Below are 144179 nucleotides of genomic sequence, written 5' to 3'. Positions count from 1 at the left end.
CATTCTCCGAGCTATCTGTCAAACTGAAAGCGAGCACTGAGAGCAGGTAACACTCCTTGCACTCAATTCCAGGTGTGAGTACAATTAAAGCTCTTACAGCACTTCCAGGGTCCGGGCAATATAAGCAGTGTGATCAGGTCACCATAAGGCCTCTTTCACACATCAGGTTTTCGCCGTCAGGCGCTTTTGACAAAAACCAGATCCAGCGAAATGCAATGCCGGATCCGGTTTCCCCCCCATTGACTTGCATTAGAGCCGGATCGAGCCGGATGGCCATGCGTTTCATCCGGTTTTCGCCGGATCCGGCAATGCGTCGCGATCCGACGTCTGGAAAAAACGGCTACTGTAAAGTTTTTTGTCTCCGGCGAAAAAGCCGGACACGCCGGATCCGACGTGTCCGGCTTTTTCACACAATGAAAGCCTATGAGCGCCGCAATGCGCCTGATCCGGTTTTTTTGGTCTGAGCATGCTCAGTAGCTCTGCCCACAAGACATATATAAAAGCAAGACAGTGGGACCCTCAGCCACAACCCAACATGCCACCCAAGACAGCAACCAGGCGCAGGAGAAGGCAGGAGACATCTGCAGCAGCACCATCAGCAACACCCCAATTGGAGCAGCATGCTGAACAACGGGAGGGGAGTCCAGCAGCAGATGAGAGATGGCAATTATCAAATCCCCCATTCCTTCAAACTAGGGCCATGGAATATCAAGATATTCATTGGCCCTTTGTTTATCTTTATTCAACAGCCGCCCAATAGATGCAGCAGCAGCAGCAGCGGCAGCAGCAGGAACACCACCCACAGCCATGGAGTCTGGCCAGCAGGAAGACAGCACATCTTCTGGGAACCCTCCCTCTTATCGTCAGCGTTTGACGGTAAGTTTTAATTTCCAAAATCCATCATCTCTGTAATATATGTCTATTCATTGCCTTTTATTTCAAAACAGGAATCACAAGATGAAGAGGAGCTCCCAGAAGAAGAAGGAAGGGGTGGACAGACACCTGGAGTGGGCTCACAATTGGTAAGATTTTGGCATCAAACGCAGAAACACAACATCACACTACACACAACACATAGAAAACAATGTTCTGCAGACCACACACAGCAAACAAATGCCTACATCCAAAGACATAACATTTTTTGTTTTCTTCTCTAGTCTTCCCAATCTGGTGCTCGGCCAAGAGGTCCTCGCAGTGCCTTCCAGGTTCGTCGGCGACAGCAACGCGGCGGTCACCAGCGTGTAAGTATAAATATTTTTGCTTTGTTTTTTTGCACTTTTTATTTCATTTCTTTTGTGGAGGCTAATTATGTTATTTTTGTCTTTTTCTTTAACAGCCTTCACAGCGTGCTCCCGACTCTGACGGTGAGGATGGAGGGATTGATGTGGACCACCTCATCGATCTCGTCAGAGAAAGGGAGCCGCTCTGGAATATGGCTGACTGCCGCCACACTGACCTGATCGTTACCCGACGACTCTGGGAGGAAATCTGTTCGCTCCTTGTGGGCCGCTGGGAGGACCTCGATGCTCGGGCCCAGATTAAAGAGCGTAAGTATATACAGTGCCGGTTGCTTGATGTAAACCAGTGTTTCCCGAACTCCAGTCCTCGTGGTCCCCACGGATCATGTGTTCAGGATTTCTATTTACTATGGAAATCCTGAAAACATGACCCCTGGGGACCATGAGGACTGGAGTTTGGGAAACACTGATGTTGTATACTAACCACTCCTTTCTCGCTTCAAGGAACAGAATTGTGAATCGGTGGTGGTCTGTGAGGGATCGTTTCAAGAAGGAGTTCAATAAAGAGATGCGGGCCCCGAGTGGATCTGGAGGACGCAGGAGCAAGTACAAGTACGCACAAGCCCTGTCGTTCCTCCGGGAAACAATGGTCACTAGAAGGTAAATATTACACACCACATGTGAAAAAAAATGTTAGATGTAACTTTTTTTTTTTCAGCCAGGGCCATACCATGTCAGTATTTTAATTGTTTTTTTTTCTCTTTCCACAGCACGGTGAGCAGCACTCTGGAGCCTGCACGATTGGACCCTTCTGAGGCGATCCCTGAGGAGACCGGCACCGAGGGACACTTCGACCGCCCCGGTACATCTGCACCTTCCCAGCCTTCCCACACATTCGACCCATCTGTCCCATCCACCAGCACAGGAGCATCATGGCCGCCTACATTACATGAAGCTGCTGGTGAGGAGATCGATTTCCCTTTACCCCACCCTTCTGCCCCTGCCACCTCTAGTACACCTGCGGGTACTGGGCGGCAGCGGCAGAGGGGTCAGGAAAAGACTTATGCGCCAGAGTTCTTGCATCTGAATGCATCTTTCCAGAACTGTCTAAAAGTCTTGTCAGAGCAAATCTCCGCAGGCTATCAGCAGATCAACTCCAGCATTCTGGAGGTGAAGACACTTCTGCAAACCATGCATTCAGAAGCAAGATCTTCGCCAAACCACACCTTTTTCAGGTCTGTTGTGGAGCGCATGGAAACGCTATCTCCTACCCAGCAGATGCATGTAATGCATTCATGCCACGGTGCTCTCCAGCAAGTTACCTCCCAACCTCCTCCTCCCACCACAGTAGTTCCTCCACCTGCACCCCCTCCAGCCACTTTCCATCCTCCCCCTTCTATTACATCTGCACCCCCTCCAGCCACTTTCCATCCTCCCCCTCCTATTACATACCATCCACCTCCCCAGTACCAGCAACCTCCCCAGTACCAGCAACCTCCCCAGTACCAGACATATCCCCACTTCCAGCAACCTGCCCCGTACCAAACTCCTTCCCCATACAACTTGCCATCAACATCATCTGCTCCTACAGTCCCTGCCCAACCCTCCACTCCACCGCCCACAGCCTCTTCTGCCTCCCACATGTCCACCCATTCTGTAGCTTTTTCCACACCATCACCTCTAACTGTTCCTTCCCCAACACGATCCCAATCCTCTCTCCACACTCCCATTGTCGAAGTGTCCCGCAGCCCCTCCAGCAGTATTTCCACCCCACACTACACAGATTTATGATGTGTTTTGTAATAAAAATGCCCAGTTGGTTTCAAACCTTTATTAAAAAAGTTTTTTTAACTTTAAAAACAGTTTACAAAAAAAAAATATTTTAAATAAAAGTTAAATTATTGTTTACACTGGTTGTCTGTCATTTCTTTCTGCGGCGAAATATGTTTTAAAAAAAGGTTAAATACAGGGTATTTAAAAAGGTAAAAAGGTATTCAAAACCAGGTATATAACTGTGGGTAAATTTTAGCTTTTTGCCACAGTTGTGTTCCTGGTTGTGTTTGAAGCAAAGTATTTCACCTAAAAAGTTGTGTTTATTGTTGGTGATTTCCTAACAATGTACACAACTTTTGTTAAAAGGTGAAATACTTTGCATAAAACACAACCAGGTACACACCTGTGGCCTAAAGCTAAAAATAGAGACCATGACAAGATAGCCAACTTTGGTTGGCAAAGGTATATACTGTTGGTACAGAAGGTACACAAGTTTGGTTAAGGGCACAAATCTTTCACACTCTGTCATCCTGCCAGTGTACTCTGCCTTGAGGTAACATAAAGTATAGTGCAAAATTGTCCCTCATTACTGAAACCGTCACAGAACTTCTAGTGGTAATGTCATGGTAATCTTGCAAGGTGGTTTCTTCAGAGGTGTCCTCAATGGAAATGGGTTCCTTGCAGATAACAAAATTGTGGAGTACCACGCAAGCTTTGATCACCTCGTCAACAGTTTCTGTCTTGAGGTTGATCGCAGTCAATAGGACCCGCCATTTGGCTGTCAGAATACCAAAGGTACATTCAACCATTCTTCTTGCTCTTGTGAGGCGGTAATTAAAAATGCGTTTTGGTCTTGTCAATCCTCTGCTAGAGTACGGTTTCAAAAGGTGTTCTGACAGCTGGAAGGCTTCATCCCCTACACAGACAAATGGCATAGGTGGACCAGATGTTTGCGGCAGCGGTCTAGGTGGTGGGAAATGGATGTGTTTCCATACAGTTTACGCCCCATGGCAGACAGTTTGAAAACTTGAGAGTCATTGCGGCGGCCATAGGCCCCAATATCAACAGCAATAAATTTGTATTCCGCGTCAGCGATGGCCATGAGGACAATTGAAAAATATTTCTTGTAATTGAAATATTCCGATCCGGCTGGCTTTACAATGCGGATATGTTTCCCGTCCACAGCGCCCAAGCAGTTGGGAAACTGACATATCTGTTGAAACTTTTCTGAAATTTCAATCCACCTCTCTGTTGTGGGCTCTGGTAAAAACTCTTCAGCTAAGGAGTCCCACAGTGCACGGCATGTGTACTTCACTATTCCAGATATGGTGGAAATCCCGAGTCTGTACTGGAAATGCAGTGACGAAAGGGATTCTCCAGTTGCAAGAAATCTGTGGGGAATTAAAAAACAATCAATTAGTTTTAAATCACGGCATTACATACCAAAACTCAGCTATAACACTTGGAGATACAAACTACCACCAACAAGATTGCAGTGAAAGTGTGCTCTGATGCGAGCATATCCAATAAATGTGGCTTACCTTAAAGTCACCATCAGACGCTCTGCGGGTGAAACAGAGAAGCGGCAATAGGTGTCCGCTTTTCTTATGAGGTGTGCAATGCGCTCCACCAAGTAATCAAAATTCTCCATTTTCATCCGAACATATCCAAAAAATGTATCCGGGTTTCGTCGAAGGTCCATGCAGAGTGTAGAATAGACCCCACGCGTCATTCTCTTGGCTGTGATGGGGTGGATCCACAAACGTCGTCTACGATGCCTGATGCGCTGCTGTCTCGCTCTCTCCTTCTCCAGAACAATCACCCTCAAACGATTCGCCTCCGCTGTAAAATCCGCCAAATTCTTCAAAATATTTCCAATGACAACTCCATCTTCGCCAGTAACTTGCTCTTCTCTCCAACCTGCACTTTCTCCTCTACAACCTGTCAAAGAAGGGCTGTAGGAACACGCTATATATAGTTTTCCAGTAGCCAATCCCGTTCGGAAGGCCACAAGGGGTGTTTTTAAAAACCGGATCCGGCGTAATCCGTCGAAAAACGGATAGAAAAACGGATGAACCGGATGAGACGGATCCGGTTTTGTCTGTCAAGAACAAGACGGATCCGGCAGAAAACCGGATCCGTCACATCCGGTTTTACAAAACATTTGCCGGATCCGGCGTTCCGGCACGACGCCGGATCGCGCCTGACGCCGAAAACCTGATGTGTGAAAGTAGCCTTAGAGGGATAATGTGGGGGATCATATTTTATGCAGGGAGCGTAATGTCAGGGACATTATCATGACATTGTTATTTTCAAGGACGCCGTTTCATGTGTGCTGCAGAAGACTGAAGATGGAAGTCTGCAGAGACAAGCTGTGGAAGTGAAAAGTCATCATGGCATCTGGGCTAGGCAGAGACAAAAGTGATGAGAATGACTCCAATCAGGAAAGATGACATGTGTAAGTTACCTGGATGTAAATGTTTATTTGTGCTGCTGTCTGCATCTCATCAGTACTGTGGTTCCTGTGTTGCCCACAGTATGATGATGGCAGATAACTCCCAGTGTCTCCTTACCATTGTTAATAACATATTGAAAATTGTAGGTTCATAAGATACAATAATATATGGCTGTATCCTGTCATTCCAGTTGATTGCTTTTCTAAGCTTGACAAAGTATTCATGTAGTCATGTATTACGGTGTTTATGGTAAAATATTTATGTACTGTTGGTGGTTCTGGTGCTGGATTTCTTGACAGTTGGTGGATCTAATGATGTATTCCAGTACTGTTGGTGGTTCTGGTGATGTATTTCTGTACTGTTGATATTTCTGATGCTGTGTTCACATAGTGATGGTGCTTCTGGCAAGCTTGAATAATATGTATTGGTTCTGGTAATGTATTCATGTACTGATGGTGGTTCTCATGATGTATTTCTATAATGATGTGGATACTAGTGATGTATTTCTGTTTTGATAGTGGTTCTGTGGCTGTATTTTTGTACTGATAGTGGTTATGATACAGTATTTCTGTACTGTTGGCAGTTCTGTTCCTGCATTCCTGTACTAATGCTTCTGGTGATGTTTTCATGTACCGATGTGGTTGTGATACTTTATACCTGTACGGTTGGTGGTTCAGGTGTTATATTTCTGCACTGTTGATAGTTCTGTTGCTGTATTCATGTATTATTGGTTCTAATCCTGTACACATGTAACAATCCACAACTTGTCAGATAACGTGATACATGGCTATGTTAATAAATGTTGCTGTATTCATGTATTATTATTGGTTCTAATCCTGTACACATGAAACAATCCACAACTTGTCAGATAACGTGATACATGGCTATGTTAATAAATCATTGTGCCGTCTGACACGTTAAGAATTAATACATGTGTATCTATGTTTGGAGCATTAATTATATAGTTAAACACTGTACCATTCCCAATCCTAACAGCATGTGATATACTAATTGTCATGATTCGGCTCTGTTTTCTGGTTTCAGTTACATGGCCACTCATGTGCGATTTTCATACTAACAGTCACGTGCCGACTGACTTGTCTCAATGAAGCAGGGGCTGTAGTTTCTCATGAAACATTGAGAGAATTAGGGAGAGAAACTAACCGTCACATGAGGGCGATAGCTGAAATTTTGCCCTGGGTGCAGGAAAACCTAGATTTGCCTCTGCTAAGTGGACCACTATTATTCTGAGTCACATATCAAACTCGCCAATATACTGTAAGTCTATGGGTCTGTGAAAAAAAGGGACCGCTCTCAGATATTAACCGTGTGCCTTCAGATTTTCACTGTTTGCTAGGAGGAGCTTGAAAAATCGCCAAAACATTGATGGCATTTTGCACACAAGAAAAATGAATGAAGGCTAAGACTGAATTCAAACGTCTTTTATTTACTGTCCTTATACAGACCACACAGCCTTGACTGACCAAGGATCTTCTGACCTTTCATATTTGGATCATGAAAATCAGACGTCTGAATTCGGAGCAAGTCTGCACAATGAGGACCATGGGATATGTACAGGATGGGGGGTCTCTGACTGTAAATGAATGTCAGGCAGAGCTAATAACAGTGACCAGGCAATGACCAGGTGTCAGAACAAACAAACCCCAGCTAAGCTAATATACCTAACATGTGACAGGTAGGTGTCAGACAGCTACTTTCTGTTTCAGAAACTATTTGCAGGAAAAGTCTAGAGTAGAAACAACTGCGTTTTCAAGACAAGAAAAACACTGAACTCAGTACTGCACATAATGAGCTCTAGTTAGCCTTCCTATTTGCTTAAAAGCAGCCTTTAAAGGGATTGTCCAAGCTCTAACAAAACTCTAATCTTCATAAAAGCGATAATATCCAGATATTGAATCACGTGACCACTCAGGCCTGTGATTGGCTGCAGCGGTCAAGCGACTGGAATGGTGAATCATCAAAGCACATACAATGATCAGGAATAAAGTCACCTGACTGCTGCATCCAATCACAGACCTCAGCCAGGAATTGTAGATGTAAGAGGAATGGTTATAGACAAACTCTATAGCCCTTATATGAATAAGGGCTAAGGATGAAATCCACAATGAATGAAGATTTGATAAAAGTCACTAATCCTGTATTAGGCCATATCCAGACGTTTGTTTTTTTTTTTTTTATCAGAGTCACGTAACAATATTATCCATACAAATCTATGGGTCTGTAAGAATCCCGGACAGCACAAGGATGGCATCAGTGTACAATTGTTAATTTGATAAGATAAGTTTTGCAATGTATTTGTTTTTTATTACTTCCTAGCTGAAGAGCCCGGCATTGCCCGGGCATAGTAAATAACTGTGGTCAGTTATAACAAATTATAATGATTATATTGAACATAAAAATATTTCACATCATATATTCAACACTAGAGATTTGCAACACAAATTAACTAAATGATTTCCTAAGTATTGATAGTATTTTATTTTCAACTCATTCAAGAGCCTTTTGATAAACAACATGTTTGTTTTTTCCTTTCGGTGCAAAGATGAACAGATTTTTGGCAGTTCCAACTCTTGAACAGGCCATGTAAAGCTGACCATGAGAAAAGCATGGAGATTGCAAGTCGATCCCTACTACTTTCAAGGACTGTCCCTGAGCATTGCTAATGGACATTGCAAATGCCAGTCGAAGTGGAAACTGGAGGCGTTTAAAATCAAAAAGCAAATCAGAGGGAATGAGTGGAATTTTTGGAATGAAAATATCCTCTCCTTTGGCACATCCTGTTGCTGAGCTGTGTATCTAATCCTATCATGTGTTACTGACTGCTCAGCCGTGTATCTAATCCTCTCCTATGTGATACTGTCTGCAGAGCTGTGCATCTAATCCTATCCTGTGTGATACTGTCTGCTGAGTCATGTATCTAATCCTATCCTGTGTGATACTGTCTGCTGAGCCATGTATCTAATCCTATCCTGTGTGTTACTGTTGGGCAGCACGATGGCCCAGTGGATAGCACTGCAGCTATCTAATCCTCTCCTGTGTGATACTGTCTGCTGAGCTGTGCATCTAATCCTATCCTGTGTGATACTGTCTGCTGAGCCATGTATCTAATCCTATCCTGTGTGATACTGTCTACTGAGCCGTGTATCTAATCCTATCCTGTGTGATACTGACTGCTGAGCCGTGTATCTAATCCTATCCTGTGTGATACTGTCTGCTGAGTCATGTATCTAATCCTATCCTGTGTGATACTGTCTGCTGAGCCATGTATCTAATCCTATCCTGTGTGATACAGTCTGCTGAGCTGTGTATCTAATCCTATGTGTTACTGTTGGGCAGCACGGTGGCTCAGTGGATAGCATTGCAGCGCTGGAGTCCTGGGTTCAAATCCCACCAAGGACAACATCTGCAAGGAGTTTGTATGTTCTGTATAATAAAACTTATTTTTCTTATCTTTCAGGTTGGACGAGGGGCTTATCTACAGGATTATAGAATGTTACAGATAAGCCCTGAAAGGCGGTGGCTGCATGTTATTGTGGCGCCCCAGAGGGTTCAGTCGCCACAGAGGTACTGCACCTCCTCCTGAGGTGTAGTATCCCATTCCCCAGGTAAGATGGTAACACCTGACCAGACTCCAGCACCTACATCAAGCACAGACACCTTAGAACAGTAGAGCACCCTTTATGGCAGATGATTTGGTTCATGAAGGGTGCTGGGTGGTGGGTGGAGCTTAGATTACACTAGAGTGGAAAGCTGACAGGATGTTAGGTCAGTTCCTCAAAGGGGGAAGCAGGGAGAAGACCTCTCTGCAGTCAAAATTCCCAGAGAGGGGGAGAAAGACAGTTCCCCCACTGGGGGAAGGAGGGAAAGGACATAGATGCAGCAGACTCCTGTAAGCTGGAGCTGATTGCAAGGAGAGAGGAAGAAAAGAAGGATCAGTTGTTCAGAAGGAAGATAGATAAGTACGGAACGTGAGGAGGAGAGAGTCTGGGAAATTGGGGCTAGAGCAGAGCCCTTTCCTAAGTTTAATGCGCCATGGCCGAGTGCCGGTATTCGAGGCTGTGTGTGATACTAATGATCCTACAGCAGAAACCGGAGGAATAGAAGTTGTGACCACTTTATTCCCACCTAAGACTCGAAGACACAGCAGCAACGTGTGTGAGCCGGGTCATGATTGTAAGGAGTCCCCGAAGCAGGCTACAGCCGTCATATGAAGGAGGAACTTGAGTGTAATTCAGAACTACAAGTACTTCAGATTAGAGCTAGAAAGGAGACGTTCAGAAAAGGCACACGAGAGGGAGTACTGGAAGGGTTAATTCTATCTGCTTGGTGTCAAAAACATCGCACTCAACTTGCTCACTGAGCCAGTGCGCGTGTCCTGAGTAAAGCGAACTGTGCTCAGAGATACCTGTGGAGCAGGCAGCACCCGAGTAGATGCCTACTGGCTAGGAGCTGCAAGAGAACTCCCAGCAGGGTAACTGTGGGACAAAGTTACCAAGGGGCATAGACAGGGAGGATAGTCAGGACGTAGCCAATGAGTCATACACAGAGATAGCTGGAAGGTACAAGAGGGGCGAGGAGAGAGTAGTCAGGTCACAGGCAATGAGTCATACACAGAGAGGGTAGCGCAGTACAGAATCAACAGGCAAACTCACAACAGAACAGAACCGGGTCAGAACCATATAAACAAGCTATAACAACGAACAGGCACACAGAGGTCACCACACTCGGCCAAAGGCAAAAGTATAACTGACAGGGATTGGAGCTTCCCAGGGGTTTAAGAAGCTCTCCCTGAATCAAAGAGAGTCCACAATTATTAACCCCAGGTGTGCAGGTCAAAGCCTGCACTGAGCTCCAGACATTAACCCCTGACGTGCAGCTCAAAAACCTGCACTGGGATCATGACAGTACCCCCCTCTCAACGGGGGGCCTCTGGACCCCCAGGCTTCCCCGTGTACATGGCATGGAAAGCCCAAACCAGGCGATCTGCATGTACAGAGTGAGCAGGGACCCATGAGCGATCCTCTGGTCCATATCCCTTCCAGTGGACCAGGTACTGCAAAGAGCGGCGCACCCGCCGAGAGTCCACAATATGTCCGACCTCATACTCAAATTGACCCTACACCAGCACTGGAGGAACAACAGGCTCGGAGTCCTCTTTGACAGACCCTATGGACCTCAACAGAGACTTATGGAACACATTGGATATTTTTAAAGAGGCGGGGAGATGCAACCTATATGCCACTGGGTTGACTATCTCCATAATCTCATACGAACCAATTAACTTTGGTCCCAACTTAGCTGATGGTACCTTTAAATTGATGTTACGTGTGGAAAGCCAAACCTTCTCTCCCACCCGAAACATGTCTCCCGAGGCTCTCTTTTTGTCAGCAAAATATTTGTACCTCCCCTGGGCCCGAGAGATATTACGCTGGACTTCAGCCCAGAGGTTTTTTAACCATTGAACGGACCCCTCTACCCCTGGACAACCGGAATCCACCCGTGAAAACTCCCCAAAATGCAGATTAAACCCATAATTAATCAGGAATGGGGACATGTTGGTGGACTAACTCACCCGATTGTTAAAAGCGAATTCCGCCAACGTTAATGCATCACACCAATCCTCCTGTCTGGCGAAGGTCAGACACTTGAGAATTTGTTCCAGTGATTGATTGGTGCGTTCTGTCTGACCATTACTCTCCGGGTGATATGCCGACGAGAAGGAGAGCGAGATGCCCAATTTCATACAGAATGCCTTCCAAAATTTGGCCACAAACTGCACACCTCTGTCAGACACAACATTCAGGGGTACCCCATGCAATCGGACCACATGCTGCACAAACAACCTTGACAATGTTTCTGCTGAGGGTAGTGCTGCCAAGGGAATGAAATGGGCCTGTTTAGAAAACCTATCCACCACCACCCAGATCATGGTGTTGCCCCTGGAAGGTGGAGGGCCGGTAATTAAATCCATGGAGAGATGAGTCCATGGCCTATCAGGAACCGGTAAAGGTATGAGTTCCCCAGCCGGCCGGTTATGCGAGCTTTTGGAACGGGCACACACACCACAAGCAGAAACAAATTTCTTGACATCGGACCTCAGTGAAGGTCACCAAAAACCTCTGGCTACTGCCTCTCTAGTGGCCGTGATACCCGGATGAGCACTCAGCCTGGACTCATGAAACTCCTGAAGAAGTCTAGGCCGCAATAAATCTGGAGCAAACAATTTATCCCCTGGCCTGGTTGCCGGAGCTAGGGTCTGAGCCCTTAGAATTTCTTGTTCCAACTCAGATGAGACTCCCGCCACTACCACCCCTGGGGGAAGAATGGAGGCCAGCTGCTCGGGGGGAGACACTGGGTCAAAACTTCTGGACAGGGCATTCGCTTTAACATTTTTGGACTCCGGTCGAAAAGTAATGGAGAATTGAAATCGTGAAAAAAAGTGACCAATGGGCTTGTCTAGGAGTAAGCCTCTTAGCAGATTCAAGGTATGCCAGATTTTTATGATCCGTGACAACCGTGATGGGGTGAGCCGCCCCTTCCAAAAAGTGCCTCCATTCTTCGAATGCCAGCTTGACCGCAAGAAGTTCTCTATTGCCTACATCATAGTTTCTCTCGGCTGAAGAGAACTTCTTGGAGAAGAAGGCACAGGGTCTGAGTTTGGTAAGGGTGGATGGACCCTGGGACAGCACAGCCCCCACCCCCACTTCAGAGACATCCACCTCCACAATGAATGGTTTGGACGAGTCTGGTTGTATCAACACTTGGGCGGACATGAAACATTTCTTAATAGCTGAGAAGGACTCCTTAGCGAGTACAGACCAATTTTTAACATCAGCGCCCTTCTGGGTAAGATCCGTGAGTGGTTTAACCACTTGTGAGAAACCTTTAATGTATTTCCGATAATAGTTCGCAAATCCTTGGACGTGCTGGAGCCCCTTGAGATCTCGAAGCTGAACCCAGTCAGCGATCACCAGCACCTTCCTAGGATCCATACGAAACCCCTCACAGGACACAATCAACCCCAAAAAAGACAGTTCTTGTGCAAAAAACGAACATTTTTCCAATTTAGCGAACAATTGGTTCTCCCTGAGTCTCTGGAGAACTGTCTGTAGATGTTGCAAGTGAGATTGGCTGTCTGGGGAATACACCAAAATGTCATCCAAATAAATAATAACAAAACGGCCTATCAGGTCAGAAAACAAAACATTGATGAAATTTTGGAAGATAGCGGGTGCATTAGTTAACCCAAACGGCATTACCAGGTTTTCAAAGAGTCCTTCTGATGTGAGGAACGCAGTTTTCCACTCGTCCTCTTCCTGAACCCTTATCAGATTGTAGGCCCCCCGGAGATCTAGCTTGGAGAACCATTGGGCCCTAGCTAACTGGTTACATAAGTCTGGGATGAGGGGCAACGGGTAAGTGCTCCTAACCGTTATCTTGTTAAGTTCCTGAAAGTTGAGGCACGGCCGCAAACCACCATCTTTCTTCACAAAGAAGAATCCTGCTGCCACAGGTGACACAGAAGGCCTGATATGCCCTTTACGGAGACTCTCAGCTATGTACTCCTTCATGGCTTGGTGCTCAGGCCCGGACAAATTGAACAAACGAGCCTTAGGTAACTTGGCTCCGGGTACTAACTCAATGGCACAATCGCAGGGTCTATGTGGTGGCAGCGCCTCAGCCTCACTTTCGGAAAAAACGTCTTCGAAATCCTTCAGGTACTCCGGAATACCTTCCAGACGACACAGATACGGATTTAACAGAGTTAACAAGATGTCCCAGGTTACCACATTTATCCTTGCATCCCCATTGAGTGATCTCCCCTGTAACCCAATCAATGGTAGGATTATGGCGTTGAAGCCAAGGCATCCCCAGTACCAGTCCTGCAGGCAAGTTATTTAACACAAGACAACTTAGTTTTTCCACATGAGTGGAACCCACTTTTAGAGAAAACAGTTCAGACCTGAAACAGATACCATCCTGGGTAAGAGGGGACGAGTCAATTGCCACAAGTTTAACAGGATCCTGAAGCCTGACTGTCCCTATCTTATTAAGAGTCATAATTTTGGTATCAATCAGGTTCACAGCAGAACCACAGTCAACAAAAGGAGTAGTCTGAACCGGACCATTACCAAGTTCCAGTTCCACCTGCAGCACCATTTTTGCACGTGAGGAAAATTGTACCTGAAGGTCTGGGTAGCCTCCTCGACTACTACCCAGACCTAGTCGTTTCCCGCCATCTTGGAGGATGACGGACAGGAGGGGCAGTCCTTCTTCCAGTGTCCAGATTCCTCACAATAGAAGCACAACTGCTTCTCCCGGCGGTGTCTTCTTTCCTTTTCCTCACAGGTGACAGCGCTCACCTCCATAGCCATAGGAAGAGTCTGGGTCTCATCTCCACTGAAGAATATTGGTGTTTCCCGTTGCATAACGCCTCTAGCCCGCAGTCTGCGATCCATGCGAACCGCTTGGGTCATGGCATCCTCCAGGGAGTCAGGTGGAGGATGGAGTGCCAAGGCATCCTTCAGACGTTCACACAGGCCTCTACGAAACAGCCCCCGAAGGGCGGCATCACTCCAAGAGATCTCGGCTGCCTAACGTCTGAATTCAGTACAGAACCATTCGGCCGAGTGCTCCCCCTGACAGACACTCATCACCTTGTCCTCAGCCAAACGCACTCAATCAGGCTCATCATAAATAAGCCCTAAGGCCTCAAAAAACGCATCCACAGACATTCTCTCAGGGACAGAAGAGGAAAGCGAAAATGCCCAGGCTTGTGGGGACCCCCTAAGCAGGGACATAACCACCCCCACCCTCTGTTTCTCATCCCCAGAGGAGCAGGGTCTCAAGGAGAAAAAGAGCTTACAGCCCTCCTTAAATGCTCTAAATTCATTTTTGTAACCAGAAAACGTATCTGGCAATTTTACCGGGGATTCGGGTGGGACTAAAATGACATCTCTATTCCCCACCTGCTGAAAGCCTGCGGAAAGCACCCCCTGAACTGAGTCCTCAACCCGCCATTGGGACTGGGCCAGAGCTCGGTGTTCCAAACTAAGCTTCTGCAGCGACTGAGTCAAGCATTTCACAGCTCAGATAAAGCACACATTGGGTCCATGCTGCAGAAGTGAAGAAAAAAAAAAAGGTTCAGTCAGTTATAATGTCAAGAACACAGCACTGAACTTGCTCACTGAGCCAGTGCGCGTGTCCTGAGTAAAGCGAACTGTGCTCAAAGATACCTGTGGAGCGGGCAGCAGCTGAGTAGATCCGTACTTCAGAACAGCAGGACCTGAAGCACGTGACTGCTGGGGGCATGGCCTAAACTCCAGAGAGCTAGGAGCTGCAAGAGAACTCCTAGCAGGGTAACTGCGGGACAAAGTTACCAAGGGGCATAGACAGGGAGGATAGTCAGGACGTAGCCAATGAGTCATACACAGAGATAGCTGGAAGGTACAAGAGGGGCGAGCAGAGAGTAGTCAGGTCAAAGGCAATGAGTCATACACAGAGAGGGTAGCGCAGTACAGAATCAACAGGCAAACTCACAACTGAGAACAGAACCGGGTCAGAACCATATAAACAAGCTATAACAACGAACAGGCACACAGAGGTCACCACACTCGGCCAAAGGCAAAAGTATAACTGACAGGGATTGGAGCTTCCCAGGGGTTTAAGAAGCTCTCCCTGAATCAAGGAGGCCACAATCATTAACCCCAGGTGTGCAGGTCAAAACCTGAACTGAGCTCCATACATTAACCCCTGACGTGCAGCTCAAAAACCTGCACTGGGATCATGACAGTACCCCCTCTCAACGGGGGGCCTCTGGACCCCCAGGCTTCCCCGGGTACTTGGCATGGAAAGCCCGAACCAGGCGATCTGCATGTACAGAGTGAGCAGGGACCCATGAGCGATCCTCTGGTCCATATCCCTTCCAGTGGACCAGGTACTGCAAAGAGCGGTGCAGACATTAACCCCTGACGTGCAGCTCAAAAACCTGCACTGGGATCATGACACTTGGGAGTTGGCTGAGTCCCTGACCTGGAGACCGCGGCACTGAAGCTGGCACCTGTCTGTGCCAGCAACGTGAGTAAAAGAATTGGAACTCCACTCAGCTGTGTCATTGCCTCCTTCCTGCACCAACCTGCTCAGCACTGCTACATGTCTGTGCCTAACACTACACCATCTACCTCAACATCACCTCCCGCTGCCCTGGGACTACAGCTCTGCCTGTTGAGAGCTACTACATCTTTGCTGCACCACACTATCTGTCCCAGAGGATCTGCACTGCAGCGCTGGTCACTTCTGACCAGATACCACAGGTGGCGTCAGGAACTACCTACATACAGTTGTGGCCAAAAGTATTGACACCCCTGCAATTCTGTCAGATAATACTCAGTTTCTTCCTGAAAATGATTGCAAACACAAATTCTTTGGTATTATTATCTTCATTAAATTTGTCTTAAATGAAAAAACACAAAAGAGAATGAAGCAAAAAGCAAAACATTGATCATTTCACACAAAACTCCAAAAATGGGCCAGACAAAAGTATTGGCACCCTCAGCCTAATACTTGGTTGCACAACCTTTAGCCAAAATAACTGCGACCAACCGCTTCCTGTAACCATCAATGAGTTTCTTACAATGCTCTGCTAGAATTTTAGACCATTCTTCTTTGGCAAACTGCTCCAGGTCCCTGATATTTGAAGGGTGCCTTCTCCAAACTGCCATTTTTAGATCTCTCCACAGGTGTTCTATGGGATTCAGGTCTGGACTCATTGCTGGCCACCTTAGAAGTCTCCAGTGCTTTCTCTCAAACCATTTTCTAGTGCTTTTTGAAGTGTGCTTTGGGTCATTGTCCTGCTGGAAGACCCATAACCTCTGAGGGAGACCCAGCTTTCTCACACTGGGCCCTACATTATGCTGCAAAATTTGTTGGTAGTCTTCTGACTTCATAATGCCATGCACACGGTCAAGCAGTCCAGTGCCAGAGGCAGCAAAGCAACCCCAAAACATAAGGGAACCTCCGCCATGTTTGACTGTAGGGACCATGTTCTTTTCTTTGAATGCCTTTTTTTTCCTCCTGTAAACTCTATGTTGATGCCTTTGCCTAAAAAGCTCTACTTTTGTCTCATCTGACCAGAGAACATTCTTCCAAAACGTTTTAGACTTTTTCAGGTAAGTTTTGGCAAACTCCAGCCTGGCTTTTTTATGTCTCGGGGTAAGAAGTGGGGTCTTCCTGGGTCTCCTACCATACAGTCCCATTTCATTCAGACGCTGACGGATAGTACGGGTTGACACTGTTGTACCCTCGGACTGCAAGGCAGCTTGAACTTGTTTGGATGTTAGTCAAGGTTCTTTATCCAACATCCGCACAATCTTGCGTTGAAATCTCTTGTCAATTTTTCTTTTCCGTCCACATCTAGGGAGGTTAGCCACAGTGCCATGGGCTTTAAACTTCTTGATGACACTGCGCACGGTAGACACAGGAACATTCAGGTCTTTGGAGATGGACTTGTAGCCTTGAGATTGCTCATGCTTCCTCACAATTTGGTTTCTCAAGTCCTCAGACAGTTCTTTGGTCTTCTTTCTTTTCTCCATGCTCAATGTGGTACACACAAGGACACAGGACAGAGGTTGAGTCAACTTTAATCCATGTCAACTAGCTGCAAGTGTGATTTAGTTATTGCCAACACCTGTTAGGTGCCACAGGTAAGTTACAGGTGCTGTTAATTACACAAATTAGAGAAGCATCACATGATTTTTCGAACAGTGCCAATACTTTTGTCCACCCTCTTTTTTATGTTTGGTGTGGAATTATATCCAATTTGGCTTTAGGACAATTCTTTTTGTGTTTTTTCATTTAAGACAAATTAAATGATCATAGAATCGTAGAGTTGGAAGGGACCTCCTGGGCCATCTGGTCCAACCCCCTGCTCAAAGCAGTATTCGCTAATAATAATACCAAAGAATTTGTGTTTGCAATAATTTTCAGGAAGAAACAGAGTATTATCTGACAGAATTGCAGGGGTGTCAATACTTTTTGCCACAACTGTATAAACTTTAATTCATTCCACCTATTTTACATGGACACCCAGGGCCACGGACCAGGTCACTGCCACCACGACACTTCCCCTTTAAGACACTGGCCCGGTACCGAGTAATCCCACAGCCCTGGGGGTGATCCATTATATCGGCCAGAGCTGCTGACAGGTTTACTTTAAGGGTCAGCTATAACATCTATTGTGATTGGTGGATCCTGTATTATCAGCCATATAAAGCGATGTGATCTGTCACTGCAATCCTGCCTGTAAAGATAAGGAAACTACTGTATATACTGTTTGCATATATATATATATATATATATATATATATATATATATTATATATATACACATACACAGTATCTATAATAATAAATGCCCTAAGCAGCTTCCGGTTGTAACAACTTCCGTCCAGTTGTAACCGGTGATGTCACCGCACACCTCTTTCCTTGTTAACCCTCAACACACACTCCTCTCACCTTTCACAATCTCCACTCACGTCCACTCACTCTTTCACTCCACATACGACCCTTTCTCTCACTCCGTCTCTCATACTCACGCCGTCATCGCCGCTGATCCACGATCCCCGACATCTTCTTCCGCCGGCGCCATCCTGGATCCAGACGTCCTCCACGCCGGCGACATGTTCCTGCGGCGACGCTATTTTGGATCGGCGAAATCCCGCGATACTCAAGATGGCGTCGCCGCAAGAACATGTCGCCGGCAAGGACGACGTCGGGATCCAAAATGGCGTCGGCGAAAACTCGCGAGATTTCGCCGACGCCATTTTGGATCCCGACGTCGTCCACGCCGGCGACATGTTATTCCGGCGACGCCATCTTGAGTATCGTGGGATTTCACGATACTCAAGATGGCGTCGCCGCAAGAACATGTCGCCGGCGTGGACGACGTCTGGATCCAGGATGGCGCCGGCGGAAGAAGATGTCGGGGATTGTGGAGCAGCGGCGATGACGGCGTGAGTATGAGAGACGGAGTGAGAGAAGGGGTCGTTTGTGGAGTGAAAGAGTGAGTGGAGATGGTGAAAGGTGAGAGGAGTGTGTGTGTTGAGGGTTAACATGGCAAGAGGTGTGATGCTATCGCATCCTCCCGATGCGATAGCATCGGGCCATAATCTAGTATAATAATAATAATAATAATCTTTATTTTTATATAGCGCTAACATATTCCGCAGCGCTTAACACACATTATACAGTATACAGTATATTCAGTGTGTCCGTAAAGTCATGGTGCACTTTTATAGTATATCAGACCTGTTCATGAGGAGAGATAACAAGAACCATTCAAACAACACAAACTCATTTAAGCTGTTGCTGAGCCCCCAGTCAGATTAACCCCTGATAAACTGAACTCTGATTAAGGCTATGTGCACATGATGCAGATTTCCAGCGGATCCGCAGCGGATTTTACCATGCAGAAACCCTGCATATCCGCATTGTGATGTACAGTAGCATGTAAATCAATTGAAAAAAAAACCGCTGTGCAGACGCTGCGGATTTTTCCGCGCGGTTTTCTTGCGGTACAAAATATGCAGCATGTCACTTGTTTTGTGCGGTTTTCCACCTGCTCCATTCTCCAAATCCGCAGGGGGAAATCCGCAGGAAAAATGCAGGACATTTGACCTGCGGATTTCTTCAATTCTGCGCGGAAAAATTCGCAGGGCAAAAAAGTACGTCTGCACTTAGCCTGAGGGTATGTGCACACGCTGCGGATTCTGCTGCGTTTCCGCAGCGTTTTTGGCTCTGCAGAAACGCAGCAGATTTTGCTGCGTTGTACAGTACCTTTATTTCTTATGGAAATAAAAAAAAGCTGTGCACATGCTGCGTTTTTTTCCGCGCGGTTTTGCTGCGGTTTACAATCCGCAGCATGTCAATTGTTTGGTGAAGAAACGCTGCGGTTTTACACCTCATCCATTATGAGGTGTAAAACCGCAGGGCAAAACCGCAGAAAAAACGCAGATAATCCGCAGAAAAACCGCAGCACTTTGTCCTGCGGATTTCCTGCGGTTTTCTCTACAAAATCCGCAGAGACTAAAAACTACGTGGGAACATACCCTTATACATTGCCAGGTCTGTGACATCATGCAACCACAAGTTTGGATGTGAGTAGGGTAAAAAATGGAGCCCACATCAAACTGCACTGAATAGGTATGAAACTGAGAGTTTTCCTTTTATTTTGAGCAGATTTCACATTTCTATCGTCTTTTGTTGCTTTCCAGTGACTGGTCAAAAGTGCACTATGACTTTACGGACACACTGTATATAGTGATATTGAAAAAAAGAACATTGCCAACAGTAATAAATACTTCAAACACATCCTAAATTTTTAACATTAGGTCCTTTTCTGATGATATTCCCTTGAAGTTCTTCAGCAGCCGATCCTTTTGTTTTCCCGTGCGATAAGCCACCACTGGAGGAGCCTGGTAGTGGCTCTATCATAGTGAACATATGAGCACTCCTCTGAGCCTACCAATCCTGTTTAGGGGGAATTGGCAGAAATAGCTTTGAGAGACCTTCACTTCAAAAAATTATTTAATTCAGAAAATTATCGCAATTGTACATGTTTGGTTATACACGTTTCCTTTGTGTGTATTGGAACATCACAAAAAACAGAGGACAAAAAGGCAAATTGGACATCATTTCACATAAAACTCCAAAAATGGATCAAACAAAATTGTAGGCACCCTGAACTTAATATTTGGTTTCACACCTTTTGGAATAAATGACTGCAGTCAGTCATTTCCTATAACCGTCAGCAAGCTTCTTACACCTTTACAATGGAATTTTGGATCATTCTTCTTTTGCAAACTGCTCCAGGTCTCTCATATTTGAAGGGTGCCTTCTCTCAACAGCAGTTTTAAGATCTCTCCACAGGTGTTCAATGGGATTTCGATCCAGACTCATTGCTGGCCACTTCAGAACTCTTCAGTACTTTGTTCCATCTATTTCTGGGTGTTTATTGAAATATTTGAGGTCATTGTCCTGCTGCAAGACCCATGACCTAGGAAGCAACCCAACTTTCTGACACTAGCCACTACATTGTGACCCAAAATCCTTTGGTAATTTTCATATTTCATAATGCCTTTCACACAGTCAAGGCACCCAGTACCAGACACAGCAAAACAACCCCAAAACATCTTTGAACCTACACCATATTTGACTGTAGGTATCGTGTTCTTCTTTGTAGGCCTCATTATGTTTTCGGTATAGAGTAGAAAAATGTAGAATTATTTACCAAAAAGCTTTATTTTGGTCTCATTTGTCCACAAGCCGCTTTCCCAGAATGATTTTGGCTTACGTACATTTTGGCAGACTGCAGTCTAGCTTTTTCATGTCTCCTTGTCAGCAGTGGGGTACTCCTGGGCCTCCTGCCAAAACATTTCATTTAATTCAAATATCGACGGATAGTTTGCGCTGATACTGATGCACTCTGACCCTGCAAGATTGCTTGAATTTCTTCAGAACTTGATTGAAGCGGATTATCCACCAGCCGGACTATCCTGATTTTCATCAATTTTTCTCTGCCATCCACGTCCAGGGAATTAGCTACAGTGTCATGGGTTGTAAACTTCTTGATTATGTTGTGCACCATGGACAAAGGAACACCAAGATCCCTGGAGATGGACTTGAAACCTTGAGATTGATGATAGCTTTCAAAAATTTTGGTTCTGAAGTCTTCAGTCAGTTCTCTTCTCTTCTTTCTGTTCTCCATGCTTAGTGTGGCATACACAGACAAATAATGAGAAGATTGAGTCAACTTCTCCCCTTTTGGTTTTAGGCATGATTTTTATATTGCCCACCCCTGTTACCTGAAACAAGTGGGTTTGAACGAGCAACAGATATTTGAAGCAAAGTTGTTTACCCACAATTTTGGAAATGTGCCAATAATTTTTTCGGGCCAATTTAGGAGTTTTGAGTGAAATGATGTCCAATTTGCCTTTTTTTCGCTCAGTTTTTTTTGTGTTGTTCCAATACCACAAAGGATATAAACATAACAAGACATGTGTAATTGCAATAACAAATACTTCATTTTCTGGAACAATTTCAAGGGTGCCATCACTTTCGGCCATGACTGTATGTTGTTAGAAAGGAAACCATTTGTGCTATTTTTTTTAAAGACAGTTTACTGGCAAATATCAGGTTCTGGATTAGGTGAGATTGGCTGATGAACTGCTGTTAGAGTGTCATTTTTGTTTTAAAGGATGTGGATTTGGCCGAAGCTGGGTTCTGGATTTGAATTTATTGCCAATCAAATACCAGCTGCTGTAACTTGTCATTTTGCTCAGAGGTTACAAAAAGTGATACCAAGAGGAGTGAGGGCCCTGCTCGCAAGCTTACAATCTATAAATTAAGGATTTTTTTCTCATAGTAGCAATAAATATTTAGGTTGTGTTTTTTTCCCACACAGATTTTTTTAAATTAAGATTTTGAAGCGTCTTTTCGTGTGTTTTGTCACTGTTTTTGTGTATAGGGCATTCTTTCTACATCAGTTCATTTAGGAGTCGAATTTGGAGAGTTTTTTTTTCAGGCCAGGGTCACATTAGCGTATGTCATCCGATGCAAGAGCATCGGATGCGATATGCTAATGACCCTCGGCTCCTGCTCTGCTGTGATCGGGAGCCGAGTGTCATGTGACTGTGCTCGGACCGGAGCGTGCGGCGACATGTATTTCCAATTTCCAATATCAATGCAAGTCAATGGGAGAAAAAAAAATCGGAATTACAAAATGACCACTACAGTGCTATATAATGGATAAAATGGAGGGGAAACACTCAGGTTAATGGGGAAGGAGTTTGCAGAGGCGCAAAAAAAAAAAAAAAAAAAAAAAAAAAAATCGCTAGAAAAATGAACAGAGCAAAAGGGTTATTAGGTTATTAGGGTTAGGGGTTATGGTTATGGTTAGTAGGGTTAGGGTTAGGGTTAGGATTAGTAGGGTTATGGTTAGGGGTTAGGGTTCGGGTAAGTGGTTACGGTTAGTTACGGTTAGGGTAAGTGGTAAGGGGCAGGGGTTAGGGATTTTACATTATTAAATTAAAACTGCCGGTGGTGGTATCAATATGCCCTTTGACTAACGTGTCCGCGTTCAGCTCACCTTGCTTTGCAGGGAGTTTCCAGAAGCACCACGTGGAGGAACGGATACACTCCCTTTAAACCATGCTTAGTCTTCTTCTGCTGATTATATTACTGTTATTCAGTAATTCTGCATATTGATATTCTGCTTTTTGTTCATGTACATCTGCTCCTACTGCTTCCTAAACCTCCGTCTATGATTATTCTGCTATTGGCTGGTTGCAGAATGTCCCAAACCCAGAGGAAATACGCAGAAGTAACAGTAGGCACAGGAACTTGAGAGAACCAGCTGGTGAGTCTGGAACCCATATAGGTGTGACGTCCGTCTGCTGTCTGGGCTGCGGCCAGCCAACACCCCGAGAAACACTGATACCCTTTACAGGGATCTGGATTTATAGCAGAGCCCAGGAGGCGCTGTCTGAATAGGAGCAGTGGCCAGAGCAGGACAGTCGCCAGAAAGGTGTTCCAAAAACAGGACAAAAACGTAGTGGTATCCGGGTCTAAACCAGTCAGGCAGCAAGGTACAAAAAACAGTAGACAGTAGCAGAGTCAGATTCAGGCCAAGGTCAGAGTCATAAACCAGGAGGGCAGCGGAGGTACAGAATCGTTAGGCAGAAGCAGAGTCAGAAGTCCAGGCCAAGGTCAGAGTCAGTCAACTATAGCAATTCACGCAGGGGAACCAAGAATATATCCGGCGGCTTGCAAGCCCAGTCCCAAGGTATTTGAGGGATCAGGTCATCCCTCACAGGCTCCCGGACTGATGATGTCACCAGGACCGCCCCCAGGACCAGACCTGATGATGATGCACCAACCCCTTCATGACTGACAGAGGAGCGGAGTCTGCGTCCACTACACGCCTGCGCAGAAGCCCTTTCACTGTTGCCGCCATCACTCGGGCGCGAGCCACGGCGCCTCCTAGTGGCTGAGGGCGGAACAGCAGGCCCTGAATTCGACAACAACATGTCAGTCCGGCGCCTTCTGGTAGCCGAGGCCTGGACAGCAGGCCCTGAGCCCGAGGGCGGCGTGACAGTCCGTCGCCTCCTAGTGGTTGAGGGCGGAACAGCAGGCCCCGAGTCTGACGGCGACGTGACAGTACCCCCCTGTCCAGGAGGGGCCTCCGGACCCTCAAAACCCGGTTTGTCAGGGTGAAGAAGATGAAATCTCCTAATTAATGCCTTGGCATGGACGTTCCCCGCAGGAACCCAGGACCTTTCTTCTGGGCCGTAGCCCTTCCAGTGTACCAGATACTGTACTGAGCCCCTCACAAGGCGGGAGTCAAGGATACCCTGGACTTCATACTCCAGAGCTCCCCAGACCGAAACAGGAGGAGGAGGGGACTGAACAGGGTGAATGGGAGAACGATAAGGTTTGAGGAGAGACCTGTGGAATACGTTAGGCAATTTGAATGACTGTGGAAGTTTTAAGCGGAAGGCTACTGGGTTAACCACCTCGATAATTTCGTATGGGCCGATGAACCTGGGACCTAGTTTGGCGGACGGTACCTTAAGCTTGATGTTTTTTGTAGAGAGCCAAACCTTGTCGCCAACTCCCAGGTGCGGCCCCTTAGATCGTCGTCTATTTGCAGCAGAAGCCTGTCTAACCTGAGCCCCTTTCAAATTTGAATTAACCTCAGACCAAATCGTTTTTAGCCGATGTATATTTTGCTCAACCCCAGGGAGCTCCGACATCCTGGCCGAAAACGACCCAAAGCGCGGATGTAGTCCAAGGTTACAAAAGAAAGGGGTAGTTTTAATAGAGTCTTGATATCGATTATTGAGGGCGAACTCAGCCAATGGCAGATGTTCCACCCAATCGGTCTGATGTCCTGACACATAACAGCGGAGGTATTGTTCCAGGGCTTGGTTAGTACGCTCAGTTTGACCATTAGTTTCGGGATGGTATGCCGAGGAAAAGGACAACTCCACACCAATGCGTCTACAGAATGCCCTCCAGAACTTCGAGACAAACTGGGTACCCCTGTCGGACACAATATTTGCCGGAACGCCGTGCAGACGTACAATGTGCAGAACGAACAACTTACTTAAAGTCTCAGAGTTAGGCAACCCAAACAGGGGAATAAAATGGCCCTGCTTGCTGAACCTGTCCACCACCACCCAGATACAAGTTTTCCCATCTGATGGCGGCAGGTCTGTAATGAAATCCATGGAGATGTGGGTCCATGGACTTTCAGGGGTGGGCAAGGACTGAAACCAGCCGGCAGGGCGACTATGGAGGGACTTGGCACGGGCACAGACTTCACACGCTGAAACATAGTCCTTACAGTCCTTGACCACCGTCGGCCACCAAAAGTTCCTAGTTACCAACCTGGTGGTATTATTCAGACCCGGATGGCCTGCCAGGACAGAGTCGTGCGATTCTTTTAAAACCTGCAGACGAAGGTTAGCCGGAACGAACAATTTTTTGGGGGGCGTAGTGTCAGGAACTTGCTCTGAAGACCTACGGATCTCCTCCAGAAGGTCCAAAGACACTGCCGACACGACGATTCCATTAGCCAATATCGGGACTGGTTCACAGTCCTCGGTCTGTGTGGGGCAAAAACTGCGAGAGAGGGCATCTGCCCTCACATTTTTAGTCCCGGGGCGAAAGGTGATTAGAAAATCAAACCTGGAGAAAAACAAGGCCCACCTGGCCTGCCTGGGATTTAGTCTTTTAGCTGACTCTAGGTAGGTTAGGTTTTTGTGGTCTGTAATAACAGTGACCTTGTGTTTGGCACCTTCGAGGAAGTGGCGCCATTCCTCGAAGGCCCATTTGATCACCAATAATTCCCGATTACCGATGTCATAGTTTCTCTCCATGGCAGAGAATTTACGCACATGGGCGAAGCTGAGTGAGGGATGCAGTGCCTTGTGATAGCACTGCTCCCACTCCGACTTCGGAGGCATCAACTTCTACAATAAACGGGCAGTCTAGGTCCGGTTGAATCAGAACCGGGTTGGCCACGAAGCACTCCTTTAGTGTGGAAAATGCCCGAATAGCCTCAGGATTCCAATTAGTCACGTCCGCCCCTTTTCGGGTAAGGTCCGTGAGTGGCTTGGCAATCTCAGAGAAACCCCTGATAAACTTGCGGTAATAATTCGCAAATCCCAAAAATCGCTGCAGCGCTTTCAGCGATTTGGGTTGCACCCAATCCTTAATGGGTTGAATCTTGGCAGGGTCCATGCGAAACCCCTTGCCTGAGACCACGTATCCTAAGAACTGTACCTCTTCGGCAAAAAAAACACATTTTTCTAGTTTCGCAAACAAAGAGTTTTTTCGCAGTCTCTGCAATACCGAACGGACGTGTTGAGCAAGTGTCACAGGGTCAGCAGAATAAATCAAAATGTCATCAAGATACACGACGACATACACCCCACAAATGTCTCTGAAAATGTCATTGACAAAGTGTTGAAATACGGCAGGTGCGTTACTGAGTCCGAACGGCATTACAAGGTACTCAAAGTGACCAAGAGGTGTATTAAAGGCCGTTTTCCATTCATCACCGCTTCTTATGCGGACCAGATTATATGCCCCCCGGAGGTCAAGTTTAGTAAACCAGTGGGCTCCCAGTAGCTGATTAAACAGATCAGGAATGAGTGGGAGCGGGTACTGATTTTTTACAGTAATTGCGTTCAGCTCACGATAATCGATGCATGGTCTGAGTCCACCATCTTTTTTTTCTACAAAGAAAAACCCAGCTCCTACGGGTGAGGTGGAAGGTCTAATAAAGCCTTTACGTAGACTGTCTGCTATGTAGTCATTCATGGCTACACGCTCCGGACCAGAGAGGTTGAATATTCTCCCCTTAGGGAGACGGGCACCTGGGACCAAGTCTATAGGACAGTCGTACTCTCTATGAGGAGGTAGTTTCTCAGACTCCACTATGGAGAAGACATCTTCTTAATCTCTGAATGCATATGGAATGGAGGGGTTTTTAATTTTAATTTGTTTCACTGACAGTGACATACAGTGATTCTGACACCGTGGACTCCTGCGCACGATATCACCTATGCGCCAGTCAATAACTGGATTATGCTGGTGCAACCATGGCATGCCTAACACAACTGGATTAGATAAATTATGTATAACAAAAAATGACATCTGTTAGTTGTGTAATACCCCCACTGACATAGCAATGTCTGTAGCAACAAATTCCACTCCACCCTGGATAATGGATGTACCATTAATCGCAGTGGTCCGAATAGGGGCATTAAGTTTTAGCAGAGGTACACCAAGATTCTTTGCAAGCAGAAAATCCATGAAGTTGCCTGCGGAACCACAATCCACATAGGCATTCACACACAGAGATTTATTAGAAAACGAGAGAGAGACGGGTAATAAAAGTTTAGCCGCATTTGCGGGCAATACCTGAGCCTCTGGGCCAGCACGACCAGAGCTGCCCAGAGGCCGACGTCCCAGAAATGTGGATCTCTGACGCTCAGCACTTTCCTTGAAGCTTCCAGGCTGCAGCATGCTGGTGTAGGAAGATGGGAGTGTTCCTTCAGGCTGTGCTCTGGAGCAGGTGTTAGGCCAGGAAATCAGCTCAGTCAGAAGAAGAAAGAAAAAAAAATTCAGGAGACTGCTTTTATGTAAGATGGACATATACACAAAAAGCAGGTTTTTTTTTTTGGTTTTTTTTATATATATATAGGGCCGGATATAATGTGACGTCCGTCTGCGGTCTGGGCTGCGGCCAGCCAACACCCCGAGAAACACTGATACCCTTTACCCCTATACAGGGATCTGGATTTATAGCAGAGCCCAGGAGGCACTGTCTGAATAGGAACAGTGGCCAGAGCAGGACAGTCACCAGAAAGGTGTTCCAAAAACAGGACAAAAACGTAGTGGTATCCGGGTCTAAACCAGTCAGGCAGCAAGGTACAAAAAACAGTAGACAGTAGCAGAGTCAGATTCAGGCCAAGGTCAGAGTCATAAACCAGGAGGGCAGCGGAGGTACAGAATCGTTAGGCAGAAGCAGAGTCAGAAGTCCAGGCCAAGGTCAGAGTCAGTCAACTATAGCAATTCACGCAGGGGAACCAAGAATATATCCGGCGGCTTGCAAGCCCAGTCCCAAGGTATTTGAGGGATCAGGTCATCCCTCACAGGCTCCCGGACTGATGATGTCACCAGGACCGCCCCCAGGACCAGACCTGATGACGATGCACCAACCCCTTCATGACTGTAGAGGAGCGGAGTCTGCGTCCACTAGACGCCTGCGCAGAAGCCCTTTCACTGTTGCCGCCATCACTCGGGCGCGAGCCACGGCGCCTCCTAGTGGCCGAGGGCGGAACAGCAGGCCCTGAATTCGACGACGACATGTCAGTCCGGCGCCTTCTGGTAGCCGAGGCCTGGACAGCAGGCCCTGAGCCCGAGGGCGGCGTGACAGTCCGTCGCCTCCTAGTGGTTGAGGGCGGAACAGCAGGCCTGAGTCTGACGGCGACGTGACAATAGGCAGCAGAAATCAGCATAAGAGCCAATGGAACTAACGGGCACCAGCTGACGTTACCGGAGGCCGATAACTAAGCAGGAGGTAACCTGTGCCAGAATGCACTACCAATGTCCAGCAGACATTACTGGAACTCGGATACCACAAAGGAGGGACCTAAACCATTGAATCTACTGAGAACCAGCTAACGTTACTGGAACCCAGATAAGCAGCAGAAGGTAAAAGTGCCAGTGGCTGTACTGGGCAACAGCTGACATTACTGTAGCCCGGATACCACAATGTAGTAGTGACATAAGCCAAAAGCACTGCCGAGAAGCCCAAAAACCCCCCACAAAGACGCAAGTTCAAGAGCAAAAAGACAGGAGTCCGGGGACATCTCCATCTGTCTTCTTGTCTTGGGTCATCTGCATCTGCATTTTATTGGGTCCTGGTGTCTCAATTTAGTGTGATTGATTAACGAGCAGAGAGAGCCACAAAAAAAAAAAAAAAAAACTTAGCCTTAACCTCCTATATATTCAGACCTAGCTAGGGGGAGCATTTATGCACATGTAATCTAAGTACATGTATCAAAGTACTTCTGGCAGTTATAACATGGCAGTTAGACAGGGCAGGAGACAGGTAAGACATTTATATACATCTACTCTCTGTACATTTGGAGTACAACAAATATATACCATATGCATTTGTGTAATTTTTATCCTGGCCGCTGCATTCACACACATCCACCGCCCTGGCATTAACTCTCAACACTCCATCCATATCGGCTCCTCGCTCCTTTCCTCTCCTATGTATAGCACTCATGCTCTTTTCACATTGTTAAATTGCACAGATCCAGCCAGTCCCACCATTCAACACCAGAGACGCTCTCACAAATCACTTAACCATCTGCTCACTCTTTCTATCCTCCTTCTCCTAGTTGCAGGAGACATTGCTCCCAACCCTGGTCCCCCATGTTATAGAAAGTCAAACCCCCCCACTGCTACACTCAGAAACCCCTCTAATCTTATTAATATTCCCTGCATGCCATCTGTCTCTCTTAATTGTGCACTTTGGAATTCTCGCTCAGTGTGTAACAAACTCTCCTTCATTCATGACTTCTTCCTTTCTAATTCTCTTAACCTCCTGGCTCTTACGGAAACCTGGATCCAGCAGTCAGACACTACCGCTGCTGCTGCTCTTTCATACGGGGGGCTACACTTCTCTCATACCCCAAGATCAGACAATAGAGCAGGTGGAGGCGTTGGTCTGCTCCTATCACCAAAATGTACCTTTCAGGTTATCCCTCAAGTACCCTCACTTGTCTTCCCTTCTTTTGAGGTCCATGCCGTCAGACTCTACACCCCCTTCTCCATGCGAGTGGCGGTGGTGTATCGTCCTCCCGGCCCCTCCCATCAGTTCCTGGATCATTTTGCCACTTGGCTTCCACATTTTCTCTCCTGTGACATCCCTACCCTCATCATGGGAGATTTCAACATCCCCATTGCTCTTCCCCTCTCCCCATCTGCTACTCACCTTTTATCTCTAACCTCCTCATTTGGCCTTTCGCAGCTTACTAATTCTCCAACGCATGAAGACGGAAACTCCCTCGACTTGGTCTTCTCTCGGCTTTGTGCAGTGGATGATTTTGCAAACTCCCCTCTCCCGCTCTCTGACCACAATCTTCTTTCATTCTCTATAAAGAACTGCCAGGCTGCTCAGGTCACCCCCACTGTCCAGACTTATAGAAACATACAGGCCATTAACACCCAGAAACTTCTGAAGAACTTGCAGTCTTCATTGGCCCCTATCTCCTCCCTCTCATGTCCTGATTCTGCATTGAAGCATTACAATGAAACACTTCAAACTGCCCTGGATGAATTTGCACCCCCTATAAATAGAACACCACAACGCAGACGGCGACAACCCTGGCACACGGTGCAAACACGTTTCCTGCAGCGGTGCTCCAGGTGCGCCGAACGTCTGTGGAGAAAATCCAATCTACACGAAGATTTCATCCATTTTAAGTTTATGCTTAGAACATACAACACTACCCTTCACCTCTCCAAACAAACCTATTTCAACACCCTCATCATCTCACTGTCCAATAACCCGAAACGTCTCTTTGACACTTTTCATTCTCTACTCAATCCAAGAGTACAGGCCCCAACCACGGAGCTCCGAGTTGACGATCTGGCCAATTACTTCAAAGAAAAAATTGACCAGATCCGACAGGAAGTTATCTCCAAATCCCCTCATACCATGCACTGTCCTCCCTCCCCCACTGCATCTAACTCACTCTCTGATTTTGAACCAGTCACAGAAGAAGAAGTAAGCAGGCTCCTTGCATCTTCTCGCCCAACTACTTGCACCAGTGACCCATTTCCGTCACATCTCCTCCAGTCCCTTTCCCCTGCTGTCAACCCTCATCTAACTAAAATATTTAACCTCTCTCTCTCTTCTGGTATTTTTCCCTCCTCATTTAAGCATGCCATCATACATCCACTACTTAAAAAACCATCCCTTGACCAAAACTGTGCCGCTAACTATAGACCTGTCTCTAATCTTCCCTTCATCTCTAAACTCCTGGAACGCCTGGTCCACTCCCGTCTTATCCGCTATCTCTCAGAAAACTCTGTTCTCGACCCTCTCCAATCCGGTTTCCGCTCTTTACACTCCACTGAAACTGCCCTCACTAAAGTCTCTAATGATCTGCTAACAGCTAAATCAAATGGTCATTACTCCATGCTAATTCTCTTGGATCTCTCTGCAGCATTCGACACTGTGGATCATCAGCTCCTCCTCACTATGCTCCATTCCATTGGCCTCAAGGACACCGTTCTCTCCTGGTTCTCCTCCTATCTCTCCGACCGCTCCTTTACTGTTTCTTTTGCCGGTTCCTCCTCCTCTCACCTTCCCCTTACTGTTGGGGTTCCTCAAGGATCGGTTCTAGGCCCCCTCCTCTTCTCCTTGTACACTGCTCCTATTGGTCAAACAATCAGTAGATTTGGTTTCCAGTACCATCTCTATGCTGATGACACCCAATTATACGCTTCTTCTCCTGACATCACGCCAGCCTTTCTAGAAAACACTGGCGATTGTCTAAACGCTGTGTCTAATATCATGTCCTCACTATATCTGAAACTGAACCTGTCAAAGACTGAACTCCTTGTGTTTCCTCCCGCTACTAATGTACCTACACCCGACATTGCCATTTCCGTCTGTGGTTCCACTATTACTCCCCAGCAACATGCCCGCTGTCTTGGGGTCATACTTGATTCCGAGCTTTCCTTTGCCCCCCACATTCGATCACTGGCTCGCTCTTGTCATCTGCACCTCAAAAACATTTCTAGAATTCGACCTTTTCTTACTTTTGACTCTGCAAAAACTCTTATTGTTTCTCTTATTCATTCTCGTCTCGACTATTGTAACTCTCTTCTAATCGGTCTCCCTCTTACAAAACTCTCCCCTCTCCAATCTGTCTTGAATGCTGCAGCCAGGATCATATTCCTCACCAATCGTTACACCGATGCCTCTACCTTGTGCCAGTCATTACACTGGCTACCTATCCACTCCAGAATTCAGTATAAACTTATTACCCTCACCCACAAAGCCCTCCATGGCTCAGCACCACCCTACATCTCCTCCCTTGTTTCAGTATACCACCCTACCCGCGCCCTCCGTTCTGCTGATGACCTGAGGTTAGTATCCTCAATAGTCAGAACCTCCCACTCCCGTCTCCAAGACTTTACACGTGCCGCGCCAATTCTTTGGAATGCACTTCCCAGGTCAATACGATTAGTCCCCAATCCCCACAATTTTAAGCGTGTCCTGAAAACGCATTTATTCAGACTGGCCTATCACCTCAACACATTAACCTAACCTATCCCTGTGTGGCAGAGCCAAAAGTTTTACCATAACCAGGTTCCCAGCATCATGTTCCCACATGCTTTATGCTTCTGTGTCTGTACTGTTACACACTTAACATTATGGCTGGTCCATACAATCAGGGCAACTGTTACCACCCACCTTTCGTGTCTACCTCTTTCCTCATAGACTGTAAGCTTGCGAGCAGGGCCCTCACTCCTCTTGATATTTGTTATAATCTACTGTATGTGATTATTGTTATGCTGTAATGTCTATTGTCTGTACAAATCCCCTCTGAAATGTAAAGTGCTGCGGAATATGTCGGCGCTATAAAAAATAAAATTTATTATTATTATTATTATTATCTGTCTTCCTGTCTTGGATCTTCTGCATCTGTCTTCCTGTCTTGGGTCTTCTACCGGAGTAATGTCTTCTCAGCAGAAGGTGCAAGAGCCACATTTGCCCCCGCAACCCGGACACAGTCGTCTTTACTCCGCAGTCGCAGCAGGGGAGGAGCAGGGCCTACTGGCATTGTCGAGACGAGCCTTGAGCGCCATGTCCCGGAGTCCACGTAGGGGGCTCCTACACTGCCGACACCACGGATAACAGCAAATTGAGCCGGGATGATGTACGGCGGGGGCGTGGAACAGTGCGGCGGACACAACCGTGTAACAGCGAGTGTTTTCGAAACACGGTTTGGAGCAGGAGGTACCCCTGCCCTTGGGCACTCCCGAGAACCAGCTGGTGATGCTGGAACTTGGTTTACCCCTCGGGGGAGGCACGTGTGTCCGCACTTCACTGCCAGGAAACAGCCGGCGTGGCTGGATCTTGCCTCTTGTGCTTCTGCCTATAGGTGTTTGGCATCTGTTGTCCTTTTTTTCCACTTTGGTCTAGCGAGGTACAGCTGGCGGTACTGTTGCCCAGAAACACAGCATGCTGTGAAAGTGGCAGTCATGGAAATGGGCACTAGCTGGCGGTACCAGAGCCCAGAAACACGGCATGCTGTGAAAGTGGCAGTCACGAAAATGGGCACTAGCTGGCGGTACTAGAGCCCAGAAACACGGCATGCTGTGAAATCAGCAGTCACGGAAATGGGCACTAGCTGGCGGTACTAGAGCCCATGGAAAACAGTATGAGGTGAAAGAGTCAGTCACAGAACCAGGTGCTAGATGTTGGTAGTAGAGGCCAGAGCACGGGCATAACAGATGACGCTGTGTGCAACATAAGCACATGACAGAGCATGCATACTGCTACCAACCATGCATGTAACCTGTCTACTCTGGCCAAGGGCAGCAAAAGTCACCAGAAATGCAAGCCTGGTTCATTTTTACGAATGTAAGCTGGTCCACATTTGCAGCGGATAGTCTGGTACGTTCGTCTGTTAGTACATTGCCAGCTGTACTAAAGACGTGTTCAGAAATCACACTGGCACCAGGACAAGCCAGGACCTCCAACGCATACTGGCTAAGCTCGGGCCATGTTTCCAACTTGGAGACCCAAAACTTGAAGGGGGCAGATCCATCCTGAAGCACACTGACAGGGGTGGAGAGGTATTGTGCCACCATGTCACGGTAACATTGCCTCCTAGTGCGTTGCACTGTCTGTGCTGATGGTGCCCGAACTGTTTGCGGGTTCAGAAACCGTTGGAACAGGTTGGGTATACTGAACCTGTCAGTAGCAGATGTACTGCTTCTGCTACCGGCTTCTGAACAGATTCCGCTGGGCCCAGGACGCACTGAGGTGCCTGCTAGTGCACGCGCATCACTGCTATGCGGTGGAAAAGAGTACATGAGTGAATTAACCAGTGTGTCTTGGTACTCCTGCATTTTACGCCCCCGGTTCAACGGTGTAATTAGGCCTTGAAGGCTGTCCCGGTAACGTGGAACTAAGAGGCTGGCCACCCAGTAGTCATTTGTGTAGAGAATACGAGCCACGCATGGGTCATTTCTCAGACACTGCAGCATGAAGTCACTCATGTGCTGAAGGCTGCCAACTGGCCATGCATCGCTGTCACCAGCTGAAGGAATGTGCTCTGGCTGCTCTGCATCACCCCATCCACTCTCTATCTGGTGACTACTAGTAGAGCGCTGTGTACTTTCCTCCTCTGGCACATCCTCACAGTCCTCCTCATCCTCCTCGCTTGCTGTGTCCTGCCTGGACCTTTGTGAGGCACCCACAGAGCTTTGTACCACCCGGGCCGATGAAGATTGCCTGGTTGGTGCAAATGTCTGATCATACTCCTCCTCCTCCTGAGAAACCTCATCCCTTAGTCCTTTAAGTGATGATTCTATAAGGCATATAAAAGGGAATAGTCAGGCTGAGTAGGGCAGCATCCGCACTCACCATCAGAGTGGAGTCCTCGAAACACTTCAAAATGGTGCATATGTCCTTCAAGGATGCCCACTCTGTGGTTGTAAAGTGGGAGGGCTGAGATGTGTGTCGCCTACTTTGCTCCTGATGCAGCTGCAACTCCATAATTGCAGGATGCTGCTCACACAACCTCCGCAGCATATGCAAAGTCGAATTCCTCCTGGTGGGGAGGTCAACAATGATGCGGTGCTCGGGCAGGCCCAATCTGCGCTGCATGGCTGAAAGGCGTGATGCAGCCATGCTTGAACGCCGCAAATGAGAGCACTCGTATCTGACTTTGTGCAGCAGCTCCTCAAGGTCAGGATAGTTTCTAAGGAAACTCTGCACCACCAAGCTTAGGACATGGGCAAGGCATGGAATGTGAGTCAGAGCACCTAGGCCCAGAGCCGCGATCAGGTTTCGGTCGTTGTCACACACCACCATACCTGGCTGGAGGTTGAGCGGCACAAGCCACATGTCGCTCTGCTCCTTGAGCGTGTTCCACAGCTCGGTTGCGGTGTGGCTAACATCACCCAGATAAACCAATTTCAACACGGCCTGTTGATGTTTGGCCGATGCAGTGCTGAAATCGGTTGTTGTGGTACGTCTGGGTGCAGGCGAGTCTGACGAGGAGTATGAGGAGTCAATTTGTACGGAGGAGAGGCCTGCAATCCGTGGAGTTGGCAGGACCCACGCACTTGCACTGTCTACTTCAGTTCCAGGCTCAACTACATTTACTCAATGGGCGGTGATGGAAATATAGCGCCCCTGGCCATGCTGACTGGTCCACGCATCGGTGGTCAGGTGGACCTTGCTACTAACTGCATTTTGTAGCGCATGCTTAATTTTACGCTCCACATGCTGTTGTAGGGCGGTGACGGCTTACTTGCTGAAGTAGAAGTGGCTGGGAACGCTGTATTGTGGGATTGCAAACCCCAACATATCGATAAAGGCTGGCTTGCTCAGCAGCCAGAATGGTAGCATTTCCACTGCAAGCAGTTTGGCAGTGCGAGAATTCATGCCCTGTGCTCATGGGTGGTTTGCCGAGTACGGGCGCCTTTTCTCCCACACCTGTGTGACAGATGGCTGCACACTGGATTGGGAGTGTGTACTTCATCAGCATCCCAATCGCTGGCATCCTCAGACAGTGTGCCGCCGTACAACACTGCCTGCAGATGCACCCTGGCATTCTGGCGAGGAAGCGGGAGCAGCTGTTTGCGAGCTGGAGGAAGAGGTGGCCGCTGTGGCTGAAGAGGTGGAAGGTGGGGGACCAGCTGCAGGTGGCGAATCATCTTGGGTGTGATCCTGCCATTCCACAGGATGCCTCTTCCTGACATGCGTCAACATATTGGTGGTATTAAGGTTGCTGATGTTCTTCCCTCTCCGCACAGTTTGTCGACAAAGCTTGCATCTGACTACTGTAACGTCATCTGCAACTTGGTCGAAAAAGGCCCATGCACCACAACTCTTGAGTGCACCCCTTGTGCCCTTTAAAAGAGCCCTGCTCCTAACGGGTGCTGAAGTTGAGGGAGCCGACAACCAATTTTTCCCTCTTCCTCTCCCATGTGGACGGCCACGCTGCGCCACACCTGCAAGCTCTTCCTCTGAGCTATCCCCACTTGCTTGCTGCCCCTCAGCATGCCATGATGGGTCAAGGACCTCGTCATCCAATACACTTTCGTCAGCAGAAACTGGCAGCTGAGTTTCATCATCATCTGCTGACTGGGGTCTGGTCACTGTGGGCTCTGGCCCACCCTCCACTTCTTCCTCAGACGCACACAGTGGTCGCGCATCTGTGCACACTACCTCTTCTTCAGCTGCAGGAATGCTGTCTGGCTGGCACACAGATTCCAAGCCAACAGATTCTGAGAAGAGGATTAAGGTTGGCTCCTGGTCCTCTGAATGTCTGGGCAATTTAGTGGGTGGTGAAGAAGCAGATGGGTGCTGCTCTTCAGTGGCCTGATCCGATGTGGTGGAGAGGTCCTGGGAGGATGCTGCACTCATTGAGGTGGATGCCTCAGCTGCTATCCAACCAACAACGGTTTCTACTTGATCCTCTCTTATCAGCCTATGGCCCTGCGCTCCTAACAAGCTGCGCATAAATGACTGCTGCCGGGTGAAAGTAGGTGCTGAATGACTTGGGCCTGCTGCTTGCTCTGGATGTGCACCATGTCTAGCTGCTGATGCACCTCTTCCGCGGCCGCCGCGGGGATGTCCCTTACTCCCTGCCTTCATCTCTATCGATGGATTCAGAACGGCAAGAAAGTAATTATTAGGGATTAGTGTGTTTATTCCTGTAGGACTACAAACAGGTATAAGAAACACTAATGGCACTGTATGATGGTGTGTCTGCTACACTTTATTTGCATCTAGTGTGGCCTACACATAGAGTAACGTGTGTTTGTGGTGTTGGTGTACATGTTACGGTCGGATGTCACAGCGCAGTAAATTACACTGCTGTGATACCAAAAAAAAAGGATTCTCCGGGACTGGGCCAGGTGTTGTGTGGCACCAGCCACAGAGGTTGTTTGGGCCCTCACAGTACAATCCCTATATAGTGTTTAACTTTAACCTCAATAGATGCTGTGAGGTAAAGTAACACTTATAGGGGCACTGAGAGTGAATTTACTGGTGAAAAATTTGGGGGTGCGCGATAGAACAGGCCGCACTAGGGGTCCTGCAGTCTGATGTGACAAAGACTGACCTAGTGGGTGCAGCACTAAAAAAATAGCACACAGGTGGCTTACACAGCGGAGGTTACTAACTGTACAAAGCGCACCAGGGCACAGGGGGGTGGTTTGGGTCCCTCACAGCACAATCCCTATATAGTGTTTAACTTTAACCTCAATAGATGCTGTGAAGTAAAGTAACACTTATAGGGGCACTGAGAGTGAATTTACTGGTGAAAAATTTGGGGGTGTGCAATAGAACAGGCCGCACTAGGGGTCCTGCAGTCTGTTGTGACTACAAAGACTCATCTACTGGGTGCTGCACTCCCCAAAAAAAAGCACACAGGTGGTCTGTGAAGAAGAGGTGACTAAACTGTGCAAAGCGCACCTGAGCACCAGGAAAATTGAGGGATAAATGGGGGTAAGGGATTGGGGGGGGGGAAACCTGTTGTGTGTTCATTTTTCCCTTCACCATTGAGGTCTGATGAACTCCCTCCTCTGGTGAAGGAAGGTAGTGAGACTGATTACCAAACACCTGGGCAGCTAGATGATAACTGGGTGGCTGGAATTGAGGACTGAATATAAGGCTGCCGACGCCCTTCTTCCTGGCTGGTGATTTTCCTGCTGGATTCTTGGAGACCAGTCTGATTCCTGCATCTCAAAGCTAAGTTTTTCTGCTCTGCTTTGTACTCTTCAGTTTTGTTTTTGTCTTGCCTTGTTTTTTGGGAGTTCTGCCATCCCCGGCCGGGGGTGAGCTGAATTCCATTTTTGTCTCTGATCTTTTGATCTTTTGCTCTGTCTTCAGAATATACCTGAGTGCTGATATAGTCTTTTGAAGCCTAGCGACTTCAGGGCCTGTTTTTCCTATCAGTCGGTTGGCTCATTTTGATAGGGTTTTTGCGGATGGCAGACAGCAGCTTTCCTATCCTGTCCTATGTAGTTAGCTTGGGCCCCATCATTTGCTCAACCTATCTTTCTATCTGTGTTAGTGTTTTCATCTTGCTTCACCGTCATTATATGTTGGGGGCTGCCTATTGCTTTGGGGTCTGCTCTGGGGCAGTTTAGTTTTTCCCCTTTCTGTCTTTAGGCTATGTAACTCTCCGGCTGTGATCGAGGGGTCTAGGGCACCGTAGGAACCCCCCACGGCTACTGTTAGTTGTTGTGGATAGGTTCAGGGGTCTGCAATCTGACAGCTGCCAACCTCTCTGGTTTTTCTGGACTTAGCTGGTATTTTGTTTTTTCCTCCTTCGGTGACTCATCATAACAGAATCACCAGCCAGGAAGAAGGGCGTCGGCAGCCTTATATCCAGTCCTCAATTCCAGCCACCCAGTTATCATCTAGCTGCCCAGGTGTTTGGTAATCAGTCTCACTACCTTCCTTCACCAGAGGAGGGAGTTCATCAGACCTCAATGGTGAAGGGAAAAATGAACTCACATCAGGAACCCTTCACTGAAAAATCCCTATATAGCGTTCACCAAAATGTACTGGATGGTGAAGCTACACTTTTAAGAAAAAATAGGGGAAGGGGATTTAAGGGATGAAAAGAAAAGGCTGTGAAAAGGCAGTGAGACACACACCACACAGTGCTGCAGCAAAAGGAGCTGCAGCAGCTGCAGTGAATGTGCGCTGCACTGTCTCACTAAGCACCTCACTGAGAGCCTGCACAGCACAAAAAATGAAACTGAGCGGGGTCAGTGAGGAAAAAGACTGCTTCTGTAGCACACAGGGGCTGCTACAGTCGCTGAAAAACAATTTCTATCGCTATTAGATCCGAGCTCTCTCCCTATCTCCAACAGCAACCTATACCTATCTGCTTTCACAGTAGATTGAGGCTAAAATGGCAGGCGCAGCCTTTTATACTGCCTGATCACACCATCCAGCCAGCCAATCGCAGCGCAGCCCCTAGCTAGAAAGTTTGGATGTCTCCTACCAAGCTTAGGGGAGTTGCACAATATTGTCAGCAATTCTTGAGCTCCTGATTGGCTCCACGGAGCGCTCAGAGGCTGAAGGATTATGGGATTTCCGATGTGAAAAAAATATCGGAATCGGAAATCGGAATTCCGATATCGCAATATCGGGCCGATTTCCGATATATTTCAATATCGGAAAGCTCATCCTTACTCACCAGTGATGTCTCAAGTTGAAATCCTTCATCTTCACTTTTGTTCTTCATCCAGCTCAGACCACATCACTTCTTCCAACCAGGACTTGTCTTTGCAGAAAGTAACACAGATAGCTAGAGCACCACTTGCAGAGCACATTACTTATTTTATTCCCAACTTCTACACTTCACCAGATGAAGAAAAAAAGGCAACCTACTGCCACCCTGCATGGTAACAGTCTCCCTCCCCATTGAAAACAGTATCCTCAAAAATAAAATACATCACTGCAGTAATAATATCCCCCATCCATGAACCCTTGTGTCTCATTCCTGGCTCCATTCATATGTTCTCCCATCCTGGCCCCATGTGTCTCTATTCTGTCTCCATGTGGTGTCTCATCCTGCCTCATTTTTTTCTCCATCCTGTCCCATATAATCTCCCATCCAGCCCCATCTAACGTCTCCATTCTGCCCCATGTGTCCTATGATCCAGTCTCATATGTCTCCTTCCTGCCCAATGATCCTGCCCCATTTGTCCCATGATCCGACCCCATCTTTCCCATGATGCTGCCTCATGATGCCTCCCTCTCCTGAGCTGGTAGTTACATTTAAATCCTTCCCCTCACTGTTGTCCACAGACCGGGACCCTGTGCTTTTGTCTGCCTTTATTCACACACTGAGGTCAACTCTGACACATAGTAAGGTTTTTAATATTAGACAGTGTAGGACCATCCCGATCAGGGTCACCTTGTCGACGGTGGGATGGCTTTTATGCCATTTTCTATCAAAAACAGTATTACTAAGAACTCTGTGTTATTTAAATGCACTTTTGCTTTTACTTATTTAGTTACATCAGGGTTTTTGCTCATTTTGTCTCTTGTAGGTTTGGTACTCTCTGAAAACTAGCTGTGTGCACAATAAGGATGCACTTGAATTAAAATGGGCTGGATGGTCAAGTCACCAGAAGAAAGCAAATTACTGCAGAAATGCCACAAAATATCTCGCCTACAAAACACAAAAGTACACAGAGACAAGCCTCAAACTTCTGGAACAAGGGAATTTGGAGTGATGAAACCAAAATTGAACTTTTTGGCCACAACCAGAAATGTTACATTTGGAGAGAGGTCAACAAGGCCTATGATGAAAGGAACATCATTCTTACTGTAAAGCACGGAGGTGGGTCACTGATGTTTTGGGGGATATGTGAGCTACAAAGGCACAGGAAACTTAGAAGCTGCGTATGGGACGTACTTGGACCTTCCAACATGACAACGATCCAAAACACAAGGCCAAGTCGACCTGTCATTGGCTACAGCAGAACAAAGTGAATGCTCTGGAGTGGCCATCTCAGTCTCCTGACCTCAACTATCACAAAAGCTGTCATTGATATTAGAGGGGGCAATATATGTTTAAGGCCGGGTTCCCACTAGCGAATCACATCCGATGTAAGAGCATAGGGCAGCACGGTGGCTCTGTGGTTATCACTGCAGCCTTGCAGCGCTGGAGTCCTGGGTTCAAATCACACCAAGGACAACACCTGCAGGGAGTTTGTATGTTCTCCCCGTGTTTGCATGGGTTTCCTTCCACATTCCAAAGACATACTGATAGGGAATTTAGATTGTGAGCCCCATCGGGGAAGTGATGATAATGTGTGCAAATTGTAAATTGAATATGTTAGCGCTATATAAAAATAAAGATTATTATATGACAATGACACTCGGCTCATGTTCTGCTGCAAGCGTGAGCCGACGCTCTCGCATGAGAGGATCACAGCACAGATGCAGAGAAGACAGAGAAATTAATTTCTCATCTCCTCTGCTGCTGGTGTTGGCGGCAATTGCACTGCACTCGTGATATCCGAGTACAGTGCAATGTTTCACAGTCACTCATAGGATAACATGGCTTTGTGTGATCCAAATTTGGCATGCAGTCGAAACATGCTGCAATTTTTTTTCCTATCTGAACAGGAAAAGAAAACAACACTGAGAACAGAACCAGAGGGTTACATTGGTACGAATGCAATCTGATTTTTTATGGATTACATTCGTCTGATTTAATAGCAAGTGGAAGTGAGCCCTAAGGCCGGGATCACACATGCGAGGAATACGGCCGAGTCTCGAATGGTAATACCCGGCACTGCTGTCAGCACACGGGAGCAGAGCGTGCGGCTCCATTTATTTCTATGCAGCCGCACGCTCCGCTCCGGAGTGCCGGCGCCAGAGCTTGGTTTTAACCTGCGAGACTCGGCCGTATCTCGCTGTGTGTGATCCCAGCCCAACGCTGAAATGCTGCGACGTTTTGTGGGAAAAATATAGCTTAATAAACACTGTACAGTAGACTAGTTGGACAGCATGAATTGGGCTGCATGTATCAGCTGGCAGGTTCCCTTTAATTATAAGATCCCTTTAGATGTATTCTCCAGAAGTCCAAGGCACCAGAGGACTCAACGAAAAAAAACTCAGCTTGTATTTAATCCAACCATAAAAAAAATGCATTGTGATGTTTTGACCTTTAAATAGGGATGAGCGAGTAGTGAAATACTCGGACTCGCTGTACTCATTATGAGTAGCTCCTTATACTCGGGTACTCGTTACGAGTAGCGAGTCCAATGTAAGTCTATGTGAAATGCGGGTAATGGGTGGAGAGTGTGTGCGGGGGTCTGTGGGGCTGTGTGTGTGTGTGTGTGTGTGTGTGTGTGTGTGTGTGTGTGGCTGTGCCGGGCTCTGCAGCCTCTGCCAGTGCTGTGCGGGCTGTGCAGGCATCATCCGATGGGACTATTTGTCCCATCCGGCTATGCCCGCTACAGTGACATTAGCGGATGATGGGAAAGTAGTATTCCCATCATCCAGCTAATGTGGTGAATGTAAAAAAAAAAAAAAGACATATAACATACAGCACATACACATAACATACAACACATAACATAGTGTACGTACTCACCGCACACACTTAATTCCCCGAAGCCATCGATCACCTGTAAAAAAATTAAAATAATAAGCCAACCTATACTCACCTTTCCGCCATAATCCCATTAATAATGAAGGTCCCACATCGATCTCCCGTGGAGAGCAGCTGCATCAGCTGATGCAACCGCTCTCCAGGGGCTCCAGCAATACAGTGACGCTGCGCGGCCAGCCAATCACAGTAATGCCACAACAAAGAAGGCGGTGGCTTTATTATGATTGGCTAACACATGCCGGGCTGGAGATCCGAATATTGAGAGGCGAGTAGTGAAATTTACTCGCTAGGATTTGAGTACCGCATTACTCGCCGAGTACCGAATCCTAACGAGTATACTCGCTCATCCCTACCTTTAAACCAAAACTGGTGTAAAATAAAACACAGCAGATAAATTAAATGTGCATTACCCTATAAAACTTTATTTTCAGGACTAACATTTTACTCTGATTTCTTGATGCTTCTATAGATTTCCTTCGATAATTGTGCAGTCATAATGTACGATGAGAAAACTATGTCGGACTAGATGGGGAAGAATAGAAACAAAAAATAAATCCCTCACTGGCCACCTGTCCCACCACCATAGCCCCCTCCTTACATCTGATCTTCACACAATTTTGTTCGGCTCTTCGGTCTTGTTCACTTATCACCGAGTAGGCCCCTGTCGCCCAAGGCCTTGTCAACACCTCAGACGACACAATGTCATGGCGTGCACCACCCGAGGTGTTGACTAGACGCGTGTTGTGACATCATGACACAAATCATGGCTTCAGAGGCCTACTTGTTAGAAGATGTTGAAAGCTGAAGAGGACATTGGGGAGCTGCATGGTTGGGACAGGTGAGCGGCGATGAGAGGTTTTTGTTTTTATGGCCTCCTATAGTTCAGCAGAGATGGTGGTCGACTGCCCACCTTTTTGCTTAATTCAAACAAAGCAAATCACCAAAAATTTTAATTGTGTTTTTTGTAAAATTCGAGGTGAATTAAATTAGGAGTCTATCATCTCTAATATATATATTATATATGCAGTATATACAGTGGGTATGGAAAGTATTCAGACCCCTTTCAATTTTTCACTCTTTGTTTCATTGCAGCCATTTGGTAAATTAAAAAACATCATTTTTTTTCTCATTGATGTACACTCTGCAACCCATCTTGACTGAAAAATACAGAAATGTAGAAATTTTTGCAAATTTATTAAAAAAGAAAAACTGAAATATCCCATGGTCATAAATATTCAGACCCTTTGCTCACAGACTCATATTTAAGTCACATGATGTCCATTTCCTTGTGATCCTCCTTGAGATGGTTCTACTCCTTCATTGGAGTCCAGCTGTGTTTAATTAAACTGACAGGACTTTATTTGGAAAGGCACAAACCTGTCTATATAAGTCCTCACAGCTCACAGTGCATGTGGGAATCATGGCGTCAAAGGAACTGACCAAGGAGCTCAGAAACAGAATTGTGGCAAGTAACAGATCTGGCCAACATTACAAAAGAAATGTTGCTCTACTCAAAGTTCCAAAGAGCACAGTGGCCTCCATAATCCTTAAATGGAAGAAGTTTGGGACCACCAAAAGTCTTCCTAGACCTGGCCCTCCAGCCAAACTGAGCAATCGTGGGAGAAGAGCCTTGGTAAAGAAGAACCCCAAGATCACTGTGTCTGAGCTCCACAGATGCAGTAGGAAGATAGGAGAAAGTTCCACAAAGTCAACTATCACTCCAGCCCTCTACCAGTTGGGCCTTTATGGCAAAGTGGCCCGACGGAAGCCTCTCCTCAGTGCACGATATATGAAAGCCCGCATAGAGATTGCTAAAAAGCACATGAAGGACTCCCAGACTATAAGAAATAAGATTCTATGGTCTGATGAGACGAAGATAGAACTTTTTGGTGATAATTCTAAGCAGTATGTGTGGAGAAAACCAGGCACTGCTCATTACTTTCCACTTCCTGCCGACTTCAACTCAAAAATATTTCACGAATCCGTTCATTCCTCACCCAAGAATCTGCAAAAACCCTAGTCCATGCCCTCATCATCTCTCGCCTTGACTACTGCAACCTCATGCTCTGTGGCCTCCCCTCAAACACTCTCGCACCCCTCCAATCTATTCTAAACTCTGCTGCCCGACTAATCCACCTGTCCCCCCGCTATTCCCCAGCTTCTCCCCTCTGTCAATCCCTTCACTGGCTCCCAATTGCCCAGAGACTCCATTACAAACCCTAACCATGACATACAAAGCCATCCACAACCTGTCTCCTCCATACATCTGTGACCTCGTCTCCCGGTACTTTCCCGCACGCAACCTCCGATCCTCACAAGATCTCCTTCTCTACTCCCCTCTTATCTCCTCTTCCCACAATCGCATACAAGATTTCTCTCGCGCATCACCCCTACTCTGGAACTCTCTACCACAACATATCAGACTCTCACCTACCATCGAAACCTTCAAAAAGAGCCTGAAGACCCACCTCTTCCGACAAGCCTACAACCTGCAGTAACCACCGATCGACCAAACCACTGCACGACCAGCTCTACCCTCGCCTACTGTATTATCACCCATCCCTTGAAGATTGTGAGCCCTCGCGGGCAGGGTCCTCTCTCCTCCTGTACCAGTTATGACTTGTATTGTTTAAGATTATTGTACTTGTTTTTATGTATACTCCTCCTTACATGTAAAGCGCCATGGAATAAATGGCGCTATAACAATAAATAATAATAATAATTACTTGCCCAACACAATCCAAACAGTGGAACATGGTGGTCGCAGCATCATGCTATGGGGGTGTTTTTCAGCTGCAGGACAGGACGACTGGTTGCAAATGAAGGAAACATAAATGCAGCCAAGTAAAGAGATATCCTGGATACTTGTTGGATGAAAACCTCTTCCAGAGTGCTCTCGACTACAGACTTGGCCGAAGGTTTACCTTCAAACAAGTCAATGACCCCAAACACACAGCTAAATTAACAAAGGAGTGGCTTCAGAACAACTCTTTGACCATTCTTGGCTGGCCCAGCCAGAGCGCTGACCTAACCCCAATTGAGCATCTCTGGAGAGACCTGAAAATGGCTGTCCACCAACGTTCACCATCCAAACTGATGGAACTGGAGAGGATCTGCAAGGAAGAATGGCAGCGGATCCCCAAATCCAGGTGTGAAAAACTTGTTTCATTATTCCCAAGAAGACTCATGGCTGTACTAGCTCAAAAGGGTGTTTCCACTCAATACTGAGCAAAGGGTCTGAATACTTATGGCCATGTGATATTTCAGTTTTTCCTTTTTAATAAACTTGCAAAAATTTCTACATTTCTGTTTTATTTCAGTCAAGATGAAGTGCAGAGTGTACATTAATGAGAAAAAAAGAACTTTACATTTACCAAATGGCTGCAATGAAAGAGCAAAAAAATGAAAGGTGTCTGAATACTTTCTGTACCTACTGTACATAGAATGTTATATACAATGCAGTTTGTAGTCAACAGTAGTGATATCTCAAGCCCCCCAGAGGGTGGATTCTGATGATGTCCTGTCTTATATATATATAGCATGTCCCCTTTAACTGTCATTGTAACTGCTGTTATTATGTAAATCAAAAAATAAATCAAAAAAATTGTATACACATGTGTTGCTACTATTTAAGTTTGTACTGACTATGAGCACATTGCTTGATAAAGACGGGTCACCGTTGAAACGTTGCCACTGGAGGATCAGTAAAGTATCCACTTTTTTTCACATTTAATTTGAGTGCTGCCTATTTTTTTTTACCTTTTTTTACCATATATATATATATATATATATATATATATATATATATATATATATATATATATATGATATGTCAGAGCATGCTGGAAAGTGTAGTGTCACACAGCTGGAGAGCCACAGGTTGGATAGCACGGCAGTACACAAATATGTATTAGGAATTTTTCATAAGCAGATAAGAATTAATGTGGTTTTATGCAATATCCGGACATAGTTGCCACATGGCAAGCAGTGCTAGAGAATGACAGAACAGATACAGGCAGCATCTGGACTTCAGCAATGGCGTCCCTTTTATTAATATCGGCCGGATATTCACATTTTCATTCTGGCATGTTGCGGGGTTTGTGAGGTCGGTGTATTTCTCATTTGTTATATTGGTTGAAGTAGATTTAGAGTTGCACGACTCATATCCTGATCACTGCTGCTCCCTAGTGGATATTTCTTGAAAATAAAACTTTTATCTATTGCGTCTATTCAAAACTGTAGAACATATTAAAGGGGTTAAAGGAATTTTCCAGATTTAGAAAAAACACCTGTTCCTTGGCTGAAAAAAAATTATTTACTCACCCTCCCCCGGGTCCAATAAGTGAGCTCAACGTCACATCTCGTCAGCTCGGCAAAACCACTGAGCTCAGTGACGTGATTGCTGCAATGAAGTTACTGAGACTGGGGCAGCGGCTGAGATACTAAGCTGGACCATGGGAGAGTAAGTAAAGATCAATTTGTTTTTAGTTTTCTAACAACGAAGTGTACATCTCAGGAAGTTTTCATATGGGGGATAACCTTTTTAGGCCGGCGTCCCACTTGCATCAATACCGGGCACTCGGACCGGAGCGCTCGGCTGCATAGAAAGATGCAGCCACACATTCCGGTCCCGAAAGCTGGCGGTAGTGCTGGGTCTTGATGCTAGTTTCTCGCATCACACTCACAAGTGTGACCCCGGCCTTAAGCTGAAGACTTTATGGTGACTAAAATATTCTTAATTTATGGTCTTGAACTGTCCCCAATGTTGCGGCATCCTAGTAAGGGGCAGACATGCCAAAAGTGTATACTGCCCTGATCAGGCTGACGTGGGGATCTGAATTGGACACCGGACGAGGGCAGTAAGAATCTATTTGGCATTTGTCATGTCTCCCATACATCTCCAGCAATCAGTCCAATATAACTATATAGGTTGTTGGCATGCCATGCCAATCTTTACTCCAGTCAGTGGTAGTAATCAGATTTTTCTAAAGATTGTCCTAAACCACTGCAAGCAAGACCATGTTTTTGGCAAATTTAAAGAAAGTCATGACATTTAGGCTATGTTCACCCCAGATTTATTGCCTCCATTTGACGTTTACACTGGAAAAATCTTCCGATGCGCATGTTACATGTATGATGTCTATGATCCTGTTCCTGGCATATTCTGCAGGAAAAGTCTGCTGTGTCCTTGTGAACATCTTAAAACAATGACATCACAGGGTGCAAACACTGCCCAAAGTTTCATTCTTTGGACACCACTGGCTTTACGTAATTCAATCGTTCCCTCACCTCTATATCCCATTTTTGGGGGATTCAGATGGAGTCTTGAGGTTTAGAAAACGAGCAGTCTGCAAAACAAAGAATGAGCAGGCCCTAACATTGACATCTGCCACGCATATACTTCAATGTAAAAAGAGAAAGACACATTAAATAAATACGTTTTACAGGGTCTTGTCTTTTATTCCATACGTTTTTTGCAGTATACTGACATATTACATATCACTCAGAATGCTTTTTTGGCTTTGATCTGGAAATAGACCCCAATGGATGCATTTCGCAAGTATATCATGAGCTTTCACTGCATAAATGCTGAACATAGGGCAAAAACATATGGTGGGCATTGCCTAGGCTTGTAATAAACCCACAGGAGGGCTTTCCAGATATAACTTTAGGCTGATTTCTATATAAATACAGTTATGCAAAAGTTTTATTGCAGATCAGATCTCGCTAGATGTCTCATTGACAGTTGCTAATCCTTGGGATGGATCCATGGGGGTAGAATGTTGGATCTCATGATGTCAGAACAACGTCACAAGTCTGGCCAAAATGTACTCTCCTGCTTCAGACCTGTAGCACGCTTTGCTCCATGCTTGGCCTGTGATTGTGTGGATTGGTGGCCTTTATGGTGACACTGGACCTCTGAATTATTGTCATTATAGAGGACATTATCGCCTCATTGTTCACTTTCTTTTATCATCTTGCACATTTTCTCCAGAGCCTCATGAACACCTTCTCCGGTGATGCCCGAGCAGCCACACACATCCCATTTCCTTGAAGGCAAATTGTGAAGTTTAAGATGATGCACAAGTTCAGAAGGACTACAAGCACCAGCCAGATCCTGTTTGTTGGCCAGAACAATGAATGGTAAATCCTGTGAGTCCATATAGACCGCATAGAAGAGATCATCGTGGGCATCATAAAATCTCTCGGTGTCCTTACTGTCCACTACAAATAGAAAGCCTTGGCACATTTCCAAAAAATGTCTTTTCAAGGGCCCACCTTTGGCTCCTAGACTGACGTCCCATACTACAAGTGATAGGTCCTGAAAGATGTCCAAGGTCTCTACATTGTAACTAACGGTTGGAAAGGTTTGCAAAGCTTCTCTGTGCTTCAATCTGTACAGTATTGTGGTTTTGCCACTTCCATCAGGTCCAATCATTACAATAGTAGCCTTCCTGAGCTGTGCCCTGCCACACAGCCCCTGTATTCGGCTCACCAGGGTGCCCATATTCTCTACTGCCCCCAAAATGTGACCAGAGAGGATGCACTTCACTATTGAGTCACAGTAGGAAACCCTTCAAACTAATGACATGTGATGATCACTTCTCCTCCCACCTCTTCCTGCTTCCTCCCAGTCATCCTTGGGCTATGCCAAACCCTCCATGCTGGAGGCTGCTGTGAACAAGAAAAACCTTGTTAGTTCATACAGACACAAAAGCATTGAACTTTAGACAGGTTCCAAGAGGCTACACAAAGGACACTAGAAATGAACCCTTTAGCTGCATGACCTCGATAATAACCAGAAGAACTAAGTCTCTACTGTTGTCCTCAGAACCCATTAAATATATAGACCCTAATAATAAGGTGTCCTGCCATGGATGGCATTTTATAGGGCAACAGTCAGTGACCCCCTCTAAGCTGTGTGCTCCAGAGATGATAGTTAAAAAAAAAAAAATACCACACTCCCGCAGGCAGGTATACCTCATTAGTAGGTTGTTTTAACTCTTTACTTTCCAGGGAACTCTGGTGACATTAGCCTGGAACGAATATTGTGAGATGCTGCTACAATCAAAAGTGGCACCTAAGACTAAAAAATAAGACCCTCAGGCACATTAAAAATCAACCATTGCCGGTGTCGCATCCTGATGATTGCAGCTGTTGGTTACCCTGGAGCAAATCCGTGATGTGTATTCAGATCCTGGGGTCTCACTAGTCATGCTGGTGACGTCACTTTCTGTGGGGCCCTCACCTGTGTCAGGACAGGTAGCAGAGGAAACATCCTGCAACACTACGAGCTCCCGACAGCGAACTTTGGAAATGTCATTGTGCTCTTTCTGAACTGTATGTGGCTTATAAACGTAGATTGAGTTCACTGTATAAAGAAGGGGCTGTCTAATTTCATGGGTATCAAGGCTGTGGTAATTGGCCCATGGGTAGAGTCAGGGACCCTTTAGGGCATGTGCAGACGATCCGGAAGTGGCAGCGCTTTGGATGCAGAGCATGTTCACTGTGTCCAAAGCGCTGCAGTCTTGACCGTGTGGATTCACCGCGTCCAATACATTCTACAGGTGAAATTTATCTTGCGGAGATTAGTCTCCGCAAGAGAAACTGACATGCCATGGTCTAGAAAGACGCTGCGCATGTCTGTCTCCACAGGTGCACCACAGGGGGAGTCTGTGGATGCATAGTGGAAACGGGATTTCTTGAAATCTCATCCATTATGCTGTAACATCTGACAACCCATTTAAAGGGATGCTGTCAGCACACTTTTCTCCATATAGAAGTAGTAGTATGGCTGTGTAGGCATATCCATGTTATCTTTTTAATGTATAAATATGATGTGCCTGCCATGAGAAATCAATAAAGAAGTCAGATGCAAATCAGGCTTGAAGTGCTCTGGCGGGAGCGTGTTAGTGCACCAGGAAAAAACAGCCCAAATGTATGGACACGCCCCCAGTGCACTTCCACACTGATTTGCATATGACTTCTACCTTAGATTTCTCATGACTTGGCGTATCGGATCTCTACAAAACTAAGGCTGGTTTCACATTTGCGTTTTTTAGCGCTGGAAAAAAACGCATACGTGCGCATGCGATTTTTCCCCTATATTTAACATGGGTGCGCATACATGCGCGCTTGTAAGCGCATGTATGCGATTTTCATGCGCTGCGTTTTTTTGGGGTGTGCGTTGGTGTTTTCCAGACGCTGCATGTTGCATTTTTTGGCCCTGGAAAAAAGCGCATGCGCACGTATGCGCACGTTTTGCGCTAAAAATGGCCATTATAGCCTATGGATGCGCATACGTGCGCACTGGCATGCGCAGGTATGCGATTTTTTAGCGCTGCGTTTTTTGGGTGGTGTCCACTTTTTATCCTAGTTAGAATCTTCTAAAGTCAAAAAAAAAAAGTCTATATAAAGGAGGTGCCTGCCAAAACTCTGCCACTACTACACTGAGAGATTGAAGAGCAGACAGTCAACCAAGAACCCATTATATCAGCGAAGAATGTGAGTATATTACATTATATGCCTGTCCTTTTAAATTATGTATGTACTAATGATTTTTATTATTTTTACATGCAGTATGTCTTCAGAATCAGAGTATTCCCCATCGCGGCAGGAATTGGCGCAAGCAGACCGTGAGGTGATTATTTTCGTGCATCTGGTAAGTATATCTGCTGCTTCTCCAAATCTCTTACATTTTTTTCAACTTTCTTAAGACATCGTCATCATCATCTGCGGACGGCACTAGTGAGGGCGAAGAGCAGGAGCAGCGAAGCCAAGTCCCGGTGGTGATACGGAATGTAAGTATCAAATGATTTGTAATGTTCTTTATTTTTTATCTTCTATTTTTACTCATTTTTTTGTTTCTTTTTTTGTAACTTTTTATTCAATTTAAATTTGATTATTCTAATGAATGTGTTTTGTCTAGGTTCCACAACGGGATGAAGACGTCTACCTGGATAATGAGCAGCTCATCAGCCTGGTCCAGGAGCGTTCGCCGTTGTGGGACAGCCGTGACCGGCTGTACAAGGACAATGTGGTGACCCGGCGGCTATGGAATGAGGTGGCCGCAGCGTTGATGGATGGCTGGGACAGCGCCACAGCATCCTCCAAAAAGGCGTTTAGTGAGTATTTCCCTGCTCTGTATTGTGCCGCAGTGACTGTTGTCCTTGACGGCACTGTTGGGTTTCGTGCTAGGCGTATTCTAGCAGGAAACCCAACAGTGTCATCGGGGTCTACAGTGACTGCTTTGAGTATTGTATTGCTACATTGTGCCGCAGTGACTGTTGTCCTTGACGGCACTGTTGGGTTTCGTGCTAGGCGTATTCTAGCAGGAAACCCAACAGTTTCATCGGGGTCTACAGTGACTGCTTTGAGTATTGTATTGCTACATTGTGCCGCAGTGACTGTTGTCCTTGACGGCACTGTTGGGTTTCGTGCTAGGCGTATTCTAGCAGGAAACCCAACAGTTTCATCGGGGTCTACAGTGACTGCTTTGAGTATTGTATTGCTACATTGTGCCGCAGTGACTGTTGTCCTTGACGGCACTGTTGGGTTTCGTGCTAGGCGTATTCTAGCAGGAAACCCAACAGTGTCATCGGTGTCTACAGTGACTGCTTTGAGTATTGTATTGCTACATTGTGCCGCAGTGACTGTTGTCCTTGACGGCACTGTTGGGTTTCGTGCTTGGCGTATTCTAGCAGGAAACCCAACAGTGTCATCGGGGTCTACAGTGACTGCTTTGAGTATTGTATTGCTACATTGTGCCGCAGTGACTGTTGTCCTTGACGGCACTGTTTTTTTTTATCAACAGTGGACAAAGTCCGAACACGTTGGCGTTCGATCAAGGACCGCTTCAACAGTGATGTTCGTGCTGAGGGCCAGGTTCGCAGTGGATCTGCGTCAAGGACCAGAACTAGATACCGTCACTATCACGCGTTGCAGTTCCTAAGACCGGTCCTTGCCACAAGATCGTAAGTATTATACATTTTGGGTTTTTATTTTTATTAATCTGTGTTTTTCTAATCCACAGCTGATGCTTCTTGTAAAGGCATGGTAGTAATGATTTTCCTTTCTTCCACAGCACCTGGAGCAGCACCCTGCAACCTGGCCCTGGAGCGGTCCTTCCTCGGACGTCCTCTGACCCGTCCCAGCCATCCGACAGCCAGGAAGCACCTTGCAGGTCAGCCACACACACAGCTGGTGACCAGGAAGCTGGGCCATCAGGTGTTCCCCTGTCCCAGGTCTCTGCCACTGGTTATGCGGGCACTACCCGCCAGCGGCAGAGGGCCTTGGACAGGAATGTCTTGCCCGAGTTTATGCATTTGAGCGAGACATTTAATTCCAGCCTCAAGTCACTGTCCGACAGAGTTGAAAGCGGTTTTGCACTCATGGAACGTGGTTTTAACCACTTTGAACACCGCTTCAATTCTGTAGAACAGCGCCTTGACCGTCTGGAGGCCGACCTCAACAGACCAGCACACCATTTTTTTAGTAAGATTGAAAAGGGCATGGCGGAACACCTTAGTCCTGATCAACAGCTGAATGTGCTGCAGGCCTGCAACAATGCTTTCTTGCAGGCTATGCAGCATAATCGGTACGGTCAGCAGTCAGTGGTGTCCTTTCCACCTGTGCCACCATTGACTCGCTTCACCTCACTACCGACTTGTGCTGCATACCACTGCACGGACACCTCTATTCAAAGCCAGGACACCCACCGTTACACCACCACAAGTCTGAGTGCAGCTGGTCACTTCACCGACACCACCATGGCAAGCGCTGCTCCTGTCTGGAGCACCACCGCCAATCCCATGCATGCGTGGAGCTCAGCCACCACTAGGCAAACATGGAACAGCCCTGCCGCTACAACAACATGTAGTAGCCCTGCCACCACCACTCTGCAAACCTGGGCCATCACTGCCGCCACCAGTCCTCCTGCAAGGACGAGCACTGACAACGAAGAGCAGCATCAGCCACCTCAGCAGCAGCAGCCAACTCAGCAGCAGCAGCCACCTCAGCAGCAGCCGCCACCTCAGCAGCAGCCGCCACCTCAGCAGCAGCAGCCACCTCAGCAGCAGCCGCCACCTCAGCAGCAGCAGCAACCACCTCAGCAGCAGCAGCCACCTCAGCAGCAGCCGCCACCTCAGCAGCAGCCGCCACCTCAGCAGCAGCCGCCACCTCAGCAGCAGCAGCCATACCAGCAGACGGGGGACCTACATTCCATATTTGCCCCTACTTCAAGGCGAAATCAATCAAGGCGGGCATTGGGCCAAAGTCGGTCCAGGCACACAAGCCTACGGCGACATGCCATTACAACTAATGTAACTGAACAGATTTCCTCTCCTACAAGTGTTCCAAGTTTAATTCCCTTAACTGGACTACCTTCCCCCACAAGTTTTGTTGCCCCTTCCCCTCAAACACCGTCTTCAACTGCAAGTGTTGCATATTCCCTGCACACCCCCAAATTGAAACCATCTGCCCCCAAACGCCGTAAAAAATAATTTTTAGTTTTTTTTTGTGATAAAAAATAAATTAACATTTGTGGTTCACCATTAATAAGTTTCATTAATGTTGTTTGCGCCGCTCACACACACTGATGGGTAAATACATGTTAAAAACCAACCCAAGGGCTAGTATACTCATATTTGAAATACCACGGCCTAGTATAGTCATTCCAAGGCCTAGTGTAATAACTCTAGTTTTACCAAATAGAATCTGGTTTCATGAAAAACAAACTGTTGAAACTTGTCTAAAAAATAAGTTTCTTTCTAGTTTCACCAGTTTGTTTTTTGTGAAACAAGATGCTAGTTGTTAAAAATCGAGTTATTACAGTAGGCCTTGGTATGACTATACTAGGCCGTGGTATTTCACATATTACTATACTACTAGCCCCAAGGCCTACTATACTCATATTTGAAATACCACGGCCTAGTATAGTCATTCCAAGGCCTAGTGTAATAACTCTAGTTTTACCAAATAGAATCTGGTTTCATGAAAAACAAACTGTTGAAACTTGTCTAAAAAATAAGTTTCTTTCTAGTTTCACCAGTTTTTTTTTGTGAAACAAGATGCTAGTTGTTAAAAATGCTAGTTGTTAAAAATCGAGTTATTACAGTAGGCCGTGGTATTTCACATATTACTATACTACTAGCCCCAAGGCCTAGTATACTCATATTTGAAATACCACGGCCTAGTATAGTCATTCCAAGGCCTAGTGTAATAACTCTAGTTTTACCAAATAGAATCTGGTTTCATGAAAAACAAATTGTTGAAACTTGTCTAAAAAATAAGTTTCTTTCTAGTTTCACCACTTTGTTTTTTGTGAAACAAGATGCTAGTTGTTAAAAATTGAGTTATTACAGTAGGCCTTGGTATGACTATACTAGGCCGTGGTATTTCACATATTACTATACTACTAGCCCCAAGGCCTACTATACTCATATTTGAAATACCACGGCCTAGTATAGTCATTCCAAGGCCTAGTGTAATAACTTGTAAAGGAGCAGATTACATGAGCAGATTACATTCATCCACTCAATGCTGACTTGTATTCCCCATGGACTTTCATTGGGGTTGGGTTTTGAGGGTTGTGTTTTGAGAAAATCACATACTTTGTTTTAAACTAGTTGCACAATTTTCTCTTGAAAAAAAATGGTTTCCTGATTCATGGCCTGCAGCTTTGCTCATTCCAATATATTTCACGCAGACTAGCAATGCTGCATTTTAACTCGTATGTGTATTTACCTGCCCAGGTGTGTGAACATAACAAAATTCAGTTATACATGGGAAGTTTTTTAATTAATTGGAGTTTAAAAAATATAGTGCACTCAGTAATGGTATCAAATAAGGATTTTTATTACCATAAACAACAACATTACACCATTTCATCTTGCCAGTGCACCCGTCCTACATCAGAAATAAAGTAGGCCGCAAATTTGTCCCTCATTTGGCCAACTTCAACGGATGACCTGAGAGTGTGCTGAGTGAATTCAGGCAATGGGTTAGGAGCATCATCGTCCAGTTCAAAGGTCGGGTGCTCTTTAGCCATCACAAAGTTATGTAGAACCACACAGGCCTTCACGACCTCATCGACTGTTTCAAGTTTAAGATTAATGGCCGTGCCCAGAATTCGCCATCTGGAAACAAGAATCCCAAAAGCACACTCGACAGTTCTTCTGGCCCTGGTCAGCCTGTAATTAAAAATTTTTTTGGTGTGGTCCAAGTCCCGGCTGGAGTAGGGTTTCAGTAAGTTTCCGCACATTTGAAAAGCCTCATCGCCAACCATTACAAAGGGCAGTGGCGGAGCTTCGGTGTGAGGAAGAGGCCGTGGCATAGGGAAATTAAATTGGTTGCCATACAACCTCCGGCCCATGTCTGAGTTTTTAAAAGCCTGCGAGTCATTACCACGGCCAAATGCTCCAATGTCCACTGCTACAAACATACATCCGGCATCCGCAATTGCAATGAGTACTATTGAAAAGTACTTTTTGTAATTATAGTACTCAGATCCCGTTCTTTGGGGTTTGATGATCCGTATGTGTTTCCCATCAACAGCTCCCAAACAGTTGGGAAAATTGCATACTGTCCAGAATTTGTCAGCAATTTCCATCCACTTTTCAGCGGTGGGCAGGGGCATAAATTCTGGGCAAAGAACATTCCAGAGAGCCCGGCAGGTGTCAGCAACAATTCCAGACAAGGTAGAGATTCCAATACGGTACTGGAAGTGTAGTGAGGATAGGGTTTCTCCAGTCGCCAGGAATCTGTGAACAGACAAAGAAGTAAAATTAATATTTATGTATATTATTTTTAAAAACTATAAAAAAAAATATTAGTACATTCACGAAAACTAATTACCCAAGGTTTTGAATACTAAATTTACAAAAAAAAACATCAGACCACACCCCTTTGTTTTTAAAACATACCGTAATGTCACCAGTAGCCGTTCCTCAGGAGGAATCGCACGACGGAGCTGTGTGTCCTGTCTCCGGATGGATTGTTGGACACGAGCAAGCAAATCCATGAAACTTTCGTGGGACATCCGGATATAATCAGTAAATTTCTCCGGGTTTGCACGTAGCTCGCTGTAGAGGGTGTGGTATGCCCCACGGCTCTCCCGGAGTTCAACAATCGGATGTATCCACATACGCCGCCGTCTTCGCTGCCTCTCTCTCTTCCTTTGTTCATGGCAAGCAACTGCATACGCCTGAGCCATCGCGATGTCCAAATCCAAGTTGAAGTGAAAACTCTTCCAGCGCAGATCCATGGTCACGAGAAGAATCAAGCAAATGTGAAGAATACTGTAGACAGGGTCTATATATATTAACATACCACACCCACAATGAAGTCCCATTGGTCTTGTGTGTTGTTGAATGGTTGTTTTTTCTTTTTTGTGGGGTTTTTCCAAAATCTGTAAAAAAAACGCAAACGCACAAAAAACGCATACAAACGCGCAAAAACGCTGCGTTTTTTTCCTGCATGCGCATTAAAATGCTGGAAAAAAACGCAGCGTTTGTATGCATTTGTATGCGTTTTTTTAATGCGTTTTTTTGCGGGAAAAACGCGCTGCAAAAAAAAGCAAGTGTGAAACTAGCCTAAATGTTATTTTTATTGTGGGATAAGCACATATACAACCATACCACTACAGTCATGGACAAAAGTTTTGAGAATGACACAAATATTAATTTTTACAAAGTCTACTGCTTCATTTTTTCTAATGGCAATTTGCATATACTCCAGAATGTTATAAAGAGTGATCAGCTTAACAGCAATTACTTGCAAAGTCAATATTTGCCTAGAAAATGAACTTTATCCCCCAAAACAAATTTCAACATCATTGCAGCCCTGCTTTAAAAGGACCAGCTAACATCGTTTCAGTGATTGCTCCATTAACACAGGTGTGGGTGTTGATGAGGACAGGGCTGGAGATCAATCTGTCATGATTAAGTAAGAATGACACCACTGGAGACTTTAAAAGGAGGCTGGTGCTTGGCATCATTGTTTCTCTTCTGTTAACCATGGTTATCTCTAAAGAAACATGTGCTGTCATCATTGCACTGCACAAAAATGGCCTAACAGGGAAGAGTATCGCAGCTAGAAAGATTTCACCTCAGTCAACAATCTATCGCATCATCAAGAACTTCAAGGAGAGAGGTTCCCTTGTTGCCAAAAAGGCTCCAGGGCGCCCAAGAAAGACTAGCAAGCGCCAGGACCGTCTCTTAAAAGTGTTTCAGCTGCGGGATCGGGCTACCAGCAGTGCAGAGCTTGCTCAGGAATGGCAGCAGGCAGGTGTGAGTGCATCTGCACGCACTGTGAGGCGGAGACTCTTGGAGCAAGGCCTGGTCTCAAGGAGGGCAGCAAAGAAGCCACTTCCCTCCAGGAAAACATCATGGACAGACTGATATTCTGCAAGAGGTACAGGGAGTGGACTGCTGAGGACTGGGGTAAAGTCATTTTCTCTGATGAATCCCCTTTTCGATTGTTTGGGACATCTGGAAAACGGCTTATTTGGAGAAGACCAGGTGAGCGCTACCACCAGTCTTGTCTCATGCCAGCTGTCAAGCATCCTGAAACCATTCATGTGTGGGGTTGCTTCTCAGCCAAGGGAATGGGCTCTCTCTGTTTGCCTAAAAACACAGCCATAAATAAAGAATGGTACCAGAATGTCCTCCAAGAGCAACTTCTCCCAACCGTCCAAGAGCAGTTTGGCGATCAACAATGCCTTTTTCAACATGATGGAGCATCTTGCCATAAAGCAAAGGTGATAAATAAATGGCTCAGGGAACAAAACATAGAGATTTTGGGACCATGGCCTGGAAACTCCCCAGATCTTAATCCCATTGAGAACTTGTGGTCAATCATCAAGAGACGGGTGGACAAACAAAATCCTTCAAATTCAGACAAAATAAGAGCATTGATTTTGCAAGAATGGACTGCTATCAGTCAGGATTTGATCCAGAAGTTGATTGAGAGCATGCCAGGGAGAATTGCTGAGGTCCTGAAGAAGAAGGGTCAACACTGCAAATATTGACTTGCTGCATTAACTCATTCTAACTGTCAATATAACCTTTTGCTACTCATAATATGATTGCAATTATATTTCTGTATGTGATAAAAACATCTGACAAACAAACATAAAAACCAGAGGCCAGCAGATCATGTGAAAATATAATATTTGTGTCATTCTCTAAACTTTTGGCCATGACTGTACTACGTGTAAAAATGTGCTGAGGGATGCCAGGACATGCAGCATTCTCTGCTCTTGTTATTTTGTGGCTTCTGCTATCTGTCCATATCGGTCACCGCCCTGTCCCTGAGATCACTTCCCGTGCTGCACTCCCAAGTGTCACTGTCACAACAGGTTATAGAACAAATTCCAACACTACACGAAGTGACAAGGCAAAACGGAAGTCTTTCACTACTACCCTCATCAGGTCTGACAGATGTGTTTAAACCCCTGGATAACCCCTTCTTAAGTGAACAGAGCGCCATGTAAACTAAAATCATATACTCACCTTCCGGGCCGGCACCATTCCAGTGATGGCGCTGCTGTGCCTGCCAGTTCACGCATTGTTATGTCACATACTGTTTGCACTACTGTCAGTAAACGGCTGCTGGTGGGATGCACTTAAAGGGAATCTGTCACCCATATTTAGTGATATCATGTAAAGATATGCACCTTTGAGGCATAAATACCTTTTTTAGCTTGTTGGTGATGCATGCAAATCGCCGCGGTCCGGTCCGATGGGCGTGGCTTAATGGTCTTCTCCCCCCCACCTCCTCGGCCTGCTTCACGTAATCTTCGTCTGTGAATGCCACAGACGCCGTTGGTTTCCGCAATGTAAAGGCCCCCGGCACCTGCGCAGTATGTTTTGCCCAACTGTGGGCGAAGCATAAAATCGCTACTGCGCAAGCGCCGGTATTTTCCAGCGCGATCTATGCCCCGAAAGTGTGTCCTGCATGTGAAGACTTCCGGGGCATAGACCGTGCTGGAAAATACGGGCGCTTGCGCAGTAGCGATCATATGCTTCGCCCACAGTTGGGCAAAGCATACTGCATAGGCGCCGGGGGCCTTTACATTGCGCAAGCGCGGAAACCAACGGCGTCTGTGGTATTCACAGACGAAGATTACGTGAAGCAAGCCGAGGACGGAGGGGGGAGACCACTAAGCCACGCCCATTGGACCGGACCGCAGCGATTTGCATGCATCACCAACAAGCTAAAAAAGGTATTTATGCAAAGGTGCGGGATCAGGGGGAATAAAAAATCCTAATAGAATCCTTATGGGACGCACAATTTAGTGATATCTTTACATGATATCACTAAATATGGGTGACAGATTCCCTTTAACAATGTCACGCAAGCACCGACAGACACAGTGCCCGACATACCTGGAATGACGCAAGTTCAGGGGGTCTGAATGTGCATATTTTATTTTACACAAGACACTGTTTCATTTAAGTAAATTATGGACAAACCCATTTAATATCGTATGCAGTTTGTATTGTGAAATCTGAAGTCAGACTCACTTTACCCACAACTTAAAGGGAAGGTGCCATCAAAAAAATTTTTTTTCCAGTAATTAAAAAAATGTAAAGAGTTAATGTTTAAAATTTCTTAAAAATATTATCATTTGTTTATAATTTAGTATAATATAAAAAAATAATTTTAAAAGGATTGGTATTTCCACATTTTAACACTAGGGGGAGCAGCTACTGAAAGGTAACAAAAAACTAATGTACAACTAGCTCACATTACTGCCCTGCAGTAATTATGGGCGGAGTCTGCTGACATGGGTGTGATGTCACTCCTCTCCTCCCCTTCTGGGTGTTTGCTAAGTGATAAGAGAGGATGACATTTAGGAACAATGTTGGTGACTGCAAAGTTATACTGACAAGTAGACAGTCACCGAGTATAGCAGGCAGCAAGGATTCTGGGAGCACAGAGTATTTCAGGAGAGCAGTGTGCTGGTCTATGGGGGGGCACCCTGTTGGGTGCCAGGGATTGTACATAGAGCGCTGTGTTTTATACACATGGATGGACCGTCTGCTTGTCTGCGCCACAGAAATCCAGGAAACATTTCTGCTGATTGATGGCCGTTTCTGATCCAGACTTTACATGCAAAGACCCCATTCCCCTCCTCAGATCCTGTCCTGGCGATGTGCGAAAGCGAGGCGACAGGCGCAGTCCGGGGTGACGCTGGGAACCAGGATGGGGGGGAATGTAGCCATACAGTAACCATAAAAATGAGACCCCTCTCTTCAGCTGCCTCACCAGCCCTCCCTGACTGCACCTATTACCCCTGACCCGTGTGCTCAGCCAGAACCACCCCAGAATGGGTCCCCTTTCTGCAGATAATACTGCCATAGTGTTCACACATAATACCGCCATATAGATCACACATAAAACCAGCAGGGTGACAGCAGCACAGAGTATTTCAGGATAGCAGTAACACACAGGATAAGATTAGATACACGGCTCAGCAGACAGTATCACACGGGATAGGATTAGATACACGGCTCAGCAGACAGTATCACACGGGATAGGATTAGATACACGGCTCAGCAGACAGTATCACAGGATAGGATTAGATACACAGATCAGCAGACAGTATCACATGGGATAGGATTAGATACACGGCTCAGCAAACAGTATCACACAGGATAGGATTAGATACACGGCTCAGCAAACAGTATCACACAGGATAGGATTAGATACACGGCTCAGCAGAAAGTATCACACAGGATAGGGTTAGATACACAGCTCAGCACACAGTATCACACAGGATAGGATTAGATACACGGCTCTACTTACAGTATCACACAGGATAGGATTAGATACACGGCTCAGCAGTATCACACAGGATAGGATTAGATACACGGCTCAGCAGTATCACACAGGATAGGATTAGATACACGGCTCAGCAGTATCACACAGGATAGGATTAGATACATGACTCAGCAGACAGTATCACACAGGAGAGGATTAGATACACAGACAATAGGACTTAGCTGTGCAGCAGACTCCTCACTCCCCACAGATGCAGGAGCTGAGACAACCCACTGGTGTGTGAGAGGAGCATTCACTGGTCAGCTGCTGCCTCTTCACCCTCCCACCTCCTCCATAATTACTTCACTGTGCTGCTCCTTTCTTCCCTCCTGCCTTCTGTTCTCGGTCTTTTCCTATAACCGCGCGGCTCCTGCGATTATTGGGGGAAAGTGGAGTTCACAAATTCACTGTGGGCTCCATAACAATGGCGCCAATCTCCTCGCCCTGCTGTGATGTGGGCAGCCCAGACCACAGCAGGGAGCATCTCAATGCAACGTATAGGGTCGGCGACTCGGCAAGCGATTGCTGTCTCCTATGCCAATGGCAGCCATATTTGCAAAGTGTAATGTTCTCATGTTCTCTTACCCTCCTGCAAAGCAAAATGGCCGCGCCCAGTGTCTGCAAAAATAATTAATAATAAAAAAAAAAATAAAGTTAAAAAATTTAATTTTGTATTAAAAATTAATTGATTATATAAATAATCATTTTTAATGCAAAAAAAAATTGCGGCACCTTCCCTTTAAATGACCAATTCAAGAAAAAACATGGAGAACCAAAGGCATTTTTGTCATATCACAAGATTTTATTAACCCCTTCACCCCCAAGGGTGGTTTGCACGTTCATAACCGGGCCAATTTTTACAATTCTGACCACTGTACCTTTATGAGGTCATAACTCTGGAACGCTTCCATGGATCCCGGTGATTCTGACATTGTTTTCTCGTGACATATTGTACTTCATGTTAGTGGTAAAATTTCATTCAAATAACTTGCGTTTATTTGTGAGAAAAACGGAAATTTGGCGAAAATTTTGAAAATTTCGCAATTTTCCAACTTTGAATTTTTATGCCCTTAAATCACAGAGATACGGCACACAAAAAACTTGATAACTAACATTTCCCACATGTTTACTTTACATAAGCACAATTTTGGAACCAAAATTTTTTTTTGTTAGAAAGTTATAATGGTTAAAAGTTGACCAGCGATTTCTCATTTTTACAACACCATTTTATTTTTAGGACCACATCACATTTGAAGCCACTTTGAGGGGTCTATATGATAGAAAATACCCAAAAGTGACACCATTCTAAAAACTGCACCCCTTAAGGTGCTCAAAACCACATTCAAGAAGTTTATTAACCCTTTAGGTGCGTCACAGGAATTTTTTTGAATATTTAAAAAAAAATGAACATCTAACTTTTTTTCATAAAAAAAATAATTCAGGTTCAATTTTTTTTATTTTACCAAGGGTAACAGGAGAAATTGGACTGCAAAAGTTATTGTGCAATTTGTCCTGAGTACGCAGAGACCTGATATGTGGGGGGGAACGACTGTTTCGGCGCATGGCAGAGCTCAGAATGGAAGGAGCGCCATTTGACTTTTTCAATGCAAAATTTGCTGGAATTCAGATTGGACGCCATGTCACGTTTGGAGAGTCCCTGATGTACCTAAACAGTGGAAACCCCCTATAAGTGACCCCATTTTGGAAACTAGACCCCCCAAGGAACTTATCTAGATATGTGGTGAGAACTTTGAACCCACAAGAGCTTTACAAAAGATTATAACGTACAGCGGTACAATTAAAAAATCATATTTTTTCCACAAAAATGATCTTTTCACCCCAATTTTAATTTTCCCAAGGGTAACAGGACCCTAAAAGTTATTGTGCAATTTGTCCTGAGTACGCTGATACCCCACATGTGGGGGTAAATCACTATTTGGGCGCATGGCAGAGCTCGGAAGGGAAGCAGCGCCATTTGACGTTTTTGGCTGGAATTGAGATCGGACACCATGTCGCGTTTGGAAAACACCTGATGTACCAAAACAGTGGAAACCCCCCACAAATGACACCATTTTGGAAACTAGATCCCCTAAGGAACTTATCTAGATGTGTGGTGAGAACTTTGAACCCCCATGGGCTTCACAGAAGTTTATAACATAAAGCCATACAATTAAAAAATCATATTTTTTCCACAAAAATGATCTTTTCACCCTCAATTCTTATTTTTCCAAGGGTAACAGGACCCTAAAAATTATTGTGCAATTTGTCCTGAGTACGCCGATACCCCACATGTGGGGGTAAACCACTATTTGGGCGCATGGCAGAGCTCGGAAGGGAAGCAGCGCCATTTGACGTTTTTGGCTGGAATTGAGATCGGACACCATGTCGCGTTTGGAAAACTCCTGATGTACCAAAACAGTGGAAACCCCCCACAAATGACACCATTTTGGAAACTAGACCCCCTAAGGAACTTATCTAGATGTGTGGTGAGCACTTTGAACCCCCCAGTGCTTCACAGAAGTTTATAACGCCCGGGCGTGAAAATAAAAAATTCGTATTTTTTCCACAAACATGATCTTTTAGTCACCATTTTTTTATTTTCCCAAGGGTACCAGGAGAAATTGGACCTTAAAAGTTGTTGTCCAATTTGTCCTGAGTATGCTGATACCCCATATTTGGGAGAAAACTACTGTATGGGCACACGTCGGGGCTCGGAAGGGAAGTAGTGACGTTTTGGAATGCAGACTTTGATGGAATGGTCTGCGGGTGTCATGTGCGTTTGGAGAGCCCCTGATGTACCTAAACTATTGAAACTCCCCACAAGTGACCCCATTTTGGACACTAGACCCCCCACGGAACTTATCTAGATGTGTGGTGAGCACTTTGAACCCCCAAGTGCTTCACAGAAGTTTATAACACTCGGACGTGAAAATAAAAAAATCATTTTTTTCCACAAAAATGATATTTTTGCCCCCAATTTTTTATTTTCCTAAGGGTAACAGAAGAAATTGGACCCCAAAAATTGTTTTGCAATTTGTCCTGAGTAGGCTGATACCCTACATGTGGGGGTAAAACACTGTTTGGGCGCATGGCAGAGCTTGGAAGGGAAGGAGCACCATTTGACTTTTTCAACTGAGAATTGGCTGGAATTGAGATCAGACGCCATGTTGCATTTGGAGAGCCCCTGATGTGCCCAAACAGTGGAAACCTCCAATTCTAACTCCAACCCGAACCCCAACATGCCCCTAGCCCTAACCCTAGCCCTAACCCTAGCCCTAACCCTAACCTAGCCCTAACCCTAACCCTAGCCCTAACCCTACCCCAACACACCCCTAGCCCTAACCCTAGCCCTAACCCTAATGGAAAAAATGGAAATAAATACATTTTTTTTATTTTATTATTTTTCCCTAACTAAGGGGGTGATAACGGGGGGTTTGATTTACTATTTATGGTGGTTTTTATTTTTGGCAGCTGTCGCACGCTAAAAGACGCTTTTTATTGTAAAAAGTTTTTGCATCACCACATATTGAGAGCTATAATTTTTCCGTATTTTGACCCACCGGGTCATGTGAGGTCTTATTTTTTGCAGGACGAGTTGACGTTTTTATTGGTACCATTTTCGGGCACGTGAAATTTTTTGATCGCTTTTTATTCCGATTTTTGGGACGCAGAATGAAGAAAAACCAGCGTTTCATGAATTTCTTTTGGGGGGGTGCGTTTACACCGTTCCGCGTGCGGTAAAATTGATAAAGCGGTTTTATTCTTCGGGTCAGTACGGTTACAGCGATACCTCATTTAGGTCGTTTTTTTATGTTTTTGTCGGTTTTATGCAATGAAAACTATTTTATATAAAAAATAATTATTTTTGCATCGCTTTATTCTGCGAGCTATAACTTTTTTATTTTTTCGCTGATGATGCTGTGTGGCGGCTCGTTTTTTGCAAGACAAGATGACGTTTTCAGCGGTACCATGGATATTTATATGCATCTTTTTGATCGCGCGTTATTACACTTTTTGTTTGGCGGTATGATAATAAATAATTATTTTTTGCTTCGTTTTTTATTTTTATTTTTTAAGGGGTTCGCTAAAGGGGTTAACTAATGGGACAGTTTTATAGGGCGGGTCATTACGGACACGGCGATACCTAATATGTGTACTTTTATTGTTTTTTTTTTATTATTTCCAAAAAATGGATTTATTGGGGGAATATTTTTTTTTTTCTAATTTATTTGGCGATTTTTTTTTAATTATTTTTACACTTTTTTTATTTTTTTTTTTACTTTATTAAATAGTCCCAGGTGGGACATCACTGTCCTGTGACAGATCGCTGACACAGGCACTGCAGAAGGCTTCCTCATGCCTGCGCTTTGCAGGCACTGAGGAAGCCAGCTTCCTCAGGCCCCCGTCGCCATCTTGGATTCGGGGGCCTGGAGGAAAGGAGTCCCCCGCAGCAGCGCTGCACATTGCGCTGCCGTGGGGGGGCTCAGGGAAGCACGGAGGGAGCCCCCTCCCTGCCGATGCTTCCCTTTAACTCCCGGTACACCGCGATCATGTTTGATCGCGGTGTGCAAGGGGTTAACGTGTCGGGGGCGGTCCGTGACCGCCCCTGAAACATTGTGCCGGGTGTCAGCTGTGATAATCAGCTGACACCCGGCCGCGATCAGCGGCGCTCACCACGTGGGCGCCGCTGATCGCGCCCGACATACTATCCCGTCCATGGGCATAGGGGCCCAGGTCCCATGGACGGGATATACCGTCGGATGTCAGGAAGGGGTTAATATCATAACTCAGGACCGTTCTGGATTCAGCCGGACAGTCCTTAAATTGGGGATCTGTCAACCAGCAGGACGGTTGGGGGCATGTCCCAACTTAAATTGTATTTGTTTCCTCAGGATACAGATACAGACTAATATAATGGTGGAGCAGGGAACTGCTATGAGATCCCTACTCCACCATTTTGACTAGGTAGAGACGGAAAGGTCTGCAAGATCATTTAGGTCACATAACTGAGCAACAGCGACCGTCTCTAAAGCAGAAGAGCAGGAATATGAACACAGCACACAGCCAAGAAGGATGCTTGTGTGGGGGCAAATGTGAAGACTTCAAACTGTGTCAGGGGGGACTGTGGGGGGCATCATACTGTCTAGAAGGTGTGGGGACATCATACTGTCTAGAAGGTGTGGGGGGCATCATACTGTGTAGAAGGTGTGGGGGCATCATACTGTGTAGAAGGTGTGGGGGACATCATACTGTGTAGAAGGTGTGGAGACATCATACTGTGTAGAAGGTGTGGGGGCATCATACTGTGTAGAAGGTGTGGGGGACATCATACTGTGTAGAAGGTGTGGAGACATCATACTGTGTAGGTGTGGGGGGCATCATACTGTGTAGAAGGTGTGGGGGGCATCATACTGTGTAGAAGGTGTGGGGGTCATCATACTGTGTAGAAGGTGTGGGGACATCATACTGTCTAGAAGGTGTGGGGGGCATCATACTGTGTAGAAGGTGTGGGGACATCATACTGTGTAGAAGGTGTAGAGACATCATACTGTGTAGGTGTGGGGGGCATCATACTGTGTAGAAGGTGTGGGGGGCATCATACTGTGTAGAAGGTGTGGGGGACATCAAACTGTGTAGAAGGTGTGGGGACATCATACTGTGTAGAAGGTGTGGGGACATCATACTGTGTAGAAGGTGTGGGGGGCATCATACTGTCTAGAAGGTGTGGGGGACATCATACTGTGTAGAAGGTGTGGGGGACATCATACTGTGTAGAAGGTGTGGAGACATCATACTGTGTAGAAGGTGTGGGGACATCATACTGTCTAGAAGGTGTGGGGGGCATCATACTGTGTAGAAGGTGTGGGGGCATCATACTGTGTAGAAGGTGTGGGGGACATCATACTGTGTAGAAGGTGTGGAGACATCATACTGTGTAGAAGGTGTGGGGGACATCATATTGTGTAGAAGGTGTGGGGGCATCATACTGTGTAGAAGGTGTGGGGGGCATCAAACTGTGTAGAAGGTGTGGGGGGCATCATACTGTCTAGAAGGTGTGGGGGGCATCATACTGTCTAGAAGGTGTGGGGGGCATCATACTGTCTAGAAGGTGTGGGGACATCATACTGTCTAGAAGGTGTGGGGACATCATACTGTGTAGAAGGTGTGGGGGGCATCATACTGTGTAGAAGGTGTGGGGGGAATCATACTGTCTAGAAGGTGTGGGGACATCATACTGTGTAGAAGGTGTGGGGGCATCATACTGTGTAGAAGGTGTGGGGGGCATCATACTGTCTAGAAGGTGTGGGGGGCATCATACTGTGAAGAACGTGTGGGGGACATCAAACTGTGTAGAATTTGTGGGGGGAATCATACTGTCTAGAAGGTGTGGGGACATCATACTGTGTAGAAGGTGTGGGGGGCATCATACTGTCTAGAAGGTGTGGGGGACATCATACTGTCTAGAAGGTGTGGGGACATCATACTGTCTAGAAGGTGTGGGGACATCATACTGTCTAGAAGGTGTGGGGGGCATCATACTGTGTAGAAGGTGTGGGGGGCATCATACTGTGTAGAAGGTGTGGGGGACATCATACTGTGTAGAAGGTGTGGGGGACATCATACTGTGTAGAAGGTGTGGGGGGCATCATACTGTGTAGAAGGTGTGGGGGGCATCATACTGTGAAGGTGTGGGGGGCATCAAACTGTGTAGAAGGTGTGGGGGGCATCATACTGTCTAGAAGGTGTGGGGGGCATCATACTGTCTAGAAGGTGTGGGGGGCATCATACTGTCTAGAAGGTGTGGGGACATCATACTGTGTAGAAGGTGTGGGGGGCATCATACTGTATGGGGGAAAGTGTTGGAGCATCATACTGTGAGGAAGGGTGCTGTTTGGGCAACAAATTGTGTGGGAGAGACACTGTGGGTATTCTACTGTGCATAGGGTGTTGTAGAGACATCATACTGCTTTGGGGGAGTGCACTGCAAGAGAATCGTATTGTGTGGGAACAACATACTGGGTGGGAAGCACCGTGAGAGCATCATACTCTTAGGCCTGGGTCACACTTGCGTGTGCAATGCGAGAAACTCACACGAGTCTCTCACATCAATACCCGACACTGCCGCCGGGACCGGAGCGCTCAGCTACATAGAAAGACATGCAGCCGCACACTCCGGTCCCGAGTGCCGGCGGCAGTGCCGGGTATTGATGCTCGAGTTTCTCGCATTGCACACGCAAGTCTGACTACGGCCTTATTCTTAGGGAAATAATTAACATACGTTTTAAGAGTTTTAACAAAGCCTATCAATAAAGAAGTTTGCATTCATGGAGTGCTGGAATTATAGAATATTTATTGTTTGTATTTTGGAGTCAGCAAGACGTCTAGAGCATCCAAAATTTAAGAAGAAACAGATTCACCTTCTGTGGTGAAGTACACAGTGGAGTTTTCTTTTCATATATATTTATGATATACAAGTCCTCGTACAGCTGTGTCGGAGGAAAAATATGGAACTTTAAAAAAGGAGAGAAAAAACTAAAGTGCAAAAGTGGAAAAATAGTCCTATCATAAATGGGTTGTGTGCAGTTTCAATTAAAACAATTCAGTATTTTTTTATTATTTAATTTTATATTTTATGTATTATTATATATATTTATTATTATATATATTATTATAGTGCCATTTATTCCATGGTGCTTTACATGTAAGGACGGGTATACATAATAAATACAAGTACAGTAATCTTAAATACAAGTCACGACTGGTACAGGAGGAGAGAGGACCTCGCAATTTTTATAATAAATTCCGTAAAAAATAAGCTGTGGTTTACAGTTGGTTCTTTTTCCTTAAAGTGATAGCGCCATCTACAGGATGATTTCTCTGTGTTTGCTGATTGCAATAAAGTTACATGTGTACAAAGGCAGGTTACTGGAGAGGTCACTTCCTTTGCCATTCACAACAGTCACTGTCATAATAGGCGGCACTGAAGTCTTCCAACACGGCACAGAATGACAGAACAGGCAGGAAATACGAGATCGCAGCTTGTGCGGTTGCTATGAGCACAGATAATACTGGGACGTGAAAGGGTTGTATATAAATAAAGGGGAAAGGCTGAGATAAGAATGCACAAGAGCAAACTGCTTTTCGTTCTGGCCGAGACTTTCTTCAGCTATGGGTCTTCTCCTGAGCACCCTCCATCAAGCCCTGATGAAGTTCACAGGCTATGAGGCACGGATCTTACTGTTAGGTCTGGATGCTGCTGGGAAGACAACCATCCTGTACAAGCTGAAGCTGAACGAGACGGTCACTACAATCCCTACCGTTGGTTTCAATGTAGAGACTGTGGAACCCATCCGTAACGTCAAATTCACTGTGTGGGACGTGGGCGGTCAGGACAAGATCAGAACCCTGTGGAAATATTACTATCAAAACACAGACGGACTGATATTTGTGGTGGACAGTGCTGACCCTGAGAGGTTTGAGGAGGCCAGGGCAGAGCTCATCGCCATCCTGGAGACGGATGAAATGAGAGGAGTCCCCTTCGTGGTGATGGCCAATAAGCAAGATCTACCCCGTGCCAAGCAACCAGGAGAAATGTGCGAAGAGCTTGGGCTAAGGAAGATACGAGGACACCATTGGCATGTCCAAGGATGTTGTGCCACCACTGGGGACGGACTTGTCGAAGGGCTGGAGATACTCACTGACTTGGTGAAACAATTTAAGAAGAAATAATCATTTTGATCATATCAACATTGTATATCAATATCTGTCATGTGGATGAAAATCTTCTAATTTCACATCAATGTAAAACCGCATGAATGTTACCATACTTTCACTCCCGAATTCAAATCTTCTTCTGATATAAATGAATGTAACTGTTTAATGTAAAAATCTGAATTGAAAACATTACCGGGACTATAACACCTGTGCGCGGTGTGACCGAGCATCACAGAACTGCAAAGACCACTGCAAGAGGGAGTGGTATTACGTAACAGAAATACCTTATAGCATTCCTGGCACTTCTAGTTCTTGTCTTACTATTTGCATGTAATTTTATAAATAAATCATATAATCTAGATGATAACATTATAGATGAAAATTGTTATTGCCTTTTTTTTTATCTAACCAAACATATCCGAAAATATTAGAGTTGTTTTACTTATTAATATATGTTATAGATAGATGGTAGATACATACACCGTGTGCCAAAATACATGCAAACATTTTATATATGAATTTTAAATGGAATTATTGTTAAAATAGACTGTAAAATTGGGGTACTTCATGCACAAATTGGCCAACATCATGTGTGCCCACCAGCCATGACAAGGCAATATATTTTTGCATATACCTCGGTGCACACAATGTATGCTGCAATCTTCAGTTTACATGTGCTTCATTCTGTTAGGTCATGTTGCTCAGTTTTTGTTTCTTTGAAACTAGATATATTTATAGATAGATAGATAGAAAAAAATAGAGCACCACCTGAACAATTGCAATAGTTGTGTGCAAGGCTTCACAGGTACATATCAGTCCTTATACTACAAAAATCAAAGAAGCAGCACACCATCATTTTAGTGAGTGCAAAAAAAAAGCTATTTTAATAGCCCTTATGTGCATAACGTTTAGGCTCTGTGTGTGAGCCTTTTTCTAGATAGGTAGATATGGGATAGCGAGATATGAGATAGATCAATAGAGAAATAAGGGATATAAGATAGATAGATAGATAGATAGATAGATAGATAGATAGATAGATAGATAGATAGATAGATAGATATGAGAATGATAGATAGACAAATAGATAGATATGAGATAGATAGATAGATAGATAGATAGATAGATAGATAGATAGATAGATAGATAGATATGTGGTAGATAGATAGAGAAATAGGGGATAGATATGAGATAGATAGATATGAGATAGATAGATAGATATGAGATAGATAGATAAATATGTGGTAGTTAGATAGATATGAGATAGATATGAGATTGATAGATAGACAGATAGATAGAGATATGGCATAGATATTAGATAGATATGAGATAGGTAGATATGAGATAGATATATAGAGAAATATGGGATAGATATGAATTAGATAGATAGATAGATAGATATAGACAAAAAGGAACACAGCAGCACATGTGCATAAATCTAGGCCATGTGAAAATACAGAAAAACATTAAAAACATTAAATTTAGCAAAATTTTCCCAAAAACTTATTTTCCCCCCAAAAATTTTTTACTTACAGTAATATATGAAAAAATGAAGGTTCATTTTTGTCTATATTATGCAGTTTTCGCAGCTTGCACGTGTTCACACTAGGAGATGCTGATTGTTTTTTTTGGCTTAGATAGATAAATAGATATGAGATTGATAGATAGATATGAGATAGATATGAGCAGCGTCGGACTGGAGTACCTAGGTCACACCAGAGAAAAATCATTCTTGGGACCCACCATCAAACCTCCCAACTTTTGAAGAAGGGAAAATGGGACAAAGGCTGCGGCACGCTGCGGCAAATTGTGGGTCACAATCGACCACACCCATTTCACAATTAGCCACACCCAGGTCCACACCCCAACTGCACCCATTTAGCACTGCTGATCATACTGACTGGTACTGAGGGCAGAGAGGTTGTCATTATGGGCACAGTGGCTGGTATTGTGGACACAGTGGCTGGTACTGTGGGCACACTGACTGGTACTGAGGAAAAGAAAGAAAGAACTGAGAGAGAAAAAAGAAAACAGAGAGAGAGAAAGAACAGAGAAAGAAACAGAGAGAGAAAGAAAGAACAGAGAGAAAGAAAGAACAGATAGAGAGAAAGAAAGAAGGGAAAGAAAGAAAAGAGAGAGAAAGAAAGAAAGAATCGAGAGGGAGAGAAAGAACAGAGAGAGAAAGAAAGAGGGGAAATAAATAAAGAACAGAGAGAAAGAAAGAACAGATAGAGAAAGAAAGATATGAATTAGATAGATAGATAGATAGATAGATAGATATAGACAAAAAGGAACACAGCAGCACATGTGCATGAATCTAGGCCATGTGAAAACACAGAAAAACATAAAAAACATTCAATTTAGCAAAATTTTCCCAAAAATTTATTTTCCCCCAAAAAATTTTTTACTTACAGTAATATATGAAAAAATGAAGGTTCATTTTTGTCTATATTATGCAGTTTTCGCAGCTTGCACGTGTTCACTCTAGGAGATGCTGATTGTTTTTTTTGGCTTAGATAGATAAATAGATATGAGATTGATAGATAGATATGAGATAGATATGAGCAGCGTCGGACTGGAGTACCTAGGTCACACCAGAGAAAAATCATTCTTGGGGCCCACCATCATACCTCCCAACTTTTGAAGGGAAAATGGGACAAAGGCTGCGGCACGCTGCGAAAATTTTAGGTCACACTTGACCACACCCATTTCACAATTAGCCACACCCAGGTCCACACCCCAACTGCACCCATTTAGCACTGCTGATCATACTGACTGGTACTGAGGGCAGAGAGGTTGGCATTATGGGCACAGTGGCTGGTATTGTGGGCACACTGACTGGTACTGAGGAAAAGAAAGAAAGAACTGAGAGAAAAAAGAAAACAGAGAGAAAGAAAGAAAGAAAGAAAGGAGAGAAAGAAAGAACAGAGAAAGAAAGAACAGAGAGAGAAAGAAAGAAACAGAGAAAGAAAGAGGGGAAAGAAAGAACAGAGAGAAAGAAAACAGAGAGAAAGAAAGAACAGATAGAAAGAAAGAAGGGAAAGAAAGAAAAGAGAGAAAGAAAGAAAGAAAGAAAGAAAGAAAGAAAGAAAGAAAGAAAGAAAGAAAGAAAAAAGAAAGAAAGAATAGAGAGGGAGAGAAAGAACAGAGAGAGAAAGAAAGAACAGAGAGAGAGAGAAAGAAAGAACAGAGAGAAAGAAAAAAGAAAGATTAGAGAGAGAAAGAACAGAGAGAAAGAAAGAGGGTGAAATAAAGAACAGAAAGAGAGAGTAAAAGAAGAGAGATAAATAAAGAACAGAGAAAGAAAGAACAGAAAGAAACAAAGAAAGAACAGAGAAAGAAAGAACAGAAAGAAAGAAACAACAGAGAGAAAGAAAGAACAGAGAGAGAGAAAGAAAGAACACACGTGGCTCCGCTCCACACACCCCATACACATGCAGCTCCGCTCCGTACACCTGGTACACACATGGCTCCACTCGTAAACCTCAAACACACATGGCTCCGCTCCGTACACACACGGCTCAGCTTCGTACACTTCGTATACACAGGGCTCTGTTTCGTACACACGCGGCTCCACTCTGTACACCCCGTACACACACACGGCTCTGTACACTTTATACACACAGGGCTCCGTTCCGTACACCTCGTACACACACGGCACTGCTCCATACACCTTGTACACACGTGACTCCGCTCCGCACACCCCGTACCCACACACGGCTCTATACACTTCATTTACACAGGGCTCCGTTCCGTACACCTTGTACACACACGACTCCGCTCCGTACACATGTGGCTCCGCTCCGTACACCTCGCACACACATGGCTCTGCGCTGTACACCTTGCATACACAGGGCTCCGTTCCGTACACCTCGCACACACACGGCTCCGCTCCATACACCTCGTACACACATGGCTCCGCTCTGTACACCTCATAAACACATGGCTCCGCTCCGTACACCTCGTACAAATATGGCTCTGCTCCGCACACCTCGTACAAACAAGGCTCTGCTCCGCACACCTCGTACACACACAGCTCTGCTACATCCACACTGTAAACCCCTCTTGACCCCACACATAAACTTTCCCTCATCCAGCAACATGACAACCAGCACAGCAATGTCCTGCATACTCTGAGGCCCCTGATCATGTGACCCCTGACTCCACCCCCCGTGACCTCATCACAGGTCATGTGCGCATAGAACAGCCCAGAGACGTCATTGCTGGGATTTATAGGATGATGTGGAAATGGCTGGCACAGTGCTCTCAGCTGGATGAGTGGAGTTTGTGCCTAGTCTAGGAGTTGTGCCCAGTCGCCGGTGTGCCTGACATCTGCACACTGCATGCTGGAACAGTTGTAGGCAATATTGACATGCAGGGCAGGGCAGGGACTAATGAAGGAGGCAGGAGATGGGGTGTCCCAGTGCCTCAGTCCGACCCTGACTTAGATCCTGACCAACTAGCTACGGCATTTTGGCAATGCCCACCATAGTGACTGGGCCGATCTGCTGCCTTGGGCCGAATTCTCATACAACAACCATTTGAGTGAATCTTCTGCCAAATCTCTGTATTTTGTGGACTATGGGAAAAACTCCAGTATTCCGTTCCCTTTTTCCTCTTCCTCTGATATTTCTGCTGCGGAATCTCATCAGGGGCTTTTCTAAAATATGGGAGGACACCAAGTCCTCCTTACTCAAGTTCTCTGAATTGATTAAAAAAAACGCAGACAAGAGACATCTGGATCTACCTCTGTTTTGTCCTGGGCAGAGGCGTAGGTAGGGTTTCAGCTTGGGGGGGCGAAAAATCCGAGTTGGCCCCTAACCAGGAAATCCTGACTACGACTACGGTGGTGCACCCTAATTGTGAGTATAGAGGAACATCAGCAGATGACTGCTCTGAGCTTGAAAATAAATCTATATACAAAAATGAACACTGATACTATATGGGGACCATATCATGGTAGATACCAGTCCTGCAGATCATATAAGAGATCACAGTACAGTTATAGATTGTGACTTACAGGTGATGTTCTTTCTGGTGGACTTTTGCACTCTTTTCCATCTGGCCCAGACCGACATGACAACTTCTCCAACCAGCACTCGTCTGCAGAGATTACAACAACACATCTGACTTCTCACATTTCCTGCACCGTTCATATCTATGCCCAACCTGTGCAAACTACCCATTCTGGGGATACTATTGAAGAGAAATAGCGCCATAGTGCATTATCCAGTGTAGGTATATCAATTTAAAAATAATACACTCACCAGATGGAGCTTGTAATAAGCATGGAGGATTCGCTGCTGCAGAAACCACAGATCCACGAGGGACCGACGTAGAAGATGCAGGATTGGAAAAAAAGTGGTCAGACAATCCGCGCTGCGAATCACTATGAACAATTATTATTACAGTGGTCTTTATTCGACACGTTTCCAAGTTTCACAAAACTCCTTCCTCAGGAAAAAACACTGTTCATAGTGATTCGCAACGCGGATTGTCTGACCACTTTTTTTCCTATGCTGCATCAACTACCCATTCTGCTGATACCCCAACACTGAGCTGCAGCTGCCATATGTGTCCTACAGCACCTGCTGTGTGGTACAATGACAGCTCCTCTTACAGCCCCACATAATACTGCCACCAATGAGCCCCTTACATTGTAATAATGACACCTTTGTGCTCTCTAGATAGTAAAATTCCCCCCTAAAAATATTAATGCCCTGTGCTAGTGCCCTCCACTTTTTATCCCTAAAAAGTAATACCCAATATTCAACTTTGATGGGCACAATACTCTGAGTGCCCCTATAACAATAATGCTTCTTAAGTGCCCACTTTATTATCACAGATTCGAGCAGGTGGTCATGTCATGACTCTTTCGGCTTCTCTCAATTCTGTTCTATTGAGAGAAATCAAACCTTTCTTGTCGACACATGCCAGTAGCAAATGTGGGGATCCATGACCGCCCGATAACGCCAGTGATATTTGGGGCTTAGGCAGCAGGCACTCTCCTGTCATGATTTGGCAGTCTGCAGTCACATAAAGTGACAGCAGACATTTATTCCAAGCCATAATTAACTTTAGAATAATAAATTGCTTATTAAATTATTAAAGCTCCACTCCAGCTGGGGTTATTTTTTCACTGCTGGAGTGGTGCTTTAACCCCTTACCTACATTGGACGTACTATTCCGTCCATGTGACCTGGGACCTAAGTCCCAAGGACGGAACAGTACGTCCAGCGCGATCAGGGACGCTCATGGGGTAAGCGCCACTGATCGCGGCTGAGTGTTAGCTGATTATCACAGCTGACACCCGGCACTATGTGTCAGGGGCGGTCAAAGACCGCCCCCGGCACATTAACCCCCGACACAGTGCGATCAAACATGATTGCAGTGTACCGGGGGCACAGGGAAGAATCGCGCAGCGAGGGGGCTCCCTGTGCACTTCTCTGACAAATCCGGAGCGACGCGGGCTCCCAGATCCACTATGCTGAAAGCAGGCAAGGAGGAAGCCTGCAGCAGCACCTGTCAGATCGCTGATCTGACACAGCGCTGTTCTAAGTGACACAAGACAGTGATGTCCCCCCCCGGGACAAAGTAATAAAGTAAAACAGAAAAAAAAAATAATAATTTTAAAAAAATTCCTAAATAAATTAAAAAAATATATTCCCTAATAAATGCTTTTTTCTAAATAAATAAAAAAACTATAAAAGTACACATATTTAGTATCGCCATGCCCGTAACGACCCACCCTATAAAACTGTCCCACTAGTAAACCCCTTTAGTGAACCGCCTCAAAAAAAGAAAGCAAAAAACAATGCTTTATCATCATACCACTGAACAAAAAGTGCAATAACGCGTGATAAAAAAGACAGATAGACAGATATGAATAAACATGGTACCGCTGAAACCGTCATCTTGTCCCACAAAAAATGAGCCGTGATACAGCATCATCAGCAAAAAAATAAGAAGTTATAGCTCGCAGAATAAAGCGATGCAAAAATAATTATTTTTTATATAAAATTGGTTTTATTATATAAAAGCGCCAAAGCATAAAAAAAAGATATAAATGAGGTATCGCTGTAATCATACTGACCCGAAGAATAGAACCCCTTTATCAATTTTACCACACGCGGAACGGTGTAAACGCACCACCCAAAAGAAATTCATGAAATGCTGTTTTCTTGTTCATTCTGTGTCCCAAAAATCAGAATAAAAAGCGATCAAAAAAGTCACGTGCCCAAAAATGGTACCAATAAAAACGTCAACTCGTCCCGCAAAAAAAAAGACCCCACATGACTCTGTGGGTCAAAATAGGGAAAAATTATAGCTGTGAAAATGTGATGATGCAAAAACTATTTTTACAATAAAAAGCATCTTTTAGCGTATGACAGCTGCCAAACATAAAGACCCGATAAAAATAGTAAATCAAACCCCCTTTATCACCTCCTTAGTTAGGGAAAAATAATAAAATTAAAAAAAATCAATTTATTTCCATTTTCCCATTAGGGCTAGGTTTAGGACTAGGGCTGATATCAGGGTTAGGGGTGTGTTGGGGTTAGGGTTGGATTTAGAATTGGGGGGTTTCCACTGTTTGGGCACATCAGGGGCTCTCCAAACGCAACATGGCATCTGATCTCAATTCCAGCCAATTCTGCGGTGAAAAAGTCAAACGGTGCTCCTCCACTTCCAAGATCTGCCATGCACCCAAACAGTGGTTTACTCCTACATATGGGGTACCAGCGTACTCAGGACAAATTGGACAACAACTTTTGGGGTCCAATTTCTACTGTTACCCTTGAGAAAATAAAAAATTAGGGGCAAAAATATCATTTTTGTGGAAACAAATATCATTTTATTTATTTGTATGGCTTTACGTTATAAAGTTCTGTGAAGCACTTGGGGGTTCAAAGTGCTAACCACACATCTAGATAAGTTCCCTGGGGGGGTCTAGTTTCCAAAATGGTGTCACTTGTGGGGGGTTTCCACAGTTTAGGCACATCAGGGACTCTCCAAATGCGACATGACACTCGCAGACCATTCCATCAAAGTCTGCATTCCAAAACGTCACTACTTCCCTTCCGAGCCCCGACGTGTGCCCAAACAGTGGTTTACCCCACATATGGGGTATCAGCATGCTCAGGACAAATTGAACAACAACTTTTGTGGTCCAATTTCTCCTGTTACCCTTGGTAAAATAAAAAAAATTGGGGACTAAAAGGTCATGTTTGTGGAAAAAATATGATTTTTTTATTTTCACGCCTGGGCGTTATAAAGTTCTGTGAAGCACTGGGGGGTTCAAAGTGCTCACCACACATCTAGACAAGTTCCTTGTGGGGTCTAGTTTCCAAAATGGGGTCACTTGTTGGGGATTTCCACAGTTTAGGCACATCAGGGACTCTCCAAATGCGACATGACACCTGCAGACCATTCCATCAAAGTCTGCATTCCAAAACGTCACTACTTCCCTTCCGAGCCCCGACGTGTGCGCATACAATAGTTTTCTCCCACATATGGGGTATCAGCGTACTCAGGACAAATTGGACAACATCTTTTGGGGTCCAATTTATCCTGTTACCCTTGGGAAAATAAAAAAAATTGGAGACTAAAAGGTCATGTTTGCTGAAAAAATTTGATTTTTTAATTTTCACGCCCGGGCGTTATAAACTTCTGTGAAGTACTTGGGGGTTCAAAGTGCTCACCACACATCTAGATAAGTTACTTGGGGGTCTAGTTTCCAAAATAGTGTGATTTGTGGAGGGTTTCCACTGTTTAGGCACATAAGAGTCTCTCCAAATGCAACATGGCGTCCAATCTCCAGCCAAAAAAGTCAAATGGCGCTGCTTCCCTTCCGAGCTCTGCCATGCGCCCAAATAGTGGTTTACCCCCACATATGGGGTATCAGCGTACTCAGGGCAAAACAATTACTTTTGGGGTCCCGTTTCTCTTTGGAAAATAAAAATTGGGGGTGAAAAGATCATTTTTGTGGAAAAAATATGATTTTTTAATTTTACGGCTTTACGTTATAAATTTATGTGAAGCCCATGGGGATTCAAAGTTCTCACCACAAATCTAGATAAGTTCCTTGGGAGGGTTTAGTTTCCAAAATAGGGTCACTTGTGGGGAGTTTCCACTGTTTAGGCACATCAGGGGCTCTCCAAAAGTGACATGGCTCCAGATCTCAATTCCAGACAATTTTGCGTTGAAAAAGTCAAACGGTGCTCCTTCCCTTCTGAGCTCTGCCATGCGCCCAAACAGTGGTTGCCCCCCACATATCAGGTATCAGCATACTCAGAACAAATTGCACAATAACTTTTGCAGTCCAATTTCTCCTGTTGTCCTTGGTAAAATAAAAGAGTTGGACCTGAAGTAATTTTTTTTGTGAAAAAAAAAGTTAAATGTTCATTTTTTTTTTAAGCATTCAAAAAATTCCTGTGAAGCACCTGAAGGGTTAATAAACTTCTTGAATGTGGTTTTGAGCACCTTGAGGGGTGCAGTTTTCAGAATGGTGTCCCTTTTGGGTATTTTCTATCATATAGACCTCTCAAAGTGACTTCAAATGTGAACTTCATCTGCTCCTGAAGTCTACTAACCTCCCTAAATCTGACATTTCCCTCTCCGTGCGTGGCACCATAATAACACCCCTGCAGCACTGTCTGGGCGTTATGTTTGACACCAATCATGTCCCATATACAATCTCTTGCCAGCTCTTGCCGCTAACACCTAAAGAACATTTCCAGAATTCACCCTTTTCTCACCATGGAAACCACAAAAACACTCACTGTCGCATTGATCCACTCCTGCCTGGACTACTGCAACGTACTATTAATTTGCCTCCCCGTCACTCGACTTTCCCCTCTCCAGTCCATACTTAATGCAGCAGCCAGGGTCATCTATCTTGCTAATCGATGCTCAGATGCGTCCACTCTTCGCCAATCATTACACTGGCTGCCCATTCATTATAGGATCCAATTCAAAGTACTTGTTCTCACCCACAAAGCTCTCCACAGTGCGGCACCCCACTACATCTCCTCCCTCATTTCTGTCTATCGGCCTAGCCGACCGCTGCGCTCTGCAAAAGACTTTTGACTAACCTCTGCACTAATCCACACCTCCCACTCCTGACTCCAAGACTTCTCCCGCGCTGCACCAATCCTCTGTAATGCTCTACCCCAAGAAATTAGGACTATCCACAATTTGCACAGTTTTTGGCGCTCCCTCAAAACACATCTGTTCAGAGCAGCCTATCACATTCACTAATCAAATTCATTTTATGTGTAAGTTTGCATGTGTAGTCCATTCACTATCTCTATCCCCCACCTTCTCAAGATGGCTGGATCATCATTGTAAATACATCATTGTAAATACACACCTGTACTTTGCATCTCCCCCACCTCATTGTAGATTGTAAGCTCTCATGAGCAGGGTCATCTTATTTTACTGTTAATGTTGTTACTTATGACTTGTGTTTTGAAACTGTTAAACTGTAAAGCACTGCGGAATATGTTGGCGCTATATAAATAAAGATTATTATTATGTGGTCCCTAAAAATAAAATGGTGTTGTAAAAATGAGAAATCGCTGGTCTACTTTTAACCCTTATAACTTCCTAACAAAAACAAATTTTGGTTCCAAAATCATGCTAATGTAAAGTAAACATGTGGGAAATGTTACTTATTAAGTTTTTTGTGTGCCGTATCTCTGTGATTTAAGGGCATAAAAATTCAAAGTTGGAAAATTGTAAAATTTTCTAAATTTTCGCCAAATTTCAATTTTTTTCACAAATAAACGCAAGTTATATGAATGAAATTTTACCACTAACATGAAGTACAATATGTCACAAGAAAACAATGTCAGAATCACCGGGATCCATGGAAGCGTTCCAGAGTTATTACCTCATAAAGGGACAGTTGTCAGAATTGTAAAAATTGGCCCGGGCATTAACATGCAAACTACCCTTGGGAGTAAAGGGGTTAAGCGTAAGTCCCCTGCCCCGAACATATACTCATCCTCTGGCGTATTTACCATTTTTTGGCACTGCTCCAGTCCAGCGGCTCCATCTTGTGAGCACAGCTTCTGACTGGCCAAAAATTAGACGTTACGTCACAAGCGCTCAATGTAAGTCTAAGAAAGACAGAAAAAGGCAAGAACAAGACCTGAATGGGGCTCTCAGACTCACTTTGATTAGAGACCTCTGCGCCACTCCATGAAACACTGGAGCAGTGGACAGGTCACAAACTGCCGGAGATGGAGCCGAGCGGCGGCGAAAACAGATGAAAACGCCGGAAGGTGAGTATCAGACAGTCGGTAGAGGACTTGGATTTAAGTGGCACCACTCCAGCGGTGAAATAAAAAAAATGCTGGAGTGGTGCTTTAAAGGGAATCTGTTACCCTCTGGGACGTGTATGACCTATTAATATGGGCATACAGGTAATAGAAATATTACACTGGTCCTATCTATCTGCCTCATATTAATGGTCTTGTGGCGCCCCTGAGGGTTCAGTCGCCACAGAGGTGCTGCACCTCCTCCTGAGGTGTGGTACCCCACCATTCAGGTAAGGTGGAGACTCCTGACCATGCTCCAACACCTGCATCCCACACAACATAGTAGTGTAGCACAGCACCCTTTGGTGGCTCCCTGCTTGGAACACGAAGAGTGCTGGGAGGTGGGTGGAGTTTAGTCATCACCAAAAAAGAGCGGGAAGAGTTTAGGATTTAGTCAGTCTGACTGAGTCAGTGGAAGAGTGAAGATCCCCTGAGTGGGATGGATGAAGGAAGTGCTGCAGCCAACCTCAGTGACCAGGGTCCACTGGCACAAGAAAGGGATATTGAAGGAAAGCCTGACTCTCTCCATAAGAAAGAAGGATTGGTACAGAACGTAAGGAGAGGAGGACTAAGGATAAGGGGTAGAGCAGAACCCTTCCCAAGTTCACAGCGCATGGCCGGGGTCCGGTCCCCGAGGTTGTATGGATACAAATGGTCCTGCAGCAGACACCGGAGGAATAGAAGTTGTCACCACTTTATTCCCACATAAGACTTGGGGGCACAACAGCAATGAGAGTGAGCCAGGACTAAGTAGCAAGGAGTACCCGAAGCAGGCTACAGCTGTCTGCCGTACAAGTAGAGTTCTTAGGTACATCTGACGGGAGGGACTCCAGTGTAACTCAGTACTGAGAGAACTTCACTATAGGCGCAAAAGGAGACGTTCAGAAAAGGCACTTATATTGGCGGAGTGTTGGAACGGAGTACTTCATCTTGCATGGAGGATGGCTGGGCCCCTGACCTGGAGGACATGGCACCGAGGTGGGCACCTGTAAGCACAACAGACTGTGAGTAAAGCTTTGGAACTACATGCCCTGGTGTTCTCCGCTTATTCCTGCGCCAACCCATTGAGCACTGCTACATCTCTATGCTTAACGCCACACCACTCTCCTCTCCTCACCATCTCTCCATGTACACTGCCCTGGGACTACAGCCCTGCCTGTGGAGGGCTACACCATCATTGCTGCACCACACCATCTGTCCCAGAGGATCTGTCTGCAGCGTCGGCTTAACATCTTCATTGCCGAACACCACAGGTGGCATCACGAATCATTCACTAATAAACTTTAATCATCATCCGCACACTCAACAGCCCCCCTTTTACAATGGACACCCAGGGCGACGGACCGGGTCACAGCTACCATGACATCTCCCATTGAAAGCCACCGGGCCCTGCTCCGAGTACCCCGCCGACCTGGTGAGACCCTGGAGGGCGATCCAGTCTTGTTGCTGAGAAATGTTATATTCTGTCTTTATGTTAATGATTTCTTCCAGGCTCTGGTGCGTGCGGTGCTTGTAAGAAATCCCTGCCCCCTGTCTTCATTGTAATACTACCCCCTTCCCATCAGCATCAGTTACAGCCCCGGAATCCCGTGCCTGCGCCCTGCACTCCCTCAGGAACACATCCCTTCTGTGGGCCCTGCATTCAAGGAACTTCTACGCAGGAGAGCCACTGTGACCTCCGGTGTGTGCGCCAATAAGATGCTCTCCCCACTTCCTCCCTGCATAGTCATCGCTAGGAACCATATTTACATTGTGATGACTATGCAGGGAGGAAGTGGGGAGAGCGCCTTATTGGCGCGCACACCAGAGGTCACTGGAGCGGAAGTCGCCAGCGCAGACGAGCCTGAATGCAGTGCCCATAGAAGTGAGAATCAGGTGTATATTTCTGAGGGAGTGCGGGGGGTGCAGGATTCCGGGGACATAACTGGCGCTGATGCGAGGGAGTAAGTATTACAATGAAGACAGGAGGCAGGGATTTGTTCCAGGCACTGCACGTGCCGGAGCCTGGAAAAAATCATAAGCATAAAGACAGAATATAACATTTCTCAACAAGACCATTATTATGAGGCAGACAGGTAGGACTATTGTAACATTTCTATTACGTGTATGCCCATATACATCCCAGGGGGTGACAGATTCCCTTTAAATGTGATGCAGCTCATGGTTACTATATGGGGGCTTGTTATACTAATACTCGTAAAAGACCGAGCTAAGGTAAGTATCAAAAGCCCCCGACCTCCCCATCTTCAGCCCCCCAGATAGCAGCTATTACATGTAATAGAGTGAATATACAGTGCTGTGCAAACTAAGTTGGTTACCAGTCAGTGATTTAAACCAGTTTTAACTGCTTTGAACAGGTGTGAGTAACTGTTCAAAGCAGTTAAAACTGGTTTGAATCACTGACTGGTAACCAACTTACAATTTTACTTAAAAAATGCTTTGTCCCTATTAATTTGCACAGCACTGTAATATCATAACAAAACAGTATAACAATCAGCCCCCAGTGTCCTGTCGCCCCTCACCCACCTCAGCCCTCACAATATCCCCATCCTCTCACATTCACCCCCCAGTGCCCTGTCGCCCCTCACTCACCTCAGCCCTCACAATACCCCCTTTCTCCCACATTCACACCCCAGTGTCCTGTCGCACCACACCCACCACAGCCCTCACAAAATACCCATCCTCTCACATTCACCCTCCAGTGTCATGTCGCCCCTCACCCATCTCAGCCCTCACAATACCCTCAAACTCTCACATTCACTCCTCAGTGTCCTGTTGCCCCACACCCACTTCAGCCCTCGCAATCCCCCCATTCTCTCTCATTCACCCCCCAGTGTCCTGTCGCCTCTCACCTACCTCAGCCCTCACAATAAACCCATTCTCTCACATTCACCCCCCAGTGTCCTGTCACCCCACACCCACCTCAGCCCTCACAATACCCCCATTCTCTCACATTTACCCCACAGTGTCCTGTCGCCTCTCACCTACCTCAGCCCTCACAATACCCCCATCTTCTCACATTCAACCACCAGTGACCATAACATGCCTTCATTTAATCAATCTATTACATTTCATCCCCACTTACAGATGAAGTTTGCAGGCACTGGCAGTGAGACAGGACCAGGAAGTGTCTGAGTGAAATGCAGGGTTGGCACTAGGACCCAGCGTGCCCGAGACAATCTAAGCATCCTGTGCACAAAACTGCAACCCCACAGGCAGAGCAGATGCTCCTCAGGTCAGTGAGGCCTGCACTTTACACTGCAGGAGGGAGACTTTGCAACTGGCTACTCTGCTGCCAGCCTGCAGAGTCTCCATCAAGCTGGGGAGCAAGCATCTTGCTGCTTCCCTACTGTGCAGTGTTCTGCCTCATCACAGCAGTGGCTCTGGCTCCCGGTGGGCCCCTTCATGTGACGGGGCCCGGGGTGACGGCCCCCTCTGCCCCCCCCCAGTAGCCAAGCTACTGGTCCTGGGGAAAGGTCTGGCTGTCGTCTAGATATGTTCATCTCAAGATACTCTCCTATAAACTTGGTCCTCGCTTCATCGGTCCGTTTGAGGTTCTAAAACAAATTAATTCTATAGCCTACAAGCGAAAACTCCCTGCCTCTTTACGGATCCTTGACTCTTTCCACGTTTCTCTCCTCATGCCTGTCATCCTTAGTTCCTTCATCAAAGATGCAGGTACAGCTTCTGCTCCAGTCAGCTCTGAGGACATTTTTTGAGGTAGAGAACATCTTGACCACCAAGAAGGTAAGAGACAAAACATTTTTTCTTGTGGATGGAAAGGACCCCAAGGAACAACATCCTTGCACCTCTGTAACCGTGCCCCCGGACCTATCTGACAATCGGTTCCCAATGCAGGGCCAGTGTCAGTCAGGGCTGAGGGCGCGGTTACAGCTGCCTCTCTGTATTCTCAGAGTGGTGTCTGAACCAGCTGCTCCCCCATGACTGAAACCAAATGATGCCGGGGATAATAAAGTTCATTTTCTCCCCATAGCATTCGGCTATGTGCAGGGACCGAGCAGATTAGTAACGCTATCAACCTGCAGATTAAGCCCATATCTGCAGATAAATAGCGTTTTTGGTGGAGACAGGTTCCCTTTAATTTCCATGGTATTTACCAAGGGGGTGTGACTCAAAGAGCAGGCTAAACACCACTTGATAACACCCTAAGAATTAGCACCAAATATAAAGGCACATGTCTCTGGAGCCGTATGGTGGAATTAAACAAGACTAAGGCTAAGTTTACATGTGTGTTTGGGTGCTCTGTGTAGGGCTGCGTGCTTCTTCACTTCAGATCCGCATAGATGTGCATGCGTCCTGCGTGCCTATCTTTAACATTGGGTACGCAGGGACATGCGTTGTATGCAGATGTGTCCGCGTGCGTCGTTTTGAGGTGCCCGCCGACCGCACGGGAACGGAACATGTTGCGTTCCCGTGCAGTCGGCGGGCACGTCAAAACGACGCACGCGTACACATGCGCATACAACGCATGTCCCTGCGTACCCAATGTTAAAGATAGGTACGCAGGACGCATGCACATCTATGCGGATCTGAAGTGAAGTTCGCTGCCCTACGCAGAGCACCCAAACACACATGTAAACTTAGCCTAACATAAGAGAAAAAAGTGGACAGTTTTCACCTGGTGACAGGAATTCAAACTTCTGATCAAAAAGTTTTGAACAGTCAAAAGGTTTTTAAAATAAAATTGTTTCATTTATATAACGTTTCAGTCTTGAAATTACTGTAGATATTTTTCATGTTTGAAAAGGCTCCTGTGTGAGAACTGGGAACATTAGTTCCTTTTGGAGCCCGGCACCCAACACTTTGAAACATCCAGCACCCGGGACACTTGCAACACCATCTACCACTAAGAGACGCTTCTCACAATTGTATCTGCATTTGTGAACTGAGTAAAACAATTTTAGTAATTGGAAGTGGAAATTTCAATTTTTTTCCCAGATCACTTTAAATTCAGTTTTAAACTGAAATGATACTATACTACAATGAAAAGAAAGAAGAAAATGTACTCTTTTAGTTTCTTTTGTATGATATTGGTATAGTTAATGTGATAGCGCCATTTGCAGGCTGATTTTTATGTATTTACTGATTGTAATAAAAGGTACATGTGTACAAAAGCAGGTTATTCAAGACCAGACGTCATTTCCTTTGCTGTACACAACAATCACGATCATAAAATGTTGTACTGATATCTTCCAACATGGCACAGAATGACAGAACAAGCAGGAAATTGCTGCACTATGCATTCAGTCTGGCAATTATTGTACATGTACAGCTTGTTTAGCAAAGCGTTTGAATTATGTGTTACTCTGTTATGTCTTATCTTGTTTGTACAAGTACCATCGGAATTTTAAAGTGCTGCAGGATATCATGGTGCTATAAAAATAAAAATTATTGTAATTATGGGAACATCGTAGTGTGTGGGAGAGTTGCTGACCAATGTAAATGGACTGAATAACAGGAGCAGTATGATTTATAAACTTTATAATAAGCAGTACATTTTTTAGTTTTGATTAGCTGTTACTGGTAAGAATACATTACAAAATGCCCTATCATAACATGTAACATGTATAACATGTATTAGCAGTAGTAGCTAGGCATTATACTATATGGGGGACTATAGGATGAATTATACTATATGGAGAAATATGGGATGCATTATACTATAGTGAGGATTATGGGAAGTGCATTATACTATATGGAGATATGGAGGACTATGGGGTGCATTAAACTATATGGAGGCTACCTGAGGGACCAATCATACAGTGTGGGGGCTACTGAGGAGGCTATCATACAGTGTGGGGACTACTGTTAGTGGGCCAACATACAGTGTGGAAGCTAATGTGGGGTCTTTGTACAGTGTTGGGGCCATAAAACAGTTTGGGGGCTATTAAGGGGTCAGTATACTGTGCGGGGGATACTATATAGTGTGAAAGCATTATGCTGTGTATAGAAGAGCATCATACTGTGTAAAGGGGAATTGTTCAGGGGGAGACTCAGGACAGTATTAAATGTTAAGTGGGCACTTATTGTTATAGGGGCACTGAGGTTGTTGTGACTGTCAAAGTAGCACACAGAGAGGGCATTATTACTTTCTAGTGGGTGTGAGAATCATGTGGGAATAGTGGATGAGGGCAGGTATATCTCGCCCAGATTCCTTTCCTATGTGGCCTAGTCTGGTCAGTATCGCACCTGCTTGCTAATGAATAATGGGAGGTGGATATAAAAAGGATGCCAGGTGGTTGTGTGAGTGTCTCAGCCTGGGAACACAGAGAGCCTGTCTGTGTGAGAGACACACGTGAGTGAAAGCAGTGCCCACTGCAACTGTGGTTTGGCTGGACGGGAGAAGCCCGCCAGTTGGTAGTTAGGTTGTCCATTGTTTAGTTAGTGCCGGACAGGCAATGATTTGTTTTATGTTTTATTTCCTTTTGCATTGCTTTCACCATTAATAAACCTGACCCAGGGTCAGTTACACCCGAATCCCAGCTCTGCGCCTGAGTTTCATGCTGAACGCACGTGACCTTTGACCCCAGCAAAGCCGATCCCGGAGTGTTTTATCACATTGTGGTGGAGAACGCGGGCATCACGTTGCAAGCATGAGCATGGAGGACGTGGTGAAAGCGCTGGTACAGTCCACCGCCATCCAGCAAGAAGCTAATCGGGTGATGATGGCCCAGCTGAAGGAGTTGGTGGACATGACAGTTACCGATCGTTTGCTTCTCCAGCAGGTGGCGCAGTGCTTGGCAAGCTTACCTGAGCTTAACCTGGAAGCCGAGTCGAGAGTGATTCACGTGAGTCGGTACTGGCACAAAATGACGACCGAACATGACGTCGAGGCATACCTGACCACGTTTGAACGGACGGCGGTGCGAGAAAAATGGCCGAAGGCACGATGGGCCGGCCTGATTGCCCCGTTTCTTTCCGGTGAGGCCCAAAAGGCATATTATGACTTAGAGCCTGAAGCCGCGCAGGACTTTGACAAATTGAAAGCCGAGATCTTGGCCCAGCAGGGAGTGACGACCGCTGTCCGTGCACAGAGAGTGCATCAATGGACTTATCAGCCGGATAAACCACTGCGGTCACAGATGTTCGACCTGATCCACGTGACGAAGAAGTGGCTACAACCCGAGGTGCTGACAGCGCCAGAGATAATCCAGAGAGTCGTCATGGACAAGTACCTGAGAGCTCTACCGCCAGCCCTGAGGAAGTGGGTAAGCCATGGAAATCCTACGACGGCAGATCAACTGGTGGATCTGGTTGAACGTTACTCCGTGGCGGAAGGACTCCGAGACGACGCTACCCCACCTCGTTCTTCATCATCTCCACCTGGAACCGGTAAGACTGTTCCAGGGAGTAGGGGAGAAGGAAAAATCCCTAAGACAGTGGGGGAGGAAAATGGGACTGCCCGCACTGCGAGGCCGAGAGTAACGAACTATGGTCTAAGCAAGGGGCCCGTTAGGTGTTTCCGCTGCCAAGAGATGGGACATATTGCTGCGAACTGTCCGGTCACTACTGAACCCGTGCAGTGCGACCTCACAGACTCTAAAAACCGCATGTCTATGGTTGCACGGGTAGTGAGTGTGAATGCCGGTCAAAAGGATGTGGAAAAACACTTGTGTGATTTAACTGTTGATGGCAAAAAGGTGGTGGCATTGTTAGACTCGGGAAGTGTGGTGACTCTGGTGAAGGCCAGTCTGGTGTCAGCCCCGACTGGACCATCAGACAAATTTTCTGTAACGTGTGTGCATGGAGACACCTGTTCGTACCTCACCACGGTCATATGCATTACTACTTCCTATGGGTCTGTGCAACATAAAGTGGGACTCGTCCCGGCGTTATTGCATGATGTTATCCTGGGCCGGGATTTTCCCCACTTCTGGCAATTGTGGGAGAATCAGTTGATACCCCAGGGTAATAGTGTACATGATTCTTCTCCCAGGGCGCGTGTGGGTCCCGAACCCCTGGAAGAGGTCTCCCCGGAAGACTCTGGGGAAGAGTCTGCGGGAAATGACCTGCAGTTCCCGTTTTCAGTCATGGCGGGTGATACGGAGGAGACCGGGGAAGAGGAGGAGGCCGACAGCCGTCCACCTCCCCGTTTGCCGGATTTAGAAGTTCAGAAAGATGACTTCCAAAGTGAGCAAATAAAGGATCCTACCCTTTCTCAGGCTAGGACAAATGTAAAAATGATAAATGGGGTACCCGTAGAACCTGGCTCTAGGCTGGCTCCTTACATGGTTCTGGAGAATGATTTACTCCATCAGATAGAGAAAAAGGGGGAAGATACGGTGCAACTATTAGTCGTGCCAAAACCCTACCGGCGGCAGGTGCTGGACCTGGCCCACGGACATGTGATGGGAGGTCACCTGGGAGTCCAGAAAACCACCAAAAGGATATTACACTGTTTTGTTTGGCCAGGCATGCATCACGATATTCGAGTATATTGTGAGTCTTGTCCTGACTGCCAAGCCTCTGCACCTAAGCCCCGGTTCTGTAGCCCTTTGGTACCCCTACCTATTATTGAAGTCCCATTTGAGAGGATTGGGATGGATTTAGTTGGGCCCCTTCCACGGTCTGCACGTGGACACCAACATATCCTGGTCATCTTGGATTATGCCACTCGTTACCCGGAGGCCATCCCTTTGCGTAACACGGCCACCAAGACGATTGCCAAGGAACTGGTGCATGTGTTTAGTCGGGTCGGTATACCAAAACAGATACTCACCGACCAGGGGACCCCCTTTATGTCCAGGGTAATGAAGGAGCTCTGCCGATTGTTACAAATCGAACCGTTACGCACATCCGTGTATCACCCTCAAACAGACGGGTTGGTCGAACGGTTCAATAAAACTCTGAAGCAGATGCTGAGAAAAGTGATAGACAAGGATGGGAAGAACTGGGACTATTTACTTCCGTATTTGCTTTTTGCCATCAGGGAAGTACCCCAGTCTTCCACGGGATTCTCGTCTTTCGAGTTATTGTACGCCCGACGTCCTCGCGGACTGTTAGACGTTGCAAAAGAAACCTGGGAGGGTCAGGTCACTCCGTTTAAAACAGTGATAGATCACGTCACACAAATGCAGGACCATATTGCGGCTGTTATGCCTATCGTCAAAGAACACATGATACAGGCTCAAGGAGCCCAAAAAAGAATCTATGATAGGGGCGCCAAGATCCGTACGTTTGCACCCGGAGATAGGGTGTTGATCCTGGTCCCCACGGTGGACAGTAAGTTCCTGGCAAAGTGGCAGGGCCCCTTTGAGATCAAGGAAAGAGTTGGTGAAGTAAACTACAAAGTATACCAGGCAGGTAAACGGAAACCTGAACAGATTTATCATGTAAATCTGATAAAGCCCTGGAAGGATCGGTCTGCCTTGTCAGCGGAGATGGCCCGTCCGGTCTGCTCGCATACCGTACCGGAGGTACGGGTTGCAGAGACTCTCTCTCGGAGCGGCAAAAGACTGAGGTCAGGCAGTTTCTACTTCACAACCAAAAGTTTCTCAGAAAAACCTGGGCAGACTATGCTAATGAAACATGACATCGTAACGGAACCTGGTGTCACAGTTCACGTAAAGCCCTACCGAATCCCGGAAGCGCGCCGTGAAGCCGTTTCCCGAGAAGTGAAGGCAATGTTAGAGTTAGGAGTCATTGAGGAATCGCACAGTGCGTGGTCCAGCCCGATTGTGCTAATTCCTAAACCGGACGGCACCATCCGGTTCTGCAATGACTTCAGGAAACTGAATGCGGTCTCAAAATTTGATGCCTATCCTATGCCCCGGGTCGACGAGTTATTAGATCGGTTAGGAAAAGCCCGGTATATTACGACCCTAGATCTAACAAAGGGGTATTGGCAGAACCCTCTGGCTGAGGCTGCCAGAGAAAAGACGGCATTTGCTACGCCGGAAGGTTTATTTCAGTATGTGTATATGCCGTTTGGACTGCACGGGGTACCGGCGACCTTCCAGAGACTGATGGATCGAGTCCTGAGGCCACATAAGCGGTACGCTTCGGCCTATTTGGATGACATTGTCATTTACAGCTTGGACTGGGAGTCTCATCTCCAGAAAGTACAAGCTGTGATTGACGACCTGTGGGAGGCAGGTCTAACCGCGAACCCCAAGAAATGTCACATCGGGCTAGAAGAAGCCCGGTATTTGGGGTATGTAATTGGGAGGGGTGTTGTTAAACCCCAGGTTGATAAGATTCAGGCGGTTCAGGACTGGCCACAACCTGTCAACAAGAAGCAGGTGCAAGCCTTCCTGGGAATCGCTGGCTATTATCGCCGGTTCATACCCAATTTTGCAGCCATCGCTACCCCCCTGACGGATCTTACAAAAGGGAAAGACTCCGTCATGATTAAATGGAGTTTAGCGGCTGAAGAAGCCTTCCATAGCCTAAAACGGGCACTTTGCTCTCAACCCGTACTGGTGACTCCGGACTTCCGCAGCGAGTTTGTGGTACAAACGGATGCCTCTGATACCGGTATCGGGGCCGTACTCTCACAAGTGAGGGACGGAGTGGAACACCCAGTCCTCTATCTCAGCAGGAAGCTGAATAAACACGAGCAAAGGTATGCAGTCGTAGAAAAAGAGTGCCTTGCCATTATATGGGCTCTAGAGGCCCTCAAATATTACCTGGTGGGCCGAAAGTTCAGGCTGATCACTGACCATGCCCCTCTCAAGTGGATGCACTTGAACAAGGAACGGAATAGCCGAGTGACCCAGTGGTTCCTTGCCCTGCAGGCCTACACTTTTACGGTGGAGCACCGCCCAGGGGTACAGATGGGAAATGCAGATGCCCTGTCCCGAGTGCACTGTTTGGCGGGTGTCATTGCTCGACCGGAGTGGTCTGAGCAGAGGGGGGGGATATGTGAGAATCATGTGGGAATAGTGGATGGGGGCAGGTATATCTCGCCCAGATTCCTTTCCTATGTGGCCTAGTCTGGTCAGTATCGCACCTGCTTGCTGCTGAATAATGGGAGGTGGATATAAAAAGGATGCCAGGTGGTTGTGTGAGTGTCTCAGCCTGGGAACACAGAGAGCCTGTCTGTGTGAGAGACACACGTGAGTGAAAGCAGTGCCCACTGCAACTGTGGTTTGGCTGGACGGGAGAAGCCCGCCAGTTGGTAGTTAGGTTGTCCATTGTTTAGTTAGTGCCGGACAGGCAAGGATTTGTTTTATGTTTTATTTCCTTTTGCATTGCTTTCACCATTAATAAACCTGACCCAGGGTCAGTTACACTCGAATCCCAGCTCTGCGCCTGAGTTTCATGCTGAACGCACGTGACCTTTGACCCCAGCAAAGCCGATCCCGGAGTGTTTTATCACATGGGTAAAATGTCAGCATTGTTTTCTCGGGCACTTGCACAAGGTTTTCATATATTTTAGAGGGGTGTTTTACCATCTAGAGGGCACACAGTAGGTAAAGTTATAGGGACACATAAGGCAGCAGCGTATTGGGATATCAGTAGGATGAGGAGTTTGTGCTGGTTGGGGACAGATGGGGACGGAGCTGGAACTGTGAGAAGTCAAATGTGTCTTTATTGTAAGCTCTGCAGATGAGTCTTGGCTGGAAGAATCTGTCATGTTGTTCTGGGCCAGAAGGAAAAGTGAATGACTCCCCCAGGAAGAACGTCAGCTGTAAGTCACTATCTGTAACTGTACTGTAATCTCTTACATGTTCAGCAGGACTGATATCTACAACTATATGGCCCCCATATGGTAGTAATATCAGTGTTGGTCTTTGCATAAAGATTTTTTTTTAGTAACAACACTGTCATCTGCAGAGGTTCTCCTACATCCACTTTTAGGATTTGCCACCATAGTTGTGATCAGGGTTACCTGGTTCGGGGCCCACTCAGAAGTTTCGCCACCCCTGAATCAAACCCCTAGCTACGACTCTAAGTGGGATATAAAAGAAACTATATGTGTAGTGTGGCTTAACCGTGGTGGAGTGAGGACACTGATTGTGCTCCATAGAACCAGGCACCTTACATGGACTTCCTTTATATAATATACCTCTGGTGATGCCCAGAAAGTGACGAGACAGCAAGCTCAATCTCTCACCCAGAAGGTACACATTCCAATTATACCAATTATATTAGGTGTATTTTTTCACCCTCTCATCCCGACATGGACCAATCTTCTTCAGCTACAATGACGCCAATGCCCAACCCGCCTGTAGGCAAAGAACCTCCAAGCGCTCTCTTGAAACAGAGGAAGAAACCTACATTGAGGATGACCAATCTGCCTCCATACCTGGGCACTCCACCTTCATCTAACAATGCAGAAGGGCCCTATACACCACAGCCAGACCAGGTCAGATTGTTGCCTCATGCGGCCTCACATACCATGAGATGCCTTTTATGCTATTCACAGAGTGCGGTTTATATGAAGTGCCTCGTTCAACCACTTGATCTGTGAAGTTGGCGCTTCTTAGAGATGGGGACAACCCTTTGAATTCATCATAAAGAAAGCTCTACCTTTTTTCTTAAGGGACACAAATGATTTTAATGCTCTCTTTGACTTCCTCAGGATGAATTTCGTAACTATTCCTAATTGGCTTTCTATATGGAAGAATTGCCTCAAATGGCTTTCTATGGAAGGATTTCCACCAATGCTGAAGCATGCAAGAAGGAATGATTGTATATCTTCTGCCAGCAACAAGAACAGATCTGATTTTCCTTTGGTGGCTTCGGATCCCTCGAATTATATTCCTGCTTAACACGTTGCTGCTGGACCCCGTTAGGGAGGTCTTGTCAAACAGAACATTTCATGTATCATTTATCTCCTTTCACTAATGTTCAGTAATGCTGGGATATTGGCAGTTCTACATTGCATCAAGTGGTAAACTCTGAACTTGATTGAACCTGTCTTGAGATGGGTGAAAATAGCAGGGGCTGTGGATGGGGTTGGGTCGGAGAGGGATGTTTGGGACGGCAGGGTTGTTTTGGACGTACTTTTTGTCTTGAGAAGTCTCTATAACAATCAATGGCTGTTTGTTTTGTCCATACTATTTTTTCTCTTTAACCCCTTCCTGACATCCGACGTACTATCCCGTCCATGGGACCCGGGCCCCTATGCCCATGGACGGGATAGTACGTCTACCGCGATCAGCGGCGCCCACGTGGTGAGCGCCGCTGATCGCGGCCGGGTGTCAGCTGATTATCACAGCTGACACCCGGCACAATGTGTCGGGGCGGTCACGGACCGCCCCCGACACGTTAACCCCTTGCACACCAAACACGATCGCGGTGTACCGGGAGTTAAAGGGAAGCATCGGCAGGGAGGGGGCTCCCTCCGTGCTTCCCTGAGCCCCCCACGGCAGCGCAATGTGCAGCGCTGCTGCGGGGGGCTCCTTTCCTCCAGGCCCCCGAATCCAAGATGGCGATGGGGGCCTTCGGGAGCCTGGAGGAAGCTGGCTTCCTCAGTGCCTGCAAAGCGCAGGCAAGAGGAAGTCTTCTTCAATGCCTGTGACAGATTGCTGATCTGTCACAGTGATCTGTGATGTGACAGATCAGCGATCTGTCACAGGACAGTGATGTCCCACCTGGGACTATGTAATAAAGTAAAAAAAAAAAAATAAAAAAAAGTGTAAAAATAATCGCCAAATAAATTAGTAAAAAAAAAAAAAAAAAAAAATATTCCCCAATAAATTCATTTTTTGAGAATAAAAAAAAACCAAAACAATAAATATACACATATTAGGTATCGCCACGTCCGTAACAACCCGCCCTATAAAACTGTCCCATTAGTTAACCCCTTTAGCGAACCCCTTAAAAAATAAAAATAAAAAACGAAGCAAAAAATAATGATTTATTATCATACCGCCAAACAAAAAGTGTAATAACGCGCGATCAAAAAGATGCATATAAATATCCATGGTACCGCTGAAAACGACATCTTGTCCCGCAAAAAACGAGCTGCCACACAGCATCATCAGCAAAAAAATAAAAAAGTTATAGCTCGCAGAATAAAGCGATGCAAAAATAATTTTTTATATAAAATAGTTTTCATTGCATAAAACCGACAAAACAAAAAAAAACGACCTAAATGAGGTATCGCTGTAACCGTACTGACCCGAAGAATAAAACCGCTTTATCAATTTTACCGCACGTGGAATGGTGTAAACGCACTCCCCCAAAAGAAATTCATGAAACGCTGGTTTTTGTTCATTCTGCGTCCCAAAAATCGGAATAAAAAGCGATCAAAAAATGTCACGTGCCCAAAAATGGTACCAATAAAAACATCAACTCGTCCCGCAAAAAATAAGACCTCACATGACTCGGTGGGTCAAAATACGGAAAAATTATAGCTCTCAATATGCGGTGATGCAAAAACTATTTTTACAATAAAAAGCGTCTTTTAGCGTGCGACAGCTGCCAAAAATAAAAACCGCCATAAATAGTAAATCAAACCCCCCGTTATCACCCCCTTAGTTAGGGAAAAATAATAAAATTAGGGTTAGGGCTAGGGTTAGGGTTAGGACTAGGGTTAGGGCTAGGGGTGTGTTGGGGTTCGGGTTGGAGTTAGAATTGGGGGTTTCCACTGTTTGGGCACATCAGGGGCTCTCCAAATGCAACATTGCGTCTGATCTCAATTCCAGCCAATTCTGAGTTGAAAAAGTCATATGGTGCTCCTTCCCTTCCAAGCTCCGACATGCGCCCAAACAGTGTTTTACCCCCACATGTAGGGTATCAGCCTACTCAGGACAAATTGCAAAACAATTTTTGGGGTCCAATTTCTCCTGTTACCCTTAGGAAAATAAAAAATTAGGGGCAAAAATATCATTTTTGTGGAAAAAAATGATTCTTTTATTAGTTCCTTGGGGGGTCTAGTTTACAAAATGGTGTCATTTGTGGGGGGTTTCCACTGTTTAGGTACATCAGGGGCTTTCCAATCGCGACATGGTGTCCGATCTCAATTCCAGCCAAAAACGTCAAATGGCGCTGCTTCCCTTCCGAGCTCTGCCATGCGCCCAAATAGTGGTTTACCCCCACATGTGGGGTATCAGCGTACTCAGGACAAATTGCACAATAACTTTTGGGGTGCTGCTACCCTTGGAAAAATAAGAATTGAGGGTGAAAAGATCATTTTTGTGGAAAAAATATGATTTTTTAATTGTACGGCTTTATGTTATAACCTTCTGTGAAGCCCTTGGGGGTTCAAAGTTCTCACCACACATCTAGATAAGTTCCTTAGGGGGTCTAGTTTCCAAAATGGTGTCATTTGTGGGGGGGTTCCACTGTTTTGGTACATCAGGGGTTTTCCAATCGCGACATGATGTCCGATCTCAATTCCAGCCCAAAACGTCAAATGGCGCTGCTTCCCTTCCGAGCTCTGCCATGCGCCCAAATAGTGGTTTACCCCCACATGTGGGGTATCAGCATACTCAGGAAAAATTGCACAATAACTTTTAGGGTCCTGTTACCCTTGGGAAAATAAAAATTGGGGTGAAAAGATCATTTTTGTGGAAAAAATATGATTTTTTAATTGTACCGCTGTACGTTATAAACTTCTGTAAAGCCCTTGTGGGTTCAAAGTTCTCACCACATATCTAGATAAGTTCCTTGGGGGGTCTAGTTTCCAAAATGGGGTCACTTGTAGGGGGTTTCCACTGTTTAGGTACATCAGGGACTCTCCAAAAGTGACATGGCGTCCGATCTGAATTCCAGCCAATTTTGCATTGAAAAAGTCAAACGGCGCTCCTTCCATTCTGAGCTCTGCCATGCGCCGAAACAGTCATTCCCCCACACAAATCAGGTATCAGCGTACTCAGGACAAATTGCACAATAACTTTTGCAGTCCAATTTCTCCTGTTACCCTTGGTAAAATAAAAAAAATTGAACCTGAAGTATTTTTTTTTGTGAAAAAAAGTTAGATGTTCATTTTTTTTTAAATATTCAAAAAAATTCCTGTGACGCACCTAAAGGGTTAATAAACTTCTTGAATGTGGTTTTGAGCACCTTAAGGGGTGCAGTTTTTAGAATGGTGTCACTTTTGGGTATTTTCTATCATATAGACCCCTCAAAGTGGCTTCAAATGTGATGTGGTCCTAAAAATAAAATGGTGTTGTAAAAATGAGAAATCGCTGGTCAACTTTTAACCCTTATAACTTCCTAACAAAAAAAAAATTTTGGTTCCAAAATTGTGCTCATGTAAAGTAAACATGACCCGCTGATCGGGTTGACAGATTACTGGGAGGCGCTGGAGAGGATCCAGCGGTCATGGTGCACATTGGCACAAATGACAAAGTTAGAGGTAGGTGGAAGGTCCTTAAAGATGATTTCAGGGAATTAGGCTGTAAGCTTAAAGCAAGGACCTCCAAGGTGGTATTTTCGGAAATACTTCCTGTACCACGTGCCACGCCAGAGAGGCAACGGGAGATTAGGGAGGTTAATAAGTGGCTCAGGAATTGGTGTAGGAAGGAGGGGTTTGGGTTCCTGCAGAACTGGGCCGACTTCTCAGTTGGCTACAGGTTCTACGCTAGGGACGGGCTGCACCTCAATGGGGAGGGTGCAGCTGTGCTGGGGGAGAAAATGGCTAGAAGGTTGGAGGAGTGTTTAAACTAGGGACGGGGGGGGAGGGTATTCCTTTTATAGGAGGGGAAAAAAAGATAGAGACCTGGGCACAAATAATGACATTGGGGGTGGAGGTGGCATGGGGGGTGGGGTTAGAACAGTTAATAATTTAAGAAAGAATAGAGGTACAGAGAGATACATAAAGTGCATGTATACTAATGCCAGAAGTCTCGCCAACAAAATGGAGGAATTGGAGTTAATGTTGTTGGAACATAATTATGACATGGTGGGGATATCTGAGACATGGCTGGATGAGAGCCATGACTGGGCTGTTAATTTACAGGGCTATAGTCTGTTCAGAAATGACCGTACAAATAAGCGAGGGGGAGGCGTGTGTTTATATGTAAAATCATCCTTAAAACCCATCCTTCGTGATAATATATATGAATCTAATGAAAATGTAGAGTCCCTGTGGGTAGAGATAAGGGGAGGGGGGAAAAATAATAAATTACTGATAGGGGTTTGTTATAAATCTCCAAAAATAATGGAAGCTACAGAGAATATCCTCATAAAGCAAATAGATGAAGCAGCGACTCAAGGAGAAGTCATTATTATGGGGGACTTCAACTACCCTGAAATACATTGGGGAACCGAAACCTGCAGTTCCAGCAAAGGTAATAGGTTTCTGACAACGATGAGAGACAATTACCTTTCACAACTGGTTCAGGACCCAACAAGAGGGGGGGCACTGCTAGACCTAATATTAACCAACAGGCCAGACCGCATATCAAATGTAAGGGTTGAGGGTCACTTGGGTAATAGTGATCAAATTAATAAGTTTTCATGTATCCTTTAATAAGATGTGTAGTAGAGGGGTTACAAGGACACTAAACTTCAGGAAGGCAAATTTCCACCGGATGAGAGATGATCTTGGTGCAATTAACTGGGACGATATCCTGAGACATAAAAATACACAAAGAAAATGGGAGACGTTTATTAGCATCCTGAATAGGACCTGTGCACAATATATACCGTATGGGAATAAACATGCGAGAAATAGGAGGAAACCACTATGGCTAAATAGAGCTGTAAGGGGCGCAATAAGAGATAAAAATAAAGCATTTAGAGAATTAAAGCAAGTAGGTAGTGATGAGGCATTAAATAAATACAGAAGATTAAATAAATTCTGTAAAAAGCAAATCAAGACAGCAAAGATTGAGACAGAGAGACTCATTGCCAGAGAAAGTAAAAATAATCCCAAAATATTCTTTAACTACATAAATAGTAAGAAGCTAAAAAATGATAGTGTTGGTCCCCTTAAAAATAGTCTGGGTGAAATGGTGGATGAGGATGAGGAAAAAGCCAATATGCTAAATGACTTTTTTTCAACAGTATTTACACAAGAAAATCCCATGACGGATAACATGATCAGGGATAAAAATTCTCCATTAAATGTCACCTGCTTAACCCAGCAGGAAGTACGGCGGCGTCTACAAATCACTAAAATTGACAAATCCCCGGGCCCGGATGGGATACCTCCCCGAGTACTGCAGGAATTAAGCACAGTCATAGATAGACCACTATTTTTAATCTTTAAAGATTCCATAATAACAGGGTCTGTACCACAGGACTGGCGTATAGCAAATGTGGTGCCAATATTCAAAAAGGGGACAAAAACTGAACTTGGAAATTATAGGCCAGTAAGTTTAACCTCAACTGTGGGTAAAATCCTGGAGGGTTTTCTAAGAGATACTATACTGGAGTATCTGGAGAAGAATAACCTTATGACCCAATATCAACATGGGTTTACAAGAGACCGTTCCTGTCAGACTAATCTGATAAGCTTTTATGAAGAGGTAAGTTCCGGACTGGACCAAGGGAATGCAGTGGACGTGGTGTACATGGACTTTTCAAAAGCTTTTGATACGGTGCCACACAAAAGGTTGATACATAAAATGAGAACAATGGGGATAGGGGAAAATATGTGTAGGTGGGTTAAGAGCTGGCTCAGGGATAGGAAACAAAGGGTGATTATTAATGGAGCACACTCGGACTGGGTCACGGTTAGCAGTGGGGTACCACAAGGGTCAGTTTTGGGCCCGCTTCTTTTTAACATATTTATTAATGACCTTGTAGGGGGCATAGAGAGTAGAATTTCAATATTTGCAGATGACACTAAACTCTGCAGGGTAATTAATACAGAGGAGGACAATTTTATATTACAGGAGGATTTATGTAAACTAGAAGTTTGGGCTGATAAATGGCAAATGAGCTTTAATTGGGAAAAATGTAAGGTCATGCACTTGGGTAGAACGAACAAGTTGTATAATTATGTGCTTAATTGTAAAACACTGGGCAAAACAGTCACTGAAAAAGACCTGGGTGTATGGGTGGACGACAAACTCACATTTAGAGGCCAGAGTCAAGCAGCTGCTGCAAAGGCAAATAAAATAATGGGATGCATTAAAAGAGGCATAGATGCTCATGAGGAGAACATAATTTACCTCTATATAAGTCACTAGTGCGACCACACTTAGAATACTGTGTACAGTTCTGGTCTCCGGTGTATAAGAAAGACATAGCTGAACTGGAGCGGGTGCAGAGAAGAGCGACCAAGGTTATTAGGGAACTAGGGGGTCTGCAATACCAAGACAGGTTATTACACTTGGGGTTATTTAGTTTGGAGAATCGAAGGCTTAGGGGTGATCTTATTACAATGTATAAATATATGCGGGGACAATACAAAAACCTTTCTAATGATCTTTTTACTCTTAGACCTGTGACGGGGACAAGGGGGCATCCTCTACGTCTGGAGGAAAGAAGGTTTAAGCATACTCACAGACGCGGATTCTTTACTGTAAGAGCAGTGAGACTATGGAACTCTCTGCCATATGATGTTGTAATGAGTGATTCGCTACTAAAATTTAAGAAGGGACTGGATGCCTTTCTTGAAAAGTATAATATTACAGTGTATATACACTAGTCTCCTTAATATTGCGTTGATCCAGGGAGCTAGTCTGATTGCCGTATGTGGAGTCGGGAAGGAATTTTTTTCCCCAATGTGAAGCTTACTGTTGCCACATGGGTTTTTTTTGCCGTCCTCTGGATCAACATGTTAGGGCAAGTTAGGATAGGATATGGGTTGAACTAGATGGACTTAAAGTCTCCCTTCAACCTTAATAACTATGTTACTATGTTATCAAGTTTTTTGTGTCCCGTATCTCTGTGATTTAAGGGCATAAAAATTCAAAGTTGGAAAATTGCGAAATTTTCAAAATTTTTGCCAAATTTCCGTTTTTTTCACAAATAAACGCAAGCTATTTGAATGAAATTTTACCACTAACATGAAGTACAATATGTCACGAGAAAACAATGTCAGAATCACCAGGATCCATGGAAGCGTTCCAGAGTTATGACCTCATAAAGGTACAGTGGTCAGAATTGTAAAAATTGGCCCGGTCATGAACGTGCAAACCACCCTTGGGGGTGAAGGGGTTAAAACAGCTATAAGATTCTAATACACAATAATACTCATGTTCCGAGTTTTCATCCTGTATAGAAATGAACACAAAGATTTGTAGAATTCTAAGCTGCTCTGCCTCCCCCTGTCGTACGATAGGTAATACCTGTGACATATTCGAGGATGTGGTTTCTTCTTCCATGATGCAATGGTGCTACACAGAGCTCCACCTTTTGGTCTTCTTTACACCCCAGTCTCCAAAAGTTTGTAGTTAGGTCAGCCTTAAATCCTGGGCATCTAGCGTTAGCTTAGTCCTTCTTTTCCTTTTTTAACTTCTTTTTATATTTCCGCGGCAATTCCGCAATGTGTGCACATAGCCTTAGTCTTGACAAGAGCATGCATCCCTCTACTTTGAAGAAATGTTTATTCTCTGGCATTGTCTCTCTTAAGGGCCCGTTACACTAAGCGATATTGCTAGCAATATCGCTATAACGTCACTGGTTTTGTGACGCAGCAGCGATATTGCTAGCGATATCGCTATGTGTGATACTTACCTCTGACTGGCTCCCCCGCTGATTATCGCTGATCGCGCAAGATCGTCCTGGACCGTTTCTCGTCAGCTGCTTCCTGCTGGGCTTCCTGCTGTGGCGATGAGCGACGCATGGACGCAGGCAGGAGGATGTCTTCACCGCCTCGTCTGACAGGTAAGTAGCGACCCCCGACCGCTGCTATGTCGCTGGTGAGATCTGCCTGTTTGGCAGCTCACTAGCGACCACTTAGTGATGCACCAGTGATCCTGACCGGGTCGTTTCGTGGTCGTGATCGCTGGTGCATCGCTAAGTGTAACGGTACCCTTATTTAAAAAAAATTAATGAAGTTATGCTAATGGAGGAACTCACCTCCTCAGTCAATGACTTATGAAAGATTCTATAAGACCTCGTCTCATGAGATGGAGCTTAGATCCTCCATCGAATATTAGACCCTCAGTGGGGAAATTTAAGTTCACTTTCTCAGATTTTTTTATTGTTCTCTCCCCTCCCCCAACCACCCTAGTTTTTCCTCTTTTCCTCCCGTTTTTCCTCTCTTCTCTTTAACCATGCATTCTCTTGTTTTCAGAGCATTTTTTCCTGGATATACAGTCTTACCCACAGTGAAATGTTGTGGGATTTTTTTTTTACCTGCAAAATGTATCTATTAAAAAGTGAAGAAGCAAAAAATGTCTCTGTCACAAAAGGATCACAGACCACAAGCAATCAGACACTTCTTAACCTAGTTGTCATTATTGGAACACCCCTTTAAAACTCTTTTTCATGTCACAACACTGCAACAGTTATTCACAGTAAAATTTCCGTGTGCACATACCCTCAAGAGGTTAAGATATTTGTATTCTAAACATTCATAGCGTGTGATTTTTACTTCTATTAGAACACAAGGTTATGTATTATATGAGGTGCAGCCGTATTAGTATTGGATTAGTACAGTATTATCTGCTGGGAGCTTACGAGCCATTCAGTGATGTCACTTCCAGGACTTCTCTCATTGCTGACAGTGTAACTAGTGGTTGTGCTGAAAAGCTCCAACACGGCACAGAGTGACAGAGCAAGCCGGAAATTCCTCAAGAGCGTTAATTGCTAGGTAACATGGGTTTCCGCCACCAGTGTATATATAGCAGGAGATATTTCAGGAAGCATGCACAGCTACCTACTGAAGACCCAAGAGATCCTTAGGCTGTGTGCACACATTGCAGATTTAACAGAGAGGAACATTTGCAGCAGATATGGGTGGACTCCTGAGCAGCATCTACCAAACTCTTCTGAACTTCTCTGGAACCAAAGCCCGGATCCTGCTATTGGGTCTTGATGCTGCTGGAAAGACAACTCTACTGTATAAACTGAAGCTGAATGAGACAGTCACTACAATCCCCACCATTGGATTCAATGTAGAAACTGTGGAACCCATCCGTAACGTCACCTTCACTGTTTGGGACGTGGGAGGTCAGGACAAGATCAGAGTCCTGTGGAAACACTACTTTATGAACACAGATGGTCTGGTTTTTGTGGTGGACAGTGCCGATGCACAGAGGTTTGTGGAGGCCAGGGAAGAGCTCATCGCCATCCTGGAAAGTGATGAAATGAGAGGCGTCCCCTTCGTGGTGATGGCCAATAAGCAAGATCTACCTGGTGCCCAGAAGCCCATGGAGATAGCAGAGAAATTGGGAGTGATGAAGATGAAAGGACACCAGTGGCACATCCAAGGCTGTTGTGCTGCCAATGGGGATGGACTTGTAGAGGGGCTGGAGGTCCTCACCAATTTGGTAAAACAGTTTCAAAAGAACAAACAGTTATGATTAAGAAACCTTCTCTAATGACAAGAACTGGCACTATGTGCATTTGGAAAAAGGTTCTGTGAGCAACGCAAGTTTATTTTCCCAATTTCAAGCCACGTATTAGGAACAATTCTTGCATTGTATGTCTACTACATCATGATGAAAGCATGCTGCTGTCTGGCCCCTAGCTCGGTGCCCCCATAACAAAGCTAGATTTGCAATCTCCAGTTGACATTAAGATCTGATTATGGGAAGGTTTCCTATATCTTTGTGTTTTCAGATAATTACTTCCTAATTGCAGTCCCTCACCCTTATCAGAAAGTCTTAGTAAGTCCTGTATATTGTTTATACTAAGTATAAGAATGTCATTATGTTGTACACATTTATGCTTTGGACATTGTGTATTTATGATGCCTACAATATATTTGTGTTAATATCTGTTAATTGTAAGATAAATAAATCATTTCATGCTGCACTAAGATTTCATTCTTATCGTATGCACACATAGTGGGATTATTTGGCTCAATGTGATGATTGTGCGTGGTGTGGGAATTGGGAAAGGATTCATATGATCACGAGAGATACATATAACGTATAGCTCAGGTGAGAGACCTTATTTCTGCCAAGGGCCATTTGGATATTTATGCCATCCTTCGGGGGCCGCACAAATCACGAGCTAACTCTGCCCTCAAAGTGTGCCCTGATGCCCTCACCAGTGTCAGGATGTAATCTTTCATTGCATGTGCCTCAGCAATCAGTAGTGAACATTGTGTGGCTGTGCTAACCGAGCAAGAAGAAATTACAGGGCTGGTGGCCATTAAGATAGAGCTGCTGGCCCCCGGAAAGCTGCCCTGGAGCCAGATAAAAGGTCATCAAGGGCCGTTGCTGGACTGAGGTTCCCAACAATTTACGTAGATAATGTCCAAGCAAATAATATCTTCCCTTTTGCATGTTCAATATTTCGTCTCTCCTCCAGACAGTTAATAATCCTTACTGCCTGTAGCCACCACTAGTGGCGCTCACTGCTATGGATATTTATAGCTACTAGTATGCTCAATGTGAACTGTTCAAAATTCTGTGCAATGAGGTCCCCCTAGTGGCGGCTGCAGGGAAGCACTAGAATTGTGAGAGGGAAGCTGCTTGCCATTACCTTCATAAAATCATTTAAAGAATAGTAGTAATTGAATTAGTTAATCAGTCCAGTTTTCTTACATCCTAATTTGTTGTGTTGCAAACACTGGTCCAATCAAAATAATGCTAGCAGGGTCAGCGAGTGTAGGGATTCCAAAGTCATTAACATCTCTGCCGAGTGGTGACATTTAAAGGGGTTATCCGGTAAAAAAAGTTATTACTTATTCACTAGATAGGTAATAACTTGCTGATCGGTGTCAGTCAGACTGTTCAAACCTGTGCTGATAAGTAGAACATGGAACTTTTATTCACGTTCATTCTCTATGGGGCTGCCGAGTGCTGAGTACAGCTTTTTACAGCAGCACAATGGAGATTAAACGGAGGGCGATTAGACATTTGACTTTCTGCTCTATTTTGTAACAGGGATGAAAGTTTCTCTCCCCATTCTGCTGATCGTTGTGAGTTCCAGTGGTCATAGCCTAACCAATCAGCAAGTGACCACCTGTCCACATGATAGGTGATGACTTATTTTCATTGGAAAACCCCTCTAAGTGGCAACCCAACATTTCCCTAAAATGGTCCTGCCCCTTCAGTCCACCTGGAAATCTGGAAGAGTTGGCAACTGTGGCATACTGCCCTATGGACAGGCAGGAGCAGGTATTACAGTCACTAACACTCACATGGACACTTCCTCACAAATACAGTATATACACTCATATAGACTCACTCACACTATACTTACTTGTGGGAACATCAGGATGATTCAGAGAAGCAGCCAGATAAGAAATGCATAAAATAACTTAGCCTGCCATTACCTAACCCTTTTAAGTCACTTTAGAGGCTACTGTAAGCTGTATTTGGCCACCAGTAAGCATACAGTATACAAAAACCTTTCTCCAGGCTAAAAAAGTCTGGAATTATAATTACACTAATCTTACAAATCCGCAGCAGAGCATTGTGAAGATTTCCTTCTAACGCAGGCGATTTCAACATTATCTGCATCTTCAGGATGCAAGTAGCGGTGAATCCAATGGTGGAACAGGAAGCCATTGGCTCCATGAGGCTTCTCCAGCTCCCTGCACTACAATACATGCCGCCGGCCAATCAGAGGCGGGCAGCTGACGTCTGCGTGCCAGGCATTTTCGTCACATGGCATTGATGTCATACGTTGCCATAGCAAGCACGCCAATGTCAGCCGCGGGCCTCTGCACTGTCTGCAGAAGAGGACACCACATGTAAAGGAAGAAGAGGAAGGTGAGTAAAGGTATTTATTTGTATTTTTTTATGCAGAGGCAGAACAAGGAACATATATACAAGAAAAAGCCCAGAATGGGAGAGATATGTACCAGGTTGGTGGACATATATACCAAAATGGAGGACATATATAACTGGATGGGGGATATACATACCAGGATGGGGGACATATACACCACAAAGGGTAGATATATGCCAGGATTAGGAACATACAGTTGTGCTCAAAAGTTTACATACCTCGGCAGAATTTTTGTTTCCTTGGCCTTTTTTCAGAGAATATGAATGATAATACCAAACCTTTTTCTCCATTCATGGCTAGTGATTGCATGAAGCCATTTATTGTCAAACCACTGTGTTTTCTCTTTTTAAACCATAATGACAATCCATTGCAGTAATTTAGTTCAGCCACTAGAGGTCACTTTGGAACAAGAGGAGGAAGTTCTGGAAACAGGAAGTGTTTTGGAGTGTTTTGGAGATTAGAGGTAAAATGAAGTGAAGGAGCCCTGCATGTCCCTGAGAGACTGAGAAGGATTGAGAGCCTGAAGTGATCTAAGTTGGACGGTGTGATCCAGAGGTAGAGGCTGTGAGTAAACTGAGATGTGTGACTGGTCACCGACTGTTTAGTTAGGGAGAGTTAGATAGGATTCTCAGCATCTTCAAGAACATTCCTGTGACTAAGATTGCATATGTGTAAAGTATAGCGTGGCACTACCGCAAGGTGCACAAGTAGGTTACCCAGACCAAATTGTGAATAATAAAGTAACTTGGCACTCAACTGAATGATCCTTTACAAAAGAAGTTTTATTTTATATACAGTCCTAGAAGACGTTTCGGCCCACAATCGGCCTTCGTCAGTCTGCCGACTGGCTACCATACGAGCGGTGGAAAATGCGTCTAGCCTGCTACATTCATACCTCACATCCACAGGCCTCATATGGCCTCCTTTTTCTACTATGCTATACACAGACAGCACTAACAGACAAACAACCTCAGTACTTGAAGGAGATGACCTTATAATCAGTGCTTCCATCACAATTCTTTATTGATTTACCAGCACAACACAGCACACTCTAGTGACAGCTGGAAGTACAACACAAATCTGCATTATACCATAAAGCAGGAATCCACATAGATTCTTGGTTCTATATCTGGTCATTATACCGTGTTAGCAGTCGGCAGACAGACGAAGGCCGATTGTGGGCCAAAACGTCTTCTAGGACTGCATATAAAATAAAAACTTCTTTTGTAAAGGATCATTCAGTTGAGTGCCAAGTTACTTTATTATTCACTTTGGTCTAAGATTGCATATGGACTGTGTAAGGTAGCCCTGTCATTCGTGTAGAGGACACTCGCTTGGCATCCAATAAATCACATCCAGCACAGCTTTCTTAACATAACTCCAACAGTCCATGCGGTTTATTAGGCATCATAAACCAGGAACAGCAACTGAAAGTTCATATAAACAGCATAGCTTCCATGACACAGCTTCACTCTGTTTATCCTGTAGTCATATAGGTTGTGCAATGTCCAGCACACAGGCTCTTGAGCCTCACAGTTATATACCCTGTCAGGGTTACCTTCTCATAGCTGCTTCACACTCCATACTTCAGACGTCCATTCCCTCCAGTGAACTGTCAGACACTTGCAGCCATTACTCACAGCATTCACGTGCTGTCAGGCAGGAAGCCCCATCTCCCAGCGGGACCTTCCACAACGGACCAACCGGGTCCAAGCATTCACTCATGTGACCTACCCTAGCCACCTTATATGGTCCGTAGCCACGCCCACCAGGTCACATGGCTATGCCCTCATCACAGGTCCTACAAGCATTCATACATTCTTTACTATGGCGTTCTAGCCACACCCCTGGGTGGATTTGTAGGTAGCTCTCCCTAACCCATTGGCACAAAACCTCAGCAGTATCACTGTTGATCAACACATACACAAGTCTTCATCTCAAGGCCACCCACCTTGAGATACATTACGATCAATCAGCATCCTACACCTATCAGGACACTGGAAATGCTTATACGCCTGTCCTGGGACACCCGCACAGCGCCCCCTAGCGGACACAGTGGTCACTACACCACAACTGATAGAGACTGTGTGGATTCCTGTATAGCAAGATTCTGGTAAAACGTGAATGCCATAGGAGAGCTTCATGAAATACTACTGAGACTGATCTGAATCCTCACTTGCACCTGTATCAGAGGGTGTGGTGACCTAGAAAGCCGATTGAATCTTGTGGCCGGACATCAGAATAACAAGTCCAGTTGTTTTCCGTTCGAGTACATTCTGTCAGGGCGTCCGCTCTGAGCGCTCGCAAAGAGGACAGTGCATGGAGTACATGTGGTGTCAGGTCAAGTGACTAGTCATGTAAATATATATACATATATCAAGGGGAAAACAGGGTAAGATTGTATACCTGAGAGGACAACGTGTCACGGTCACGGTAGAACCTCAGTTAGGCCCTGTACCAGATAAGTGTTAGGGACGGCGGAATGCACTAAATATAAATAATAGGAAGTGCCTTCGCCGCCCGGGGTCCACCGTGCAGTAGGTGTAACAACCGCTGCTGAGTAATGGCAGACTCGCTATATGGCGGTATACTGCGCTCGGGTTAAACGTCACCCGAGGTGTGCAGAGCGGACTCTGTTAACCTCACAGAGGCGCATTAGTACAAATAAAGCATAAACGCCGAGCCTGTTAGCTTCACAGGTCTCAGCTGGCATGCACACACGGTATATGGTCACAGGACGCGGCCCAAGGCAGAGGTCAGTGTCCGACTTGACCTACCGTGCGTGCGCCGTCGCTACCACGGATGCCAGTAAGTGCTGCTAACTGCAGCGCGGCGGTAACTACTGCCGCTGTACGACAGTGCCGTGAGGCAACGCACTATCGGACGCTAGTGTAGCGGTGCGGTATGCTCTGTGGCGTATGGCTTGCCACTGACTATCACCACTGCAAGAAGCGCACACTGAACCAACAATATAATATGGAAAATGTGAAAATGTTTATTGATGCAAAAGAGTTATACATTAAAACCATGATAAAAACATGACAGGCATCCCACGAGTACATAGCAATTAAATATAACATATGAAAACATGTATAGCATAGTGTAATTGCCCATACCCAGTCTGACCCAACTATAGAAATATATCAGCAAACCTCCCTACAACTAGGCTCATGGGGACCATAGGGCCCTAATACTACAAAATCGCTGAATGAAGTCATTCAATCCATATAGCCATCCATGCTAATTGGTTTAAGCATACAGGCCATGATAGGCCACACAGCAAAATCACCAAAAACAACAATGCAATACTCGAGTATGCCAAACCAGACAATATCCAAGACACAATGGGAGGTTGAAAGCTGTAATAAAAAAGCAGACAAGTGGGTGCCCAGCCCAGGACCGTTGGGCCTGGGCAGTGGTGCTTCTCTTTTCTTTTTTGATAGCTTATTCTCCACTGTTGCGGCACCTGACCTGTATATATTATTTGATAATTGGCAGTTAGTGCGCCCAACCCTGCTTATTGTACATGGCTTGCCACTGACTGCCGCTGACTATAACTCTAATTCCCTATCCACATGCGTAATATCAGAGGGAAGGGGTTTCATAATGAGTCAGTCACCAGAATCATACATCCATCACCATTCACACATAGCAAGTATAGTCTATACTAGCGCATGGCCGAGCGGCCATTCAGGCCTTTTATAGCCATGTGCTTCCGGGACCTTCCAGACCTCTGAGATGGGCCAATCAGATAACGACAAGGACCTGAGCACGTGACCCCTGATCTCCACTGGGAGATTGTCTCGTGGGCATGCCCAGTAGCGCGGCGAGAGGACTTAGCCTCTGGAGTGGTTTCCTGCAAAGCAGGTTGCGCTACCATTGCTGGTCCAGAAGTGGCAACAACATCCAGACCCAGAGAACTGGTCTGAGCAGGGCACCTGGATTGCCAAGATTGCTGTGCAGATCCCTGAGCGGTCGGAAAGGAATGGGAGACCGCTGGATGTCTGGCTCTGGATTCCCGCTGTGCAGCTGCGGGAATCCGACGCCTAACAATAAGGGAGGAAGTGGCATAGTTTTGGTGTAGTCTTGCTCTTTTCCATGAAGCTGACACTTGGGATCTCTCAGGCTGCATAATTTGTATTCTGTGGATTGTGGCTGTTGTGGCCCATATTATGTTGAGAAGTAGAATTCTGTTATCTTCTGCACAAGTTATAAAGAAAAGTTGGTTTAATATCATATCGTGCTCAGAGTCATTCATAGCAGCGTCGTATCTCGTTCTCAAACAACAACCAGTGTACCGGTTGTTACATCTGCATGAAATATGACCCAATGCTGTCCCTCTTATGGTACATGCTCTTCACACTGATCTCTCCTTTCCAGTCTGGGACCCCTTTTCACACTGTCTTCTCACACTGTATCCTCCCTATAGGGATCATTCTGTATACTGTACCCTCTCATCATACTCCCCCTCCTTGGCATACTGTTCCCTCCTGGTTGTACCCTTACACTGTCCCCCCATGTTATGCCCCCACTACTCAGTCTCTATTCTGTGCCCACTCACTTTTCTCCCCTCATACTGTCACCTCACACTATTCCCCTCCCTCCTCATACTGTTTCCTCTCACATCCCCCCCTGTTCACCATACTGTACTAGTATGGCGCAGGTCGTGAAGGGGTTAAAGCTTTGCATTCTTCCATATACTCAGTGGACTCAACAAACCCTGAAACACAAAGAGCTGACTTTAAATCATGTATCTAAACTTATATAAAAGAATCAGGAATACCCGCTTTATTGAAGGCAGACGCTGAATCCCTCGAGTTACTCTTTTCTGAAGGGGAACTACGTGTAGCCATAAAATAGTTAAAACTGGGGAAAGCCCAAGGTTCAAATGTTTTGCCACTACTTTATTACAAAGAGTTTACTGATTCACTCATTCCTTATGTAGTCTTTAGTTTTAACACTCTAATGGTTTCTCTTTCCTGGGAGACTTTTATGAGCTCAAACAGTTTATCAGTTATTAATAAGGAGGGGAAAGATCCATTTCAATGTGCAAGCTATAGATCAATCTCACTTCTTAATGGAGATATTAAGCTGTTTGCAAAAATGATTGTGTCCAGACTATCTCCACTTTTAGTGAATGTTATCCACCCAGGTCAAGAATGGTTCATGAGTAGTAGAGAGGCTAGAAACAACTAAGCCACTAAACTTCATATTTAGAGCCAGACTTATATGAAAGAATTGGGAATGCCTTATTTATGGGAGGTCGACGTTGAATATCTCACGTTACCCATTTCCGAAGTTGAGCTACGTGCAGCACATGCCGCCATATAAAATAGGTAAATCTGAGAAAGCCCCTGGTCCAGGTGTTTTTCACTACCATATTACAAACAGTTTACTGATTCGCTCACTCATCTCGTCTCTCTCTAGTTTTAATGTGTTAATAGTTCCTCTTTCCGGAGAGACTTTTAAGGGCTCATATATCAGATGTTCATAAGGAGGGGAAAAATCCATCTCAATGTGCAAGCTATAGACCAATCTCACTCTATAATGTAGATATTATCTCCTTCCCAACATGTGCCGTATATGTATGGCGCAGCAGGAGCTGCGTTCTCACAAACCGACCTACATATACTTCTTCTCGATCGTGTGGGCTCAGGCTGAGCGCCGCCGCGATCGAGTGCAGGTGTCCCACTCTAGATGCAGTGACACCCACAATCGGTGCTAGCACCAATCGCGGACGTTTAACCTCTCTGATGCCACTGTCAACAGTGACAGTGACATCGAGGAGCATCGCAGAGGGAGTGAGCTCCCTGGTTTCTCCCATCAGCAAAACGCAATGTGATCGCATTGTGCCAATGGTCTCCATGGTGATCCCGGGCCTCAAGATGACCGCGGTGTCCTTTAGTGTCCTTCAGGGAAGGTGGTCTGTGAGCGCCTTCTCAGAGCATGAGCCGACACGCCTCATCTCTGCCTGTCAGACTCGGTCTGATTTCCAGAATTGCAGAAGCATTGCAGAGTATCAGATCAGTGATCTGTCAGAGTAAAAATTATGTCCCATAGTGGGACAATGTAAAAAAGTAAAAATTAAAGTTTTTGAAATTTGTAAAAATATATTTATTTAATCTTCAAATAAAGAACAAAAGAAAAAGAATATATATTTATCCAACTTACGGTATGTAAAAAAAAGAAAAGAAGTACACATATTTGGTATGATCGCATCTGGAACGACCTGACCTATAAAATTGTCCTACTAGTCAACCCCTTCACAGTAAAATAGAAATAAAAAATGAGGCAAAAAACTATGCTTTATTATCATACCGCCGAACAAAAGATGCAATGAAACGCGATAAAAAGACAAATTTAAATAAAAATGGTACTGCTGAAAATGTCATATTTTCTCACAAAACAAGACACCACACAGCTCAGTTAGCAGAAGCATAAAAAAGTTATAGCTCTCAGAATAAAGCTAAGCAAAAATATTTTTTTTCTATAAAATAGTTTTTATTGTGCAAAAGCGTCAAAACACAAAAAAAGATATACTGTAAATGTGATATCGAAGTAATCGTACTGTCCCGAAGAATAAAGCTGCATTGTCAATTTTACCACACAAGGAACAGCCTAAAAAAATCCTGAAATTGCTGGTTTTTGTACATTCTGTCTCCCAAAAATCGGAACAGAAAGCAATCAAAAAATGAAATGTGCCAAAAATGGTACCAATAAAAACAAAAAATCGCCCAGAAAAAAAGGTGTAACATGACTCTGCCAGACAAAATATTAAAAAAATTATAGTTGTCTAAACATGAGGATGCTAACAAAAACTAGTCTTTGCAATAAAAAGCATCTTTTAGTGTGTGATAGCTGCCAAACATAAACACCTGATGTAAATCTGTTATCGCTGTAATAGCACTAACCCAAAGAATAAAGTAATCTAATCACATATACTGCATGAGGAACGGCTTGAAAAATAAAAATAAATAAAACCAATTCTTCACTTTCTGTTGATTTGTTCACTCTGCCTCCCAAAGATCGCAGTAAGGCTTGGCTCTCATCTATCCTGCGCTCTACACTCAGCGCTTACACTGGGGTTTCCATGTAAATGTCTGAAATACATGATTCAGACGGAACCCCCTGCGGAAGATTCACTATAATGAGGCAGATGGAGGCATTATGGACGCTGTAGGACCTGTGATCCGGCGGTGTCCGACTTTTTAGGCATTCATACAAGTGCAGTCGACCACAATTTTGTGCACTGCTGAACAGAGGCCAGACAGAGTCTAGAGTAACTCTGCTGCCTCATTATAGTGAATGGATCCATCAGGGGTTTCATCTGTCATGTAACTGGGAGATATAGATTGAAACTTCAAAGTAAGTGCTCAGCGTAGAGAGCCAGATAAATGTGATCTTAAATGTTATGTAAAATGTTCCCAATAAAAGCTTCTACTCAATCCACAAAAAAGGCAAGTCTCCACACAGGTCTGTCATCTATTAATGGAAATATAGAGGGCTTCTATGTTACTGGTAGGACAAAGGCTCTGGAAAAACTAAATGGCTCCTTGCCTCCAAAAGAAATTCAGCAAATTCTGCTCTCTAAACCACAGGTAACATCCACATGTTTGGCATTTCTGTAGTGATGAGAGCCAGCCTAATTCATGGGTGCGTGTCTCCAGAAGCATGAGCTGGTCACTACAATGTACTGGTCACTATAATGGCAGTTTGAAACTTTCACTTAGCAACATCCACTACTGCTTGTTTCTGGAAAACACCCATGAAGTCAAAATCGTCGATACACCTGTAGATAAATTCCCAAAGAGGTCACTTGAGAGGGGATTCTGCTTTTCTAGCTCTTAGGGGCTCTGTGTTGTGAGTTCATTTTCCCCTTCACCATTGAGGTCTGATGAACTCCCTCTTCTGGTGAAGGAAGGTAGTGAGGCTGATTACCAAGCATCTGAGCTGGATGATGATGACTGGGTGATGGGAATTTCTGACTGGATATAAGGCAGCCGACGCCCTTCTGCCTTGCTGGTGATCTCTCTGAGGGATTCTAGGAGACCAGTCTGATTCCTGCTCCTCAAAAGCTAAGTTCTCTGCTCTGTTTTTTGCATTTGTGTTTTGGTTTTGTTTTTCCTTGTTTTTCTGGATTTCTGCCATTCCCTGCTAGGGTGTGCGGAATTCCTTTTTGCTCTGTCTTCAGAAAATACCTGAGTACTGATATAGTCTTTTTGAAGCCTAGCTTCTTCAGGGCTTTTTTCCTTATCAGCTGTTGGCTCTTTTGATAGGGTTTTGGCGGATTACAGACAGCAGCTTTTCTATCCTGTCCTATTTAGTTAGCTTGGGCCCCATCGTTTGCTCAGCCTATCTTTCTATCTGTGTGAGTGTTTTTTCATCTTGCTTCACCGTCATTATATGTTGGGGGCTACCTATTGCTTTGGGGTCTGCTCTGGGGCAGTTTAGATTTCCCTTTCTGTCTTTAGGCTATGTAGTTCGGCTGTGATCGAGGGGTCTAGGGCACCGTAGGAACCCCCCACGGCTACTGTTAGTTTTTGTTGATAGGTTCAGGGGTCTGTAATCCGATAGCTGCCAACTTCTCTGGTTTTCTGGACTTAGCTAGTATTTCTATTTTTGCCTCCTACAGTGACTCATTCATAACAGCTCTGCATATGGAGTCCACAAACTATTCTAGGAAAATCTGCGCTCCAGAAGGCAAATAGCGCTCCATCCCTCCCGAGTCTCGCCGTGTGGCTAAGCAGTGCCGTACAGCTGTATATGGGGAGTTTCTACATTCAACAGAAATTGTGGGACAATTTTGGTACCATTTTTACCTATTTTCCAGCATGAAAATGTAAAATCTGGGGCTAACACAAAATCTTTGTGGTAAAATTATAATCATTTTTTCTTCACTGCCCGATGGTATAAAATTCTGTAACACACCTGTGATGTCAATATGATCACTGCACCCTAATATGAATTCACTAAGAGGTGTAGTTTTCAAAATGTGGTCACTTATGGGGGGTTCTGCTGGTCTGGTACCTTAGGAGCTCTATCAATGTGATATGGCACCCTCAAAGCAGTCCAGCAAAATCTGAACTCCAATATGGTGATCCTTCCCTTCTGAGTTTTGCCTGAAAACTAGTTTTCGACCACATCTGGGGTATCAGTGTACTCAGGAGAAATTGCAGTTTATAATAACACCTTGTGAAGCTGCTTGTGCAGTTGCAGGATCATTAAGACACTCCTTATCCTTTTCATCCTCCTTACTTATCGATCCCCCAAACCAACCTGCCCCCTAATTTGAGACTGAATGGGAGGTCAACTTTGGGCTTAATTTTCAAGAGAGTAGTGGAGGCTTATCTTTACTTTGATGCACAAATCAGCTATCTGCTTTCGCTTTCAAGAAACTGACTATAAACTGCTCTCTTGGTGGTATAGGGTCCCAACCCACGTACGCGCTATCTTACTAGACGTTGAGATGTGGAGTAGAAGAGGGTGACTTGCTGCATATTTTTCGGTCGTGCAGACTTCTTACTCCTTTTTGGGATAAAGTGCAGCAAGTGATACTTCTCCATCCCCTTAAAATTATGTAGACACTCTATCCTAAAACATTTAGTCCTGACTAGAGTTGAGCGATACCGTCCGATACTTCAAAGTATCGTATCGGATGGTATCGGCCGATCTTTAAAAAAAGTATCGGTATCGCCGATTCCGATACCGGAAGTCCCATTCAAGTCTATGGGACTTCCGGTATCGGAATAAGAAAAACCCTTTCCTGCCCTTGTACAGCCTCTCTGGGGTCTGTACGGGCCTTTCGGGGGGCTGTGCCGGCCTGCCAGGGGGTCTGTGCAGGCTCCGGGGGGCTGTGCCGGCCTGCCGGTGGTCTGTGCAGGCTCCGGGGGGCTGTGCCGGCCTGCCGGGGGGCTGTGCAGGCTCCGGGGGGCTGTGCCGGCCTGCCGGGGGGCTGTGCCGGCCTGCCGGGGGGCTGTGCCGGCCTGCCGGTGGTCTGTGCAGGCTCCGGGGGTCTGTGCAGGCATCGTCCGATGGGACTACAAGTCCCATCGGGCGATGCCTGCTACCATGACAGTGATTGACACATTAGCCAATGATGGGACAGTAGTAGTCCCATCATCCGGCTAATGTGTTAAATGTAAAAAAAAAAATAAAAAAAAAAAAAAAAAAAATTACATGCTACATACATACAACATGCATACTACATACATGCTACATTCATACTACATACTACATACATGCTACATTCATACTACATAAATACTACATGCAACATACATACTACATATATACTACATGCATGCTACATACATACTGCATGCTACATACATACCACATATATACTACATACATACTACATGCATGCTACATGCTACATACATAACACATATATACTACATGCATGCTACATACATACTACATGCTACATACTACATGCATGCTACATACATACTACATGCTACATACTACATATATACTACATGCATGCTACATACATACTACATGCTACATACTACATATATACTACATGCATGCTACATACATACTACATGCTACATACATACTACATATATACTACATGCATGCTACATACATACTACATGCTACATACTACATGCATGCTACATACATACTACATGCTACATACTACATATATACTACATGCATGCTACATACATACTACATGCTACATACATACTACATATATACTACATGCATGCTACATACATACTACATATATACTACATGCATGCTACATACTACATGCTACATACATACTACATATATACTACATTCATACTACATACTACATATATACTACATACATACTACATACATACTACATGCATGCTACATACATACTACATGCATGCTACATACATACTACATACATACTACATGCATACCACATATATACTACATACATACAATACATTCATACAATACATACATAGACATACAGTACATATAACATAGAGTAACATACTTACCAATACTTGTCACATTGTTCCCCGAAGCCATTGTCTTTTCCGGGATAAATATTAACATAACAAACCACAAAAATACTCACCCACGATCCGAAGCAGTCCACGAGTGTGTCCCACGACGATCTTGGGTAGAGAACTGCAGCATCAGATGATGCTGCCGTTCTCTACGGGCTGCAGGAATCCAATGACGGAAGGTAGGTATCCTTCCGCACTGTATTCCTCCGCCACTTAAAAAAAAAAAAGTCCCTAGTCTCACTTTATGCCATTGCTGTGTGGGAAATTCCCACACAGCAATGGCATAAAGTGAGACTAGGGACTTTTTTTTTTTAAGTGGCGGAGGAATACAGTGCGGAAGGATACCTACCTTCCGTCATTGGATTCCTGCAGCCCGTAGAGAACGGCAGCATCATCTGATGCTGCAGTTCTCTACCCAAGATCGTCGTGGGACACACTCGTGGACTGCTTCGGATCGTGGGTGAGTATTTTTGTGGTTTGTTATGTTAATATTTATCCCGGAAAAGACAATGGCTTCGGGGAACAATGTGACAAGTATTGGTAAGTATGTTACTCTATGTTATATGTACTGTATGTCTATGTATGTATTGTATGAATGTATTGTATGTATGTAGTATATATGTGGTATGTATGTAGCATGTAGCATGTATGTGGTATGTAGCATGCATGTAGCATGCATGTAGCATGCATGTAGTATGTATGTAGTATGTATGTAGTATGTATGTAGTATGTATGTAGCATGCAGTATGTATGTAGCATGTATGTAGTATGTATGTAGTATATATGTAGTATGTATGTAGCATGCATGTAGTATGTATGTAGTATGTATGTAGCATGTAGTATGTATGTAGCATGTATGTAGTATGTATGTAGTATATATGTAGTATGTATGTAGCATGCATGTAGTATGTATGTAGTATGTATGTAGCATGCAGTATGTATGTAGCATGTATGTAGTATGTATGTAGTATATATGTAGTATGTATGTAGCATGCATGTAGTATGTATGTAGCATGCATGTAGTATGTATGTAGTATGTATGTAGCATGCAGTATGTATGTAGCATGTATGTAGTATGTATGTAGTATATATGTAGTATGTATGTAGCATGCATGTAGTATGTATGTAGTATGTATGTAGCATGCAGTATGTATGTAGCATGTATGTAGTATGTATGTAGTATATATGTAGTATGTATGTAGCATGCATGTAGTATGTATGTAGCATGCATGTAGTATGTATGTAGTATTTTTTTTTTTTTTTTTTTTTTTAACATTTAACACATTAGCCGGATGATGGGACTACTACTGTCCCATCATTGGCTAATGTGTCAATCACTGTCATGGTAGCAGGCATCGCCCGATGGGACTTGTAGTCCCATCGGACGATGCTTGCACAGACCCCCGGACATCAGCACAGCCCCCCGGCAGGCCGGCACAGCCCCCCGGCAGGCCGGTACAGACCCCCACAGGGTGCACAGACCACCGGCAGGCCGGCACAGCCCCCCCGGCAGGCCGGTACAGACCCCGGGCAGTCCACACAGCCCCCCGGCAGGCCGGCACAGCCCCCCGGCAGGCCGGCAGAGACCCCCGGAAGGCCCGAAATGACGGCGCATCATGATGCGCACACACCGCGCATCATGATGACGTCAGGCCGTCAATCAACTGAACTTCCGATTCCGATGCCGAATTCCGATATTGAAAAAATATCGGAAGTCGGTATCGGAATTCCGATACAGCAAGTATCGGCCGATACCCGATACTTGCGGTATCGGAATGCTCAACACTAGTCCTGACTAGAGTTGAGCGACTTTTGTTTTTTTAGGGTCGAGTTTCGTTTCGTGAAACCCGACTTTTCCAAAAGTCGGGTCGAGCAAGATGGGTCGATTATAGGGAAAAGTCGGTGTCGTCCCGAAACACGAAACCCGATGTAAGTCAATGGGGAATAAAAGTCGGCAGTGAGAGGAGGACAGGAAACACACCTACAGTGCCCATTTGAATGCCAAAAGCATCAATTCTTCTTGCTTAAGCTTGTCAACCTTAATTAACTTCATAATACAAGTTACGCACTGAAAAATGGGGGTTATTTGGCTAAAGTTGTGGGGTGGTAGGGCTGGCTCCAGGTTTTCATGTGCCCTGAGCGAAAGAGCACCCCTTTAACACATACCACAACTCATCATGCTCCGATACGGCAGAGAAATAGCGGTATAGTACAATGAAAAATACTTCACTTTTTACATCTCATGACGAGGCCCATCTATTTCTCCATACAGAATCATTGGTCCCATATAATGTTTGAAACAGTATATGATGAGCTCCACATAATGCTACAGTATATGTTGGTCCCCATGGATGAAGCTCCACTGTCTTATGGGCCCAAATAATGCTCCAAACATAATGGGCCCCATTTCTAATGCTCTAGTGTATAATGGGCCCTGTAAATGCTGCTCCAGTGTCTGATGTTCACCTTTGGAATGTTCCAGTGTATGGTGGGCCCCATCTATCATTCTCCAGAGTATAGTGCTCCCCAAAAATTGCTGTCCCAACATTGAAAACAATCAAATAAGTCTCCTCGCTAGGGAATCCCTGTACTAGTCTGGACTCCTCGTCGTCCCCATCTTCCATCTCACTGCACAGTATTTCAACCTTGCAAGTGCTGTGATCCTGAGCAAGCAGGGGGGGCCCACTCGTTGGCGACGGCACTGGCACAGGGCCCCTGATAGTACGGTGGTGTGTCTGATGGCGGGTGGGCCGAACCTGCACTTTCATCTGCAGCTTCCTCTTTGTCACCGTGTAAGATGGAACAGTATATGGGAAGGGTAACCTGAGTTTCATCAGGGTCAGATTCAGGCCATGTAGCATGCGAGGGGAATGTAGTGGTCTGGGTCAATGTACCAGCAGATTCATCGAGCAGTGGCTGGGCATCAGTGCACTTGTGTCGCCCCCAAGAGTACGGTCGCCACAGTGGCACTACCTTCCTCCTAGGGAGTGTGATGTCATGCTTGGGAGCAATGAAGGATCTCTCTAGCAGGTTAACTGATTGGACGGCGTTATTCCCACGAGTCATGACCCTCCAAACAGCGTTCATGAAGGCAAAGTGTTTGTTTTACGTGGGCAGTATGGTTGCAAAGCTGAACCTTAAAGGAATGTCCAGAAGGGCACCACCAGGAGTGGAGCCTACAGTTAAATTCGACTCCACCTGGGAAACCTCAACCATGCCAGCTACAGAACAGATGCACACATTGCAAGCTTAATTCCGTTAACGAACGAGACTCCGTCATGCCCCGCGGTCCGAGTCCGGCTTACTAGAGGGACACATGAGGCTCTGGCACATGAGATTGGCCAATAACTGGTGTGTCATGCCCTTACATGTCCGTGGCTGCATGTGAGCTACACTGAAAAGGCCAGCGTTTGTCGCTTACAGGTGCAGATAACCCGCTGAACAACGTTAGTGATGGGGATCACTGATTACAATTATTACCCGCGAACGATGATTTCCCAGTAAGTGCAGGTCAACCGCAGTTCCGGAATTAGGCCTAACCGTCATTCCTGAAAAAATGAAAAACTTACGTGTGCAAACCACAGGTGCTGTAGCTTGCTTAACAGCTCGCCAGCCGTTCTCACGCCCAGTATGGATTACACGTGATTGCACAAAGGTGAGAAAGGGTACCGTATCCCAGGATAACATGTATGGATAGCGTACACATTCAAAATATATGTCTATACATCAGGAGGCAGGCTCAGACGGTGTTAGGCCCAGTATGACTTGCACGTGATTGCACAAAGGTGAGAAACGGTACCGTATCCCAGGATAACATGTATGGATAGCGTACACATTCAAAATATATGTCTATACATCAGGAGGCAGGCTCAGACGGTGTTAGGCCCAGTATGGCTTGCACGTGATTGCACAAAGGTGAAAAAGGGTACCGTATCCCCGGATAACATGTATGGATAGCGTACACATTCAAAATATATGTCTATACATCAGGAGGCAGGCTCAGACGGTGTTAGGCCCAGTATGGCTTGCACGTGATTGCACAGAGGTGAGAAAGGGTACCGTATCCCCGGATAACATGTATGGTTAGCGTACACATTCAAAATATATGTCTATACATCAGGAGGCAGGCTCAGACGGTGTCAGGCACAGTATGGATTTGACAGCCCAGACTACACAGCGGAGGAGCAGGGAGAGGTAAAGATTGCAAATGCTGGGGCCCTGCCCAAGCAAGGGGGGCCCACTCGTGGGCGTCGGTACTGGCACTGGGCCCCTCATAGTACGGCGGTGTGTCTGACGGCGGGTGTGCACCACCACCGTCAGAGACACTTGATTGCACTATGAGGGACCCTGTGCCAGTGCCCGCGCCCAAGAGTCGGCCTACCCACCTGTCCAGGGCAACGGCACTCGCACGGTGTCGTGCGCTAGGTGGTGACCCCGGCCATGGGGGGGGGAGGCAGCACAGTTAGGGAGTTTTAGAAAGTGGCATATGTTGATGTTGGACATTCAGCTGATGCAAAAGGCGAAATAGGTCAAGTCCCAGGAAGAGGTGGACCAAAGCAAGCCATTTTTCTGTCACCCTATGTGTCATCAGGGGAAGGTGGGACAAAATCCTTGGAAACCCATGCATGGTTCATTTTAATGAAGGTTAGATCATCCACATTTTGGGTTGACAGACGGGTCCTTTTTTCTGTCAGGATTGATCCAGCTGCACTGAAGACTCTTTCCGATTGCACACTTGCAGCTGGGCAAGCGAGCTCCTGTAAGGCATATTGTACCAATTCAGGCCAGGTGTCCAGTTTAGCGGCCCAATAGTCAAAGGGGAATGACCTGTGTGGGAGAACATCGATATGGGAGGAAAAGTAGTTTGTAACCATAGTTGACAACTGCTGTCTCCTGTCACTTTCCATCGATGCAGTATTACCAGTTGTGTGAGCGGTCCGTGAAAAATCAGTCCACAACATTGTCATGAAACCCCTGTCTCCAACGCCACTTCTGCTGTGTGCACCATGAACACCTCTGCCAAGCTGCCCCCGGCCCGTGCAGCTCGTGTGAGAACAATCACCGCTGCTGTGTGCTGGGAATGCCTCAAGCAACCGATTTACCAGAGTTGCTTGTTTATTAGCCAGTATTAGGTCAAGGTTCTCCTGTGGCATGATGTTTTGTAATTTGCCTTTATAGCGTGGATCCAGGATGCTGGCCAACCAGTAGTCGTCATCGTTCATCATTTTGGCAATGCGGGGGTCCCTTTTTAGGATCTGCAAGGCATAATCTGACATGTGGGCCAATGTTCCCGGTGTCGATGATGCACTGAGAGTGCTGGGTGGAGGAGCACTTTCTGGCAAATCCACATCCCTCCAGTCACGCACAAACCCTGTACCAGACCTTGCCACGCCAACATTTTCACTTGCCCCACGAGATGAATCCTCCTCCCCTAAGTAATCATCCCCATCATCATCCTCCTCTTCTTCCTCCACCTCGTCCAGGAGAGGTCCCTGAGCAGACAATGGCTGAATGTCATCAAGGATTCCCTCCTCCTCTTCCTCCTCATCAACATTGGCTGCAGACGCCTGCTCCTTAAGGTGCGTCAAAGTTTGCATGAGCAGACGCATAAGTGGGATGCTCATGCTTAGGATGGCGTCGTCTGCGCTTACCAGCCGTGTGCATTCCTCAAAACACTGAAGGACTTTACAGAGGTCTTTCAGCTTCGACCACTGCACACCTGTCAACTCCATGTCTGCTCTCAAAGTGCCTGGCCGTGTATCCTCCCACAAATGCATTATGGCCTGCCTCTGCTCGCACAGCCGCTCCACTATGTGCAGGGTGGAGTTCCACCTTGTTGCAATGTCGATAATGAGGCGGTGGTTGGGAAGGTGGAGCAATCGCTGCAGCTTCTGCATACGAACGGAGTGTACAGGCGACCGGCGGATGTGCGCGCACAGTCTTCGCACCTTCTGGAGCAGGGCTGTTAACTCCGGATAATTTTTGAGGAAGCACTGCACCACCAGGTTCAAGGTGTGAGCCAAGCAAGGTATGTGGCTGAGTTTTGAAAGGGCTATGGCTGCCACAAAATTACGGCCGTTATCACTAACTACCTTGCCTGCCTCAAGATGTACACTGCCCAGCCATGACTCAGTTTGTCGCTTCAAGTACTCGGCCAGCACCTCGGCGGTGTGTCTGTCGCCCAAACACATCATCTGCAACACAGCCTGCTGACGCTTTCCACTAGCTGCTCGATAGGGGGACACCTCGTGTGCAACAGTGGCAGCTGCAGATGGAGTGCTCGTACGACTGCGCTCTGTGGACGAGCTTTCGCTTCTGGAAGAGGAGGAGGAGGAGGGTCGAACACCTACAGCCAACTGTTTCCTATACCGTGGGCTAGGCAGCACTGTCCGACAACCGCTGTCCCCTGTGGACCCTGCATCCACCACATTAACCCAGTGCGCAGTGATGGACACGTAACGGCCCTGGCCATGCCGACTGGACCATGCATCAGTTGTGAGGTGCACCTTTCCACTCACTGACTGCTTGAGTGCATGGACAATGCGGTCTTTTACATGATGGTGGAGGGCTGGGATGGCTTTGCGAGAGAAGAAGTGGCAACTGGGTAGGTCATAGCGTGGTACTGCATAGGCCATGAGTTCGCAGAAAGCTGCGCTTTCCACCAACCGATAGGGCATCATCTCAAACGAGATTAGTTTGGCAATGTGGGCGTTCAAACCCAGTGTACGCGGATGAGAGACTGAGTACTTTCTTGTCCTAGTCTGAGAGGGTGAGCTGGACTTGAGAGCTGCATATGGTGGAAGTAGCGGTGGACAGGGCGGACTGAGAGAGGGTTGATGATGGTGATGGAGTTGGTGTTCTTTCTGATGGCCTAGATTCAGTATTTCGTTGATATAACAGTGGGATTCCCTGACTGCTGTGGCCTTGCAACGACACCTCAACATTTGCTGCTGTGCTAACCGGTGGGCTTACAGTGGGGGAAACAATGTAGCGTTGTTGACTACCTTCTTTGTGATCAGTTGCACATGTGGCACTTGAGGTTTGGTGTTGTGTCCACGCTTGCAAGTGCATGCTTGTTAAATGTCTAAGCATGCAACTGGTATTCAAATTTTTCAGATTTTTCCCTCGGCTAAAGGTCTTTGCGCACTTCTTACAGATAACCTTGGCCTGATCATGAGGATTTTGTTCAAAAAAGTGCCACACTGCACTCTTCCTACTTTGGCAGACATTTTGCGGCCTAGCACGCTGTGATCTTTTGACCCTCTGGACAAGCTGTCCAGCAACTCTTTTGATTTTTGGAACCTGTCTTTGGAGTGCTCCGGGCCTGCCAGATAACAGCTGTTGCAATGTCGATGTCTGCTGTGGATGCTCCTCCTCATCTGAGCTATTGGAAGCAGCACCCTCTTCCCCCAATGGATGCCAATCTGGGTCAACAACTGGGTCATCCATCACCTCCTCTTCAATGTCATGTGCACCTTCCTCTGTGTCACCGTGTATGGTGGTATAGTGTGCGGGAAGGGGCACCTGAGTCTCATCAGGGTCAGAATCTGGCTCTGTACACTGCGAGGACAATGTAGTGCTCTGAGTGAATGTACCAGCAGAATCATCTATCAGCGGCTGTGCATCAGTGCACTCCATGTCAGATTCATCTTGGCCTGGGTAATTCACCATTTCACTTGATAATCCAGGCATGGTATGTGAAAACAGCTCCATGGAGTAATCAGTAGTATGGCCTGCGTCATCCTTCAATCTTGGTTGGGGTGAAGGACACAAGGAAAGGTGTGGTTCATGAACATGAGCCTCCAATGACGACTCAGTGCTTTTATTTTTTACAACTTCAGAAGAGGAGGCGATAGAGCTGGAGGCTGAGTCAGCAATGTAAGACAAAACTTTTTCCTGAAGCTCTGGCTTTAAAAGCGGTTTGCCAACTCCTAGAAAACTAAGCCTTCGAGGCCTTGTGGAGCCAGACGATGACGCAGGCTCAACACCTCCTGCATTCGGTCCTATTTTGCTTTTGCCACTACCATCAGATCCACCACCAACACCATCATTACCAGCTGCCCAATTCCACGGCCTCTTCCACCAGCCTTCCTCATTTTTGGTAGAAATGTAGACAAAATCCAACAAACTATATAGTAATGTAAAACAAGGTACAAGGTGTCTATAGGACAGGGGAGATTTTGAATTTCTGCAGACACTTGTGGACACTGGACACTTTTGGATTGTGTGAGGCCCACTGAATATCAGAGCGCTATGTCACAGGCTCGATGGCACAGGTGTGAAAAAAGTGACTACAGGATAAGGGAGATTTTGAATTTCTGCAGACACTAGTGGACACTGGACACTTTTGGATTGTGTGAGGCCCACTGAATATCAGAGCGCTATGTCACAGGCTTGATGGCACAGGTGTGAAAAAAGTGACTACAGGATAAGGGAGATTTTGAATTTCTGCAGACACTAGTGGACACTGGACACTTTTGGATTGTGTGAGGCCCAGTGAATTTCAGAGCGCTATGTCACAGGCTCGATGGCACAGGTGTGAAAAAAGTGACTACAGGATAAGGGAGATTTTGAATTTCTGCAGACACTAGTGGACACTGGACACTTTTGGATTGTGTGAGGCCCACTGAATATCAGAGCGCTATGTCACAGGCTCGATGGCACAGGTGTGAAAAAAGTGACTACAGGATAAGGGAGATTTTGAATTTCTGCAGACACTAGTGGACACTGGACACTTTTGGATTGTGTGAGGCCCACTGAATATCAGAGCGCTATGTCACAGGCTCGATGGCACAGGTGTGAAAAAAGTGACTACAGGATAAGGGAGATTTTGAATTTCTGCAGACACTAGTGGACACTGGACACTTTTGGATTGTGTGAGGCCCACTGAATATCAGAGCGCTATGTCACAGGCTCGAAGGCACAGGTGTGAAAAAAGTGACTACAGGATAAGGGAGATTTTGAATTTCTGCAGACACTAGTGGACACTGGACACTTTTGGATTGTGTGAGGCCCACTGACGCTGTATGGTGTGAAAAAATGCACGCTCAGTACCTCAGCAGGACAAAAAAAAAATTGGGATTGCTTTTAAAAAAGCAGTTTGCAGAGAAGTGGGTAAACAGCAATGCAGCTGTCAGGAAGCCTTAGAAGGGAGCCTAACAACCAACACCGCTGATCCACCACAATATAGCCTCCCCTTGCACTGCACACACAGTGACTGGTGTGTTGTACAGGCAAAATCGCTAGCAGCAGAAGCAGTTTTTTTTTCTTCTTCCCTGCCTAACACTCTCCCTACAGAATCAGCAACCTCTCCCTATGCTAAGATCAGCAGAAGTAAGATGGCGGTCGGCGTGCACGCCCTTTTATAACCCCTGTGACGCCCACCAAAGCAAGCCAATCACTTGCATGCCCTTCTGAAAGATGGTGGTGACCCCTGTCTATGTCATCACGTTGCCCACAGTGTCCGTGGATCCTGATTGGCTGAAAAAGAGTGCAAAACAAACTTTTGAAACGCGACTTTGGCGCGTAAGTCGCCGACCTCGTGGCCGACCTCATCCTAGGGTCGGGTTTCGTTTCATGAAACCCGACTTTGCCAAAAGTCGGCGACTTTTGAAATTTTTCGACCCATTTCGCTCAACTCTAGTCCTGACAACAAGAGCTTGCATCCTTCTTCTTTGAAAAAAGTTTATTCTCTGACATTGTCTCTCTTGTTTTAAAAAAATGAATGAGGTTATGCTAATGGAGGAACTCACCTCCTCAGCCAATGACTTATGAAAGATTCTGTAAGACCTTTTCTCATGAGATGGAGCTTAGATCCTCCATCGAATATTAGACCTTCAGTGGGGAAATTTAAGTTCGCTTTCTCAAACTTTTATATTGTTCTCTCCTCTCCCCCAACCACCCTAGTTTTTCCTATGTTTTCCTTCCTTTTTTCCTCTCTTCTTCTCTTTAACCATGCATTCTCTTGTTTTCACAGCATTTTTTCCTGGATATACAGTCTTACCCACAGCAAAATGTTGTGGGATTTTTTTTTACCTGCAAAACGTATCTATTAAAAAGTGAAGAAACAAAAATTGTCTATGTCAAAAAGGATCACAGACCACAAGCAATCAGACACTTCTTAACCTAGTTGTCATTATTGGAGCACCCCTTTAAAACTCTTTTTCATGTCACAACACTGCATCAGTAATTTGCAGAGAAATTTCTGTGTGCAAATACCCTCAAGAGGTTAATATATTTGTATTCTAAACATTCATAGCGTGTGATTTTTACTTCTATTAGAACACCAGGTTATGTATTATATGAGGAGCAACCGTATTTGTATTGGATTAGTACAGTATTATCTGCTGGGAGCTTACGAGCCATTCAGTGATGTCACTTCCAGGACTTCTCTCATTGCTGACAGTGTAACTACTGGTTGTACTGAAAAGCTCCAACACGGCACAGAGTGACAGAGCAAGCCGGAAATTCCTCAAGAGCGTTAATAATTGCTCGGCAACATGGGCTTCCGCCACCAGTGCATATATAGCAGGAGATATTTCAGGAAGCATGCAGAGCTACCTACTCAAGACCCAAGAGATCCTTACACAGAGGAACATTTGCAGCAGATATGGGTGGACTCCTGAGCAGCATCTACCAAACTCTTCTGAACTTCTCTGGAACCAAAGCCCGGATTATGCTATTGGGTCTTGATGCTGCTGGAAAAACAACTCTACTATATAGACTGAAGCTGAATGAGACAGTCACTACAATCCCCACCATCGGATTTAATGTAGAAACTGTGGAACCGATCCATAACGTCACCTTCACTGTTTGGGACGTGGGAGGTACGGACAAGATCAAACCCCTGAGGAAACACTACTTTATGGACACAGATGGTCTGGTTTTTGTGGTGGACAGTGCCGATGCACAGAAGTTTGGGGAGGCCAGGGAAGAGCTCATCGCCATCCTGGAATGTGATGAAATGAGAGGTGTCCCCTTCGTGGTGATGGCCAATAAGCAAGATCTACCTGGTGCCCAGAAGCCTATGGAAATAGCAGAGAAATTGGGACTGATGAAGATGAAAGAACACCTGTGGTACGTCCAAGGCTGTTGTGCTACCAATGGGGATGGACTTGTTGAGGGGCTGGAGGTCCTCACCAATTTGGTTAAACAGTTTCAAAAGAACAAACAGTTATGATTAAGAAACCTTTTCTAATGACAAGAACTGGCACCATGTGCATTTGGAAAAAGGTTCTGTGAGCAACACAAATTTATTTTCCCACTTTCAAGCCATGAGGAAAAGGGGACATATAGACAAGTACAATAAACATGTGTAAGACAAGGGACACACAAGTACAGAAGGAGAGAGGACCCTGCCCGCGTAGGAGGTTGCAGTAGTCGAGGCGGGAGATGATAAGGGCGTGCACTAGTGTATTTGTGGTTTCATGGTTGAGGAATGTGTGGATCCGGGAAATATTTTTGAGTTTGAGGCGGCAGGAGGAGGCAAGGGCTTGGATTTGTGGTGTGAAAGAGAGGGCAGAGGAAAGCGAGCAGCCATTGACATTGATGGATAGGTCTGGTTGAGGGGTAGAGTGAGATGGGGGAAAGATGATGAATTCTGTTTTGTCCATGTTCAGTTTGATAAAGCGAGCAGAAAAGAAGGCTGAGATAGCAGACAGACATAGTGGGATTTTGGTCAGTAAGGAGGTGAGGCAAGGTCCAGATAGGTAGATCTGCATGTCATCGGCGTAGAGGTGATACTGCAAACTGTGGGATTCTATGAGCTGTCCCAGGCCAAAGGTGTAGGTGGAGAAGAATAGGGGTCCTAGGACTGAGCCTTGGGGAACACCGACAGACGGGGCGAGGTGAGGAGGTAGTGTGTGAAAGTGAGACACTAAATGTTCGGTCTGTTAGGTATGAAGAGATCCAGGATAGAGCCAAGTCTGTGATGCCAAGAGATGAGAGAATCTGTAGCAGGAGAGTATGGTCCATGGTGTTGAATGCAGAAGACATGTCCAGGAGAAGGAGGACAGAGTAGTGTTGCTTGCTCTTGGTGGTTAGTAGGTCGTTAGTGACTTTAGTTAGAGCAGTTTCAGTTGGGTGATGCAGTCAAAAGCCAGATTGTAGCCGGTCAAAGAGGGAACAGGAGGAGAGGTGGGATGTCAATTCAAGATATACATGCTGTTCCAGTAGTTTTGAGGTGTAAGGGAGAAAAGGTATTGGGCGATAGTTAGACACAGAGGATGGGTCGAGGGAGGGCTTTTTGAGGATGAGTGTGATTGAGGCATGTTTGAAGGGTAAGGGAAAGACACCATTTGTAAGTGAAAGGTTGAAGAGGTGTATTAGAGTTGGGATGAAGACTGTGGCAAGGTTAGGGATGAGGTGGGACTGGAGTGGGTCAAGCGCGCAAGTGGTTAGGTATGATCTTGACAGGAGGTTGGAGAGCTGGTCTTCTGTTGACATTAAGATCTGATTATGGGAAGGTTTCCTATATCTTTGTGTTTTCAGATAACTTCCTAATAGCAGTACCTCACCCTTATCAGAAAGTCTTAGGCTGGCTTCACATTTGCGTATGGAGGAGCTGTGGAGGGCTGCGGACTTCCTCTGTGAAGCTACGCCCACTGCCGCACCTCCTCCGGTCATCTCCACCTACGTCCGCATACTTCTGCATGCGGACTGTGTACCCTATCTTTAACATTGGGTACGCAGGTCGTGCAGATGTATGCTGATGCTTCCGCATGCGTTGTTTTGACGATGCGGCCACCCGAGTCGAACACATCTTGTTGGAATTTGATACGGTCGCAGCATCATCAGGCGGAGCTGAACACAGCAGGTGTAGCAGTGGACACAGCTTCACAGAGGAAGTCACCAGACCTCCGCAGCTCCTCCATACGCAAATGTGAACCTAGCCTTAGTAAGTCCTATATATTGTTTATACTAAGTATAAGAATGTCATTATATTGTACACATTTATGCTTCAGACATTGTGTATTTATGATGCTTACAATATATTTGTGTTAATTACTGTTAATTGTAGGATAAATAAATCATTTCATGCTGCATTAATATTTAATTCTTACCGTATGCACACATAGTGGGATTATTTGGCTCAATGTGATGATTGTGCGTGGTGTGGGAATTGGGAAAGGATTCAAATGATCACGAGAGATAGATATCATGTATACCACGGGTGAGGGACCTTATTTCTGCCAAGGGCCATTTGGATATTTTTACCATCATTTGGGGGCCGCACAAATCGCGAGCTAACTCTGCCCTCAAATTGCGCCCTGATGCTCTCACCAGTGTCAGGATGTAATCTTTCATTGCATTTGCCTCAGCATTCAGTAGTGAATATCGTGTGGCTGTGCTAACTGGGCAAGAAGAAATTACAGGGCTGATGGCCCTCAAGATAGAGCTGCCGACCCCCGGGAAGCTGCCCTGGAGCCAGATAAAAGGTAATCGAGGGCCGTTGCTGGACTGAAGTTCCCCACTATTTACGTAGACAGTGTCCTTGCAAATAATGTCCAAGCAAATAATATCTTGCCTTTTGCATGTTCAATATTTTGTTTTTCCTCCACACAGTTAATAATCCTCACTGCCTGTAGCCACCACTAGTGGTGCTCACTGCTATGGGTTTTTATAGGCACTAGCAGGGGCGCCATCAGGGCATTACAGCCCTTATTGGTGTATGGGGCTGGGTGAATCAGGGGGGCCCGGCCGCCCGAGCACGCTGGCAGCCCGGGCCGCGTGCTCGGTCCCCCCAAAGATTTGTTCAGGCAGCTGGCGCTTTTATTAAGAATGCCCTGGGCCCGCCTGGCAAAAAGAAAATGGGCAGGCACTGAAGCTTTAAGCTACCGCCCGCCCCAGTACATTATGGGTCCCATCCAGCCAGCCTCTCATGATGTCACACGCTGCACTATAGGCTCTGCTCCACTTCCTCATTCCGGAGCAGAGCAAGCAGCGTGTTTGGTGCTGGTGGGTGGCTGGGAGCGGTGGATGGGCGGTGGACATCAGGAGAGAAGAGGCGGCGACATGCGCAGAGGACCGGAAGTGGAGGCGGCAGGCGAGTAGGTAAGTAGTCTCAGGGCAAGGGGGGCCCAGCGCAGCCAGCCACACTGCAGCAGTCCCACCACAGCCACAGGGCCCCAGGACAGGCAGGGTCCAGGGGGGGCCCTGAGCAGCCAGCCACACTGCAGCAGTCCCACCACTGCCACAGGGCCCCAGGACAGGCAGGGGCCAGGGGGGGCCCTGAGCAGCCAGCCACACTGCAGCAGTCCCACCACTGCCACAGGGCCCCAGGACAGGAAAGAGCCAGGGGGGGGCCCAGCACAGCCAGCCACACTGCAGCAGTCCCACCTGTATTGCCAAGTTTTTAACACTAGGGTTACGATACGGCTTTAACACCTTAACCCCCAAGGGTGGTTTGCACGTTCATGACGGGCCAATTTTTACAATTCTGACCACTTTCCCTTTATGAGGTAATAACTCTGAAACGCTTCCATGGATCTCAGTGATTCTTCCACTCTTTTCTCTTGACATATTGTACTTCATGTTAGTGGTAAAATTTCATTCAAATAACTTGCATTTGTGAAAAAACAGAAATTTGGCGAAAATTTTGAAAATTTCGCAATTTTCCAACTTTGAATTTTTATGCCCTAAAATCACAGAGATGCGGCACACAAAAAACTTAATAAGTAACATTTCCTACATGTTTACTTTACATCAGCACAATTTTGGAACCAAAATTTTTTTTGTTAGGAAATTATAAGGGTTAAAAGTTGACCAGCGATTTCTCATTTTTGCAACACCATTTTATTTTTACGGACCACATCACATTTGAAGCCCCTTTGAGGGATCTATATGATAGTAAAAATACCCAAAAAGTGACACCATTCTAAAAACTGCACCCCTTAAGATGCTCAAAACCACATTCAAGAAGTTTATTAACCCTTCAGGTGCTTCACAAGAATTTTTTGAATATTTAAAAAAAAACTTTTTTTTTCACAAAAAAATAGTTCAGGGTCAATTTTTTTATTTTACCAAGGGTAAAAGGAGAAAATGAACTGCAAAAGTTATTGTGCAATTTGTCCTGAGTACGTTGATACCTGATATGTGGGGGGGGAACCACTGTTTCAGCACATGGCAGAGCTCAGAAGGGAAGGAGCGCCGTTTGACTTTTTCAATGCAAAATTGGCTGGAATTGAGATCGGACACCATATCGCGTTTGGAGAGCCACTAATGTACCAAAACAGTGGAAACCCCCACAAATGACACCATTTTGGAAACTAGACCCCCCAAGGAACTTATGTAGATGTGTGGTGAGAACTTTGAACCCCCAAGGGCTTCACAGAAGTTTATAACGTACAGCCGTACAATTAAAAAATATTTTTTCCACAAAAATGATCTTTTCACCCTCAATTCTTATTTTTCCAAGGGTAACAAGACCCTAAAAGTTATTGTGCAATTTGTCATGAGTACGCTGATACCCCATATGTGGGTGTGGACGACTATTTGGGCACATGGCAGAGCTCGGAAGGGAAGCAGCGCCATTTGACGTTACGTTTTTGGCTGGAATTGACACCATGTCGCGTTTGGAAAGCCCCTGATGTACCAAAACAGTGGAAACCCCCTCCCCCACAAATGACACCATTTTGGAAACTAGGGCCCCCAAGAAGCTTATCTAGATGTGTGCTGAGCACTTTGAACCCCCCAGTGCTTCACAGAAGTTTATAATGCCCGGGCGTGAAAATAAAAAAATTGTATTTTTTCCACAAACATGATCTTTTAGTCCCCAATTTTTTTATTTTCCCAAGGGTACCAGGAGAAATTGGAGCCCAAAATTTGTTGTCCAATTTATCCTGAGTACGCTGATATCCCATCTGTGGAGAAAACTACTGTGTGGGCACACGTCGGGGCTCAGAAGGGAAGTAGTGACGTTTTGGATTGCAGACTTTGATGGAATGGTCTGCGGGTGTCATGTTGCCTTTGGAGAGCCCCTGATGTACCTAAACGGTGGAAACCCCCCACAAATGACACCATTTTGGAAACTAGACCCCCTAAGGAACTTATCTAGATGTGTGGTGAGCACTTTGAACCCCCAAGGGCTTCACAGAAGTTTATAATGCCCGGGCGTGAAAATAAAAAAATCGTATTTTTTCCACAAACATGATCTTTTAGTCCCCAATTTTTTTATTTTCCCAAGGATACCAGGAGAAATTGGACCCCAAAAGTTGCTGTCTAATTTATCCTGAGTACGCTGATATCCCATCTGTGGGAGAAAACTACTGTGTGGGCACACGTCGGGGCTCAGAAGGGAAGTAGTGACGTTTTGGATTGCAGACTTTGATGGAATGGTCTGCGGGTGTCATGTTGCCTTTGGAGAGCCCCTGATGAACCTAAACAGTGGAAACCCCCCACAAATGACACCATTTTGGAAACTAGACCCCCTAAGGAACTTATCTAGATGTGTGGTGAGCACTTTGAACCCCCAAGGGCTTCACAGTTTATAATGCCCGGGCATGAAAATAAAAAAAATCGTATTTTTTCCACAAACATGATCTTTTAGTCTCCAATTTTTTTATTTTCCCAAGGGTACCAGGAGAAATTGGACCCCAAAAGTTGTTGTCCAATTTATCCTGAGTACGCTGACACCTCATATGTGGGAGAAAACTACTGTATGGGCACACGTCGGGGCTCTGAAGGGAAGTATTGACGTTTTGGAATGCAGACTTTGATGGAATGGTCTGCGGGTGTCATGTGCATTTGGAGAGCCTCTGATGTGCCTAAACTATTGAAACTCCCCACAAGTGACCCTATTTTGGAAACTAGACCCCCCACGGGATTTATCTAGATGTGTTCTGAGCACTTTGAACCCCCAAGTGCTTCACAGAAGTTTATAACGCCCGGGCGTGAAAATAAAAAAATCATTTTTTTCACGAAAATATTTTTGCCCCCAATTTTTTATTTTCCTAAGGGTAACAGGAGAAATTGGACCCCAAAAGTTGTTTTGCAATTTGTCCTGAGTAGGCTGGTACCCCATATGTGGGGGTAAAACACTGTTTGGGCGCATGGCAGAGCTTGGAACTATTTGACTTTTTCAACGCAGAATTGGCTGGAATTGAGATCAGACGCCATGTTGCGTCTGGAGAGCACCTGATGTGCCCAAACAGTGGAAACCCCCCAATTCTAACTCCAACCCTAACCCCAACACACCCCTAACCCTAATCTCAGCCCTAACCCTAGCCTTAGCCCTAACCCTAGCCCTAACCCTAGCCCTATCCCTAATGGGAAAATGGAAATAAATACTTTTTTTTTTAATTTATTATTTTTCCCTAACTAAGGGGGTGATAAAGGGGGGGTTGATTTACTATTTATGGCGGGTTTTTATTTTTGGCAGCTGTCACACGCTAAAAGACGCTTTTTATTGTAAAAATAGTTTTTGCATCATCACATATTGAGAGCTATAATTTTTCCATATTTTGACCCACCGAGTCATGTGAGGTCTTATTTTTGTGGGACGAGTTGACGTTTTTATTGGTATAATTTTCGGGCACGTGACATCTTTTGATCGCTTTTTTTTTATTTTTGGGACGCAGAATGAACAAAAACCAGCGTTTCATGAATTTCTTTTGGGGGGTGCGTTTACACTGTTCCGCGTGCGGTAAAATTGATAAAGCGGTTTTATTCTTCAGGTCAATACGATTACAGCGATACCTTATTTAGGTCTTTTTTTATGTTTTGGCGCTTTTATGCAATGAAAACAATTTTATATAAAAAATAATTATTTTTGCATCTCTTTATTCTGTGAGCTATAACTTTTTTGCTTTTTCGCTGATGATGCTATGTGGTGGCTCGTTTTTTGCAGGACAAGATGACGTTTTCAGTGGTACCATGGATATTTAAATGCGTCTTTTTGATCGCGCGTTATTTCACTTTTTGTTCGGCGGTATGGTAATAAATCATTATTTTTTGCTTCATTTTTTATTTTTATTTTTTAAGGGGTTCGCTAAAGGGGTTAACTAATGGGACAGTTTTATAGGGCGGGTCGTTACGGACGCAGCGATACCAAATATGTTTACTTTTATTGTGTTTTTTTATTTCCAAAAAATGAATTTATTAGGGAATTTTTTTTTTTTAATTTATTTAGCGATTTTTTTAATATTATTTTTACACTTTTTTTTTTAACTTTATTACATTGTCCCAGGGGGGACATCCCTGTCCTTTGACAGATCGCTGATCTGTCACATCACAGATCGCTGTGACAGATCAGCAATCTGTCAGTCATTGAAGCAGACTTCCTCGTTGCCTGCGCTTTGCAGGCACTGAGAAAGCCAGCTTCCTGCAGGCCCCCCAAAGGTCCCCGTCACCATATTGGATCTGGTGACCTGCAGGGAAGGAGTCCCCCGCCGCAGCGCGTACACCGCGATCGTGTTTGATCACGGTATGCCAGGGGTTAACCTTTCGGGGGCGGTGACCGTCCCTGACACATTGTGCCGGGTGTCAGCTGTGATAATCAGCTGACACCCGGCTGCGAGTGAGCGCCGCTGATCGCTGTGACGTACTATCCCGTCCCTGGCAATTAAGTCCCAGGGCACATGGACGGGATAGTACATCACATGGCAGAAAGGGGTTAAAGAAGGCTACTGCTTGCGATATAACGCAATTTTATTTCAAGGTACAAAATTAAAGGAATTGTATGATTGAAAAGTATTATTGCGTCCACTTTTGCATATTTTAACATACAAAGGTTAAGTACATATAAAGATTGAATACATATAATGGTTAAGTATATATAAAGATTAACTATATACAGTAGAACCACTGGAAGATTCACAACACTGCATGGGCGTCCCCACTTATGCAGGTATCAACACTGTACATATACAGGTATACAGTTTTGCTTCTGTCTTAGTCATGTTTCTCTGGCCTTATATACTAAATTACACTTATGTGTAACTTGCTTCACCCAACCCTTCCAGTGGCCAGCCTTCAAGGTCGGATGAAACAGACAACATGGCATTAGCAGACAATGGGTCATAAATAGAGTTGAGCAACCTTGATCGGATCGGGTTTCATGAAACAAAGTTTGTTTCAGATGAAACTGGTCCAACTAGGGCAAAAAAAGTCGGAGTTTCGTCCGAAACCCGACCCCAATGCAAGTCAAAGAGAAATAAAAGTCGGCATTCAGCGGATGACATTCATCCACCCAATGCAGACTTTTAATCCCCATTGACTTGCATTGGGGTCGGGTTTCGGACGAAACTCCGACTTTTTTTTGCCCTAGTTGGACCAGTTTCATCTGAAACAAACTTTGTTTCATGAAACCCGATCCTATCAAAGTCACTCAACTCTAGTCATAAACCCTTACAATATAAAAGCCACATGGATTTAGATAAAACCAACACAGATAGAGGATAAACCTTAATGTTTTACAATGACAAACAACAAATATAAATAAACATAGAACTGTTTGTGAAGTGAAATGGTTTCAGATCAGGTTTTAAATATATTAGATAGGACTGCTCCGAGAAGGGTATACCGTGACGTGGTGGAGTGGCTTAGCGTACATTTTTTGGCAAAAAAAGTATCAACTAAATACCCTGGTTTTGTTAACATCTTTTACTAGCACTTGCTGCTTACTGTTACATATATTTTACAACAGAGTATTTATGCACGTTTGTCATACTGTGTGTTTTTTCTGTGTCTTAGTTCTTGGGTGGTGTAAACAGGGTCTTACTGACCTGTTCATTTTTTGTGCATGTGTCATGTGTTCTGAATAAACAATAGTTCTCAAGATGAGCATTGTCTCGGTCTGTAGCTGTTAATGTCTAACTAGAAATGCAGCTATGCAATATAAAGAATTAATTCTATATATTTCAATATGGACTCAAAATAGCCATTTTTATATTCGCACTACACCACCACAGCCACAGGGCCCCAGGACAGGCAGGGGCCAGGGGGGGCCCTGCACAGCCAGCCGCACAGCAGCAGTCCCACCACAGCCAAAGGGCCCCAGGGCAGGCAGGGGCCAGGGGGGTCCTGCGCAGCCAGCCGCACTGTAGCAGTCCCACCACAGCCACAGAGCCCCAGGGCAGGCAGGGGGCAGAATGTGAGACATGGGGGCAGAATGTGAGACATGGGGGCAGAATGAGACACGGGGGCAGAATGAGACACGGAGGGCCAGGGGCAGAATGGACATGAGGGCAGAATGTGAGACATGGGGGCAGAATGTGAGACATGGGGGCAGAATGAGACACGGGGGGCCAAGGGCAGAATGGACATGGGGCAGAATCTGACAGGGAGACACAGGAGGGGCTGAATGGATACGGGGACAGAATGTGAGACACAGGAGGGGGCAGGATGGGAGACACATGGGGCAGGATGGATACGATGTAGACAGATGGGGCAGGATTGGGAGATCGTATGGGGGCAGAATGGATACTCATGAGGACAGGATGAGAGAAAATATGGTTGGAGCCAGGAATGAGACAGGATGGGGGATATTGGAGCCTAGGATGGTGGATATTATTACTATAGGGACTAATTAAGGGATATTATTACTGCAGTGATGTATTTATTTTATTCTTTTAAGGATACTGTTTTAAATGGGGGGAGGTCGTGTTACTGTGCAGAGCAACACTATATCGCCTTTTTTTCTTCATCTAGTGTAGTGTAGAAGTTGGGGAAAAAAATTAAGTATGGTAATGTGTTCTGCAAGTGGAGCTCTAGATAACTGTGTTATTTCCTGCAGAGACGAACCCTGGCTGGAAGACGTGATGGCATTTTGTGCTGGATGAAAGATGAAAAGCGAAGATAGAGGACTTCATCTAGACAAGTCACTGGTGAGTCAGTGTGTTGCCTGTACACTGACACTATATACAGAGTGCCTTTGTACAATGTCACCAGTGATCACTGTATAACCTGTGCACTGATACTGTACACTATATACGGAGTTCTTGTGTACAATGTCACAAGTGATCACTGTATTACCTGTACACTGACACTATATACAGAGTTCCTGTGTACAATGTCACCAGTGATCACTGTATTTAGTCCTGCCAATAAAGCTTCTTTGAATTTGAATTTGTATTATCTGTACACTGGCACTATATATAGAGCTCCTGTGTATAATGTCACCGGTGATCACTGTATTACCTGTACAAAGACACTGCATACTAAGTACAGATCTCCTGTGTATAATGGCACTTATGGTGATAATATTATGTTTTTTTATTAATGATCAGTATTGTAGTAGAATCATAGAATCACGTGAAGTCGTTATTTCCCTCTACTCCTCTTTGGTCAGACCTCATCTGGAATATTGTGTCCAGTTTTGGGCACCACATTTTAAAAAAAGACATCAACAAACTGGAGCAAGTTCAGAAAAGAGCGACCAGAATGGTGACCGGTCTGCAAACCCTGTCTTATGAGGAAAGGTTGCAGGATTTGGGAATGTTTAGTTTGCAAAAGAGAAGACTGAGAGGAGACTTACAGTAATAGCTGTCTACAAATATCTAAAGGGCTGTCACATTGTAGAAAGATCAACTTTATTCTCATTTGCACAAGGAAAGACTAGAAGCAATGGGATGAAACTGAATGGGAGGAGATACAGATTAGATATTAGAAAAAACTTTTTGACAGAGTGATCAATGAGTGGAACAAGCTGCCACGAGAAGTGGTGAGTTCTCCGTCAATGGAAGTCTTCAAACAGAGGCTGGACAGACATCTGACTGGGATGATTTAGCGAATCCTGCTTTGAGCAGGGGGTTGGACCAGATGGCCCAGGAGGTCCCTTCCAACTCTACGATTCTATGATTCTATGTGGTGGTAATATGGTATCTGGACGTGGTGCGGTGGTATTTGTCCCTTTGGATGTGATATTATTGGTCATTTTAAAAATTAAAAAAATAAAATATATATAATTGTATATTTTAACAAATGTTTAATAGGTTAGAGAAGAGTAGGGCCTGGCCAAAAGAGTCTACCTTGTCGTGGTGGCAGATTTAAGAAATCTTCTGGCCAAAACAAGAGCTGCTGGCTATGTGTGTGATCTGGAGATGGGAACAGTTAATGTGTGATTGGTGAGAAGTGGAGTTTTTCCAAGAGAGAGCGGTGGAACTGTGGACAGTTCGAGGTGAGGAGGGTGGGGCTGGGGTGGAGCCTGGGCGGAGTCTCAAGGGAGCCCCAAAAATTTTGCCAGTATGGGGCCACGAAATTCCTAGTGGCAGCCCTGGGTACTAGTATGCTCAAAGTGAACTGTTGAAAATTCTATGCAATGAGGTCCCCCTAGTGGTGGCTGCAGGGAAACACTAGAATTGTGAGCAAGGGAAATTGCTTGCCATTACTTTCATAAAATCAATTTCAGAATAGTACTAATTGAATTAGTTAATCAGTCCAGTTTTCTTACATCCTAATTTGTTGTGTTGCAATCACTGGTGCGAACAAAATAAGGCTAGCAGGGTCAGAGAGTGTAGGGATCCCAAAGTCTTCAACATCTCTGCCGAGTGGTGACATTTAGGCTGTGTTCACAAGTAGCTTTTTTTGCATTTTTGCAGCAATTTTAAACGCGTGATTTTGCCGCAAAAACGCAAAAAAAAGCATCCCATGCAATCCTATGGCATTCCGCACATGCTGTGCTAATGCTGCGGATTTTTCCGCGGCGGAATTGTATCGCTGAAAAATAGGCAGCATGCTCAATCTTTGTGCGGAATCGCGGGAAAATCCGCACACATAGGAATGCATTGTTCTGCTTACTTTCCGCATGTGACTGTGCCCACCATGCGAAAAGCAAGCAGAACATTTGCGGATGGTACCCACAGTCCGGAGGAGAGGAGACTGTCCTCCAGGCTCTGGGTACCATATCAGGCCCGGATTGATAATCTGGCGAACCGGGCAGATTCCCGGTGGGCTGGCGTCTATGTGACACAAAGTGGGCTGCTAGCCCTTTAAAACATCTTACTAGAGGCCCTGTGTGCGCGCACTCTCCTTGCATGCGCTGTCCTGACAAGAGCCACTGTGGCACTTGACAGACAGTATGTGCCCGCCGGCGGTGGCCCTCTGTCAGTATGTGCGAGCAGGAGTGCGCACACACAGGGCCTTCAGTCACAAATTTGAAAGGGCCGCCGTGCTGCACGCAGGGCTCTTCATTCTGATGTTGGCCAGTACCAGCGTCAGAGCAGATTTTTTTTTTCCCTGCGCTACTCACGACTAGACCCAGCCAGGGATCCACTGCTCTGCAGAGGGGTATATGCCCCCCAGGCAGCTCCTCCAACTCTGTGCAGGGACACAAGACCGGCTGTTTCTTCCCCCAGGCCAGCACTGCGCCTTTAAATCTTGTTTGCTGCCCGGCCTCATCACGGCCCTGTCTGCTAAAATTATATAATGCATCCCCCTGCACTGCTATCATCCTGCTGGAGAGAAACATCAAAGGAGCCTGTGGGTTAGAGAAAAGTCGGGAGGGTAAAAAAAAACAAAAACTCTCCTAATATGTGTGTACGTGTATGATTCTGTATATTTGTATGTCTGTAGATATGAATTTTCTAAAAAAAATTTGTATATAAGTCTTCAAATATGTATGTGACTGCATGTATATATATCTGTGTATGTCTGCATGCATTCATGAGTGTCTGTGTGCCTGTCTATGTGCGTGTATGCATGTGAGCATGTATATAAGTATGTCTTATGCGTGTTGCAAGCGTGTCTGTAGGTGTGTCTATAAGCATGTTTGCATGCGTGTTTATAATCATTTCTATAAGCTTGCCTGCAAGCTAGACTGCATGTCTGCTTGTGTGTGTGTTTGCTTGCGTGTGTGTCTGCATGCATGCGAGTCTCCGTACGATTGTTTATAAGCATGTCTGTCTGTGTGTGTGCGTTTATAAGAGTGTCTATAAGCATGTCTATGTACTTATCTAAGTGAGCGTGTGTGCGAGCGTCTCTGTGTGCATGTCTGCATGCATGTCTATGAGCGTGTCTGCGAGGGTGAGTCCCACTATATACACAGCTCCACTCTATATTACTTACCACAGTATATATTGTGGAGCTGTGTATACTTCTGTCCTGTATACGTTATAATTCTTAGTATCTGCGCTTATTATCTGTGTGTATATGTGTATATATATATATACACACACATACATACTAGTGGTGTGCCCGATGCTATCGCATCGGGAGGGAAGTGTGTGTGTGGGGTGTGTGTGTACGTGTGTGTGTGTACGTACATGTGTGTGTCGTAGCTGCATGCCCACCCACCTCCATGCAGTCACAGCCGGCAGGAAAGAGGGTGGTTTGCGGCCTGTGCTGGAGATGTGAATTCATGTGTGTGTATGTGAGTACGTGTGTGTGTGTGTATGTGAGTGAGTACGTGTATGTATGTGAGTACGTGTGTGTATTTGAGTACGTGTATGTATGTGAGTACGTGTGTGTGTGTGTATGTGAGTACGTGTGTGTGTGTATGTGAGTACGTGTGTGTATGTGAGTACCTGTGTGTATGTGAGTACGTTTGTGTGTGTGTATGTGAGTACGTGTGTGTGTATGAGTACATGTGTGTGTGTATGTGAGTACATGTGTGTGTGTATGTGAGTACATGTGTGTGTGTATGTGAGTACGTGTGTGTGTGTGTATGTGAGTACGTGTGAATGTGAGTACGTGTGTATGTGTGCGCATATGTGAGTACGTGTGTGTATGTGAGTGCATGTGTGAGTGTGTATGTGAGTACGTGTGTGTATGTGAGTACGTTTGTGTGTATGTGAGTACGTGTGTGTGTATGTGAGTACGTGTGTGTGTTTTTGTGAGTACGTGTGTGTGTTTGTGAGTACGTGTGTGTGTATGTGAGTACGTGTGTGTGTGTATGTGAGTACATGTGTGTGTATGTGAGTACGTGTGTGTGAGTACGTGTGTGTGTATGTGAGTACGTGTGTGCGTATGTGAGTACGTGTGTGTGTGTGTGAGTATGTGTGTGTTTGTGAGTACGTGTGTGTTGTGAACTCATTTTCTGCTCCACCAGTTGAGAGTTCTCTTTCCGTTCTCCCTCTGGTGGTGACAGGAGGTAGTGAGGTTGGTTTAATTGGTAGTGATCTGCCACCTGATGATGAGGATAACGATTGGATCTCTGGAGTATCAGACTGGATATAAGACAGCCGACGCCCTATCCTGGTGCTGGTGATTCAGTCTGCTTCTCAGGTCTTGGACTTCAGCTCTGTTCCAGTCTGGCTAGTGATTCTGTTATGAATGGGTCACCGAGGAGAAAAAACAACACAAGCTAAGTCTCAGAAAACCAAAGAGGTTGGTGACTATGCAGATTGCTAGCAGCAGTCGTGGAGCGTACCTACGATGAATCTAGACGCTGAGGAAATCGTGCATCTGGCAGTGCGACTCCTGAGTCGGTGAGGGCTCTGGGACCTGAGATATAGAGATTGGCCTTCCACAGCGACCCAATGGGGCCATGTTTGCTCTCCACACGACAGGCAAAACAAACCGCATTCACTGGTACCTCTCATGTCCTGATCCGATCATTCTGTTGAAAGTTACTCCCTTTCTTAGATATTGGGAATAAGTTCTGCAGGGAGCTAAAGGGTGGAGATTATTAGCCCACCCTCTGACACAGGGGGAGGAGCCTAGCATGCTTAAGAACTAGCAGCACATGGCAGAGACTCTCTCTCTCACAGAAGAACCAGACGATGATGATCTAAGAAGGAACTGGGGACAGATCTGCGAAGGGGAGCAGCGGCCCGCGCTTTGGGGTCTGTCCGGCAACTAAGATTCTTGTACCTGTGGACTGCAGAGCTCCCATCACCCACATGCAAACTACAACCTGGTAAATTGACCTTCAGCTTAATATCTCTAAGTCTTGTACCCTCATTGTTATATTTTACTCTGACTGCAAGTCCACTTTAATTCCATTGTATAGCTTACTGTATGTTTCTGTAATTATCTAGTGCACCCTTAAGGCAATTAAACCATAAAATTAATCTTGGGCTGATGCTTTTACTCTGATTACGAATCTTAGAATACCCAGTGGGTAACAGGACATCCTCCCCGGCGGCCATTTGCTCTAGGTGCAGTTCCCTTACTGACCTGAGAGACAAAGGGGGCGCCAGAGAGCTGTGCCTGTGTAGTTACGTCACATTGGTGATGTGGGAGGAACGGGTCCTGTTCCTCCACAGTGTGTGTATGTGAGTACATGTCTGCGTATGTGAGTACGTGAGTACGTGTGTGTGTATGAGTATGTGTGTGTGTGTGTATGTGAGTACATGTGTGTACAGTATGTGAGTGCATGTGTGAGTGTGTGTGTATGTGATATATATATATATATATATATTTATCACTCTGATAAATTGTGAAAAAAGTGGCGGACTCTTTATTAGCCCATGTGACAACGTTTCAGATCCATAACATAAACCTTTTCTCTGCTGTGGATCTGAAATGTTGCCACATGGGCTAATAAAGTGTCCACCCCTTCCCGCTCGCTCAGGGCCCCGGGCACTTGCGATACTTACCTCTCCGATGCGGCGTCTTCTGACTGTGACATTTCAGGTCAGAGGGTGCAGTGATATCACGTCTGTACTCCCTCTGCCTGAACAGTCACAGTGCAGAAAGCCGGAAGACGCCGACATTTAGGAGTGCGGAGCAGAGCAGTGGCCAGCGAGGAGAGAGCAGGATTTTAGTTTGTTTTTTTTTTTAATGTTTTGAGCAATATATGGGTCCCATCATATACTGGTCTGGAGCATCATATAGGGCCCATCATATACTAGAGCATAAATATGGGGAACATTATGTAGTGAGCATCATATAGGGCCCATTATACTGAAGCATAATATGGGGCCCATTATATACTGGAACATCACATGGGGCCCATTATGTATGGAGCATTACATAGGGCCAATTATATATGGAGCATCATATAGGGCCCATTATATATGGAGCATCATATGGGGCCCATTATATGTGGAGCATTATATGGAGCCCATTCTGTTTGGAGCAATATATAGGGCCCATCTTATAAAGTACGGAGCATTATAGGGAACTTATTCTGTATGGAGCATTATATAGGGCCCATTCTGTATGGAGCAAGGTATGGGGATCATTATACTGTATGGAGTATTATATGGTGCTTATTACACTGTTTGGAGCATTATATGGGGCTCATTATAGTGTTTGGGGCATTATATGGGTCTCATTATACTGCTTGGAGCAATATATGGGAATCATTATTCTGTATGGAGCAATATATGGGGCTCACTATTCTGTATGGAACAATGTATGGGGCTCATTGTACTGTATAGAGCACTATGTTGTACCCACAATGCTGTATGGAGCAATATATGGGGCTTAATATACTGTATGGAGCACTATGTGGTACTCATAATACTGTCAGTATCTAGTCCTAGAATCTGTTTTTTCTTGCCCTTAGACTTTCCCTTAGTTAACATGGATCTTGATGTTTCACAAGTCGGCCATCTTGCTTCCTGCCAAAGATGTATATAAAGCTAGCACCTGTTCTGTTTCATTGCTTGAGTATTATGTTTTGGACTTTGTGCCTCTGCAGTCCCAAGCCTGGACTTACCCTCCCTGTTGGTCCTCTCTTAACGGCGGGGTCCTCCGTCGACCTGCACGTCTGGATCCCTGCTTGCTGACCGAGTGATTG

At 45.4% G+C, this 144179-nt stretch overlaps 4 protein-coding genes across 10 annotated transcripts; 3 read left to right on the top strand and 1 right to left on the bottom strand.

The window, feature by feature from the left end:
• Positions 1-47408: 47408 nt before the first annotated feature.
• On the bottom strand, positions 47409-107262 carry LOC141086512 (uncharacterized). 7 transcript variants are annotated; one of them, XM_073572633.1, is made up of 2 exons: positions 107195-107262; positions 47409-48648 (listed from the first exon to the last, which is right to left on the bottom strand). In XM_073572633.1, exon 2 carries the CDS (start codon positions 48479-48481, stop codon positions 47927-47929), a length of 555 nt encoding a protein of 184 aa, XP_073428734.1. In that variant the 5' UTR covers positions 48482-48648; positions 107195-107262; the 3' UTR covers positions 47409-47926. The 7 variants fall into 7 exon arrangements, with proteins under 7 accessions (XP_073428734.1, XP_073428738.1, XP_073428733.1 ...); XM_073572637.1 differs by having other exon boundaries at positions 47409-48645; positions 107195-107261; XM_073572632.1 differs by having other exon boundaries at positions 107113-107250.
• On the top strand, positions 68919-69895 carry LOC141086510 (uncharacterized). The gene is given in 2 exon segments (XM_073572630.1): positions 68919-68966; positions 68968-69895. Coding segments are annotated over 2 exon segments (609 nt in total). The 3' UTR covers positions 69529-69895.
• On the top strand, positions 102417-103625 carry LOC141086509 (uncharacterized). The gene has a single exon (XM_073572629.1). It carries the CDS (start codon positions 102602-102604, stop codon positions 103169-103171), a length of 570 nt encoding a protein of 189 aa, XP_073428730.1. The 5' UTR covers positions 102417-102601; the 3' UTR covers positions 103172-103625.
• A 19799-nt stretch (positions 107263-127061) lies between the features above and the next one.
• LOC141086508 (ADP-ribosylation factor 1-like 2) lies at positions 127062-129585 on the top strand. The gene has a single exon (XM_073572628.1). It carries the CDS (start codon positions 127167-127169, stop codon positions 127734-127736), a length of 570 nt encoding a protein of 189 aa, XP_073428729.1. The 5' UTR covers positions 127062-127166; the 3' UTR covers positions 127737-129585.
• The last annotated feature ends 14594 nt before the right edge of the window (positions 129586-144179 follow it).

Source organism: Dendrobates tinctorius, unplaced genomic scaffold, assembly GCF_039654945.1.
Source record: "Dendrobates tinctorius isolate UK_male_01 unplaced genomic scaffold, ASM3965494v1 ptg000032l, whole genome shotgun sequence".
Classification (NCBI taxonomy): Eukaryota; Metazoa; Chordata; class Amphibia; order Anura; family Dendrobatidae; genus Dendrobates; species Dendrobates tinctorius.
The sequence above is the reverse complement of the archived record's forward strand: the minus strand, read 5'-3'. Positions and strand labels throughout refer to the sequence as shown.

Excerpts from the sequence above, each read along its gene's own strand:
- LOC141086512 (XM_073572633.1), bottom strand. The coding sequence starts at position 48,481 with ATGGGCACCCTGGTGAGCCGAATACAGGGGCTGTGTGGCAGGGCACAG.
- LOC141086509 (XM_073572629.1), top strand. The coding sequence starts at position 102,602 with ATGGGTGGACTCCTGAGCAGCATCTACCAAACTCTTCTGAACTTCTCT.
- LOC141086508 (XM_073572628.1), top strand. The coding sequence starts at position 127,167 with ATGGGTGGACTCCTGAGCAGCATCTACCAAACTCTTCTGAACTTCTCT.